The sequence below is a fragment of the Salvelinus alpinus genome, chromosome 4 (genome assembly GCF_045679555.1).
Source record: "Salvelinus alpinus chromosome 4, SLU_Salpinus.1, whole genome shotgun sequence".
Classification (NCBI taxonomy): domain Eukaryota; kingdom Metazoa; phylum Chordata; class Actinopteri; order Salmoniformes; family Salmonidae; genus Salvelinus; species Salvelinus alpinus.
Window position 1 is genome coordinate 21,570,936 of NC_092089.1, and position 143,209 is coordinate 21,714,144.

The 143,209-nt window shown below is 45.9% G+C and overlaps 5 protein-coding genes and 1 non-coding gene across 10 annotated transcripts in view; 5 read left to right on the top strand and 1 right to left on the bottom strand.

Annotated features, from left to right (window-relative positions):
- The window catches only part of LOC139573026 (cyclic AMP-responsive element-binding protein 5-like), an 11,379-nt gene extending 1,801 nt beyond the window's left edge, over window positions 1-9,578 (top strand). The window contains exons 2-4 of the mRNA XM_071396000.1: window positions 2,463-2,690; window positions 7,217-7,325; window positions 9,176-9,578. Coding sequence (XP_071252101.1) covers window positions 2,463-2,690; window positions 7,217-7,325; window positions 9,176-9,327 — 489 coding nt within the window. The 3' untranslated portion in view covers window positions 9,328-9,578. The remainder of the gene's footprint in view (window positions 1-2,462; window positions 2,691-7,216; window positions 7,326-9,175) is intronic.
- A 6,535-nt stretch (window positions 9,579-16,113) lies between these two features.
- cpvl (carboxypeptidase vitellogenic like) lies at window positions 16,114-30,896 on the bottom strand. Its single transcript, XM_071396001.1, has 13 exons — window positions 30,742-30,896; window positions 30,314-30,495; window positions 29,827-29,945; window positions 29,216-29,330; window positions 27,711-27,769; window positions 27,133-27,212; window positions 21,884-21,950; window positions 21,480-21,602; window positions 21,122-21,253; window positions 20,884-20,982; window positions 20,545-20,718; window positions 19,292-19,474; window positions 16,114-16,770 (listed from the first exon to the last, which is right to left on the bottom strand). The coding sequence occupies exons 1-13, from the start codon at window positions 30,744-30,746 to the stop codon at window positions 16,672-16,674; spliced, it is 1,437 nt and encodes a 478-aa protein (XP_071252102.1). The 5' UTR covers window positions 30,747-30,896; the 3' UTR covers window positions 16,114-16,671.
- A 3,267-nt stretch (window positions 30,897-34,163) lies between these two features.
- chn2 (chimerin 2) lies at window positions 34,164-75,463 on the top strand. Of its 3 annotated transcripts, none has more exons than XM_071396002.1 (13): window positions 34,164-34,657; window positions 46,907-46,945; window positions 50,699-50,763; window positions 51,779-51,810; window positions 52,055-52,168; window positions 52,263-52,536; window positions 59,769-59,858; window positions 64,262-64,346; window positions 72,617-72,790; window positions 73,678-73,755; window positions 73,987-74,124; window positions 74,308-74,413; window positions 74,546-75,463. In XM_071396002.1, exons 1-13 carry the CDS (start codon window positions 34,609-34,611, stop codon window positions 74,715-74,717), a joined length of 1,416 nt encoding a protein of 471 aa, XP_071252103.1. In that variant the 5' UTR covers window positions 34,164-34,608; the 3' UTR covers window positions 74,718-75,463. The 3 variants fall into 3 exon arrangements, with proteins under 3 accessions (XP_071252103.1, XP_071252104.1, XP_071252106.1); XM_071396003.1 differs by having other exon boundaries at window positions 50,699-50,754; XM_071396005.1 differs by lacking the exons at window positions 34,164-34,657; window positions 46,907-46,945; window positions 50,699-50,763 and adding an exon at window positions 51,334-51,392.
- trnaa-agc (transfer RNA alanine (anticodon AGC)) lies at window positions 72,921-72,996 on the top strand. The gene has a single exon. It is a non-coding gene; the product is annotated as a tRNA-Ala (tRNA).
- Window positions 75,464-82,405: 6,942 nt separating the features above from the next.
- On the top strand, window positions 82,406-103,712 carry plekha8 (pleckstrin homology domain containing, family A (phosphoinositide binding specific) member 8). Its single transcript, XM_071396006.1, has 13 exons — window positions 82,406-82,626; window positions 82,900-83,016; window positions 83,583-83,738; window positions 85,157-85,269; window positions 85,492-85,650; window positions 86,729-86,760; window positions 87,067-87,203; window positions 89,017-89,359; window positions 90,858-90,943; window positions 97,440-97,498; window positions 98,279-98,480; window positions 98,619-98,680; window positions 101,743-103,712. Exons 1-13 carry the CDS (start codon window positions 82,587-82,589, stop codon window positions 101,938-101,940), a joined length of 1,704 nt encoding a protein of 567 aa, XP_071252107.1. The 5' UTR covers window positions 82,406-82,586; the 3' UTR covers window positions 101,941-103,712.
- Window positions 103,713-105,408: 1,696 nt separating this feature from the next.
- LOC139573030 (acetylcholinesterase collagenic tail peptide-like) lies at window positions 105,409-139,106 on the top strand. Of its 3 annotated transcripts, none has more exons than XM_071396008.1 (16): window positions 105,409-105,740; window positions 106,661-106,779; window positions 112,424-112,534; window positions 122,486-122,530; window positions 122,699-122,725; window positions 130,962-131,033; window positions 131,510-131,572; window positions 131,671-131,697; window positions 131,880-131,960; window positions 132,243-132,323; window positions 134,030-134,126; window positions 135,217-135,353; window positions 135,488-135,607; window positions 135,753-135,879; window positions 136,154-136,256; window positions 136,399-139,106. In XM_071396008.1, the coding sequence occupies exons 1-16, from the start codon at window positions 105,644-105,646 to the stop codon at window positions 136,466-136,468; spliced, it is 1,377 nt and encodes a 458-aa protein (XP_071252109.1). In that variant the 5' UTR covers window positions 105,409-105,643; the 3' UTR covers window positions 136,469-139,106. The 3 variants fall into 3 exon arrangements, with proteins under 3 accessions (XP_071252109.1, XP_071252110.1, XP_071252108.1); XM_071396007.1 differs by having other exon boundaries at window positions 105,410-105,740; window positions 135,738-135,879; XM_071396009.1 differs by lacking the exon at window positions 106,661-106,779 and having other exon boundaries at window positions 135,738-135,879.
- Window positions 139,107-143,209: the final 4,103 nt, after the last annotated feature.

Sequence of the window (143,209 nt, forward strand, 5' to 3'; positions counted from 1 at the left end):
GTTCCAAATATATCCTTCTGTACCATTACAACAACACTGGCTGTACACACAGCCGCCATCAAAGCAACTGGTACTTTCCACCATCCTCCTGAAAACAGTAATGATCTGAGGACTGAAAGCACTTGACCCATGCCAAGTATATGTCAGGACCAGTCAGTGGGCATGCTGAGGGGTTTTAGAAAGCAAAGCAGGCTCTTTCTGACTGTGTGTCTGTGAGGGTTAGGCTGAGTGGAGGTGGGCGGTGGAAAACGGTGTCCTGACACTTCTTTAACAAGGCGGGCAGGGCTGCTCTGTAAATCAGTCCAGTTACTCACTCACCCACCCACCTGCTCCTGACTGACTGATTGACTGACTGACTGACGCCCTCAGATGGGGAAGAAGTGGTGGGGAGGGGGAGGGCACTTGGCATGGGCATAATTTTGTTTTTAGGGAAGTGCCGTGAATAGTGATTTTAAACAGGTAGAGTAGGGAATGTGAATAGTGACTTTAAACAGGTAGAGTAGGGAATGTGAATAGTGACTTTAAACAGGTAGAGTAGGGACTGTGGATAGTGATTTTAAACAGGTAGAGTAGGGACTGTGGATAGTGATTTTAAACAGGTAGAGTAGGGACTGTGAATAGTGACTTTAAACATGTAGAGTAGGGACTGTGAATAGTGATTTTAAACAGGTAGAGTAGGGACTGTGAATAGTGATTTTAAACAGGTAGAGTAGGGACTGTGAATAATGACTTTAAACAGGTAGAGTAGGGACTGTGAATAATGACTTTAAACATGTAGAGTAGGGACTGTGAAGTGTGACTTTAAACAGGTAGAGTAGGGACTGTGAATAATGACTTTAAACATGTAGAGTAGGGACTGTGAAGTGTGACTTTAAACAGGTAGAGTAGGGACTGTGAATAGTGACTTTAAACATGTAGAGTAGGGACTGTGAATAGTGACTTTAAACAGGCAGAGTAGGGACTGTGAATAATGACTTTAAACATGTAGAGTAGGGACTGTGAAGTGTGACTTTAAACAGGTAGAGTAGGGACTGTGAATAGTGACTTTAAACATGTAGAGTAGGGACTGTGAATAGTGACTTTAAACAGGCAGAGTAGGGACTGTGAATAATGACTTTAAACATGTAGAGTAGGGACTGTGAAATGTGACTTTAAACATGTAGAGTAGGGACTGTGAAATGTGACTTTAAACAGGTAGAGTAGGGACTGTGAATAGTGACTTTAAACATGTAGAGTAGGGACTGTGAATAATGACTTTAAACATGTAGAGTAGGGACTGTGAAATGTGACTTTAAACATGTAGAGTAGGGACTGTGAAATGTGACTTTAAACAGGTAGAGTAGGGACTGTGAATAGTGACTTTAAACATGTAGAGTAGGGACTGTGAATAATGACTTTAAACATGTAGAGTAGGGACTGTGAAATGTGACTTTAAACAGGTAGAGTAGGGACTGTGAATAGTGACTTTAAACAGGTAGAGTAGGGAGTAGGGACCGTGAATAGTGACTTTAAACAGGTACAGTAGGGACCGTGAATTTTGATTTTAAACAGGTAGAGTAGGGATTCTGAATAGTGATTTTAAACAGGTAGAGTAGGGACTGTGAATAGTGACTTTAAACAGGTAGAGTAGGGACTGTGAATAGTGATTTTAAACAGGTAGAGTAGGGACTGTGAATAGTGACTTTAAACAGGTAGAGTAGGGACTGTGAATAGTGACTTTAAACAGGTAGAGTAGGTACTGTGAATAGTGATTTTAAACAGGTAGAGTAGGGACTGTGAATAGTGACTTTAAACAGGTAGAGTAGGTACTGTGAATAGTGATTTTAAACAGGTAGAGTAGGGACTGTGAATAGTGACTTTAAACAGGTAGAGTAGGTACTGTGAATAGTGATTTTAAACAGGTAGAGTAGGGACTGTGAATAGTGACTTTAAACAGGTAGAGTAGGGACTGTGAATAGTGATTTTAAACAGGTAGAGTAGGGACTGTGAATAGTGACTTTAAACAGGTAGAGTAGGTACTGTGAATAGTGATTTTAAACAGGTAGAGTAGGGACTGTGGATAGTGATTTTAAACAGGTAGAGTAGGGACTGTGGATAGTGATTTTAAACAGGTAGAGTAGGGACTGTGAATAGTGATTTTAAACAGGTAGAGTAGGGACTGTGAATAGTGACTTTAAACAGGTAGAGTAGGGACTGTGAATAGTGATTTTAAACATGTAGAGTAGGGACTGTGAATAGTGACTTTAAACAGGTAGAGTAGAAGTATAGAACCAGGAGGGTACAACCAATTCAGCTAGGTTAAGACGGTTAAGAGTAGACGAAACATGGAAATTAGTCCTTCTTAGTGACCTGTAAATGCGGAAGACACATTTCAGTTGAAGGCATTCAGTTGTACAACTGACTAGGTATCCCCCTTTCCCTTTGTGTGTGTGACCTTGTTCTCTCTCTGTCTCTCTCTCTAGTTGTCGCCGGCGGCCCAGCAGATGCAGCCGAGCCAGACGATGCAGTCTCCGACCCCTAGCGGTGGGCGCCGCAGGCGGACGGTGGACGAGGACCCTGACGAACGGCGGCGGAAGTTTCTGGAGAGAAACCGAGCGGCGGCCACGCGATGCAGACAGAAGAGGAAAGTATGGGTGGTGTCACTGGAGAAGAAGGCTGAAGAGCTGACCCAGACCAACATGCAGCTTCTGGTAGGATATATGTGGACTAGATGGTTATGTTGCAAATGGCACCCTAGTCCCTATTTAATGCACTAGTTTTGACTAGTGCCCATAGTGCCAATAGAGCTCTGGTCAAAAGTAGTGAGCTTATATAGGGAATATGGTGCTATTTGGGACGTGTTGTAGGTCTTCACATTAGACTTTTATGTTCAAAAAGCAGGGAGATGTAGTACATAAGTTCTCCACTGCAGGGCCACACACCTTTGATGGGGCAGGTGCTCAGAGTGAAAACACTTGTTCTGCTACTGACAGGGGTGACCCGCAGCTGACCCCTTCCCTGAAAAGACACTAAACATTTAATAAAAAGTCATTTGTTTGAAAAAACAGCATTTCACTACACCTGCAATAACATCTGCTAAATATGTGTATGTGACCAATAAAATTTGATTTGATTTTAATCAAAAGGGACCTTTTTTTCATAAGAGGGCAAAAGGGCAGATGCTCCAGCACCCCTAGAGCTCCATCTGTGTACGTGCCTGCACCCCTAGAGCTCCATCTGTGTACGTGCCTGCACCCCTAGAGTTCCATCTGTGTACGTACCTGCACCCCTAGAGGTCCATCTGTGTACGTGCCTGCACCCCTAGAGCTCCATCTGTGTACGTGCCTGCACCCCTAGAGTTCCATCTGTGTACGTGCCTGCACCCCTAGAGTTCCATCTGTGTACGTGCCTGCACCCCTAGAGTTCCATCTGTGTACGTGCCTGCACCCCTAGAGCTCCATCTGTGTACGTGCCTGCACCCCAAGAGCTCCATCTGTGTACGTGCCTGCACCCCTAGAGTTCCATCTGTGTACGTGCCTGCACCCCTAGAGCTCCATCTGTGTACGTGCCTGCACCCCAAGAGCTCCATCTGTGTACGTGCCTGCACCCCTAGAGCTCCATCTGTGTACGTGCCTGCACCCCTAGAGCTCCATCTGTGTACGTGCCTGCACCCCAAGAGCTCCATCTGTGTACGTGCCTGCACCCCAAGAGCTCCATCTGTGTACGTGCCTGCACCACTGTGTACAGCATTCTAAATCAAGTTTAGTGAATTGAATTGAATGCTGCTCAACTCTTGTAAAAGTTAGGTAGCACCCATCTCCAACCCAGACCTTCTTTCTTTCTCCAACTCTACCAATGGTTGTTTTCCTTTCATCCACACGTCTCTGCTTATCTATAGTTCAGATCATGAAGACCAACCACTTTCAATGTGTTTGATGTTCTTTCAACCTGGGAGGAGAACTGCTCCACTAAACTCAGACATACTGCCACTCTCCCTTGTTATAGTTATAGGGGCTTGTTGTAGTTCAGTCTGTTGTTCCGTAGGGGCTTGTTGTAGTTCAGTCTGTTGTTCCTTAGGGGCTTGTTGTAGTTCAGTCTGTTGTTCCGTAGGGACTTGTTGTAATTCAGTCTGTTGTTCCGTAGGGGCTTGTTGTAGTTCAGTCTGTTGTTCCGTAGGGGCTTGTTGTAGTTCAGTCTGTTGTTCCGTAGGGGCTTGTTGTAGTTCAGTCTGTTGTTCTGTAGGGGCTTGTTGTAGTTCAGTCTGTTGTTCCGTAGGGGCTTGTTGTAGTTCAGTCTGTTGTTCCGTAGGGGCTTGTTGTAATTCAGTCTGTTGTTCCGTAGGGGCTTGTTGTAGTTCAGTCTGTTGTTCCGTAGGGGCTTGTTGTAGTTAAGTCTGTTGCTCCGTAGGGGCTTGTTGTAGTTCAGTCTGTTGTTCCGTAGGGGCTTGTTGTAGTTCAGTCTGTTGTTCCGTAGGGGCTTGTTGTAGTTCAGTCTGTTGTTCCGTAGGGGCTTGTTGTAGTTCAGTCTGTTGTTCCGTAGGGGCTTGTTGTAGTTCAGTCTGTTGTTCCGTAGGGGCTTGTTGTAATTCAGTCTGTTGTTCCGTAGGGGCTTGTTGTAATTCAGTCTGTTGTTCCGTAGGGGCTTGTTGTAATTCAGTCTGTTGTTCCGTAGGGGCTTGTTGTAGTTCAGTCTGTTGTTCCGTAGGGGCTTGTTGTAATTCAGTCTGTTGTTCCGTAGGGGCTTGTTGTAGTTCAGTCTGTTGTTCCGTAGGGGCTTGTTGTAATTCAGTCTGTTGTTCCGTAGGGGCTTGTTGTAGTTCAGTCTGTTGTTCCGTAGGGGCTTGTTGTAGTTCAGTCTGTTGTTCCGTAGGGGCTTGTTGTAGTTCAGTCTGTTGTTCCGTAGGGGCTTGTTGTAGTTCAGTCTGTTGTTCCGTAGGGGCTTGTTGTAGTTCAGTCTGTTGTTCCGTAGGGGCTTGTTGTAGTTCAGTCTGTTGTTCCGTAGGGGCTTGTTGTAATTCAGGCTGTTGTTCCGTAGGGGCTTGTTGTAGTTCAGTCTGTTGTTCCGTAGGGGCTTGTTGTAGTTCAGTCTGTTGTTCCGTAGGGGCTTGTTGTAATTCAGTCTGTTGTTCCGTAGGGGCTTGTTCTAGTTCAGTCTGTTGTTCCGTAGGGGCTTGTTGTAATTCAGTCTGTTGTTCCGTAGGGGCTTGTTGTAATTCAGTCTGTTGTTCCGTAGGGGCTTGTTGTAGTTCAGTCTGTTGTTCCGTAGGGGCTTGTTCTAGTTCAGTCTGTTGTTCCGTAGGGGCTTGTTGTAGTTCAGTCTGTTGTTCCGTAGGGGCTTGTTGTAGTTCAGTCTGTTGTTCCGTAGGGGCTTGTTCTAGTTCAGTCTGTTGTTCCGTAGGGGCTTGTTGTAATTCAGTCTGTTGTTCCGTAGGGGCTTGTTGTAGTTCAGTCTGTTGTTCCGTAGGGGCTTGTTGTAGTTCAGTCTGTTGTTCCGTAGGGGCTTGTTGTAGTTCAGTCTGTTGTTCCGTAGGGGCTTGTTGTAATTCAGTCTGTTGTTCCGTAGGGGCTTGTTGTAATTCAGTCTGTTGTTCCGTAGGGGCTTGTTGTAGTTCAGTCTGTTGTTCCGTAGGGGCATGTTGTAGTTCAGTCTGTTGTTCCGTAGGGGCTTGTTGTAATTCAGTCTGTTGTTCCGTAGGGGCTTGTTGTAATTCAGTCTGTTGTTCCGTAGGGGCTTGTTGTAGTTCAGTCTGTTGTTCCGTAGGGGCTTGTTGTAGTTCAGTCTGTTGTTCCGTAGGGGCTTGTTGTAGTTCAGTCTGTTGTTCCGTAGGGGCATGTTGTAGTTCAGTCTGTTGTTCCGTAGGGGCTTGTTGTAATTCAGTCTGTTGTTCCGTAGGGGCTTGTTGTAATTCAGTCTGTTGTTCCGTAGGGGCTTGTTGTAGTTCAGTCTGTTGTTCCGTAGGGGCTTGTTGTAATTCAGTCTGTTGTTCCGTAGGGGCTTGTTGTAGTTCAGTCTGTTGTTCCGTAGGGGCTTGTTGTAATTCAGTCTGTTGTTCCATAGGGGCTTGTTGTAGTTCAGTCTGTTGTTCCGTAGGGGCTTGTTGTAGTTCAGTCTGTTGTTCCGTAGGGGCTTGTTGTAGTTCAGTCTGTTGTTCCGTAGGGGCTTGTTGTAGTTCAGTCTGTTGTTCCGTAGGGGCTTGTTGTAGTTCAGTCTGTTGTTCCGTAGGGGCTTGTTGTAGTTCAGTCTGTTGTTCCGTAGGGGCTTGTTGTAATTCAGTCTGTTGTTTTTGTAGGGGCTTGTTGTAGTTCAGTCTGTTGTTCCGTAGGGGCTTGTTGTAGTTCAGTCTGTTGTTCCGTAGGGGCTTGTTGTAATTCAGTCTGTTGTTCCGTAGGGGCTTGTTCTAGTTCAGTCTGTTGTTCCGTAGGGGCTTGTTGTAATTCAGTCTGTTGTTCCGTAGGGGCTTGTTGTAATTCAGTCTGTTGTTCCGTAGGGGCTTGTTGTAGTTCAGTCTGTTGTTCCGTAGGGGCTTGTTCTAGTTCAGTCTGTTGTTCCGTAGGGGCTTGTTGTAATTCAGTCTGTTGTTCCGTAGGGGCTTGTTGTAGTTCAGTCTGTTGTTCCGTAGGGGCTTGTTGTAGTTCAGTCTGTTGTTCCGTAGGGGCTTGTTGTAGTTCAGTCTGTTGTTCCGTAGGGGCTTGTTGTAATTCAGTCTGTTGTTCCGTAGGGGCTTGTTGTAATTCAGTCTGTTGTTCCGTAGGGGCTTGTTGTAGTTCTAGGAAGCAGACACTCAGAGATACAGACAATTTTCAACCATAAATCAAAACCAGCCCCTGAAATGATGTCTGTCTTTTGACATTCCTAACAACAAGCTGGTTCATTTATTTGCCGTAGTTTTATTCAATTCCAATTAAGATTGAAATCTTAATCCTGTAATTGTACATGGTTTTAGCAATGATAATAAACGTAATCGCAGTAATGATGCAGAATGTTTATTGTGAGTTTTGCAGTGAGGCTTAAACAAGCTATTTTCCTTTTATAAAAAATTTGCCTTTATCAAGAATCTATTCAACAACAAAAAAAGCTGAATTTATTCACCAAGCAAAGATAATCACTCAGTCCAGCTAACAGTAAATCTCTCTTATTGTGCTCAAAATATGTGTAGGCTGGGTCACTGTAAAGCACTTTGTGGAGACTGCTGATGTAAAAGGGGCTTTATTAAACACATTTGATTGCTTGTTTTCAGAATGAGGTGACCATGCTGAAGAACGAGGTGACCCAACTCAAGCAGCTCCTCCTCACCCATAAAGACTGCCCCATCACCACTCTGCAGAAAGACCCCCAAGGTTACCTCAGTGAGTAGCTTGTTTGCACACACACACACACGCGCGCGCGCACACACACACACTCTTCAACACACACACGAAACCCCGAAACACACACACTCATCCCTGTGCCTTATCACTAGTATGCAGCTAAACCTGCATAGAGAACCTTCCCAGTTCTCCAGCCATACAGCCATACAGTGTCTGTGTGTGTGAGTCATAAGCAGTCCTGAGGTTAGGGTGTTCAGTCCAGGGTGGTGACAGTCAAGACATCCTGTCCCACACTCACCGCACTATGAGGACATATGGATCCTGCCATGTGTATCACACAGGGTGTACGGATGCTGGCAGGAGCCACGCTGTTTCATGGATGTGGGGCAGAGAGGCACTAGGATAGCACCTGGCCTGGAAGTCTGGTACTAGTCAACACCAACCCAGAATATGAGGCCTGTTTTTCCATCAGAAGTGGACTGGAGCCATAGAAATAAACCACAGCTCTTGGTCGCTGCAGAGATTCCACTGAAAAATGATGTCACAGACTGCCGACCGGCATCCAAACTCCCATGCCGCCGGTCCCGATCCCCCTGCTGGTTATTGGACTGTTCCACAGCAGCAGAGTATGACATCAGAACCCCACCCTCTGATATGGATAGGAGTGACATTTCCATGTAATTATGAGAAGGCAGAAGGCCCTCCCTGTGCTGTGAGGCTTCAGCAGACAGGCAGAGGAAAATCAGGCTCACTTCCCCTCGCACTGCCCTGCTCTCAATGGCTCCTTGTTTAGAGGAGTAGACTGGGCTGGACTGACTGACTGGGAGAGACTTGCATTGATAAGCCCAGTCTGTCTGTGTACAGATGTCACTCCTAGTATGTTGTGGAAATGTATCAAGCATGTTTTCAAAGGGATAAAGTTTTTTTTTAAATGCATGTTTATTTGACCCTTTTCATACATAGGACGCAGCTACAGTAACGGGTGGATAATTGATAACCTTTCAGACAATTTACAAAGCGTCTACCTTTTCAGACAGTAGAATTCTGCTCCGGCATAGAATGTTCTATTGTTTCCCTGACAACAATAAACATTGATTGATGGGGCGGCAGGTAGCCTAGTGGTTAGAGCATTGGACTAGTAACCGAAGGGTTGCAAGATCGAATCCCCGAGCTGACATGGTAAAAATCTGTCGTAACAAGGCAGTCAATCCACTGTTCCTAGGCCGTCATTGAAAATAAGAATTTGTTCTTAACTGACTTGCCTAGTTAAATAAAAAAAAATGCTTTTGTTTTTATGGTACATGTGTTTTCTTTCTACTAAATGTATTTTAGTAATATTTGTCAGTCATTGTATTTAACAAACTTCAAAGTACTTTTCTTAGGAGCGAGTGGTCTGAGCGCAGGCAGATGAAGATCATTTGATTGACAGTTCTGGTTGCCTAGTGATGGACGTTAGCCCGGCTTCAGAAGCGGCAGTTAAATGCCCGTTCAGTGGTGCTTCAAAAGTAAAGGTTTCGTGGAGGTTTTAAAAAGCTGCAGTGTAACCTTTCAGACAGACAACAAACATGCCGAAGCCCAGGCGCTTTCAATGCGCCTCATTCCATTTGTCTGAAAGGAGTATATGATAGATGTTTCGTTGGAAAACACAATGTTCAGTGGTTTAAACTGTACATAGAAATATAACGATTCTATTTTTGGTGAAAATGAAGAGGTTGTTAACTGTTGGAGGTTGTTGCACCGTGTTTGTTTAGATAAACAGACATCTAGAGAGAGTTGTTCTATTGAGGGTTTCATGTTCACTACACACCCATTCATGTTGATACAAACACTGCACTCACACAGACATGACACACATCCCCTCACCCTGCGTGTTGTCCTCCTCCCCTCAGGTCCAGACAGCAGTCCAGCAGGCAGCCCGGCCCCAGCCTGCTCCCAGCAGGTCATCCAGCACAACAACATCACCACCTCCAGCACAGCTGTAGGGGGCAGCACTGTGCACGGCCTGCCCAACCACCGCACAGACATCAACCCCATCCACTAGAGACAAGACCCCCGCCCCCAACCCCTACCTCCAGTCCGTAACCCCAGCCCCCAACTTGTACCCCCAGCCCGTACCCGTACCCGTACCCCCAGCCCCATCCCATCCCTGGTCTAACCCCCCTTCCCTGGCTCTCTGAGGGCTGTCTGTCTGTCAGTACGGGACGGGCGGCATCACACACTGCCTCCATCTCCAGGACCGGGTCCAGAGAAACCTCTGGAGGGAAACCTCTGAAGAGAAACCTCTGGAGAGAAACCTCTGAAGAGAAACCTCTGAAGAGAAACCTCTGGAGAGAAACCTCTGGAGAGAAACCTCTGAAGAGAAACCTCTGAAGAGAAACCTCTGGAAGGAAACCTCTGGAGAGAAACCTCTGAAGAGAAACCTCTGAAGAGAAACCTCTGGAGAGAAACCTCTGAAGAGAAACCTCTGAAGAGAAACCTCTGAAGAGAAACCTCTGGAGGGAAACCTCTGGAGAGAAACCTCTGGAGAAAAACCTCTGGAGAAAAACCTCTGAAGAGAAACCTCTGGAGGGAAACCTCTGGAGAGAAACCTCTGAAGAGAAACCTCTGGAGAAAAACCTCTGGAGAAAAACCTCTGGAGAGAAACCTCTGGAGAGAAACCTCTGAAGAGAAACCTCTGAAGAGAAACCTCTGAAGAGAAACCTCTGGAGGGAAACCTCTGGAGAGAAACCTCTGAAGAGAAACCTCTGGAGAAAAACCTCTGGAGAAAAACCTCTGGAGAGAAACCTCTGGAGGGAAACCTCTGGAGAAAAACCTCTGGAGAAAAACCTCTGGAGAGAAACCTCTGAGGCCTGCAGGGCTGCTCTTTCTACAGTAGCTATAGTAGTATTTTTATAGACCTTTTTAACTAATATGTGTTCTCTGGGTTTGTCTTCGTTCTTATTTGTCTTCTATTTTTGTCTCATGTTTTTTATCTATTTTTAAAATGTTTATTTGTACTTTAGTTAAAAGGGAGTTTTGCAATTCATGCAGCATTAACCCGTGTGGCGTTTTTGTGATGTCATACCTCTGTTAGACCGACACCCCCACCGGGTCACTGTGGTGACACAGCAACGGGACATGAGCCTCAAACCGTCACCTCTGTGACCCTCCCTAACGTCATCTCTGTGACCCTCCCTAACGTCACCTCTGTGACCCTCCCTAACGTCACCTCTGTGACTATGTCTGCGTCTCAAATGGAACATTTTCCTCTATAAAGGCCACTACTTTTGACCAGAGCCTTATGGGTAAATGCCATTTGGGACGATTATCTGGTATGTGTGCTTGTGACTGATGGATTGACTAGCAGAGATTGAGTCTGAGTACCTCTGTCAGATAAGTATGTGTCAGATAGTTACTGTGTTGAATAGTGCAATGTTCTGGTTACATGTGTAACATACAGGGTATGTAGTGTCGTATGTAGGTACTTGATCAGATGCTTAGCTAAGAAAGTGTGTGGGATGCTACTGCCTCCATGTTGTTGTTGTTGATGTTGTTGTTTTTAACCAAGTCGAACTGTTGCCATGATATGCTATTACTTGGTTACCCACCGGAATCTGGTGTTTCTATTGAATGATGCTCTTTTTCTAGAAAGGACCATGACTGTTACCCTAGCAACCCTTCGATGCTATTTAGAGGGCGTTACATGTAATGAAAGATTGAACGGTGTTGAGAATATGTTCAAATTGAAGCAATACATCCTAGTATTGTTGTTCTATCAGCCATATTGCCCTGCACTGTGACACCAGCTAGCCGAGGCCGCTCTGGAGGCTGTCCCCTGACCGCTGTCTCCTCCCAACTCCTGGAGGCTGACCCCTGACCGCTCTCGCCCCCACTCTCCTGGAGGCTGACCCCTGTCTCCTCCAATCTCCTGGAGGCTGACCCCTGTCTCCGCAACTCTCCTGGAGGCTGACCCCTGGCCCCTGTCTCCTCCACTCTTCTGGAGGCTTACCCCTGTCTCCTGCACTCTCCTGGAGGCTGACCCCTGACTCCTCCACTCTCCTGGAGGCTGACTCCTGACCCCTGTCTCCTCCACTCTCCTGGAGGCTGACTCCTGACCCCTGTCTCCTCCACTCTCTTGGAGGCTGACTCCTGACCCCTGTCTCCTCCACTCTCCAGGACCAAGTAAAGCTTTAAGAGACATCTCCTTTAGTGTATTTCTAGTGTTGCTGCAGCCAGGCTTCCAGAATCAGCGGCACATTCCAAATGACCTGAACATTCCAGATATGAGCCTTGCGTTGTCCTCTGTCTGCCTCAATATCTCAGGTGGGGTTGTCATACTGTAGGCGACATATAGAGAGAGATATGAGGTGAGAGAGTTGATTGATTCTATGCTTTTGTAGTCTGACTGTCAGTGTGTGTTTGACAGTTGAAGAATGATTGGCTGAGTTTCTATCCCTTTATAATGAAAAGGTCTTACTACCATCTCTAACGAGGCTCAGCAATTTTAGCCGAATGCTTTCCAAAACATCACAACGTGCCTGAACTTCTCTGTCTTTTTTTATTACTAAATGGAATGTCAATTGTTTCAAATACCTTTTAATCATCATTAACTTTTCCATTGAGCTATCAAGCATTTATAAGTCATTGTTTCCCCCAGTCTCGGTGAGTGTAGCGTTGATGGACACTGTGTGTCTGCTGTTGGTGTGTTTTTATGCCATTTAGCAGAGGCTTTTATTCAAACCATGTAGTCATGTATGCATTCTTTATATGTGGATGGTCACGGGAATCAAACCCACTATCCTGTTGTTGCAAGTGTCATGCTCTACCAACTGACCTACAGAGGACCAGTGTGTTGTCAGGGAGTTTAGTCTGTAAGGGCAAAACCAGCTGGCTGACTGACCAGGGAGGAAAAAGCTGACCTTCCGTCTAACCTCTGACCTCTCCATTCCAGCTCCAACCCAGCTGTCCCACAGACAGGCTGACATGTCACTGTGTGTGTGTGTGTGTGTGTGTGTGTGTGTGTGTGTGTGTGTGTGTGTGTGTGTGTGTGTGTGTGTGTGTGTGTGTGTGTGTGTGTGTGTGTGTGTGTGTGTGTGTATGAGTGTTTTCCATCAACACACCTTCCAACAGCCCTAACCAGTAGGAAAGCTCAATATTCACTTTAGTTTTGACCACAACTCTGTCATGCTTGCTCAAGTCACCCCTTAGTTAGCACTGATCTAGGATCAGCTTACGCTCCCCATATCCAAACCTAAACCATTAGTGGAGGGGGATTCTAAACAGACCGTAGCTCAGTGTCTGGGAGAAACTCCACTTTTCCCTGAACATGTTGATACTTTAGCAGGACTAGTAGTACCTATGACTACATCCTTTAGTAGGAGCGAGCCAAGCAGCTCTACAGCCAGGTGAGCTAGAGAGACATCATGTAGCTGTCTATGCACTTTGACCTCTGGGATATCCAGAGGGTAGAATAGCCATATTGAGGTCTCAGTGATGCCCGGTTCAATACACCAGCGAGACTCTGTGTGACTGACTCTTGCTCTGTAGAGAGACTGACTGTTGATCTGTAGCGAGACTGACTGACTAACTGTTGATCTGTAGAGAGACTGACTGATGCTCTGTAGAGAGACTGACTGATGCTCTGTAGAGAGACTGACTAACTGTTGATCTGTAAAGAGACTGACTGATGCTCTGTAGAGAGACTGACTGACTGTTGATCTGTAGAGACTGACTGACGGACTGATGCTCTGTAGAGGGACTGTTTCTCTGTAGAGACTGACTGCATGGCAGTGACTGTTTCTCTGTAGAGAGACCGAGTGACTGTGTCTCTGTAGAGACTGACTGCATGGAAGTGACTGTTTCTCTGTAGAGACTGACTGCATAGCAGTGACTGTTTCTCTGTAGAGACTGACTGCATGGCAGTGACTGTTTCTCTGTAGAGACTGACTGCATGGCAGTGACTGTTTCTCTGTAGAGACTGAGTGACTGTGTCTCTGTAGAGACTGACTGCATGGCAGTGACTGTTTCTCTGTAGAGACTGACTGCATGGCAGTGACTGTTTCTCTGTAGAGACTGACTGCATGGCAGTGACTGTTTCTCTGTAGAGACTGACTGCATGGCAGTGACTGTTTCTCTGTAGAGACTGACTGCATGGCAGTGACTGTTTCTCTGTAGAGACTGACTGCATGGAAGTGACTGTTTCTCTGTAGAGACTGACTGCATGGAAGTGACTGTTTCTCTGTAGAGACTGACTGCATGGCAGTGACTGTTTCTCTGTAGAGACTGACTGCATGGCAGTGACTGTTTCTCTGTAGAGACTGACTGCATGGCAGTGACTGTTTCTCTGTAGAGACTGACTGCATGGCAGTGACTGTTTCTCTGTAGAGACTGACTGCATGGCAGTGACTGTTTCTCTGTAGAGACTGACTGCATGGCAGTGACTGTTTCCCTGTAGAGACTGACTGCATGGCAGTGACTGTGCCTAATGGTGGGGCTCCACAGGGTGCTCCTTATAAAGCTTTAAACATGTACCTTTCAGATGTCTGTTACTACAACACTGTTCAGCTCCAGTTTGGCTCACTGAAAGGTCGCTAACTAAATGAATAAGGTCAACTGGAAACATGCTTTCACTTTTTCTCCAGTGTGTTGCACAAAGGTCTTGTAGAAAGGCTCGGTGGGTTTGAGGTGTGTGTCCACGTGTGTGATAATAACTGACCTTATGAAAGGTTGAACATGTATTAAGGGCTTCCTGTATTGCAAACAAGTGAAACACCTACAAAGCGCCTTATTTCATCAACTTTCTATTTTCTTTTGAATCTCTAAACGTTGTGGCTTATTACTTTCACCAACTACTTGAGTATTTAACTGTTCTGAAATAAAACATGTTGCATCATGGGGAATATATGGCATTGACCTCAACATATTCAACTGGAATTGTTGTTTGATGTTTTGTTGGAATAACAGCTAATAGTGTGGAGTTTCTAGTTAACAGTGGACAGACAGGTCAAGCATAAGGAAGACAGGTTTGTCTAACTGTACAGGCAGACATAAGAGACAGGTTAGTGAGTTCAGGATGAGTGTCTGTGTGGGTTTCTGGGAGAGAGGTGGAGGACAATGCCTGCACATTAATACAAGTATAAATGTATCATTTTAAATATAAAACTATAAATATTGTATAGAATGTCATTCATTTTTATCATCTTGACTGTACATGTAATGCAACCACCTTTCTTTTTGAAAGGAGTCTTTGATGTTTTGGACATAAATGATGTTTGCGTAGCACTTGTTTGCAGCCTTCTCAATGTATGTTCGTCAAGGTTCATTTCCGCGCTTCGATACGTGTCAACGGTTTATTATACTTAATGGTTTGATGAATTCATAACTGCCTGCATAACTTTGTACATGTTTGTGTCTCTCATCACAGCATATTGTCTGGTCTGCGTTTTGTTCAGCAGTTGTACAGATGTTACATATCACTGCGGCTACATTACAGTAGGAGAATAAAGCACTTGTTCTGTAACATTACTCAGCTGGCTCAAATGTCTTCAGATGTACCTTTTGAAGCACAGACAGACCATGTAACCTTCAAATGTACACTGAGTATACACCAGAGGAGGCTGCTGAGGGGAGGACGGCTCATAATGATGTCTGGAATGGCACCAAACACATTCCACCTATACCGCTCCAGCCGTTACCACGAGGCCGTTCTCCCCAATTAAGGTTCCACCAACCTCCTGTGGAATATATACTGAGTACATTAAGAACAGCTTCCTAATATTGAGTTGCACCCCCCCTCCCCTCAGAACGGCCTGAATTCGTCGGGTCATGGACTCTACAAGGTGTCGAAATCGTTCCACAGGGATGCTGGCCCATGTTGACTCCAATGCTTCCCACAGTTGTGTCAAGTTGGCTGGATGTCCTTTGGGTGGTGGTCCATTCTTGATACACACAGGAACAACTATTGAGTGTGAAAAAACAGTTGCAGTTGTTGACACAAACTGGTGCGCCTGGCACCTACTACCATACCCTGTTCAAAGGCACATACAATGTTTTGTCTTGCTCATTCACCCTCTGAACGCCACACACACAATCCTTGTCTCAGTTGGCTCAAGGCTTAAAAATCCTTCTTTAACCCGTCTCCTCCCCTTCATCTACACTGATGGAAGTGGATTTAACAAGTAACATCAATAAGGGATCATAGCTTTCACCTGGATTCACCTGGTCAGTCTGTGATAAAGAGCAGGTGTTCTTAATGTTTTGTCCACTCAGTGTATCTACATATACAGTAGAGCATATGTTCATGGTCCTGTAAATAGGATGTGTGTGAATATGTGGCGAGGGAAGCATGTCCTGATAGATCTGAGGCCTAAGCAACTCCTTAGTGACCAATAATCCACATGGTCTTCCAATACAAAAACCCTGACCATTGATTGCTCATTAAATAGTTCTGTTTAAATGTTCTAAAACCATCAATAAATATGGAGATGTCTAGACTGCTTAATTTAAGTTTAATGAGCTGATAAGTAGCATGATGGTTTGCCTTGGTACGTGACAGAGCAAGGAGTACAGTCATCTCACTGCCAAAACCACCAGATGATCATGCCAGCCTGTTTCTCTGTTACTGGTTAGTACTTTCTAAAACAGTCTGCCATGATTGTCTGTAGAGGTTATTGAGTTCTCGGAGTAGTACCTACTATTACCTAAACAGGCATATATTGCAGCCTATTCATAGTTGAATTGTTATTTTTTTGATTAAACAGGATGGTCGAGTATGACTGAATTATCTGACATATATAATAAAAAGGTCTTGGTCATTATCTGAAGTTGGACAATGGAACTTTTACCAAAGTTGTATAAGAGAAACTATTCAGTAACTTTATTGCATTTACAAGGGACAACACCACCAGGCATTTACAGTATTTCAAACACTAGCGCCCTCTGGTGTTCGTCCATTGAACTTGTTTGACGGACCCATGTTAGTTTCATTTATTTTTTATTACAATTGCATTGCATGCCATCTCTTCATTTTAATCATATATTGATCATGTGCAACATAAATCATTATCCCCACAGTCAAAAAAATATTCATTTTGACGGATCCACAGAATAGCAAACATGAGAATTCATTGGGAGTGCATCAGAGTGCAGTCACAATCTGAGGGTTAAAGTAGGATTTAGGAGGTCATAAAACTCTGATGAAGGCACCATAGCTGTCCAAACGTCTCTATCCATGACATGTATTATTTTCTAGGTGATAGACCTCTACCATGTATAATTTACTTTCCATGGTTACGAACGTGCTAAAATCAATAGTGTTTGAAATAAACAGTCACTGGGAATCTGGAGACACTCCGAATCAAAGGTGGAGGAACTCAGATCAACTGTGTTCCTGCTCAGTCCCGCACACTCAAATAAATCCCTGTGTTGAGAGGAATCTGTCAATCATATCAAAGGACCTCTGTGGTTGGTCGTACGGTAGTATGTGCCCTCCCCCTCGTATAATCACCTGCATGACAAGGATACAAACAGACAGGTTTATAGCATGTGAACCAGTTTCCCCATCAGCAGCACTGTGTTCCCACCTGGTGTCCATAAAGTTGATCTGATCTTCCTGGCACAGCGATATTGAATAAGACTCTACTTGCAATAATTGTCACGTGCTTGTTTTTTTCCTACTAAACTTAGTTGAATGCACTGACTAAGGTGTTCTGCACGAGAGCTACTGCTAAATTACTCACATTATGTTTAGTTATGCCATGTTAACATTTTCCATTTTAAAGGGTGGCCAAATGCCCTGAATACCCAGTAAAGTCCTGGGCCCAGATTCACAAAACACTTCTTACGCAATAACTTAAGAAGCTGCTTAAGAAACAAATTATCTTATGAACTTCTTACTTTTTAAGTGCAATTCCTCAAGAATTCCTTAAGATGTAATGATTTTCTTTCAAACTCCTCAAATATCTTATGTACAGTTGAAGTCGGAAGTTTACATACACCTGAGCCAAATGCATTTAAACTCAGTTTTTCACAATTCCTGACATTTAAACCTAGTAAAGATTCCCTGTCTTAGGTCAGATAGGATCACAACTTTATTTTAAGAATGTGAAATATCACAATAATAGTAGAGAGAATTATTTATTTCAGCTTTTATTTCTTTCATCACATTCCCAGTGGGTCAGAAGTTTACATACAATCAATTAGTATTTGGTAGCATTGCCTTTAAATTGTTTAACTTGGGTCAAACATTTCAGGAAGCCTTCCACAAGCTTTCCACGGTGAATTCTGGCCCATTCCTCCTGACAAAGCTGGTGTAACGGAGTCAGGTTTGTAGGCCTCCTTGCTCGCACACGATTTTTCAGTTCTGCCCACAAATTTTCTATAGGATTGAGGTCAGGGCTTTGTGATGGCCACTCCAATACCTTGACTTTGTTGTCCTTTAGCCATTTTGCCACAACTTTGGAAGTATGCTTGGGGTCATTGTCCATTTGGAAGACCCATTTGCGACCAAGCTTTAACTTCCTGACTGATGTCTTGAGATGTTGCTTCAATATATCCACATAATTTTCCCTCCTCATGACGTTATCTATTTTGTGAAGTGCACCTGTCCCTTCTGCAGCAAAGCACCCCCACAACATGATGCTGCCACCCCCGTGCTTGGGATGGTGTTCTTCGGCTTGTAAGCCTCCCCTTATTCCTCCAAACATATCAATGGTCATTATGGCCAAACAGTTCTATTTTTGTTTCATCAGACCAGAGGACATTTCTCCAAAAAGTACGATCTTTGTCCCCATGTTTATGGCGGTTTTGGAGCAGTGGCTTCTTCCTTGCTGAGCGGCCTTTCAGGTTATGTCGATATAGGACTCGCTTTACTGTAGATATAGATACTTTTGTACTTGTTTCTACCAGCATCTTCACAAGGTCCTTGCTGTTGTTCTGGGATTGGTTTGCACTTGTCGCACCAAAGTACGTTCATCTCTAGGAGACAGAATGCATCTCCTTCCTGAGCGGTATGATGGCTGCGTGGTCCCATGGTGTTTATACTTGCGTACTATTGTTTGTACAGATGAATGTGGTACCTTCAGGCGTTTGGAAATTGCTCCCAAGGATGAACCAGACTTGTGGAGGTCTACAATTTATTTTCTGAGTTCTTGGCTGATTTCTTTTGATTCTCTCATGATGTCAAGCAAAGAGGCACTGAGTTTGAAGGTAGGCCTTGAAATACATCCACAGGTACACCTCCTATTGACTCAAATTATGTCAATTAGCCTACCAGAAGCTTCTAAAGCCATGACATAATTTTGTGGAATTTTACAAGCTGTTTAAATTTAGTGTATGTAAACTTCTGACCCACTGGAATGGGGATACAGTGAATTATAAGTGAAATAATCTGTCTGTAAACAATTGTTGGAAAAATTACTTGTGTCATGCACAAAGTAGATGTCCTAACCGACTTGCCAAAACTATAGTTTGTTGACAAGAAATTTGTGGAGTGGTGGAAAAACTAGTTTTAATGACTCTAGGTGTATGTAAACTTCCAACTTCAACTGTGTCTTCTTAAAATGTTTGTTGCTAGGCAACCGATTTAGCTAGCTATCTGGCTAGCAATGACAATCATGTTAGCAAATTTCCAACTGAGATGACTCTTCTAAAACATGTTCTTGGGTTTAAAATAATAAATACTGAAACTTTCAGATGAAGTTTGTGAGTGAATTAAACATGTTCAATTGCTTTCCTGAGCTTTTTCTCTCACTGTCCTGAGATTAAGACAAAGGTTTAGCTATCTTGGAATTCAAGAACACATCCAAGAACTTTATTTTCAAGAATCTAATTTCTTCTTAACTTTTTGCTTAAGGAGAAACATAAGAAATAGTGCAAGAGAATTTCCTCTAACCTTTTAGAGGAATAGCAACCTTGCTTAACTTTCTTCTTAATTCTATAGTTAAGGGAAAAAATGGCAGTTAAGAAGAAATGTCTTGTTAAGAAGGTTTTGTGAATCCGGCCCCTGGACACAGACATGCAGTACTCACCTGGTAGAATTCCCCTACTTGGCGTACATATCCCGCCACCTCTGTGTCCTCTGGCTGGATCTTCCAATGGAAGCGAGAGGCTTTGTTGAACTCATCAGCCCCGGTCCAGTTCACCGTGGGCAGGAACCTCTCGGTCAGGGGGGCCGCCACAATCACATCCAGCTGACCACTGTAAATCAACACCTGTGTGTGTGTGGTGTGTGTGTACAGAAGAAAGAAACACAGATAAGGCATTTATTCAATGATTACAGTATAGCGGTCCAAACAATAGCTGAGGAGAGGAGTTAGTGACTGACACCGTAGCTAGTGACTGACACCGTAGCTAGTGACTGACACCGTAGCTAGTGACTGACACCGTAGCTAGTGTCAGGATTCACCTGGCGGTCATGATTTGGGGCTGTACAAATGTTTGATGTATTAGAATAATTGATTATGCTTATGTTATATTAATAGAAAGGGAGGGGTTATTAGACTCCTCCGTCCTTACATTTATAGGGTTCTAGATTACAGATTAACAATATATATATTTATTATAGAGGTTTAGAATTGTTCCACAGTTGTTTTCTCATTCACTCACTCAATGTGTGACTGAGACAGAACTCTGCAGGGGAGTGTGGGAGATAAGAGACTACTCAGACATTCCACAATGAATCAACTTTGGGGAGGGGACATTTATTACCTAGCTTTTAGGTAAACACTGAAACTCTATGTTTGTATAGCTGTGGATGCAGGGTTTTGGTCTCAGGAGTAAAAAGGTAATGGCGTAGTCAGTGACATCACTAAGGCGGGACTTTGGTTTAATAAAACTACTTGAGACCTTTTGTATCGCAGAACTTACTCAGAAACATGCGTGCTATGTTCCTGTTCCTGTTTGTCAACTTCTGTCTGCAATTACATTAATAAAGGTTTTTGAATGATTTAATTAAAGATATTGTCATAATGCTAATTTCACCAATGAACCAATGATTGACAAGGAAGGACGTAAGGAACGAAACCCTAACACTAGTGACGGATACTGTAGCTCGTGACGGATACTGTAAACCAAAGTTAAACCATGGCTCAGTTGGTAGAGCGCGCCACTCGCAGAGCAAGTATTGTGGGTTAGATTCCCTGGGCCACCCATACATAAAATGTACGCACACGTCAGTGTCTCTGGATAAAAGCGTCTGCTAAATGGCATATGTTATATATCTGTGCTGTTAATAGAACCGTAGCATGTCTGAGTGCTGGATGGGCATGGACTCTAGTCTCACCCTGTAGTTGTCCATGAGCGTGGCGAGCCAGGGTTTGATGCTCTTCATGACGTCCTGCAGCAGATGTTTCTCCACCTCTGAGCCGTCGTGGAACGTCAGGTTCCCCACGTGGATGGAGCGCCGCACCTCTGCCAGCGTCACAAACTGGGAGAAATACTCCTGATCTGCAGGCTCCTGTAGCATAGAGAACCATAACATAACATTTGATTATTTAACGTGCATGTGTGTAAGCCTTGAAAGAAGACATTTCATTCAGGAAACATGCCTTCTCTGGGTAATATAACTGAACCTTTATTCAAACAGGTAGGTGTCTGTGTAAGCCTTGCTCTGTGTACCTACCTGACACTGCAAGTAATTGAAGTAGTTGGTGCAGCCAGTGGCGTTCTGGAAGAACGAGGGGTACGGCAGAATGTCACCATTCAGCAAGCTGTCAAATACCTGCAGGACAAGAGGACAGTGGAAGAATGTACCAGGAAGTTGGAGGCCTTGAAAGAATGACTGACAGACATTCAGATGTGTAGAGTGGACAACAAAAACACACAGGTTATTGTGTTAGCAGATGCAGTCAGTGTCTTACCTCAAAGGCCTCCACCCATTTCTCCTGCTGGATGAGCTGCACCCCGCTGGCTGTCTGCTGCTCAACATACTGTTTCTGGAGCATGTCGATCAGACCTGTCTGGTACAGGAAGTCTCCATACCCTCCCAGCATCTGAGAGAGAGAAGGGGAGAGAGAGCGAAGGGGAGGGAGAGAGAGAGAGACAGAACAGGTGAGACCAAGGGAAAGAGCAAATGAAGAACAAAAACATTTTTTTTTTTCATCCCGGAGATATAATAATATATCTTAAATTATATTATTGATATATTTCATATTAAATCAGAAGTGTCAAACAATGCTGAGTAAAGTTGAAATCACGGTGTATTAAAACACAACCCACCAGCTCTGGGTCACAGAGGCCGTCTCCAATGGCAACTCCCTTGAAGTTGATCTTCACCTTAGCAATGGGGTTATGCTTATGGATGTAGTAACCAATGGCTGGGACATACTTTCCTGCATAGGACTGAGGACATCGAGGACAATTCCAATCAATTTTAGTGTCTGCGTTCTGATTGCAGAAAGTAATTTCAATTTTATGTTATTATGCATTTATGTGGAAAGATTATTCTTGTTGCTATAGCAGAGACCCTAAAATAACAATTTTAAGACCTTGTTCAACATCATAAAAGGGAATAAAAAGCAGATGTCTTTGTAGCTAGGATTTGGGGAATTTGCCAACTAGGATGTAGGGAAGTTGTGTAATGTTATGTGTAACACAGATGTGGAGACTAGAACCAAACTCACCTCTCCTGTAGCATAGAAGTCATTGGACTGATACTCAGAGAAGATCTGGAAGAACTGAGTCAATGCACTAGAAGACAAAGACACAAGATGAGAAAAACAATGGGTGCCATGTGACATAACCAAGATCCTAGATGTACATTGAGCAGAGACCATGGTGACATAACCAAGGTCCTAGATGTATATTGACCAGAGACCATGGTGACATAACCAAGGTCCTAGATGTATATTGACCAGAGACCATGGTGACATAACCAAGGTCCTAGATGTACATTGACCAGAGACCATGGTGCCATAACCAAGATCCTAGAAGTACATTGACCAGAGACCATGGTGACATAACCAAGGTCCTAGATGTACATTGAGCAGAGACCATGGTGCCATAACCAAGATCCTAGATGTACATTGACCAGAGACCATGGTGACATAACCAAGATCCTAGATGTACATTGACCAGAGACCATGGTGACATAACCAAGATCCTAGATGTACATTGAGCAGAGACCATGGTGCCATATCCAAGGTCCTAGATGTACATTGACCAGAGACCATGGTGCCATAACCAAGGTCCTAGATGTACATTGACCAGAGACCATGGTGACATAACCAAGATCCTAGATGTACATTGAGCAGAGACCATGGTGCCATATCCAAGGTCCTAGATGTACATTGACCAGAGACCATGGTGCCATAACCAAGGTCCTAGATGTACATTGAGCAGAGACCATAGTGCCATATCCAAGGTCCTAGATGTACATTGAGCAGAGACCATGGTGACATAACCAAGGTCCTAGATGTATATTGACCAGAGACCATGGTGCCATAACCAAGGTCCTAGATGTACATTGAGCAGAGACCATGGTGACATAACCAAGGTCCTAGATGTATATTGACCAGAGACCATGGTGCAATAACCAAGGTCCTAGATGTACATTGACCAGAGACCATGGTGACATAACCAAGGTCCTAGATGTACATTGAGCAGAGACCATGGTGACATAACCAAGGTCCTAGATGTACATTGAGCAGAGACCATGGTGACATAACCAAGGTCCTAGATGTATATTGACCAGAGACCATGGTGCCATAACCAAGATCCTAGATGTATATTGACCAGAGACCATGGTGACATAACCAAGGTCCTAGATGTACATTGACCAGAGACCATAACCAAGGTCCTAGATGTATATTGAGCAGAGACCATGGTGACATAACCAAGGTCCTAGATGTATATTGACCAGAGACCATGGTGACATATCCAAGGTCCTAGATGTATATTGACCAGAGACCATAACCAAGATCCTAGATGTATATTGACCAGAGACCATGGTGACATATCCAAGGTCCTAGATGTATATTGACCAGAGACCATAACCAAGGTCCTAGATGTATATTGAGCAGAGACCATGGTGACATAACCAAGGTCCTAGATGTATATTGACCAGAGACCATGGTGCCATAACCAAGGTCCTAGATGTATATTGACCAGAGACCATGGTGCAATAACCAAGGTCCTAGATGTATATTGACCAGAGACCATGGTGACATAACCAAGGTCCTAGATGTACATTGAGCAGAGACCATGGTGCCATAACCAAGGTCCTAGATGTACATTGACCAGAGACCATGGTGACATAACCAAGGTCCTAGATGTATATTGAGCAGAGACCATGGTGCCATAACCAAGGTCCAAGATGTACATTGAGCAGAGACCATGGTGCCATAACCAAGATCCTAGATGTACATTGAGCAGAGACCATGGTGACATAACCAAGGTCCTAGATGTATATTGACCAGAGACCATAACCAAGGTCCTAGATGTATATTGAGCAGAGACCATGGTGACATAACCAAGGTCCTAGATGTATATTGACCAGAGACCATGGTGCCATAACCAAGGTCCTAGATGTATATTGACCAGAGACCATGGTGCCATAACCAAGGTCCTAGATGTACATTGACCAGAGACCATGGTGCCATAACCAAGGTCCTAGATGTACATTGACCAGAGACCATGGTGACATAACCAAGGTCCTAGATGTACATTGAGCAGAGACCATGGTGCCATAACCAAGGTCCTAGATGTATATTGAGCAGAGACCATGGTGACATATACATCTAGGACCTTGGTTATGTCACCATGGTCTCTGCTCAATGTACATCTAGGACCTTGGTTATGGCACCATGGTCTCTGGTCAATATACATCTAGGACCTTGGTTATGTCACCATGGTCTCTGGTCAATATACATCTAGGACCTTGGTTATGTCACCATGGTCTCTGCTCAATGTACATCTAGGACCTTGGTTATGGCACCATGGTCTCTGGTCAATATACATCTAGGACCTTGGTTATGTCACCATGGTCTCTGCTCAATATACATCTAGGACCTTGGTTATGTCACCATGGTCTCTGCTCAATATACATCTAGGACCTTGGTTATGTCACCATGGTCTCTGCTCAATATACATCTAGGACCTTGGTTATTGGACATGCGTGCTCCGAAACACGACCCTGCCAAGCCACACTGCTTCTTGCCACACTGCTCCGGAAGCCAGCCGCACCAATGTGTCGGAGGAAACACCGTACAACTGCCGCTTTCAAGGAGCGGGACTCTAACAAGAAATCCTGCTATGCCCTGCGACGAACCATCAAACAGGCAAAGCGTCAATACAGGGCTAAGATTGAATCATACTACACCGGCTCTGACACTCGTCTTATTTGGCAGGGCTTGCAAACTATTACAGACTACAAAGAGAAGCACAGGCGCGAGCTGCCCAGTGACACGAGCCTACCAGACAAGCTAAATCACTTCTATGCTCACTTCGAGGCAAGCAACACTGAGGCACGCATGAGAGCATCAGCTGTTCCGGACGACTGTGTGATCACGCTCTCCGTAGCCGACGTGAGTAAGACCTTTAAACAGGTCAACATACACAAGGCTGCGGGGCCAGACGGATTACCAGGACGTGTGCTCTGGGCATGTGCTGACCAACTGGCAGGTGTCTTCACTGACATTTTCAACATGTCCCTGATTGATTCTGTAATACCAACATGTTTCAAGCAGACAACCATAGTCCCTGTGCTCAAGAACACAAAGGCAACCTGCCTAAATGACTACAGACCCGTAGCACTCACGTCCGTAGCCATGAAGTGCTTTGAAAGGTTGGTAATGGCCCACATCAACACCATTATCCCAGAAACACTAGACCCACTCCAATTTGCATACTGCCCAAACAGATCCACAGATGATGCAATCTCTATTGCACTCCACACTGCCCTTTCCCACCTGGACAAAAGGAACACTTATGTGAGAATGCTATTCATTGACTACAGCTCAGCGTTCAACACCATAGTACCCTCAAAGCTCATCACTAAGCTCAGGATCCTGGGACTAAACACCTCCCTCTGCAACTGGATCCTGGACTTCCTGACGGGCCGCCCCCAGGGGGTGAGTGTAGGTAGCAACACATCTGCCACGCTGATCCTCAACACTGGAGCTCCACAGGGGTGCGTGCTCAGTCCCCTCCTGTACTCCCTGTTCACCCACGACTGCATGGCCAGGCACGACTCAAACACCATCATTAAGTTTGCAGACGACACAACAGTGGTAGGCCTGATCACAGACAACGACGAGACAGCCTATAGGGAGGAGGTCAGAGACCTGGCGGTGCCAGAATAACAACCTATCCCTCAACGTAACCAAGACTAAGGAGATGATTGTGGACTACAGGAAAAGGAGGACAGAGCACGCCCCATTTTCATTGACGGGGCTGTAGTGGACCAGGTTGAGAGCTTCAAGTTCCTTGGCGTCCACATCAACAACAAACTAGAAACTAGAATGGTCCAAACACACCAGACAGTCGTGAAGAGGGCACGACAAAGCCTATTCCCCCTCAGGAAACTAAAAAGATTTGACATGGGTCCTGAGATCCTCAAAAGGTTCTACAGCTGCAACATCGAGAGCATCCTGACTGGTTGCATCACTGCCTGGTACGGCAATTGCTCGGCCTCTGACCGCAAGGCACTACAGAGGGTAGTGCGTACGTCCCAGTACATCACTGGGGCTAAGCTGCCTGCCATCCAGGACCTCTACACCAGGCGGTGTCAGAGGAAGGCCCTAAAAATTGTCAAAAACCCCAGCCACCCCAGTCATAGACTGTTCTCTCTACTACCGCATGGCGAGCGGTACCGGAGTGCCAAGTCTAGGACAAAAAGGCTTCTCAACAGTTTTTACCCCTAAGCCATAAGACTCCTGAACAGGTAATCTAATGGCATACCCGGACTATTTGCATTGTGTGACCCCCCCAACCCTCTTTTTACACTGCTGCTACTCTCCGTTTATCATATATGCATAGTCACTTTAACTATACATTCATGTACATACTACCTCAAATTGGGCCGACCAACCAGTGCTCCAGCACATTGGCTAACCGGGCTATCTGCATTGTGTCCTGCCACCCACCACCCGACAACCCCTCTTTTACGCTACTGTTACTCTCTGTTCATCATATATGCATAGTCACTTTAACCATATCTACATACTACCTCAATCAGCCTGACTAACCGGCGTCTGTATGTAGCCTCGCTACTTTTATAGCCTCACTACTGTATATAGCCTGTCTTTTTACTGTTGTTTTATTTCTTTACCTACCTATTGTTCACCTAACACCTTTTTTGCACTATTGGTTAGAGCCTGTAAGTAAGCATTTCACTGTAAGGTCTACACCTGTTGTATTCGGCGCACGTGACAAATAAACTTTGATTTGACTGTGTCAGCGCGCTCGGCCCGCCACAGGAGTCGCTTGAGCGCGATGGGAAGAGGACATCCCAGGCGGCCAAATCCTCCCCTAACCCGGACGACGCTGGGCCAAATGTGCATCGCCTCATGGGTCTCCCGGTCACGGCCCGGCTGCAACACAGCCCGGGATCGAACCCAGATCTGTAGTGAGGCCTCAAGCCCTGCAGTGCCTTAGACCGCTGCACCACTCAGAAAGGCCACCATCAGATCTTTACAATGCTTAGAGAAGTGTTTTCCATCTCAGGAACCACATCAATATGGAATGATATTATAATCTGTGCATAGTGTAAGGCTGCGTTTACACAGGCAGCTCAATTCTGATCTTCTGCCCATTATTATGGGCAAAAGAGCTGGTCTGATTGGTCAAAAGACCAATTGGTGAATAAAAGATCAGAATTGAGCTGTCTGTAAATACAGCCTAATGCACCCAGAACCTCAGTGACCAGTCTTACCTGTACAGATCTCTGCCTACATCATCTTGGTTCTGAGCAAAGCCTCGGTCATCATCAGTGAAACTGAACCCTGTTCCTACCTGGACAAGAAAACACACACCTGACATTACAATCACATACTGTACATGCTGTTAAGTAACATTACATTATAATCACATACTGTACATGCTGTTAAGTAACATTACATTACAATCACATACTGTACATGCTGTTAAGTAACATTACATTACAATCACATACTGTACATGCTATTAAGTAACATTACATTACAATCACATACTGTACATGCTGTTAGGTAACATTACACACATTTTGATGAGAAAACTATTAAAGCAGCATAGAAACCAAATCAAACCTGTCAATTTGTAAGTCGCTCTGGATAAGAGCGTCTGCTAAATGACTTAAATGTAAATGTAATACAGGATGTCCTAAATAGCACCCTATTCCCTATTTAGTACACTTCTTTCGACAAGAGGACCTGGTCAAAAGTAGAGCACTATAAAGGGAATAGGATGCCATTTGGATGCAAACAAACTGTGTTCATACATTCACAGGAAGGAAGAAGAAGCCATACGTACTGGATTGTCGATGTACAGAACAGAGTATCTGGATGTCCAGGGATAGTCTCTGTAGCCCACTGTAAACAGGTGAAATAACACAATACATGACAGGCCCACCACTACATTAGGAACAGAGATACACGGAGAGAGATGAAGGGCCCACCACTACAGTAGGAACAGAGATACACGGAGAGAGATGAAGGGCCCACCACTACATTAGGAACAGAGATACACAGAGAGAGATGAAGGGCCCACCACTACAGTAGGAACAGAGATACACGGAGAGATGAAGGGCCCACCACTACAGTAGGAACAGAGATACACGGAGAGAGATGAAGGGCCCACCACTACAGTAGGAACAGAGATACACGGAGAGAGATGAAGGGCCCACCACTACAGTAGGAACAGAGATACACGGAGAGAGATGAAGGGCCCACCACTACAGTAGGAACAGAGATACACGGAGAGAGATGAAGGGCCCACCACTACAGTAGGAACAGAGATACACGGAGAGAGATGAAGGGCCCACCACTACAGTAGGAACAGAGATACACGGAGAGAGATGAAGGGCCCACCACTACAGTAGGAACAGAGATACACGGAGAGAGATGAAGGTCCCGCCACTACAGTAGGAACATACAGGTGGCTTTCTGATCAAATAGAAATGACAGACAGGGGTCAGTCCAGAGACACGCTACTATACACTAGACAGGGGTCAGTCCAGAGACACGTTACTATACACTAGACAGGGGTCAGTCCAGAGACACGTTACTATACACTAGACAGGGGTCAGTCCAGAGACACGTTACTATACACTAGACAGGGGTCAGTCCAGAGACACGCTACTATACACTAGACAGGGGTCAGTCCAGAGACACGCTACTATACACTAGACAGGGGTCAGTCCAGAGACACGTTACTATACACTAGACAGGGGTCAGTCCAGAGACACGTTACTATACACTAGACAGGGGTCAGTCCAGAGACACGTTACTATACACTAGACAGGGGTCAGTCCAGAGACACGTTACTATACACTAGACAGGGGTCAGTCCAGAGACACGTTACTATACACTAGACAGGGGTCAGTCCAGAGACACGTTACTATACACTAGACAGGGGTCAGTCCAGAGACACGTTACTATACACTAGACAGGGGTCAGTCCAGAGACACGCTACTATACACTAGACAGGGGTCAGTACAGAGACACGTTACTATACACTAGACAGGGGTCAGTCCAGAGACACGTTACTATACACTAGACAGGGGTCCGTCCAGAGACACGTTACTATACACTAGACAGGGGTCAGTCCAGAGACACGTTACTATACACTAGACAGGGGTCAGTACAGAGACACGTTACTATACACTAGACAGGGGTCAGTCCAGAGACACGTTACTATACACTAGACAGGGGTCCGTCCAGAGACACGTTACTATACACTAGACAGGGGTCAGTCCAGAGACACGTTACTATACACTAGACAGGGGTCAGTCCAGAGACATGTGGCTATGTTGGTACCTGTTAGGTTCTTCAATACAACGTAGGGTCCATGTTCTACAAACAGCCCAAACATAGACGTGCCCCCAGGACCCCCCTGCAGCCACAGCAGGACTGGAGCAGTCTCAGGCATCTCCTGCAGAGAGACAGACAGACAGTCACAAGTTAGTAGTTATCTAACAGTGGATAGTGGAGCTATCTTAGTGAGAGGCCTCCACCCAAAACCCTTCTAATACAACACTGTCACCTTGTGGCTAAGTCGTTGACACACAGTTATGAAGTAAACACGGTTTTATCACTAGGACCTTGGTAATGTAGGTAGCAGAAAGGACTTGTTTTGTACTTACTTTATAGTGGCTAAGCCCATAAGTATTTTGTTAAGTTTTCTGAAACCAAAACATGTTGAAATGTACAATGCAAATAAAAAACTTTGCCCTGATTCACACAGTCCTTCATTGGAGCTGATAAAAGGTGATTGCTAGACAAACACGTGCTATTCATTCTTGTCACGAGTGAAACTGAGGAGGACACTGCAGCTGATATGGGTGGCACCCTATTCTCTATGGGGCCCTGGTCAAAAGTAGTGCACTACAAAGGGAACAGGGTGCCATTTGGGACGCATGGTAGTGTACCAGAGCAGGGAAGAACCAGAAGTAGAGGTTGCTGTTGTATTTCTTGTTGACAGTGAGGTAGCCGGCATAACTCTTCACATTGGCACCAGGCAGGGGACCTACCAGACTCTGCTTCCGGGCTGAAAGAGAGAACAGGTCATTGCTTTCTAATAACTGTCTCAAACCTAGTTTCATCTGAACACTATGATTAGTCTCCATCAGACTTCTGTGTAATACTGTAACATCACAACGTCGTAACAACTGTTCTGCACACTGTCATGTCGTGTTTTGTGGCGTGGACCCCTGGAAGAGTAGCTGCTGCATGTGCAACAGCTAATGGAGATCCTAACTGTGTTGATGATGCAAATAACATATGATGCATAACACAATCTCGTCCATTTTTTGAAAACTTGACAACTGCCATGTACAACATTAGGGATAGTATTAACAGTTGAACAAATGAACAAAATACCAACATATCGTTTCTGAGTAAAGTAAACCAACCTACCCTCTTCGACGTTGCCCTTTTCCAGGTAGGGGGTGAGAAAGAGCGGCTTGCCGGGGTCGGCTCCTCTGGAGAACATGCTGACACGGTGAGATTTCCGGCAGAAGAAACTCGAGCAGCCCCTTGACTGTGTTGCCTCCAGAGAAGCCCACAGGAGAAGGACACACAGCGTCTCCTTCAACATTCTGTCAGGGACGAGTGGAGAGCAGATACATTTGATAGTTTAGTTACAACACAATTTCATTCTCACACATTTTTGCATTATCAAATGTCCAAATGTCTGCTTTAGCTAGTTTGGGCATGTATTTTTAAAGTATGTTCAATTTTTTTTTAAAGAAGGAATTAGCTAGCCTAGTCAAATAACCATTGAGAGAACTGCACTGAATAATCCAATGACCAGGCTTTCATACAGCTTCATTTTGCAAACATACCTCATTATTTGGGCTCGCCTCCTCTGTAGTTCAGAGCAGCCAGCTAATCCGTGTTATTGAAGCGAGATAAATCAGATCATCTGTAGTTTCACGTTGCTGCTCCGCCGTTGTTACAAAAATGGATTGGTCACATGATCAACTGGGTGAGTGATCATGTGATTTCACGCTGTCTTGCGCAATCAAATCTCTCATCCAACAACAGTGCGTTTCTGTTTCCGGTTCTCAACAATCTTCAGGGTCGAAGAACTTTCGCAACTGCTAAATTCGACACCATTTGTTTACGGTCTATCCAGATGGTTCATGAATGTTACTGTTTTCTTCAGGCATTGTATTTTTAGCTTCTTGGTTTTAGAAAAATGGATGTAGGCCTATTCACATGTTTATCTTGGGTGAATTATTTATGTGCACATGGTTAGTCAATGAAGTGAGGCACTAACATTTTTACCAAATGCAGGCTAGAGCCTACACTCAAATCGATACATTCCCCTAATCGTGGGAGACATTTTAGTATGCCTAGCTAAATAGATTTTAAATTGTGTGGTCTGAGAAACACACACATGCATGCTATGTGAGGCAGGGGCGCCGTGTGTGGGGAAAGTTAGGACGATTCTAAGGGCCTGTGACTGAAAGGGGCCCTAAAAAATTATTAGAACATAAGGTACATTTTTTTCTAAATTAAATTATTTACATGAAATGGTTCGGTCCTACCCCCAAACCAGGCGCGGACGGTACTTGCTAGCAGTGAATTGCCGGTGGAGCATAATGTCTCAGCTTCCTAAAGAAAAATCTGGCTTCCTAAAACGAAAATAAATTAAAAGACAGGAGAGAGAAAAGAAAGGGCGAGAGTATGTCACCCAATTTTTCACAAAGGAAGTTGGGTGGAGTCCGTGTGTGGTGGAAATTAACCTGTTAGCTTAGTCCATAGTGAAGTAGGCTACTTTTGCTCCCATAATATTAGTTACTTAATATTATCTTCACAGAAAATTCTTGTGTGTTTACATTTCACTCCTCTTTTAGCCGACATTTAATCAATGCAGGAAAACTTTTACCAAGCTATTCATACTTAATGAGTTGTCCCTGCCCCTGGGCCAACCTATGCATCTTCAGGCTCAGCAGCCCTGTCTCCCCATCCCCCTGAACCAGCCCTACTCCCAACTGAAGAAGGAGGTGAGCAGCATTGTGTTGAATGACATGTCAGTTGGCATAATTGCAGGTACAGCAATGCATTGAGTACAGGAATATGATTCTCCAGTCAGGAAAAATCTCACTTGACTCAGAGGCAGCCAATATCAGAGCCTTAAAGGAAGAGATGCAGGCTCTTGGAGATGGATGGGAGCTCCTGTCTGAGGCAACACTGATTGCTACGCAAATTAATGTTGCACCTCAATTTAGCAAGGAACACAGCCGCCAGAGGAAAAGGAAGAGATTCCATGATGAGACCTCTGAAGAGAACACAGCTCAGGACAGTGCAGCAACGGTGTTTCGGAACACAGCCGCCAGTCGAATAGGAAGAGATTCCATGATGAGACCTCTGAAGAGAACACAGCCCAGGACAGTGCAGCAACAGTGTTTCGGAACAGTATTTTTTACTGCTATGGAAAACATCAAACATTGTAGAATAATTTTCTGCTGTTCTGAAAGTTGGGCAGATTAGTGAGGATAAAGTCCCTTCTGTGTGCCAATCACTGATCATGAAGTGTTCCTGAGATCTTACACCTGAGTTTCAACATGAAGTAAGACACCTGAACACTGTATATGCTGCCACTTTCCCCCCTAACTTGTCCCTTCTTGGTCTCCTGAATGCAATTTGTAAGATGCAGCTGCAAAGCATTTTTGGAGAAGTGTGCATTGCTTTACTTATATTTTCCACACTGCCTGTGACTGTTGCTGGTGGCGAGAGAGCTTTCAGTAGGCTTAAACTGATCAACTATTTGAGATCTACTATGTCCCAGGACAGGCTGTGCAGTCTTGCCATGCTGTCCATTGAAAGTCAGTTAGAAAGCTGGACTTCAAAGACTTGATCAGGGACTTTGCTAGCAAGAAGGCTCGGCGCTGAGCTCTTGGTAAGGCTGAGCAAGGGCCAGTGATAACTGTTAAATGGCATGGCTATGGATATTGGATCACTACACACATGATGCCCACAGGCTGAGAACAAGATAAATCTGGATTGCCATAACATTTGTTGTGCACAATCAAGACCCCAAGTGGAAGAAACCTATTGATTTGGTGACCTCTTGACCTTTCCTCTGGCGCCACCATCAGGCCTTTTCATTTCTAATTCCATTTTGTTTTTCATTTCCACTTTTACAGCTGCTTATTTTCTAGTTGGTATGTATACTTAGTTCAACAATCTGCTGCGGATTGTATTATTTTGTTTGTTATATCATTCTATAGATGATAATGTTAATTTATTTTAATTGGAGAGGTTAATGTATATTTAAGTTATATTTATTTTAAGTTATTCATTCATGTTAAGAGAATTTTCCATTCAAGATTTTTACCATTAAAATTACATTTAGACTGTAAAAGATGGCCTTTAGCACATTTCTTATAGAGGGTATCAGTCTTGCATCAAATAGTGAATTCCACTGTATGCAGAATGTTGCATGCATGTCTGCACAGTGTTGTATTTGCACAGCTCGCTGTCAGTAAATATCGTACAGTAAATATTGGACTACAAGAGAGTTGCAAGCCTGCAAAGGTAGAGTAATTTTAAAGCTTTGAATGGGTCGATTGGCTTCTGGAGGTGTGTGGTTACAGAAACCGTGCAGGGTTGGTGTGGCCTGTGGTGGTGGGGCCCAATGTAATAACTTTTCATGGGGCCCAAAATCCCTGGCTGCGCCCCTGATGTGAGGTGACAAAGGCTGCATTTAGACAGGCAGCCCAATTCTGATATTTTTTCAACTAATTAGTCTTTTGACCAATCACATCAGATCTTTTCACATCAATATCTTTTTCAGAGTTGATCTGATTGGTCAAACCAAATATCAGAATTGTGCGTCCTGTGCTATAAAAATACAGCCCAGAGAGAACCTATTTTTAGGCTGTTGAAATCAATATCCTATGGTTTAAAGGGTGTAAATTGACTTGGTTTGGAGTTTAACACATGCAATATAGCCGAATACAGTTGTCATCATGTTAATGTTCTGATTAAACATCCTCAAATATGTATTTTATTCTGGTTATTTGTTTTTATTATGGCATTGGGGAGTGGGGACACTGAGCCAGCAGCAGCCTGCCCTGCACCCAGCCACTCTGTCACCATCATATTGAAATCAAAGGTCAGAGCTCAGAGGAATAGATCTGCTTCAGATTGACTGGAGTTCAGAGGTCTCTTTCAGTCTACTGAATACTTCCACTTTAAGAAGGCGGCTCCGTCGCAGTGTAGTGTGTTTATAGGATCCCAGAAGTAGCACCACCACATGGAAAACGATGCTGTGTTTTTAATTCAACATGGCGAAAGCATATGCCGCTCTTCCAGTGGATACACTTGACAAACTTTAATGGTGTGTAGTTGTGCGTTTAGACAAGATCATCGAAAGTTGATATTGTTCCTGTGCTCCTGTCTGACTATTTTTACACCACTGCCAGTGAGTGGAGCTACAGTAAATGCGGCAACATACGGCGCGCAGGGAACCGCCAGGGAAAGGAACCGCGAGAAGTGAAAGCGTGCTGGAACGTTACACATACAAGAGGAGCAATTTAGAAAACGGAAAAGAGATATAAACAGTGTTAGTTCGTACCAAAGCAGCGAGTGAGAGTAGCCTACGCTACGTGACATAGTGAGATGGACGGACTACGGGGGACGGGCTGTGAGCGCACCTCGACCGACCGCGAGTGAACAGACCGAGCCTGAAGCGGATTGGGATGGCAGCATCCAGCAACTCAAGCCTTTCGGGTTCATCAGTGTCTTCTGGTAATAGCCCGAAATTAAAATATTTTGTTTGATGAAACAAATAACAAACAATTTACAATATGTTATTCGGCCTTAACATTTTATTATTTTTTAGGCTTATCAATGATAATATTATCACCCTTGTTATTCTCTCTCTATTCAATATTTATTGCATAATACAATTAATATAGGGGCTTGAGAGTTAACCGTGTCATAGTTGCATGAATGCGGCTTGAATTCATGCATGAATTTCGTTTGTGATACACATTATGTAACTTAAAAAAAATATCGATCTGTGCTTAATTGACAGACATCACCCAATAAGTCACGACGACAGTCGTCTACGTTCGCATCGATAATAATTCATTTCATGCCTCATCTCTTGCTCTCTTTCACATCTGCCGCCGCTGAACATAGAATGATAAACGTTCCACTTTCAAGAGCTTGATTGAGAGTGACATACCAGTCTAGTCGTTCGCAAATAGATTGTGTTTTTATGTATTTTAACGCATACCTTCTTGCGTCTGGTTTCAGTGAGGAATCATCTTGGATAGGAAGTGAACGCCTCTCTCAATGAACAGGCTGAGATGGTCATTGATGTACATGTTTTTGTTTGGATAACTACCATTAAATTCTCAATTGTTCCCATAATCCTTGTCGACTGGCCATTGTGGCCACTGCTATATTCTGTTGGTAGGGGCACCAGGGATGGGGTCCCTCTAACTAAATCTACCATTTTCCCATCATGCCTCCATGAAGACTGGGGCTTGATGTGACATTTCAAAAATACTTGTTTATTCCCAGTAAAACATTTTGAAGTTGGTCACTAGTTGGCAAGATGCCATGTATGCTGTGTTCTAGTTGTCTTTAGATACCTATAGAAGATGCCTAGAAGATTCTCTGGGTTTCTTCTTAACAAACACCACCTTGCCCTGCACAGTTGACTGTTCCTATGTTCATTGATGGTTTGTGAGACAAGCAACATATGCTTCACTATGGTGGATTTTATTTTAGGGGTGACTTTTCCTCCGGGTAGACAAAGACATAACACACACACTCTCCCTCTCCTGGCTATTAAACTACTAGAATAACCGCTTCTCCACTGAGATACACACACACACCCTCCCTGTGGTTAGTGGCGTGGCCTCCACGTACATTAACCAACAGTGTGATAGGGTTGTTTGTACTTTATACCCTGACAAACATGGGCACCACACGTTTATCTATACTGTGTGTTCAGGAGGAGGCTACAGCCAGCGACTGCCGTTTCACACTCAGTTGTACTGTGTGTTCAGGAGGAGGCTACAGCCAGCGACTGCCGTTTCACACTCAGTTATACTGTGTGTTCAGGGGGAGGCTATAGCCAGCGACTGCCGTTTCACACTCAGTTATACTGTGTGTTCAGGAGGAGGCTATAGCCAGCGACTGCCGTTTCACACTCAGTTATACTGTGTGTTCAGGAGGAGGCTACAGCCAGCGACTGCCGTTTCACACTCAGTTATACTGTGTGTTCAGGAGGAGGCTACAGCCAGAGACTGCTGTTTCACACTCAGTTATACTGTGTGTTCAGGAGGAGGCTACAGCCAGTGACTGCTGTTTCACACTCAGTTATACTGTGTGTTCAGGAGGAGGCTACAGCCAGCGACTGCTGTTTCACACTCAGTTATACTGTGTGTTCAGGAGGAGGCTACAGCCAGCGACTGCTGTTTCACACTCAGTTATACTGTGTGTTCAGGAGGAGGCTACAGCCAGCGACTGCTGTTTCACACTCAGTTATACTGTGTGTTCAGGAGGAGGCTACAGCCAGAGACTGCCGGTTCACACTCAGTTATACTGTGTGTTCAGGAGGAGGCTACAGCCAGCGACTGCCGTTTCACACTCAGTTATACTGTGTTCAGGAGGAGGCTACAGCCAGCGACTGCTGTTTCACACTCAGTTATACTGTGTGTTCAGGAGGAGGCTCCAGCCAGCGACTGCTGTTTCACACTCAGTTATACTGTGTGTTCAGGAGGAGGCTACAGCCAGCGACTGCCATTTCACACTCAGTTATACTGTGTGTTCAGGAGGAGGCTACAGCCAGAGACTGCCGTTTCACACTCAGTTATACTGTGTGTTCAGGAGGAGGCTACAGCCAGCGACTGCCGTTTCACACTCAGTTATACTGTGTGTTCAGGAGGAGGCTACAGCCAGCGGCTGCCGTTTCACACTCAGTTATACTGTGTTCAGGAGGAGGCTACAGCCAGAGACTGCCGTTTCACACTCAGTTATACTGTGTGTTCAGGAGGAGGCTACAGCCAGCGACTGCCGTTTCACACTCAGTTATACTGTGTGTTCAGGAGGAGGCTACAGCCAGCGGCTGCCGTTTCACACTCAGTTATACTGTGTGTTCAGGAGGAGGCTACAGCCAGCGACTGCCGTTTCACACTCAGTTTGTTTGAGCAGCTGTGGCACTTTTCCAGGTCATATTCTGAACATTTGTGACATCAGTCTTTTCCTATCCTCTACATGATTGACTCAGGTTAAGATAAGTGTGACCAAAAGTTACAGAATGTACAGTGGGTGGGAGTAGCACTAGTCTTTGATCCTATTGCTGCTGGGTCGTCGTTGTCAGAGTGAACATATGATATGATGGCCTGTATTTATTTAGTGTCTTCTAATCCCCTACCCAACCACACCACACTACCATACCATAGTCAAATTACCCAGAAGGCTCTGCTGCCCATGGGAGCCAGACACAATGTTTGTATCCCAAATGGTACCCTATTATCTATGAAGTGCACTACATAAGGAATAGGGAGCCATTTGGGACGTAAACGATCCGTTCCAGGCTGATACAGGCTGTCTGTGCTGACTTCATACTTCACAAGACATTATCTCATGAGTACGTTGCCAAAAGCACTGGATTTACCACTTGACCACTGCATCTTTTTTAAGGGGAAAGTATTTTCTGACTGTGGTGTGGAGGCTTGTCATTATTGTTGGGCTCTCGATATAATTACCAGACGTTACGAGGTGCTGTGCTGCCAGGGACAGAGGGCCTGTCACACATGGCTATCATTATCTTCCTGGAGAGCTTTCTGGCTGACAGAGACATTTGAATAATCTTTTCTATGAGGCGTATGACTCCATTTGCATCCCAGATGACACCATGTACCCTATACAGTGCACTACTTTTGATCAGTGCCCATAAGGATCTGGTCAAAAGTAGTGCCCTATATAGGGAATAGGGTGCCATTTGTGATGCAACCTCAGAAATGAATCTGTGAACACAACACGTTCTGCTTCATATTAGCCCCTCGGTTTCCTGCTGCTGCCGTAAACAAATGTTGCTGTGATGCTGCTGTCTTCAGCTGTTTCTACGTGACCGTAGTCTCTAGTCTGCAAGCCTTAATTGACTAGACCGTCCTCTCTCGGTGGAGACACAGCGGTTGTATGAGGAAACTACAGTACATGAGCGAGGTCGGTCCAGCCAATCAAGACTCGACTTTGAAGTTATTCTTCATGAAACTACCAGGATGGACAGAAAGACATCCCGCTGTAGGATATTACCAACAATGTTTATCCATCCTGCTGTAGGATAATACCAACAATGTTTATCCATCCCGCTGTAGGATAATACCAACAATGTTTATCCATCCTGCTGTAGGATAATACCAACAATGTTTATCCATCCCGCTGTAGGATAATACCAACAATGTTTATCCATCCTGCTGTAGGATAATACCAACAATGTTTATCCATCCCGCTGTAGGATAATACCAACAATGTTTATCCATCCTGCTGTAGGATAATACCAACAATGTTTATCCATCCCACTGTAGGATAATACCAACAATGTTTATCCATCCTGCTGTAGGATAATACCAACAATGTTTATCCATCCTGCTGTAGGATAATACCAACAATGTTTATCCATCCCGCTGTAGGATAATACCAACAATGTTTATCCATCCTGCTGTAGGATAATACCAACAATGTTTATCCATCCCACTGTAGGATAATACCAACAATGTTTATCCATTCCGCTGTAGGATAATACCAACAATGTTTATCCATCCCGCTGTAGGATAATACCAACAATGTTTATCCATCCCACTGTAGGATAATACCAACAATGTTTATCCATCCCACTGTAGGATAATACCAACAATGTTTATCCATCCCACTGTAGGATAATACCAACAATGTTTATCCATTCCGCTGTAGGATAATACCAACAATGTTTATCCATCCCGCTGTAGGATAATACCAACAATGTTTATCCATCCCACTGTAGGATAATACCAACAATGTTTATCCATCCCGCTGTAGGATAATACCAACAATGTTTATCCATCCCGCTGTAGGATAATACCAACAATGTTTATCCATCCCGCTGTAGGATAATACCAACAATGTTTATCCATCCCACTGTAGGATAATACCAACAATGTTTATCCATCCCGCTGTAGGATAATACCAACAATGTTTATCCATCCCACTGTAGGATAATACCAACAATGTTTATCCATCCCACTGTAGGATAATACCAACAATGTTTATCCATCCCGCTGTAGGATAATACCAACAATGTTTATCCATCGCGCTGTAGGATAATACCAACAATGTTTATCCATCCTGCTGTAGGATAATACCAACAATGTTTATCCATCCCGCTGTAGGATAATACCAACAATGTTTATCCATCCCGCTGTAGGATAATACCAACAATGTTTATCCATCCTGCTGTAGGATAATACCAACAATGTTTATCCATCCCGCTGTAGGATAATACCAACAATGTTTATCCATCCCACTGTAGGATAATAGAAATCTGGGTAATACAGTTTTGGAAGAAGATTAGACCATTGATGAAAAGCCGTTTCCCAGGCCCTGACTTGCACTGTATATTATACTCCAATGGAAAAAAACAAGAGATTAGTGATATATTTCACAATCATTTTCCCTTCCCCTGGATGAAATAAAGAATTGTGGCCGTGCTTGTGCTGTGCACTGATCTGAGAGACGACTCCTCCGCATTCCTGGCACAGGAGAGCTGAGTAGTGTGTACCACCAGCACACTGTTAGTCACACAGCTCTCAGCAAACACTCTGCCCGGGAATAAATGGAGGGATACAGGATGAAAGTGTATCTTGTCTTCTGTCCTAGCCCTGCAACCACACCGTTGGATAGTAGTAGAGGCAGGATTTGTGTCTCATAGGGTGCATCCCAAATGGCACCCTGTTCCCTATGTAGTGCTCTGGCCCACCAGTGCACTATATAGGAAACAGTGTGCCAATTGTGACGCAGACACAGTCTTGTAAAGGAAGAGAGCCGTCTGTTCTTCAACATCATTATCCTGCAGGTGTTTCTGTCCCACTCTGTTCTGCATCACATAGGCATTCACATGTGGAGTGGAAGCTGTTACTAGTCATGACTAGTCAGGCTTCAGGACAGTACTGGTGTCAACAGATAAGGATTTTAAAAAATCACATTGTTGTAACTTTAGCAGGTTCTCACCCTCGAAGTGACTTAAAAAATACAAACTAAACAGTGTCTGTTTTTATGAAAACATAAAAAATGTCCTAATGTCTCCATACAGAGATGGTGAGTTGTTTAATGCAACATGCGTCTGCTGTCTTTCTCTCCATTCATTATTAATTAGAAACCCTGGTTCCCTCAGTGGCTTCCATCATGCAGCCAGGGAATCACATGACCAAACAATGAAGCCTGGCCTGGTGCTAACCTAACCAGCACACTGTGTTTCCCCCCTAACTGATGAAGCCTGGCCTGGTGCTAACCTAACCAGCACACTGTGTTTCCCCCCTAACTGATGAAGCCTGGCCTGGTGCTAACCTAACCAGCACACTGTGTTTCCCCCCCTAACTGATGAAGCCTGGCCTGGTGCTAACCTAACCAGCACACTGGGTCTGCAGCTAGAAGGGTTTTCTAACCCACCAAACTGTTATTTATTATGGATCCCCTTTAGTCCCTGCCAAGGCAGCAGCTACTCTTCCCGGGGTTTATTATGGATCCCCTTTAGTCCCTGCCAAGGCAGCAGCTACTCTTCCCGGGGTTTATTATGGATCCCCTTTAGTCCCTGCCAAGGCAGCAGCTACTCTTCCCGGGGTTTATTATGGATCCCCTTTCGTCCCTGCCAAGGCAGCAGCTACTCTTCCCGAGGTTTATTATGGATCTCCTTTAGTCCCTGCCAAGGCAGCAGCTACTCTTCCTGGGGTTTATTATGGAGCCCCTTTAGTCCCTGCCAAGGCAGCAGCTACTCTTCCCGGGGTTTATTATGGATCCCCTTTCGTCCCTGCCAAGGCAGCAGCTACTCTTCCTGGGGTTTATTATGGAGCCCCTTTAGTCCCTGCCAAGGCAGCAGCTACTCTTCCTGGGGCCCAGAAAAATTAAGGCAGTTATACAATTTAAAAACATTACAACACATTCATAACAGATTTCACAACACACTAAGACTCTCAGCATGCGCACACACACACACACACATTTATTCACACGTGTGTACACACTGTACGTGTGATTGTGCATACCTGTGTGTGCATCTGTGTGCACACACGTGTGTGCATCTGTGTGCACACACATCTGTGCATACCTGTGCACGCAAACACACACACACACACACACACTTACTTGCTGTCTGGATATGCTTGTTTTAGAACAGTTTGATGCACAGATGGTCTCCCTACAGGGGCTGTGCTATATCCCTGTGTGTGTGTGCGTGTGGCCATATGTTTAGTTGGGTCTAGCTGTCCATATGGATAGTGGTGATGTTGAAAGGAGCGTGGCATCTCTTTCTGTGAGTAGGCGTGTTCCAGGGTGATTCCACACCAGCGGGAGAGGATACTAATGTAAAAGCATATTAAACATCCTTCCTCCCAATGAAGTTTCCATGTGAGAATTCCCAGAACAATCTGAGATACCAAAAATATTTTCCGCTCACGTGGAATCTACATTTTGTTCAATCTTGCTTGAGCACAAGTCCTCTCAGTGGAGAACATCTTTGCTAAGCTTGATCTTTATTCATCTCTTATTCTCTTTGCTTCCAAAACAAACACCCGGAGAACACACACACACACACACACACACACCGCTGTAATTCTTTTATCAAATTCCTCCAGTGACTGGTGAGTAACGGAGGGCAACACAATTAATATCCTGTCTGTCTCCTGAGGGGGCGACCCTTACCCTCCAGCTACTGTGTGTGTTCTCTCTCTTCTTCCTCCACAACACACAGGCTGCAGGAGTTCAACTTTCCCTATTTGAAATTCAGTCTCTAACCAGTATATCTTCTTCAGCTTTCTCAAACCCTTTCTTAGGCCTACGCATACAGCACACTCCACCAATCATGTCATATTATTTAAGCGTGTTATAACAAGTCCTTATATATTGTGCTTTGCCAAATGTGGCATATCCCTTATGCCGTCCATTTAAAGGGGACGGGCTCCGTTAGAGGAGTATGCGTCAGCTCAGGGCCTGAAGGACCTCACACCCCCAGACAATACCCTTCCAGAATAACCAGTTATTAAAAAGAGAGCATTCTCCAAATGATCCGCAGTAGAATCATTTCATTTTGATTGCTCGCCAGAGCAGAGACACAATGACCAAGCTTCTGAGTTTCTGTAGACAATCCACCCCCCCCTCCCTCCCCCCCAAGCAATTTGCCCACACTAGTAAATGGAGCCAGAAGGCAGGTCAATTTTCTATGAATCAAGCCGTGTTCTGAAGTGCCAGGGTTTTGAGTTGGGGAAAGTTTGTCCATAAAGTCTCTCTTCTGAGTGCTGTTTCTAGATCTATTGAACAAAGGCTTTGTGACACATCCACTGTAGACATACAGTATGGTTACTTCCCTAATGGCTCCCTATTCTCTCTCTAGTGTGCTACTTTATACCTGGGCCCATAAGGGAAGTGTAGTGAATTGGTTGCTATTTGAGACATAAACTAGATCTTTTGAACAAAGGCATTTGGTTTTTATCAGTCAGCTGTAGGACGGTAGACAGAGTACAGTATGTCTGCTTCCCAAATGGCTCCCTATACCCAACCCTAGCTTCATGACCACATCCTGGTTCAACCCTCATCCACAACCCTAACCCTAGCTTCATGACAACATCCTGGTTCAACCCTAACCCTAGCTTCATGTCCACATCCTGGTTCAACCCTAACCCTAATCCACAACCCTAACCCTAGCTTCATGTCCACATCCTGGTTCAACCCTAACCCTAATCCACAACCCTAACCCTAGCTTCATGTCCACATCCTGGTTCAACCCTCACCCTAATCCACAACCCTAACCCTAGCTTCATGACCACATCCTGGTTCAACCCTCACCCACAACCCTAACCCTAGCTTCATGTCCACATCCTGGTTCAACCCTCACCCACAACCCTAACCCTAGCTTCATGTCCACATCCTGGTTCAACCCTCATCCACAACCCTAACCCTAGCTTCATGACCACATCCTGGTTCAACCCTAACCCTAGCTTCATGACCACATCCTAGTTCAACCCTAACCCTAGCTTCATGTCCACATCCTGGTTCAACCCTCACCCACAACCCTAACCCTAGCTTCATGTCCACATCCTGGTTCAACCCTAACCCTAGCTTCATGTCCACATCCTGGTTCAACCCTCATCCACAACCCTAACCCTAGCTTCATGACCACATCCTGGTTCAACCCTAACCCTAGCTTCATGTCCACATCCTGGTTCAACCCTCATCCACAACCCTAACCCTAGCTTCATGTCCACATCATGGTTCAACCATAACCCTAGCTTCATGTCCACATCCTGGTTCAACCCTAACCCTAATCCACAACCCTAACTCTAGCTTCATGACCACATCCTGGTTCAACCCTCATCCACAACCCTAACCCTAGCTTCATGACCACATCCTGGTTCAACCCCCATCCACAACCATAACCCTAGCTTCATGACCACATCCTGGTTCAACCATAACCCTAGCTTCATGACCACATCCTGGTTCAACCCTAACACTAGCTTCATGTCCACATCCTGGCTCAACCATAACCCTAGCTTCATGTCCACATCCTGGCTCAACCATAACCCTAGCTTCATGTCCACATCCTGGTTCAACCATAACCCTAGCTTCATGTCCACATCCTGGTTCAACCATAACCCTAGCTTCATGTCCACATCCTGGTTCAACCATAACCCTAGCTTCATGTCCACATCCTGGTTCAACCATAACCCTAGCTTCATGACCACATCCTGGCTCAACCATAACCCTAGCTTCATGTCCACATCCTGGTTCAACCATAACCCTAGCTTCATGTCCACATCCTGGTTCAACCCTAACCCTAGCTTCATGTCCACATCCTGGTTCAACCATAACCCTAGCTTCATGTCCACATCCTGGTTCAACCCTAACCCTAGCTTCATGTCCACATCCTGGTTCAACCATAACCCTAGCTTCATGACCACATCCTGGTTCAACCCTAACCCTAGCTTCATGTCCACATCCTGGTTCAACCATAACCCTAGCTTCATGTCCACATCCTGGTTCAACCATAACCCTAGCTTTATGACCACATCCTGGTTCAACCATAACCCTAGCTTCATGTCCACATCCTGGTTCAACCATAACCCTAGCTTCATGTCCACATCCTGGTTCAACCATAACCCTAGCTTCATGTCCACATCCTGGTTCAACCATAACCCTAGCTTCATGGGAACAGGGTGCCACTTGGGTCCCACACTGAATATGCACCTCAAAGCTCTCTCACAGTGACTGTATGGAAATTGCCAATGATGACAACAAAACATTCAGTGTGGTTGACGTGGGGATCCAGTGGACCAGTCACTCACTCAGACTAAACTTACTGTGACGGTCATTGTCTGGTTGGTTCCAGACAATGACAGTAGGCAGGTTTGGTCTGCCAGTGAGTTGTTGACTATAAATATAGTTCACTACTGAGAGTGAGAGAGCATAATGACACACCCCTCCATGCACACCTGGCTCTTCTTGACTCTCTCAGGTGGGCCTGTGGAAGCCATAGGGTAGTTAGCATGCAGCCCGTCCCCTGGGCGGAACAGTGGGTTGACACCTAGATAGATGTCCCTGGCTCTTCTTGACTCTCTCAGGTGGGCCTGTGGAAGCCACAGGGTAGTTAGCATGCAGCCCGTCCCCTGGGCGGAACAGTGGGTTGACCCCTAGATAGATGTCCCTGGGTCTTTTTAAATGAACTCAGTGTGTCTTTCACCTTTTTAATGTGATTCATTGTTCACACATGCAGTTACTCCAGCTGTCGGTGAGATCCTTCCACCGGGAACAGTAGAGATGTGTTGTGATGCATTAAGGACGCGTTCCATCATTCCACCTGCTGCACTATTACAAGCTACATTTACACAATGATACCTGACTACGTGTCTGTAAGGTAGCAGAGGACACTACAGTAGGTTTCTACGGTTCTGGATTAGTTGTCACGCACAGCCTTGCCAGCCTAGATCCATAGTATAGCCATACTAATTCATTAGATATGCTTGTATACTGTAACAGTACATGACTATGTCAAGGTACTTATGGTGCATATAGTAGGTAGTATATTATGCAGGAGGAAGTTGTACCAACGTATGAGTTACCAAGGGAACACGGTGGGCATGATGACAGAGTACAAGGAGTAAGAAATTGTGGTTACATTTTCCTTCACTAAACACAAACCTCAACCGTCCATGCAATTAAAGTAGCACTTTTCCCCTTAGGTTACAGCAGATCCCATGGGCATTGGGCTGGAAATTGCATTTCCACATTTTCTAATTTGTGTTGTCCTTCTTGGGTAATGAATAGTGTGTATCATCATCATGGCATAATGCTTGCCTGGTGTTTATAAAGATCGATCTATCTGTGAAGAAGGAACATATCCCTGGGCTGCACCAGGTGCTATAGATCTGTTGTGTGGCAACCTTGGCAGCATCCCAAATCGTACCCTATTCCCTACATAGTGCTTTTGGTCAAAAGTAGTGCACTATGTAGGGAATAGGGTGCCATTGGGACACAACCTGTTAACTAAAATAATAAGGTGGACATGTACTGATGTTCCTTGAAGCAGGGAGACTGAATAAAACTCTATTCACTCACTGAGCAATGAGTATCTCAAGAGGCTTCACAGTGTGAATAAACCCTGTGTATAATTATGCTAGTCTAGTAGAATAACTAGACTGAGACGTAAACAACCCTGAAATAACCATGGTGATGAGTTCATAACCCATTCAGAGTGAATGGAACTGGGACGCAGAGAGACAGACAATTCATCCAAGAAAGAATAAAACGGTTCTATTTGCCTGTTGTCTAACCGCTTTAACTCCCTTCTGTCTAGTTCTGAACTGTCTGTCTGTCTGTCTCTCTGTCTCTGTAACGGTCGTCTTGTGGTGAATGAGCGGACCAAGGCGCAGCGGGTGATGAATACATAATGAATATTTATTAACAGAACGACGAAACACGAAAACGCTTTAACAAACTACAACACAAATAAACGACGTAGACTGACCTAAAACATGAACTTACAAATACACGAAGAACGCACGAACAGGTACAGACTACAAACAAACGCTACAGTCCCGTGAGGTACGAACATACATACAGACACGGAAGACAATCACCCGCAAACAAACAGTGAGAACATCCTACCTTAATATGGTTCTCAATCAGAGGAAACGTCAAACACCTGCCTCTAATTGAGAACCATATCAGGCAACACATTAAACCCAACATAGAAACACAAAACATAGAATGCCCACCCCAACTCACGCCCTGACCAACTAAACACATACAAAAACAAGAGAAAACAGGTCAGGAACGTGACAGTCTCTGTCTCTCTGTCTGTCTGTCTGTCCAATTTAAGGGCTTTATTGGCATGGGAAACATGTTTGCCAACGCAAGTGAAATAGATACTTTTTTATATTAACAGTAAACAAGACACTTACAGAATTTCCAAAAGAATAAAGACATTTCAAATGTAATATGTGTGTGTATATATATACACCGTGTTGTAATGATGTGCAAATAGTTAAAGTACGAAAGGGAAAATAAATAAATCATAAATATAGGTTGTATTTACAATGGTGTTTGTTCTTCACTGGTTGCCGTTTTCTTGTGACAACAGGTCTCAAATCTTGCTGCTGTGATGTCACACTGGTATTTCACCCAATGGATATGGGAGTCTTTCTCTGTCTGTCTCTGTCTGTCTGTCTGTCTGTCTGTCTGTCTGTCTGTCTGTCTGTCTGTCTCTCTGACCCTCCTCCTGTGTTGTCGTTTCAGATCCTGAGGATTACCAACCGCCCATATGGAAGTCTTACTGTAAGTATCTAAAGTACTGTTTATCCACTGTAAAGTCTTTGGTTGTCGATGAGGAATGTGGAACGTTAGAAGCCTAGTCATCATGGCCGCCAGGCTGCTGCATGTCACTACAAAGGACTTTTATATGTGATCATATAAGGATATTAAAGCAGAAATACTTTAATCTGTTACAGTTAGTGTGTACAGTAAGGCTTCTTGGGACGCGCCATGCTTCAGCACAGCTTCCTGTTACTTCTCTCTCCAGTCTTCTAACACTTGCTGAGAGATATTTTTAGAGCTCACCAGTGGAGGCTGCTGAGGGGAGGATGGCTCTGTTTAATGTCTGGAATGGAATGGTGTCATACATAACCATGTTCATGATACCATTCACTCCATTCCAGCCATTATTATGAGCTGTTCTCCCTCAGCAGCCTCCGCTGGAGCTCACTATGTCTTCATGTTCGTGGAAGACAGCCTGTGTGTGTCCGTGGAAGACGTCCAGGTCTTGCTGGTTGACGTGAGTTGTCCTGACTAAAACAAACTCACAGTCAGGAGTCTGCCTCCTCCGGCATGGAAAGTCTGTTGTGGGGAAGATTCAGTACAGAGACTTAACCTGTTACACTACTCCCAATGCTGTTACATCACAATGAGGAAACGGCACTACTCCCAATGCTGTTACATCACAATGAGGAAACGGCACTACTCCCAATGCTGTTACATTACAATGAGGAAACGGCACTACTCCCAATGCTGTTACATTACAATGAGGAAACGGCACTACTCCCAATGCTGTTACATTACAATGAGGAAACGGCACTACTCCCAATGCTGTTACATCACAATGAGGAAACGGCACTACTCCCAATGCTGTTACATTACAATGAGGAAACGGCACTACTCCCAATGCTGTTACATCACAATGAGGAAACGGCACTACTCCCAATGCTGTTACATTACAATGAGGAAACGGCACTACTCCCAATGCTGTTACATTACAATGAGGAAACGGCACTACTCCCAATGCTGTTACATTACAATGAGGAAACGGCACTACTCCCAATGCTGTTACATTACAATGAGGAAACGGCACTACTCCCAATGCTGTTACATCACAATGAGGAAACGGCACTACTCCCAATGCTGTTACATTACAATGAGGAAACGGCACTACTCCCAATGCTGTTACATTACAATGAGGAAACGGCACTACTCCCAATGCTGTTACATTACAATGAGGAAACGGCACTACTCCCAATGCTGTTACATTACAATGAGGAAACGGCACTACTCCCAATGCTGTTACATTACAATGAGGAAACGGCACTACTCCCAATGCTGTGTTCATCACAATGAGGAAAGAGTTTTCGGCAAAGACTGTCTGTCTCTTCTAATCCTGTTTCGTCCAACATTCTTAGGATGCGTTCTCAAATGGCATCCTGTTCCCTATTTAAAGCATTACTTTTGCACAAAATTTGTGTTCTTCACCAATAAAGCTGTGTTTAAAAAAGTAGTGCACTATGTAGGAAATAGGGTGCTATTTGGTACACGCACTTAGTGTCATGCACATTCTTATTGCATCACATGAGTATAGTATAATCTTTGTCTACAGTAATGCCCTTAGAATAGGTACATTACAGACAATAGGCCTAGTGTCCCCAGCTCAGCTATGATATGTTATACTGTGACAGGCTTAACCGTAGATAGATTTTCTCCATTCCATTTTCAACAGTTTCACTGATTTACACCGAGCACTCAGTCTTTAAGTACACTTCATCCATGATGGCAGCTTGGCTCAGTGCTGCTGCTGCATGTGTTACTGTGCTACTCTGGCTGCGTCCTGAATTAAACCCTATTTACTGTAGTACTTGGCTCTGGTCAAATGTAGTGCACTATGTAGGGGTATAGGGGGACTTTTGGGATGCATACTGTGTCTCCCCATTGTGTCCCAGTACTAAGATTTAATAGTCACTGTTTGTATCCTGCACTAAGGCCCTAGACTACAGTTATGTCCCAAATGGCACCCTATTCTCTATTTAGTACACTATGGGCCCTGATCTAAAGTAGTGCATAGGGAATAGGGTGCCATTTGGGATGTCTCCCTCTGTGAAATATCCATTGACATTCACACAGAGGGTTTGGTGATGTATGGGACCTGTCATATAAACCACTGAGAGACATTAGCGTGTGGATATCTTCGACTTAGCTAACAGCTCCTGGTGTTCCTCCTGTTCCTTGTTGACTTTGTTCTGAGTTGGGCTAATAGTGAGCCAGCCATCTTTGAATCATACTGTCAGTGGCCATACAGAGACTGTATGCTGCATGTCCAATATTAGAGCAACTATAACTTTCTAACTTCCTAATGGACATTTTTAACTCCTCAGAATCTAGTGCCACTCAAGTCCTGCTGGGAACACTGCACACAAACATGTTCCATGGTTAAGAATAGTGTTGTACATGTAGCATGTGACAGAGTGAGCTGCAAGAGGAGTGCATTGGGGTGTTATTAATAATTGTGTAACTCAAATGATTAGACATCTGCCTGAACATATATCGCAAGGCCAGTAACTTGTCAGGTGGATGGATTATCTTGGCAAAGGAGGAATGCTCACTCACAGGGATGTAAACAAATTTGTGCACCAAAGTTGAGAGAAATAAGCTTGACCGGCCTGGTAGCTGTGGAGTGAAAATGGGACTTAGAGATGAATACATTGGGGATGGCTGTACTGTAGTGGTACTGTATGTCCAGCTGATGACCCCATACAGTGCATGAATGAATACGTTACTAAACTTTATTGTCCCATAGGGAAATAATGCATGAATTACTGTCTCCGTGTGTGTGTGAAGCGGTCTACAGTCTACGTAAACAGAGCTGAAGGAGGTCCGTTTGTGTTGCTGTCTACGTAGTCTTTGTTCGTCTGAATTTTTGGAACTCGACGCGAAACGGACCACCGTCTGCTCAGTTCCCGTAGACTGTGTTGCTCCCTTAAGGCTGTGTAACTCTCTGGACGCGGACATATCGTGGCCTCAGTGTCCGTAGACTGTGTTGCTCCCTTAAGGCTGTGTAACTCTCTGGACGCGGACATATCGTGGCCTCAGTGTCCGTAGACTGTGTTGCTCCCTTAAGGCTGTGTAACTCTCTGGAAGCGGACATATCGTGGCCTCAGTGTCCGTAGACTGTGTTGCGCCCTTAAGGCTGTGTAACTCTCTCACAGCGGACATATCGTGGCCTCAGTGTCCGTAGACTGTGTTGCTCCCTTAAGGCTGTGTAACTCTCTGGACGCGGACATATCGTGGCCTCAGTGTCCGTAGACTGTGTTGCGCCCTTAAGGCTGTGTAACTCTCTGGACGCGGACATATCGTGGCCTCAGTGTCCGTAGACTGTGTTGCTCCCTTAAGGCTGTGTAACTCTCTGGACGCGGACATATCGTGGCCTCAGTGTCCGTAGACTGTGTTGCTCCCTTAAGGCTGTGTAACTCTCTGGACGCGGACATATCGTGGCCTCAGTGTCCGTAGACTGTGTTGCTCCCTTAAGGCTGTGTAACTCTCTGGACGCGGACATATCGTGGTCTCAGTGTCCGTAGACTGTGTTGCTCCCTTAAGGCTGTGTAACTCTCTCACAGTGGACATATCGTGGCCTCAGTGTCCGTAGACTGTGTTGCTCCCTTAAGGCTGTGTAACTCTCTGGAAGCGGACATATCGTGGCCTCAGCAGTGCAGCCGTTCTAATACTGAATACTATGCTTTTTACCTGACAGTCCATGTTTGTCTCTAACAGTGTACCGGCTCCAGCAGGAAGCTCCTCGGCCCAAGAGGATGACCTGCCCTCAGGAGGTCAGCACGGTACCTCTTTAAACATTATAAGCTACATCCCCATTGTCTACCCTTCTCTCAAAGTGTCTCAGAATCATCAGGGAGGCAACCATATAGACTACAGTATTCTGTGATCGGATGCCTGATCTGTTGTGATAATGTAACATACTGATAAACTAATCATTTACCACATTGTCGTTTTCTTATCTCTAATCTGACACCGAATGGTAAAGAGGTCAGGCAATTGGCAGGATGAGAGAGGGAGAGTCACACAGAGCAAACTAGAATGCTATTTGGCCCTAAACAGAGAGTACACAGTGGCAGAATACCTGACCCCTGTGACTGACCTAAACTTAAGGAAAGCTTTGACTATGTACAAGGCAGACCTGGATCTCAAGAGAAGACAGGCTATGTGCACACTGCCCACAAAATGAGGTGGAAACTGAGCTGCACTTCCTAACCTCCTGCCAAATGTATGACCATATTAGAGAGACACATTTCCCTCAGATTACACAAACTCACAAAGAATTCAAAAACAAATCCAATTTTGATAAACTTCCATATCTATTGGGTGAAATACCACATTGTTCCATCACAGCAGCAAGATTTGTGACCTGTTGCCACAAGAAAAGGGCAACCAGTGAAGAACAAACACCATTGTAAATACAACCTATATTTACTTCCCTTTTGTACATTAACTATTTGCACATCATTACAACACTATTACAACACTGTGTATATATACTTAATATACCATTTGAAATCTTAATTTTTTTTCTTTTGTGAGTGTAATGTTTACTGTACATTTTGTTTATTTCACTTGCTTTGGCAATGTAAACATATGTTTCCCATGCCAATAAAGCTCCTTTAAATTGAAATTAAATAGAATTAGAATTGGCAGAGAGACACAGACATCCTTTATGAAACGTTTATCCTTCAATCTAAAAAGGTTGTTAGATCTCTTGGCCAAGCCATTGAAGTGACCTTTCAACTGACTATGTCTCTGTCAGCCAATGTATCTTGTCTCTCTCCTCTGGATTTACAGATGGAGACCAGACCCAAATATTACGGCAGAGAGTGAGTAGTGGGACTTACTTTGATTTTTCATCCATGTTCTAATACAGCTGCTGGGGAGGCTGGCTAAAGCTGTGTGATTTATCATTAACGTCAAGCTTTACATGTGCTTAGGGTGTTGAAGGTGTGTGTGTCCCTGTGTGTGCAAGAGGATGGGGATAATTGAGTGTTAAATCCAGAGGGACAGAGACATCAAGGTCCGTAGACAAGGCCACAGCATTGACAGGAGACTTGTGGCTCTCTCAAGGTTCCATGGCATGCTATCGAGAGAGAGTGCAGATGAGCTACTGGGAGGAGCAGACGGGGCTTACCTCGTCAGAGAGAGCCAGAGACAGCCAGGGACACACACCTTGGCCTTAAGGTACTGTACACACACACATTTACTTACTAAATATACACACCGTGTCAAAAACGCTCTCCCCACCCACCCACTCACTCTACCTCCCTCTCCCCAGGTTTGGGCACCAGACCCTGAACTACAGACTGTTCTATGACGGGAAGCACTTTGTGGGGGAGAAGCGCTTTGAGACGGTCCATGACCTGGTGACGGATGGCCTCATCACCCTGTACATCGAGACCAAGGCAGCAGAGTACATTGCCAAGATGACCACCAACCCCATCTATGAACACCTGGGCTACACATCCCTGCTGAAGGACAAGATGGGGCACCGGCTGAGCCGGGGACGCACTGAACCCCGTAGGGTCACCTTCCAGAGAGAGGACAGTAAGGTGAGATACTACAGTACATCGCTTTGACTTTCTTTATGTAACTAAAAGTGCTATGAAAAGTTACTTTGGTGATGACATTGATGGGGATGGTGAGTGGTGGTGATGACATTGGTGATGGTGGCGGTGACGACATTGGTGATGGTGACGACATTGGTGATGGTGGTGGTGATGGTGGCATTGGGGATGGTGGTGACGACATTAGAGATGGTGACATTGGGGATGGTGGCATTGGGGATGGTGGTGGGGATGGTGACATTGGTGGTGGTGACATTGGGGATGGGGATGATGGTGGGGATGGTGACATTGGGGATGGTGGTGGTGGTGACATTGGGGATGGTGGTGGTGACATTGGGGATGGTGGTGGTGACATTGGGGATGGTGGTGGTGACATTGGTGATGGTGGTGTTGACATTGGTGGTGGTGGTGGTGACATTGGGGATGGGGATGATGGTGGGGATGGTGACATTGGGGATGGTGGTGGTGGTGACATTGGGGATGATGGTGATTCTCCCATAGCACCAGGTTAACTATGTATTAACGTGCTACATCTACTACTTGTGTTTCCTGACTATAGTTCTGACCTGAACAGAAACAACTCTGGGCCTTAGCTATGGACTGTAACAGACCAGAGTTTTTCCTGGTCTCGCCACACGGTCTGGAAAAACTCCTGTCCCTAAAATATGTTCATTACCTTCTACTCTATCAGCATCTGCAGTAAGGATGGAGTTTTTCATTATGTAACCATTTCTCATGAGAGAGAGACACATTGTCTCTGCAGGGGGGTGTTTCCTTCCTGACATCACTTCTCATTAAAGGTCATGATGACCAACAGGACTGGGATGTTATTCTGTGTCACAGACAGACACTGTTCTAGGGCTATAGATGAATCACACGTTCTAGGGCTATAGATGAATCACACATTTCACACCATTTGTTCTCATCAACTAACTGCTGAAGGATATTGACTGTCTGTGACTCATTATATTAGCCAATGTGAAATGCTTTCATTCTACTGTGTCGGTCTAGGGGGTTGGCAAGTCCCACATCTCACCACTAGGTGGCAACCGGACCAAGCCATAGCATATCAACAGCACTTAGCTGTGATTGGAAATGTTATTTTTCTTCAGTCTTTGACTGTTAAACATGGTAAAATCACAAAGCCTTTCCTTCATCCATGTTGGGTGAAGTTGTCTTGACATTCTGCTCTGTTATGTTCCTCTCATACAAGCCACACACCCCTGGTGCTTCTTGGAATATTGAACAAATCATTTTGTTCTGATAAACAGCATTAAGGTTGTGTCCCTCCCAAATGTCACTATATTTCCTATGTAGTGCACTACCTTTGCCCTGGTAAAAGTAATGCCCTATATGGGGAATAGGGTGCCATTTGGGACGCACATGGGTCTCCATCAGTCGTCTGACAGCAACAAGGCAGTCCTGCCTGAGTCAGTGGCGTTGCAAGGCGTCCGTTTCCTCTCTGCTCCTTTCCAATACCCACCAGCGCTGTGCTATTCATGTCACTGTCTGTCCACTAGAGTTAGAGTGAAGGGGACAGAGAGCCTTAAGCCCTTACTGCAGGAGGCAGCTCTATCCCTGCAGGCTCTTAACTTGGTCAGTAGTTCATGGACTCTGACGGATTCCAACACGTTCAGAGATGAATCCTTAACACTAAACCCCTCCAGGAGGATTCTCCATAGCAGTGTGTGTATTTATGTTAGAAAACATACAGGACCTGATATACAGAAAGTATATATTCTAGGCTATTTGGTCTGGTCAAATACAGACTGTCTGACCCTGTCTGACATTGTATAATATCTAGAGCATGCTTTGAGTTTTGACATCAGACTGCCAGCCTGTCAGTCAGTAATGTCAGAGTGTCTGTAAAAATGTGTTGTTTTGAGTGTCACACTTCGATCTGTCAAGCTTGGGTTATGTCCCAACTGGCACCCTATTCCCTATACAATGCTCTACTTTTGACCAGAGCCCTATGGGTCCCGATCAAAAGTAGAGCACTAAAGAGGTGCCATTTGGGATGCAGTCTTGGAAAACATGACGAGTTGGGCCAATGACAGGTCTCCTGATTTTAGGCTTTCAGTGTTGGACAAACACCTGCCAGTCTGTCATGTCCCAAAAAAAGCGGGAGGTCAAAGTGCAGTCCTCCTGTTTCCTCTCTTCTGTGTCCCAAATTACACCCTATTCCTTTTATAGTGCACTACTTTTGACCAGGGCCTATAGGGCTCTGGTCAAAAGTAATGTACTAAGTAGGGAATAGGTTGCCATTTGGGATGTAGCGTATGTCCCTATGGAGTGGAGCCAGGCTTGTTCTAATGGCCTGTATCTTTACTGACTTTAGTTAACACTGTACTATAATACTCTGTCCAGTATCAGCCTGTATCTTTACTGACTTTAGTTAACACTGTACTATAATACTCTGTCCAGTATCAGCCTGTATCTTTACTGACTTTAGTTAACACTGTACTATAATACTCTGTTCACTATCAGCCTGTATCTTTACTGACTTTAGTTAACACTGTACTATAATACTCTGTTCAGTATCAGCCTGTATCTTTACTGACTTTAGTTAACACTGTACTATAATACTCTGTCCAGTATCAGCCTGTATCTTTACTGACTTTAGTTAACAGTGTACTATAATACTCTGTCCTGTATCAGCCTGTATCAGCCTGTATCTTTACTGACTTTAGTTAACAGTGTACTATAATACTCTGTCCAGTATCAGCCTGTATCTTTACTGACTTTAGTTAACACTGTACTATAATACTCTGTCCAGTATCAGCCTGTATCTTTACTGACTTTAGTTAACACTGTACTATAATACTCTGTCCAGTATCAGCCTGTATCTTTACTGACTTTAGTTAACACTGTACTATAATACTCTGCCCAGTATCAGCCTGTATCTTTACTGACTTTAGTTAACAGTGTACTATAATACTCTGTCCTGTATCAGCCTGTATCAGCCTGTATCTTTACTGACTTTAGTTAACACTGTACTATAATACTCTGTCCAGTATCAGCCTGTGTTTTCAGACACACAGTAGCTACAGTAAACATACTCCCTCACATGCTGTCTTTACTCTCTCTTGTAAATCCTCATCCAGGTGTGTGTGTACATTCCTCCCGGAGGGGGGGAGGAGACTCACTCAACCTGTCTGGTGACCTGCTGTGTGTCAGCCTCCTCGGTTCACACGGCTCAATGTGTCTGTGTACTTGTGCTGGGAGTTGCCACAGTGGCCAAACTCCTGCCAGTTTCCTCCTATAACAACAGCTTCCCAAATGGCACCCTATACCCTCTGGTCCCTCAGGGCTCTGGTCAAAAGAAGTGCACTATGCAGGGAATAGGGAGCCGTCTGAGACCCATCACTGGTTTAATGTAACTGGTGCTGGTGGGGATTGGAAGGTGATCAATGCATTTCTAGTCCATGTTCTGGTCCTAGTTCTATAATGTGAGGTTAGCCTGCTTGGATTTTATTCTGACGTTATAGTAGTTTGTTTGTTTTTGGAAGTTTAATGACCTCGTCCTTGAGCTACCTGTTAGTCTGTTGGAAACAACATGATCTATAAAGATGGCGTTGGGAAATAATTGAGCTACTACTATAAAGATTTTATACAGTAGCTACATACTTTGTAAAAGGAAGAAGGCTTTCAATGTTGATCTGTCATACTTCCAGACACAGGCAGGCCTGTTTTAATTGGCACTGTACGTTTTCCTTTCACTACACTTTCTGAATAGTAAAACTGATTTTATCACTGACTACATCCCCATTCACGTCTATGTTTGGATGGAATTGTATGAGATGGTGTGTTTTTGTTTGGACGGTTATCTGACCTTACAGAAAGAAAGACACTAGTGTTATTTTCTATTTTCCCATGATCCTCTGTTCTCCCCACTGTGTCTGCTCAGCTGCACCCACACAGTGAATAACAGAGCCTGGCTGCTGAAAAGAAACCAGGGCCTTTTTTAAATGTATTTTATTCCAAACTCTTCTCTGAGACAAGAAGCCATCTGCCTCCAGGGAAAAAGAACATAACCGTCACACACACGCTCTCTCTTTCTCAATACGTACTGTATACCCCCTCCCTCCTCCTCTCCCCATTTGCTTTTTCTGTGTCATACATTTTTTCATCCACCTGTCCCTCTTCCTCCAGATCCCTTACTCTTCTCTCTGCCCCGTCTAGTTTAGATCCTCCTCCTGGTCTTTGATAGGATGTCTTTCTCGGTGACAAACAGCTTCTCCTGTCCTGACTGTTACCCGTTCAGCCATTTTAAATCAAATGTATTAGATACATGCTTTGTAAACAACAGGTGTAGACAAACAGTGAAATACTTCCGGACTCTAACCAAAAATGCAGAGAGAAATAAAAGATAAATAATATTAAAGTAATAATAAATACACAATGAGTAACGATAACTTAGCTATATATACAAGGGACCAGTACTGAGTCGATGTGCAGGGGTACAAGCCACATTTTTTATATATGTTTATTTCACCTTTATGTAACCAGGTAGGCTAGTTGAGAACAAGTTCTCATTTGCAACTGCGACCTGGCCAAGATAAAGCCAAGCAGTTCGACACATACAACAACACAGAGTTACACATGGAATAAACAAACATACAGTAGAAAAAGTCTATGTGCAAATGAGGTAGGATAAGGGAGGTAAGGCAATAAATAGGCCATGGTGGCGAAGTAATTACAATATAGCAATTAAACACTGGAATGGTAGATGTGCAGAAGTTGAATGTGCAAGTAGAGATACTGGGGTGCAAAGGAGCAAGATAAATAAAAAAATACAGTATGGGGATGAGGTAGCTGGATGGGCTATTTATAGATGGGCTATGTACAGGTGCTGTGAGCTGCTCTGACAGCCTTTTCAGTGCGGATGGTACCTGTAATCCATGACTTCTGGTTGGGATATGTACGTACGGGCACTGTGGGGACAACGTCGTTGATACACTTATTAATGAAGCCGGTGACTGATGAATCCCATAACATTCCAGTCTATGCTAGTGAAACAGTCCTGTAGCTTAACAACCACTTCATCGGACCACTTCCTTATTGAGCACGTCATTCCTGTTTTTGCTTGTAAGCAGGAATCATGAGGATAGGGTTATGGTTAGGGAGAGCTTTGTATGTGTTTCTGTGTGGAGTAAATGTATTGTATTGTCTCTAGTTGCACAGTTGACATGCTGGTAGAAATGAGAATTACTTCTGTAGCTACAGTGTAACCAATGTGAAATGGCTAGCTAGTTAGTGGTGGTGCGCGCTAATAGCGTTTCAATCGGTGATGTCACTTGCTCTGAGACCTTGAAGTAGTTGTTTCCCTTGCAGAGGCTTTTGTGGCGCGATGGGTAACGATGCTTCGAGAGTGGCTGTTGTTGTGTGCAGAGGGCCCCTGGTTCGAGCCCAGGTAGGGGCGAGAGAGGAATAGGGTGTAATTTGGGACGCAGAAGAGAGGAAACAGGAGGACTGCACTTTGACCTCCCGCTTTTTTTGGGACATGACAGACTGGCAGTCTACGTTACTGAAGTTTGGACGGTGTACAGGAGGCCCAAAGCCATATTTTTAAAACGGCTTCTATGTCTATTACAACCTTTTAAAGCTGCCTATCCTCTCATTTCAGCTGAAGGGCTTTTGTCTCTGAGCTGAGTGAGCTTCAAGCATATATTTCTCTCTCCCTTAGGATCGTTCCCTTCCTCAACTATTCTACCCTTCCAGCTCTTCATCATTCCATCACAGCTACAAAATCCTCTGTTCTAGTTTTAATTCTGACATTCCCTCATTCTTTCTCTTCACAGACTAACTGTATTGCTGTCCCTAATTTCACCATTTCATGTCAGCAACCCTGAATGTCCACTAGTTTGAGTTGTCTACTTCCCATTTGATTGTATTGTTACTCAAGAGGAGCTGATGAGGCCCTCCTGGTGTTTTAGAAGGAGTGGATGTTTAGAAGGAGAGTCGCTCAATCTGTTGTAGTGCTGTAGATTTGGCAACAGCCCCCCATTGAGTCAGGACATGGCCACCATGAACTCTGCCTGGGACCTGACAGGGATTTGGCCACCGTGGGATTACACCTTGAGTGGGGATTATGGCCATAATCCCAATGGATGACCATGGTCGGATGCTGTTCTGCTGGGGGTTTAAGAGCAGAGCAGAGTGATTGGTGGGAGCAGGCTGGAGTCATAGCGTCTGTTTGTAGTCTGGCTGCAGTCTAGGCAGGGAGAGGAAGACCACCAGTGGATTGTGAGGCATGAAGGTCGAGATGTAGTTGACTAATCTGTTTCTACTGGACTGGAAGGAATCTAGGAGCATGTCGTGGCTCTTCTGGGCCAGAAGGATAGTGCCAGGACTCCTGTTGTATGGAGGGGACTTAGTTATGTAACTGTTGTTGGTGGGGGGGTTTGTTACCGTGGGCTACTGGCAGTTCAGTTCAGTATTATCTCCAGTTGAGTGTGAGTGTCTTTAGAGAGTTTGACTGCAGCCATTGATCCTGCTTTAGATTGCTGCTGAGCTGTACTGACAGCTCCCCCTCACCCCACACACACTCACTCTAACCCCACACACCCACCTAGCCCCTCCCCACCAACCAAGGGACTCTCCTCCTAGCCCCTCCCCACCAACCAAGGGACCCTCCCCCCGGACTTGTCTCTCTCCTATTGGGTGTGTGTGAATGAGAGCCATTGTGTGAGGCACACTCCTGCCCTGGGGCCGCCCACTGCTGCTGGCTGCTCTCTGCTTCTTTCTCCTGGAACTGGAACTGGAGCTGGAGCTCAGATCAGATGCATCCTGACTGTCAGTCTGTACCATCCTGGATCCCAGCAGGAAGAGGAATGGGAGGAACAGAGGGAGGAGGGGAGTGGAGCACAGCGGCCGTGTCCTCCTCGTTGGGCAGGTGCCGCCGGCGTCTGTTACCCAGCACTGGGCGCTACGTCCTCCAGCACACACCACACGGCTCACCAGAGGAGACAGAGGCTCTGTGGGAGCCCGGACTAGGACAGGGGGACACAGTCAGACACACGGCAGCGGCCATGGAAGTGGAGGAAGGGAGCCGGGGTCCGGGAGGAGGGATAGGGCCAGGAGATGTAACGGTCCACAAGACCAAGAGAGGGGAGCGGAAGAGGCAGGAGCTACTGGCCTTAGCCCTGAGGGTCAAGTTGGGGAGCAGGAGAACGTTACTCTGGAAGCCTCTAAAACTGTTGGCTTCCTGTCCACAGATCACCACTTCTCCTCTGGTACGGCACAGCACCCTGAAAGACTGCCCCTCCGAGAAGCAGAGCTCCTATGACAAGATCCACAACTTCAAGGTGAGATGGTTTGTTTGATTGAACCTTTTTAAAGGAGGATGTGGTGAGGGAGGGAGGGAGGGAGAGTCGACTGCTTTAGGACCTCTGTAGGAGGTCTGCCTCTCTGTAGATTCTCTGTTCAAAGCTCTTTTACCTCAGGAAATTATTCCATTCCTACAGGCAGCTCTGCTTGTCCATGCAGGGCCTGGGAGATTAAGTTCTGTCAGGTTGATCTGAAACGTAAAAGCGACGTTCCTCAAAGTGACAAAGTAACCGATTTCAATGACTCTTTTTATCTGCCTGGTGAGCTGCCTACCTGTCACCTGACTGGCTACCGTTAGGTACCATTATAACACAGAGACTGATGTTATTCATCATCATGTGCTTTCATGATGAAAGCTGTCTTGTGGGCACGTGCAGCTGTCAGCCATATGTTTAAATCTATCGACTGTGCTTAATGGATATGGCGTATGTTTTAACCCATTAACGGCTGTGAACATTGATTGTCTGAGATTTTTGAGCACTTTAACCTCTTTGTTTCATCTTGATTTTCAAAAACAGAAATACAGTTGATATATTGAAATAAATATTGAAAACAACAAATGATTTTGGTGTGTGAGACCAACACAAACTTGGCAGTAAACCTAACCAGTATTTTTGACCTCAACTTCCCTATCAAATCTAAACAGTTCAAACAGAAACAACAATGACAAATGGTTTGATGAAGAAAGCAAAAACCTAAGAAAGAAATTGAGAAACCTATCCAACCAAAAACATAGAGACCCAGAAAACATCAGCCTACGCCTTCACTATGGTGAAGACAATACAGAAATACCCTACGGAAAAAGAAGGAACAGCACGTCAGAAATCAGCTCAATGTAATTGAAGAATCCATAGACTCGTAGAAAACACTAAACAAACAACAACACAGAGTTATCTATCCAAAATGAAAATGTATGAGTAAACCACTTCTCCAATCTTTTTGGCCCTATAACAAAGAACAAACAGCAGAAACATGATCAGATACACATTTTAGAATCAACTATATAAGACTACCAGAACCCACTAGATGATCCAATTACATTGAATGAACTACAGGACAAAATACAAACCCTCCAACCCAAAAAGGCCTGTGGTGTTGGTGTCCACAATGAAATGATAAAATATACAGACAACAAATTCCAATTGGTTATACATAAACTCCTTAATATCATCCTTAGCTCTGGCATCTTCCCCAATATTTGGAATCAAGGACTGATCACCCCAATCCACAGAAGTGGAGACAAATAATAACTACTGTGGGATATGCGTCAACAGCAACCTTTTGGAAAATCCTCTGCATTATCATTAACAGCAGACTCATACATTTTCTCGTGAAAACAATGTACTGAGCAAATGTCAAATTGGCTTTTTACCAAATTACCATAAAACAGACCATGTATTCACCCTGCACACCCTAACAAACAAACAAACAAACAAACAAAACAAAACAGACAGTCTTCTCATGCTTTGTTGATTTCAAAAAAGCTTTTGACTCAGTTTGGGATTAGGGTCTGCTATACAAATTGATGGAAATTGGTGTTGGGGGAAAAACATATGACATTATAAAATCCATGTACACGGTTAAAATTGGCAAAACACACACACTTCTTTCCACAGGGCTGGGGGTGAGACAGGGATGCATCTTAAGCCCCACCCTCTTCAACATATATATCAATGAATTGGCGAGGACTCTAGAGCAGTCTGCAGCACCCGGCCTCACCCTACTAGAATCTGAAGTCAAATGTCTACTGTTTGCTGATGATCTGGTGCTTCTGTCACCAACCAAGGAGGGCCTACAGCAGCACCTAGATCTTCTGCACAGATTCTTTCAGACCTGGGCCCTGACAGTAAATCTCAGTAAGACTAAAATAATGGCCTCCCGGGTGGCGCAGTGGTCTAAGGCACTGCATCGCAGTGCTAGCTGTGCCACCAGAGATTCTGGGTTTGAGCCCAGGCTCTGTCGCAGCCGGCCGCAACCGGGAGGCCCATGGGGCGGCGCACAATTGGCCCAGCATCGTCCGGGTTAGGGGAGGGTTTAGCCGGCAAGGATATCCTTGTCTCATCGCGCACTAGCGACTCCTGTGGCTGACCAGGTCGCCAGGTGTACGGTGTTTCCTCCGACACATTGGTGCGGCTGGCTTCCGGGTTGGATGTGCATTGTGTCAAGAAGCAGTGCGGCTTGGTTGAGTTGTGTTTCGGGGGACGCATGGCTCTCGACCTTCGCCGAGTTCGTACGGGAGTTGCAGCGATGAGACAAGACTGTAACTACTACCAATTGGATACCACTAAATTGTTTGCAGACCCCACAGAGCCAGCAACACAATTAGACCCAACCAAATCATAAGAAAACTAAAATATACTTTTTTGATACATTGGAAAGAATTAACAAAAACAACAGAGCAAACTAGAATGCTACTTGGCCCGAAACAGAGAATACACAGTGGCAGAATACCTGACCACAGTAACTGACCCAAAATGTAGACAATCTTTGACTATGTACAGAGGGGATGTAGCCTTGCTATTGAGAAAGGCCGCCGTAGGCAGACCTGGATCTCAAGAGAAGACAGGCTATGTGCACACTAGCTACAAAATGAGGTGGAAACTGAGCTGCACTTCCTAACCTCCTGCCCAGTGTATGACCATATTAGAGAGACATATTTCCCTCAGATTACACAAACCCACAAAGAATTTGAAAACAAATCCTATTTTGATAAACTCCCATATCTATTGGGTGATATAACACAGTGTGCCATCACAACAGCAGTATGTGTGACCTGTTGCCACAAGAAAAGGACAACCAGTGAAGAACAAACACCACTGTAAATACAACCCATATTTCTGTTAATTTATTTTCCCTTTTGTACTTGACATTTTTGCACATAATATGACATTTGTAATGTCTTTTATTATTTTGGTACTTTTGTGAGTGTAATGTTTACTGTTAATTTGTATTGTTTATTTCACTTGTTTGTTATTTGGTTCTCTTGCTTTGACAATGTTAACATATGTTTCCCATGCCAATAAAGCCCTTACATTGAATTGAGAGAGAGAAAGCGATCTCTCCTCATGGGCACCTGAATACATTCCTGCCATTGTGTCTCAGGTTTCAGTGAGCCTGCAGGGTAGAATGGCCTCCAGCTCTCCAGCCTAGTGTCTGGTCCCATTTGAGAATGGAACAGCAAACCACCCGGCTGCTCAGCACCTGTCAAGAGCCCTTATCTGTACTATTCTATCAATCTAATGTAACCTAATAACTCTTTAGTGAAGTGGTCGGTGCAGGCTTGCGTGTGTGTGAACATGTTTGCATGTATCCAGCAGCCCGGGCAGGAACAGATGCCAGACACTTTGTAAATCCTTTTAATCTGACTTGTATACACAGTCCCTCATTGGGCTTGGGGTCCCTCCCTCCATCCCTTCCACTGTAGACTGGGCTTGGGGTCCCTCCCTCCATCCCTTCCACTGTAGACTGGGCTTGGGGTCCATCCCTCCCTTCCACTGTAGACTGGGCTGGGGGTCCCTCCATCCCTTCCACTGTAGACTGGGACCAGAGACCAGGGCTGAGTTCCAAATGGCACCCTATTCCCTAGATAAAGGACTAGTTTCACCAGGGCAAAATAGGTAACTATATAAGGTGCCATTTGGGACCCAGACAAGTATTCTCTGCCTTACTGAAGAGACATTCCTCTGTCATTACTAAGCACAGTGTGAAGAGCTGTGGTACATCCAGGTAAACAAGTATCCCTCTATTTTGCCATAGTGTAATATTTTAGGTAGGCCACGTCCGAGCCAGAGCAGCCCATAGGACACTAGGCCACGTCCGAGCCAGAGCAGCCCATAGGACAGTACTCACCGACAGTAAACGTCTGACCTGACCTGGGTTCCTACTCACCTACAGTAACCATCTGACCTGCCCTGGGTCCTACTCACCTACAGTAAACGTCTGACCTGACCTGGGTCCTACTCACCTACAGTAACCATCTGACCTGCCCTGGGTCCTACTCACCTACAGTAACCGTCTGACCTGCCCTGGGTCCTACTCACCTACAGTAACCGTCTGACCTGACCTGGGTCCTACTCACCTACAGTAAACGTCTGACCTGGGTCCTAATCACCTACAGTAACCGTCTGACCTGCCCTGGGTCCTACTCACCTACAGTAACCGTCTGACCTGACCTGGGTCCTACTCACCTCCAGAAATACAATGAATGAAAGAATTCACAGATCTTGTCTGTTTGCGTATATGTGTGTGTGATTTAGAGGGTTATGTTTGTTTAGTGGTGTGTGTGTGATTTAGAGTTATAATGTTTGTTCAGTGAGAGCGAGAAGGTGTGGCGTGTCTTCCAGACTCTAATCTATTGCTGTGTTGTCTCACCCTTCCATAGGTTCATACTTTCCGAGGGCCTCACTGGTGCGAGTATTGTGCCAACTTCATGTGGGGCCTCATAGCCCAAGGGGTCCACTGCTCAGGTAACCTCCTCTTCCATTCAGACATCCCAACACTGCTCACTGCTGACCTAGCTACCATCACTGACCTTTCATGGGTACTTCATCACATTAGAGCACCGTCCCAAATATCACCCTATTACCTATGTAGTCCACGTGTGTAGGGCTCATAGGGTTCTGATCTAAAGTTTTACAGGGAATTGGATGCAATTTGGGATGAAAGCCTAAAGAAAATAACTCCAATCCCTGATCAGACCCTTGGAGTCCTGTTAACATCCCTGATCAGACCCTTGGAGTCCTGTTAACATCCCTGATCAGACCCTTGGAGTCCTGTTAACATCCCTGATCAGACCCTTGGAGTCCTGTTAACATCCCTGATCAGACCCTTGGAGTCCTGTTAACATCCCTGATCAGACCCCTGGAGTCCTGTTAACATCCCTGATCAGAACCCTGGAGTCCTGTTAACATCCCTGATCAGACCCCTGGAGTCCTGTTAACATCCCTGATCAGACCCTTGGAGTCCTGTTAACATCCCTGATCAGACCCCTGGAGTCCTGTTAACATCCCTGATCAGACCCTTGGAGTCCTGTTAACATCCCTGATCAGACCCTTGGGGTCCTGTTAACATCCCTGATCAGACCGTTGGAGTCCTGTTAACATCCCTGATCAGACCCCTGGAGTCCTGTTAACATCCCTGATCAGACCCCTGGAGTCCTGTTAACATCCCTGATCAGACCCTTGGGGTCCTGTTAACATCCCTGATCAGACCCTTGGGGTCCTGTTAACATCCCTGATCAGACCCTTGGGGTCCTGTTAACATCCCTGATCAGACCGTTGGAGTCCTGTTAACATCCCTGATCAGACCCTTGGAGTCCTGTTAACATCCCTGATCAGACCCCTGGAGTCCTGTTAACATCCCTGATCAGACCCCTGGAGTCCTGTTAACATCCCTGATCAGACCCCTGGAGTCCTGTTAACATCCCTGATCAGACCCTTGGAGTCCTGTTAACATCCCTGATCAGACCCTTGGGGTCCTGTTAACATCCCTGATCAGACCCTTGGGGTCCTGTTAACATCCCTGATCAGACCCTTGGAGTCCTGTTAACATCCCTGATCAGACCCTTGGAGTCCTGTTAACATCCCTGATCAGACCCTTGGAGTCCTGTTAACATCCCTGATCAGACCCTTGGGGTCCTGTTAACATCCCTGATCAGACCCTTGGGGTCCTGTTAACATCCCTGATCAGACCCTTGGGGTCCTGTTAACATCCCGGATCAGACCCTTGGAGTCCTGTTAACATCCCGGATCAGACCCTTGGGGTCCTGTTAACATCCCTGATCAGACCCTTGGGGTCCTGTTAACATCCCTGATCAGACCCTTGGGGTCCTGTTAACATCCCTGATCAGACCCTTGGGGTCCTGTTAACATCCCTGATCAGACCCCTGGGGTCCTGTTAACATCCCTGATCAGACCCCTGGGGTCCTGTTAACATCCCTGATCAGACCCCTGGGGTCCTGTTAACATCACTGATCAGACCCTTGGGGTCCTGTTAACATCCCTCTGGGCAGAAATGGATCAAGTCAACATGTTCAATAAATCCTCCATGTAACCAGGTGTTGTCTCATTTTATCCCCCGTGTTTACCACAAATAAACAATATGACTTCCAAGTTTTGATTTATTTCAAGAATTCACGTTTGATCAAATATCAATCAAATTGGACAACTGATCGGACGTCTCTGTCCGGTTGGGTTTCATGTCATGTGACTAATGTCATGTGACTAATTGTAACACATGAGATATCAAACTTGAAATGCCTAATAATGTATTTATTTTTAAATGCTATGACAATAAAAAGGGTATTACAATATTATGTTCAAGCCTGGATCATGTCATGGAATGTAGAGTCCAGGAAATGTGGTCTGTTCCATGTAAATCAATGGTTGGATGAGGCCTGTGAAATGTAGTAATTTAGCATTCCTCAGTGACACCTGGGACAAACCAGTTCCCCCTGCGACTATGGCTGTCAACTATTTATAAACAAGACAGACGCTCACAGAGAGCTTAGAAGGTGCATCAACGGGACACACCCAGTCAAGCAAGGACATCCAAATACTGTATCCACAAAACTGCAACAAGGCTGGCTGTGCTGTCAAATCTAATTTTATTGGTCACATACACATGGTTAGCAGATGTTATTGCAAGTGTAGCGAAATGCTTGTGCTTCTAGTTCCGACAGTGCAGTAATATCTAACAAGTAATCTAACAATTCCACAACAACTACCTAATACACACAAATCTAAGTAAAAGAATGGAATAAGAATATATACATATAAATATATGGATGAGCAATGACAGAGCGGCATGGGCAAGATGCAATAGATGGTATAAAATACAGTATATACATATGAGATGAGTAATGCAAGATATGTAAACATTATTAAAGTGGCATTCTTAAAGTGACTAGTGATCCATTTATTAAAGTGGCCAATGATTGAGTCTGTATGTAGGCAGCAGCATCTGTGTTAGTGGCTGTTTTAAGTCTGATGGCCTTGAGATAGATGTTTTTCAGTCTCTCGGCCCCAGCTTTAATGCACCTGTACTGACCTCGCCTTCTGGATGGTAGCGGGGTGAACAGGCAGCGGCTCGGGTGGTTGTTGTCCTTGATTATCTTTTTGGTCTTCCTGTGACATCAGGTGCTGTAGGTGTCCTGGAGGGCAGGTAGTTTGCCCCCGGTGATGCGTTGTGCAGACCGCATCACCCTCTGGAGAGCCTTGCGGTTGAGGGCGGTGCAGTTGCTGTACCAGGCGGGGATACAGCCCGACAGGATGCTCTCAATTGTGCATCTGTAAAAGTTTGTGAGGGTTTTAGGTGACAAGCCACATTTCTTCAGCCTCGAGGTTGAAGAGGCGCTGTTGCGCCTTCTTCACAACACTGTCTGTGTGGATGGACCATTTCAGTTTGTCCGTGATGTGTACACCGAGCAACGTAACGTTCCACCTTCTCCACTGCTGTCCCATTCATGTGGATAGGGGGGTGCTCCCTCTGCTGTTTCCTGAAGTTCACGATCATCTCCTTTGTTTTGTTGACGTTGAGTGAGAGGTTGTTTTACTGACACCACACTATGAGTGCCCTCACTTCCTCCCTATAGGTGGTCTCGTCGTCGTTGGTGATCAAGCCTACTACTATTGTGTGGTCTGCAAACTTGATGATTGAGTTGGAGGTGTGCATGGCCATGCAGTCATGGGTGAACAGGGAGTACAGGAGGGGGCTGAGCACGCACCCTTGTGGTGCCCCATTGTTGAGGATCAGCGAAGTGGAGGTGTTATTTCCTACCTTCACCACCTGGGGGCGGCCCATCAGGAAGTCCAGGACCCAATTGCACAGGGCGGGGTTGAGACCCAGGGCCTCATGCTTAATGATGAGCTTGGAGGGTACTATGGTGTTGAATGCTGAGCAATAGTCAATGAACAGCATTCTTACATGGGTAATCCTCTTGTCCAGATGGGATAGGGCAGTGTGATGGCGATTGCATTGTCTGTGGACCTATTGGGATGGTAAGCAAATTGAAGTGGATCTAGGGTGATGGCTAAGGTGGAGGTTATATGATCCTTGACTAGTCTCTCAAAGCACTTCATGATGACAGAAGTGAGTGCTACGGGGCGATAGTCATTTAGTTCAGTTACCTTTGTCTTCTTGAGTACTGGAACAATGGTGGCCACCATGAAACATGTGGGGACAGGAGACTGGGATAGGGAGAGATGGAATATGTCCGTTAACATGCCAGCTGGTCTGCGCATGCTCTGAGGACGCGGCTAGGGATGCCGTCTGGGCCGGCAGACTTGCGAGGTTAACACGTTTAAATGCCTTACTCCCATCGGCCACGGAGAAGGAGATCCCACAGTCCTTGGTAGCAGGCCGTGTCTGTGGCACTGTATTATCCTCAAAGCGGGCAAAGAAGGTGTTTAGTTGGTGTCCGTGAGGTGGCTGTGGTTTTCCTTTTGTAGTCCGTGGTTGTTTGTAGACCCTACCACATATGTCGTGTCTGAGCCGTTGAATTGTGACTCCACTTTGTCTCTAATACTGACATTTTGCTCGTTTGATTACCTTGCGGAGGGAATAACTACACTGTTTGTATTTGGCCATATTCCCAGTCCCTTTTCCATGGTTAAATGTGGTGATTTGCACTTTCAGTTTGGCGCAAATGCCACCATCTATCCACAGTTTCTGGTTAGGGTAGGTTTTAATAGTCACAGTAGGTACAACATCTCTTATACACTTTCTTAAAAACTCACTCACCGAATCAGCGTATACGTCGATATTACTCTGAGGCTACCCGGAACATGTCCCAGTCTGCGAGATCAAAACAATCCCGTCTGGCCGTGCCGTCTGATCGTGCCGTCTGGTCTGGCCGTGCCGTCTGGTCTGGCCGTGCCGTCTGGTCTGGCCGTGCCGTCTGGCCGCGCCGTCTGATCGTGCCGTCTGGTCTGGCCGTGCCGTCTGATCGTGCCGTCTGGTTTGGCCGTGCCGTGCCGTCTGGCCATGCCATCATGCTTTGTAATGGAGATCCTTTTTAAGGAGTGGTTTTAACCCGTTTCAGTGCTTCAGTACATGGGGAAAATATGACAATACTGTTCATATCATTCCAATCCTGAAGTTAAATCGAGTGAAAAGGGACACATGTACTGTAGCTGTCCTTGGAGCTTCCTGCCAGATAAAAGGATGTAATATTTAGGGTTGCAAAGCTACCGGTAAGTTACCATATTGTCCATGAGCTTCTAGTAGATAGACCATATGGTTGAAGAGAAAACAGCATAATAATGCAAAAAGCATCTAATCAACAATGACATTATTTTTAATGAACCGTGACACTCTATTTACTATTAACTTTTGTCACAACTGCCACCAGTTTGGCACCAATTTTCTTTCTTTACTATTTTCTACACTGTAGAATAATAGTGAAGACATCAAAACGATGAAATAACACATATGGAATCATGTAGTAACCAAAAAAGTGCTAAACAAATCAGAAGGTATTGGAGGTTCTTCAAAGTAGCCACCCTTTGCCTTAATGACAGCTTTGCACACACTTGGCATTCTTTCAACCAGCTTCATGAGGTAGTCACCTGGAATGCATTTCAATTAACAGGTGTGAATTTCTTTCCTTCTGAATGCATTTGAGCCAATCTGCTGTGTTGTGACAAGATAGGGGTGGTATACAGAAGATATCCCTATTTGGTAAAAGACCAAGTCCATATTATGGGAAGAACAGCTCAAATAAGCAGAGAAAAGACAGTCCATCATTCATTTAAGACATGAAGGTCAGTCAATCAGGAACATTTTAAGAACTTTGAAAGTTTCTTCAAGTGCAGTCACAAAAACCATCAAGCACTATGATGAAACTGGCTCTCATGAGGACCGCCACAGGAAAGGAAGACCCAGAGTTACCGCTGCTGCAGAGGATACGTTCATTAGAGTTAACTGCACCTCAGATTGCAGCCCAAATAAATGTTTCACAGAGTTAAAGTTACAGAAACATCTCAACATCAACTGTTCAGAAGAGACTGTGTGAATCAGGCTGAATTGCTACAAATAATCCACTACTAAAGGACACCAATAAGAAGAAGAGACTTGTTTGGGCCAAGAAACACAAGCAATGGACATTAGACCGGTGGAAATCTGTCCTTTGGTCTGACGTGTCCAAATTTGAGATTTTGTCTTTGTGAGATGCAGAGTAGGTGAACGGATGATCTCCGCATGTGTGGTTCCCACAGTGAAGCATGGAGGAGGAGGTGTGATGGTGTGGGGGTGTTTTGCTTGTGACACTGTGATTTATTTAGAATTCAAAGCACACTTAACTAGCATGGCTACCACAGCATTCTGCAGCGATACTCCATCTCATCTGGTTTGCGCTTAGTGGAACTATCATTTGTTTTTCATCAGGACAATGACCCAAAACACACCTCCAGGCTGTGTAAGGGCTATTTGACCAAGAAGGAGAGTGATGGAGTGGTGCATCAGATGACCTGGCCTCCACAATCACCCGACCTCAACCCAATTGAAATGGTTTGGAATGAGTTGGACCGCAGAGTGAAGGAAACAAGTGCTCAGCACATGTGGAAACTCCTTCAAGACTGTTGGAAAAGCCTTCCTCATGAAGCTGGTTGAGAGAATGCCAAGAGTGTTCAAAGCTGTCATCAAGGCAAAGGGTGGCAACTTTGAAGAATCTCAAATACAATACAAAATATATTTTGATTTATTTAACACTTTTTTGGTTACTACATGATTCCATATGCATTATTTCATAGTTTGATGTCTCCACTATTATTAGAAAATAGTAAAAATATAAACCCTGTAATGAGTACAGTAGGTGTGTCCAGACTTTTGACTGGTACTGTATGTCACACTGACACCCTAATATTGTACCAATGGTATTTACTAAGTTGCTGGTTTATATTTAGGATCATGTTTTACAGTGTTGTCATTGTTTGCTTATTTTATATATTTTTACAGGTAATAAGGCCACACAGAGGGCCAGAGATAATTACAGATACCTGTGATAATCTGAAATACCCAAAAAGCGCCACTAGATGTCTTGTGATAACTTTCCAAAGTTTCCAGTAAATGAACCATCCTTTGCAACCCTAGTATTTATGAACACTCCACCTAATGATTCCACTGATCAATAATGTTGTATCCTAGTGAACTTGTTGAAATGTTTGTTGGCTGAATAACAGATCAGACTGTATTTTTTATTTGATGAGACAAGCCAGTTTAGAACAATTTCTTATTTACAATGACTGCCTATTGGGGAACAGTGGATTAACTGCCTTGTTCAGGGGCAGAACGACACATTTTTACCTTGTCGGTTCAAGGATTCGTTCCAGCAACCTATCGGTTACTGGCCCAACGCTCTAACCACTAGGCTACCTGCCGCCCTATACTTCACTGGTGCAGTGAAGTATAGGGTTCATACACACACTAGAAATACATTACAGACATTTACAACTTAGCAAGACTGTAGCACAATTGAGGCTAGTTGACAAGTAGGTTTGGAAAGTCTCTGCGATAGACACAGGGTTCTATTATGGCCTGGACACAATCCTGACATGGATGTGTTTTAGAGGAGGACTAACGTGGCTGTTTTTCTCTGTAGACAGATGGTTTGTTGTTCAGTTATTAGCCATGCTTATAAGCCCCAGGCAAACACTGGTGTCATCAGACAGCCCTGTGCCCTATGGCAATCAGAAGACTTCTTTAGTACTTCCAGTTGTATCTGAAGCAGTCCTTCTCTAACACACAGAGATACACAACTGATGACTGGCTTTCTATCCTCATTGTCTCTCTTCCTCCCTGTCCCCATCTCTCTCTCTCTCTTCCTCCCTGTCCCCATCTCTCTCTCTCTCTTCCTCCCTATCCCCATCTCTCTCTGTTCTCTCTCTCTTCCTCCCTGTCGCCATCTCTCTCTGTTCTCTCTCTCTTCCTCCCTGTCGCCATCTCTCTCTGTTCTCTCTCTCTTCCTCCCTATCCCCATCTCTTTCTGTTCTCTCTCTTCCTTCTTATCTGGCATGCTTAGCCTGTCCTCTTCCTCCCTATCCCATCTCCTTGTCTGTCTATCTCTCTTTATCCATCTTTATCTGTTTCTGTGTGACAGTCTCCCTCTGTTTTTCTCTGTTTTTAATCTGTCTGTCTGAGAATAAGGAACCCCAGTCAGCGGACCAGCAATAATGCTGGGTATTTCTTGGTAGTAAAAACGCCACGATCAGTGGTGAATGATTTAGCTGGATGTTCTTATTGAGTCAGGGAGACTCCCAAGTACAGTATGTTTACAGGCAGAGAAACCTCAACCTAGGTTACATTCCTGTGGCATCTCCCAGAGAGGCAGCTTGTTCTCTTCGTCACGGTGTGTGTGCAGGCCAGACCGGGACAGTGATGCCACACAGAGAGGTGGTGCTCCTCTCACCCCCATCTGTCCAAGACCCTCTGCGTGACTAAAACCACAACACTGCCAAACAGCCAAGACAAGACACGCCCCTGGGGACAGATACGCTGTGACGTGGCCCACCATGGCATATTGAAGCAGCCTGGTCTTACCGTAGCTGGCTGGGCTTTCTCTCTGAGATTGGGGTTAATCAATGTACTACTTGTTATCTCTAACCCTTCTGTAATGTGTTACAGTGTTACATGTTGTTTTAGAAGAAGTCGACCATAATCATGTCAGATTATAAGATTTGAATATATCCTTTCTGTATGGGTGTATTTAACACTGACTACCTCTCTGACCTGTGGTTTCCAGACTGTGGGCTGAACGTACACAAGCAGTGTTCCAAGCTGGTGCCCAGCGACTGTCAGCCAGACCTGCGCAGGATTAAGAAGGTGTTCAGCTGTGACCTCACTACCCTGGTCAAGGCCCACAACACCACACGGCCCATGGTGGTGGACATGTGTATCAAGGAGATAGAACTACGAGGTACCGTTCCGTTTAGCAGCCATTCAGTTTAGAATGTTTCTGTGACATTTAAGCCAGGTGCACCCTGCATGTTGTTAGCTAAACTGAAAGAATATTCAAATTTCAAGGTGAAAATGGATGTCTGTGATTTGGTCTCGTGTGGCTCAGTTGGTAGAGAATGGCGCTAGCAACGCCAGGGTTGTGGGTTCGATTCCCACGGGGGACCAGTACTTTAATGTATGCACTCACAACTGTAAGTTGCTCTGGATAAAAGCGTCTGCTAAATGACTAAAATGTATTGGCTCTCTTGTACCAGGGCTAAGGAGGCTCCTAAAGTAAATGCTGTGTAAACCAATCTTTTAAATTAGCATCAAATTCAATCAATCAAATTGTATTTATAAATCAATTTTTACATCAGCAGATGTCACAAAGAGCTTAGACAGAAACCCAGCCTAAAACCCCAAACAGCAAGCAATGCAGATGTAGAAGCACAGTGGCTAGGAAATAGTCCCTAAAAAGGCAGGAACCTAGGAAGAAACCTAGAGAGGAACCAGGCTCTGAGAGGTAGCCAGTCCTCTTTAGGCTGTCCAGGTGGACATTGCTACATTTAGTGAAAGAAAATTGTCCAATTGAACTGCGTTAAACTACTCTCAAAAGGGTTATTTCAACTGGATGTGTTATTTCTAAAATATATGTAATACACTTAATCAACATTTTAATCAAAATATGTAATTTCCCCAAAGTACTGTAATCTGCCTCAAGGCTCCATTGGTTGAAATAAAGGCCACTCTTGTTGAATAATTTTGTTGATCCAAAGAGCTTGTTGAGTTTATTTAGTAGAGACTGTATGGGGGTGAAAGAGGGTACAGGGAGTAGAGATAACCGACTCTCTGTGTTGCTGCTTGCAGGTCTGCAGTCTGAGGGCCTCTACAGAGTGTCTGGCTTCTCAGAACACATTGAGGACGTGAGGCTCGCCTTTGACCGAGGTTTGTGTTAACTTAATTTCCTTTGCCTCAGTGCTTAGGTCTGGTTTAAGGTTATGAGACATGAAAGTCCATAGGTTAAAATGAAAAGCACATGAGCACAGGATAGCCGTATCAGACTGCCGGATGTCGTTATGTGAGGTGTAAAGGGCATATATGTTGCATTGTGGTAATTGTAGTGAATATACTGCAGTCTGGTCGGTACGTAATGTGTCTGGTGTGTCATCTCTGCAGATGGCGAGAAGGCAGACATCAGTGCCAATGTGTACAACGACATCAACATCATCGCTGGAGCTCTGAAGCTCTATCTGAGAGACCTGCCCATTCCAGTCATCACATTCCACGTGTACTCCAGATTCATACAAGCTGCAAGTACGTACTCCCATACTTATTCCCACAATTAGCTCAATGCACCTTGGGTCTCCAGCGCAATGACTGATGGCGTACTGAGCTAAAGGCTAGGCACTAGCTTGGGGAGCTAAGGAAAATCTTCACGTCTTAGGCACGGTTATTTATCAGGTGAATGTAACTAACATTAGTACTTCCTCCTGGTAGAAATTCCCAACCCAGACACCAGACTGGAGGCCATCCACGAGGGGCTGCTGCAGCTCCCGCCAGCCCACTACGAGACCCTACGCTACCTGATGATGCATCTCAAGAAGTGATGAAACACACACACACACACACACACTGCATCTGATCTTCATGGGGTTGATTCAGTGATGTAGTCTTACAAATATACATATGTTGTTTCTCACCTTTCTGACTGATATAATAATCATCTTTCTCACAGGGTCACCATGTTTGAAAAGGACAATTTCATGAATTCTGAGAACCTGGGGATTGTGTTTGGTCCGACGTTAATGCAGCCGCCTGAACAGAACGCCCTGGCCACTCTGAACGACATGAGGCATCAGAAACTCATCATACAGCTCCTGATAGAGCATGAAGACGTCTTGTTTTGAAGGGCTGGAGCCCTGTCTGTTGCTGGGCAGGAAGGGCTGGAGCCCTGTCTGTTGCTGGGCAGGAAGGGCTGGAGCCCTGTCTGTTGCTGGGCAGGAAGGGCTGGAGCCCTGTCTGTTGCTGGGCAGGAATAGGATGTTTGATTTATTCCATACCAGAGGAATCTCAAGCCATCATGTCTGTCATCATATGAAGTGTCAAAATTCCCAAATGTTTCTATTGTGGTCAGATTTGAGCTTCCATTGCTTCTCTCCCATAAGCATGACTGTATCAGTTGAAGTTGAGTCTGTGGTACGTCAGTCAGACATCATGTCTTGTTACAGTAAGGTCAAAGGTTGTCACATTCTGCCATATACTCCTTAAGAGGAACAAGGTATTTGTTACGTCCCAAATGGCACCCTATTTTCATTACTTCTGAACTGGCCCCATAGGGCTGTGGTTCACAGTAGTGTGCACTATATAGTGAGTAGGGTGCCATTTTAGAAAAAGCCATTGATTCCAGCATTTCCACACACCTTTCATGGCGTCAAGTAGCCTAGCGGTTAGTGTTGGGCCAGTAAACGAAGGTCGCTGGTTTGAATACCCGAGCCGACAAGGTTAAAAATAAGTCAATGTGCCTTTGAGCAAGGCACTTAACCCTAATTTGCTCCAGGGTCGCTGTACTACCATGGCTGACCCTGTAAAACAACACATTTCACTGCCCCTTTCCGGTGTCTGTGACAATAAAAACATGTTTTCATAAATCTAGCATCATCACACTAACACATTCTTCCTGGTTGATGTCTGTCTGTATAGTGATTGTCTGCTCAAGTGTGTTCGTTGTGTGCTTATTGGTTAATGAGTCTCATGACTCAGAGACTCTATTGACTCAGTAACTGTGTGATCCTGTAGGGTGAGATATGGATGGATGGTCTATGTATGAAGCACTGTGCAGATCAATTTATTTTGTGAAGATTTCTTTTTGCAAAAGTTTTCAGCATCATGTGCTTTTTATCCCCTGAAGCTGATAGGTTGTCAAGGATCTGCGATGTGTTCCATTGTCAAAATATAACAAAACCCTAAAGGAATTGGTAAACAGGGCAGGTTAAACTTGTAGGGAAATGCTTAGAAACATATTTTGAGTGGCACTGTTGAATTTCCATCTGCAACTGTTTGCTGGTACTAGAAAAATAGGCTGAGTTATAGTATATGGTTTGGGTGAAATGTGTCTGAGCCTAAATGTTTACAGAACTTTTGAATCAAACTTCCCATTCTTTTAAATTGACACATGGAATGGGTAAATTAATTAATATATATATTAATATTCATACTTTAGTGGAATAACATGGGGTAATATATATACATATACACACACTGAACAAAAATATAAACGCAGCATACAACAATTTCAACAGAATTTACTGAGTTACAGTGCAAATAAGGAAATAAATAAATTAGGCCCTTATCTATGGATTTCATATGACTGGGCAGGGGTGCACCCATGGGTATGCCTGGGAGGACATAGGCCCACCCACTTGGGAGCCAGGCCCAGCCAATCAGAATTAGTTTTTTCCCCCACAAAAGGGCTTTATTACAGACAGAAAGACTCCTCAGTTCCATCAGCTGTCCAGGTGGCTGGTCTCAGACGATCCCGCAGGTAAAGACGCCGGATGTGGAGGTCCTGGGCTGGCAGGGTTACACGTGGTTGTGAGGCCGGTTGGACATACTGCCAAATTCTCTAAAATTATGCCGACTTATGGTACATTCAATTCTCTGGTGGACATTCCTGCAGTCAGCTTGCCAATTGCACGCTCCCTCAAAACTTGAGACATCTGTGGCATTGTGTTGTGACAAAACTGCACATTTTAGAGTGAACTTTTATTGTCCCCAGCACAAGGTGCACCTGTGTAATGATCATGCTGTTTAACCAGCTTCTTGATATGCCACAACTGTCTGGTGGATGGATTATCCTGGCAAAGGAAAAATATTCACAGGGATGTAAATACATTTGTGCACAACATTTGAGAGAAATTAGCTTTTTGTGCATATGGAACATTTCTGGGATCTTTTATTTCAACTCATGAAACATGGGACCAACACTTTACATGTTGCGTTTATATTTTTGTTCAGTAATAGCTACTCGTAGACTGCCAAACATCTAGTCTGGGGAAGGACTAGACCTCGTAGTGTTCTACCACTGTTTGACACATACTAAAGTCAGGAAACATGAAGTCTAAATGTTCAGCCTATAAAACTGCCTGGAGCAGCTATAGGTGCTCACCCACTCCAAACAACGTCATGGCGACAGAGTTTACACATTCTCTGTTGTTTTCCATTATTGATAATAATTGAAATCCTTTCTACGAATCCATTTTATTAAAAGTATTTTTGTGATGGGTGCAATTAAGATTGTAATTTATCAAATGCTGATTTATTAAAAGGATGTAAAATGACATTTTGCTCAATCTTTTATGTGTACGTTTAGGATAGGCTACAATTCAATTGCTCAAAGAAATGTCTGCGTCATGGTGCAATGCAATCACAACACACGTACTCTACCACACCTTCAATAGGACAACGATGGCGCAATAGCGCTGGTGCTGAAGAGAGCAACAATGGTGGACGCCCTGTACCTGAGGGTACACACATGGAATGTGTCTCAAATGGCACCCTATTCCCTATATAGTGCACTACTTTTGAACAGGTTCCATAGGACTGTGGTCAACAGTAGTGCACTATGTAGGGAATAGGGTGCCAATTTGGAACTCAGACATGATTAGTCACCCTGTTTCTAAATGTAAGGGTGTGGAGGACTTTGCATGTATTGTTTCTTCTGTGTGTCTAGTTCTCAGATAATGTGTTACTCTGGCTGTCAGGTCAGGTGTTCTTCCTGCAGGCTTGCAGGGAGGTAACTTCTCTCCCAGTTTTACGTGCACCAATCAGGTGTGCATGGGTGTGGTTTTGTTTGTAGGCGATATAGACAGCTGTATTCCGATACCTGTAACATTTGTTGCCTCTCAGTGACAGGCAATACATCAGAAGTCGGTTATTTACAGTCGGGTAAATTCAAGCCTTGATTGGATGTTGTAAATTGAGTCTTCCAAGTGGATGCAGCTGGAAAAACTTGGAATCTACACTGTCTTAGAAGGTCTGTGTGCGGGTCATGTTGTTCTCAGCCGAGGACTGACCTCACGTTGAACCCCGTTGGAGATACTAGAAGAGACACCAGAGGGCTGAAAACATACAGGTGAGTTGATGACAGGTGTATGACATATTATCCATCATAGCTGATCACAAACGTATAGCATGTTTACATGACAGCTATATGAACATGATTTCCTATATTTTCTATTATTGACAGAATTTTTATGGCATGATTGATTATTTTTTCTCCAAACCAGTTTGGCCATATTGACATACAGAAATGTATCTTGCAGGTGAAACGTAATCTTCCAGATATGGCAGCGCCTGTGAAATTCCCTTGGTGGAGAGCATTTGTGACAAGGAAGAGTATTCCAACAACCCAAGAATCTGGTGAGACCCAACCTTCTGGGGAGAAGATGTCTCCTATCTCCTCCAAATCTACACCGGACTCAAAGGGAAACGAAACATTTCCAGATGCAGAAACCTTCGACGATGCAGAGTTTGAGCCAATGTTCAATGAGAAAACTTGTAGACGGAATCTCAAAGTGTCACGTTCTGGACGTTTTAAGGAGAACAGAAGAGTACGGGGGACCATACCTGACAATAACAACTTCAGTGGAAGTGTTGCTGCGACTGCTGTTGCTAAGTAGTCCAGGCTATACCATGATCATTCTACCTGCCAGACTGCAACCTGTTATGGAGCATTGATGATGAAATTTGAATACATTTTGAGGCATTTTTTAAAGATATAACTTTCATAAATGTTCATCAATTGCGCCTATCACCAGGTATACACCTAATTCATAATATGTTTAGGCCAATGAAGGATGGATACGGAATAGTTATGAAGTATCAAATAATTGTAAAGAATGATTTCATAATCATTTTATAGTGAAATCGGGAAGTAGCTCCGTCCGGGACACAAACCAGGGTCTGGTAACTGTCAAGCCAAGACCATAATGCCAAGAGTTCTGGGTTAAGGTTACTATATTACCACCTTCCTTCAGGAGAGTGTCCCCACACTTCTCTATACCAAGTCTCTCTCATGTGTACACGCCTCTCCGATGGCCTCATGGGTACCATCCCACTTCACTAGGTGTGGGTTAAGGTCTCCTACAATATCGATTTTCAAGTATGTTTTCATATTTCATACACACACAGCCTAAAGCACATGGTATCTAATGTTACAAATATATCCAACCAGGGTCAATTACTTATTTTGTCATTTGTTTGAATTGCTTTTTGTGTGTTTGTTTTCTTTATATGAAGGACATGAAGGACAAGAGGTGGTTTGATATGAAGGACAAGAGGTAGTTTGATATGAAGGACAAGAGGTGGTTTGATATGAAGGACAAGAGATGGTTTGATATGAAGGACAAGAGGTGGTTTGATATGAAGGACAAGAGGTGGTTTGATATGAAGGACAAGAGGTGGTTTGATATGAAGGACAAGAGGTAGTTTGATATGAAGGACAAGAGATGGTTTGATATGAAGGACAAGAGGTGGTTTGATATGAAGGACAAGAGGTGGTTTGATATGAAGGACGAGGTGGTTTGATATGGACTCACATACAACCTAACTTTATTTAGATCATGCTGGATTAATCTGATTCTGTTCATACTGTCCTAGGCTACCTAAGTTCTAGTATGCACTAACGCAGTGGTTCCCAACCATTTTTTGGTTACTGTACCACCAACTGAATTTTGCTCTGCCTGGAGTACCCCTGAAGTAGACATGTGTATTTTACCAGTAGACCTATGGTCTCATGAGTCTTCTCAAGTACCCCTGTGGATAGACCAGGTACCCCCAGGGGTCCTAATACCACTGGTTGGGAACCACTGCAGTAATGAACTCTTACAGTGGATGTGAAGGAAGGATATGCCAGCATGTACATTAGCTAGTGTTGAGGAGATTTTAAGATTAAATTTAGTTGTTTACATCACATAATATTTGAAATGTAAAAAGAACAAAACATCTGCATTTAGTACAGCAATGTACGTACACACACACGCACACTCACTCAGGAATTACATGTGACGTTAATACACCTTTGTTACATATTTATTGTGGATAATATATTTACTATTTAGTCACGATCTCAAAATCTCTGTTTTGAATGGACTTATGCCTACTGGCATCATTGTTTACAGTCTGCTAAAAGTTTACTTCAGAGATGTATATGAAGAAAAAACATTTACAATATTGTAAATAAATGTGTAAATATGTCATTTGGTTTACTTTGTGTTTTATTTTTACTTAACAATAACAGATATGGTGAAGAAAGCTAAATACATCTAAAAGTCTAAATACATCTTAAATTTAAAAAAATGTTATTGGTCGCATATACATATTTAGCAAATGTTATTGCGGGTATAACGTAATGCTTATGTTCCTAACTCCAACAGCGCAGTAATATCTAACAATACAAAACACACAAATCTAAAAAGTAAAATAATGGAATTAAGAAATATATACATGTTAGGATGGAAGTCTAGAAGTCTAAAAGTCTAAATACACCTACCTAAAAGTCTAAATACACCTAAAAGTCTAAATACACCTAGTCTAAATACATTTAGAATTTTCAAGATTCTGGTTTATTCTGGTTTCTAGAAGATCAATGGATGCATGACCTCGAACCACACAATAGATGTAGCCATTGTCATTGTTCTGTTGCTAGGCCTCTGGGTGTGGTGAAATGTTTAGACAGCAGCTTCCCTGGGGCTGTTGGGGTTATTTTTAAATCATACATTCTTGCCTCTTAGAGCACCATTATTATAAACAGAATTACCTAGGCTTATTACAATAAATTATTGATAGATCCATGTTTGACCAGTTCCTCCTTACTGGATTCGAGGTAGCTACTGTAACTCATTATGGTTCATATGAACGGCATGGTTGCTAATGTCAGTGCCAGGACATGATAATGGTTGCTAATGACAGTGCCAGGACATGATAATGGTTGCTAATGACAGTGCCAGGACATGATAATGGTTGCTAATGACAGTGCCAGGACATGATAATGGTTGCTAATGACAGTGCCAGGACATGATAATGGTTGCTAATGACAGTGCCAGGACATGATAATGGTTGCTAATGACAGTGCCAGGACTTGATAATGGCTGACTGACGACCTTAGTTAAGTGAAATGTACAGTATAAAGGAATGATCTGGTTCATCCTTTTTCAACTCAGATTCACACAGAAGTACATACTGTATTCACTGTGGCTCTATGTAATCTGCTTATTCACCCGTGTTACAGATGGTGTGAAATAGGGGGACAAATATTTGTGATGGAATGGCTTCTGTGAGCTTTTCACTTCAATTGTTCTCTCCAAGTAAGCAAGGGAGTTGTTCTACACTTTGGGTATTAGTATGAAAACAGAAGAAAGAGCGCCCTCTACTGTTCATCCTGTACTCTACTATCAGTGCCTCCCTTATTAAGGCATTGTTGGCACAATTGCAACTTGGCCATGTTTGCGTTGGGGGGGAAATAATAAAATAATAAATAAATAAAAATAAAAAGAGTACATGACTCCTCTGAGAGATTTATGAAAAGTGATTTTATTTCAGTGGCTGACAAATACAGATATTCTTAGGAATACTGTATGATACTTTACAAACTGGTGACCCCATCATTCACCATCAGCCTTGTACTTGAACTAAATACTTGTACTTGAACTAAAGACTTGAACTAAAGACTAACACAAAAAAAAAATATGTATCTATACAGAAAATCATTGAAATTAATGTGAATAACTGTACATTGGGTAGAAATGCAGTGGATAGATTTAGTGTTCTCTATGATACGTCTTCTAGTGGTTAGAGCGTTGGGCCAGTAACCGAAAGGTTGTTGGATCAAATCCCCATGCTGGATTTGTTGTTCTGTTGTTCTGCCTTTCGGTTACTGGCCCAACGCTCTAACCACTAGGCTACCTGCCGCCCCAACCGCCCTGAAGATGTCTTTCAAACTCTTCCTTCAGGCTTCACAGAGAGAACATAAAACCCTCACATTAACAAACACCTAATCTCTGTAACCCAGATGTAAAATAATCTGAAACATGGTGCCATTGCTCTCCAGAAATCCCTCGAAGTGCACAAGAAGTATGTCTCCATATTTCGACTTCCTGAAAGCAGGCAAATGGTTTATTCAAAACCTCAATTTTCACCTCTGGTTCGGGTAGTTTAGCGCCATTCATATATAAAAAGCACAAAAAAAATGGACCAAAATATAGGAGTAACATTTCAGTGCTTTCTGGTTGGATAGATTAATCACACCAGAGTACACAACTAAGTAGACTACGCCTGACTAACAAGTGTGCAACAAACCTGCATGGAGTCTAGATCAATTGATAGCTACGTGGTAGTCAAACTGAGAGGGTACTTGCAAAATGTTTCCCTTGTTCATTTGTGAGACCACCTTTTTTGCGATTGGAGAGAATTTTTGGAAGCCGCACCCAATTTCTAAATAGTTTCTGTTCATTGGAGGACATACATAGTTCCTCCCACATTGTCACGTCCACAGGCCCTAAAACGCAAATCCATTTGACGTCATATAACTGGGCGGGATCTCACGCGATCACATGGAATCCCATTCATGTATGACTTACGTACTTTTCTGTCGTATCCAAATGAAACGGGTCCTTTATTTCCGAAAATCTTACTTGGTAATTCAATTGAGTCTCCAGGATCAGCTGTGGCCGGCGTCTTGTTCTAATAAACAAGTAATGAACCTCAGAAACAGATGAAGAATGGAGGGAATCCTATACAAGTGGACAAATTACATAAGTGGTATGTAGAAACTAAGCAGCTAACTGAGCTTCTGAATAAGTCAGCTTTGAATCAGATTGTCTGTTAGCTAGCTAGCTAACAACTAGCTGGACAAGTAATCAGCCAGAAAAACAACATGATCTAACCTTAGCTAGCTAGTTAGCTAATTGTCATTGGATGGCACTGAGTCATATGGTTATATGTCTTGCTCTGTTAGCTAGCTACTACAGGTTACAATGAATAGTGAAAGTTGTTTTTCACAGTGGTCATAGTTATCAACATCCTTTTTTCCAGGTTGGCAGCCTCGCTGGTTTGTACTGGAAGGAGGGACTTTGTCCTACTATGACTCGCAAGAGGATTCCTGGAAAGGATGCAAGGGAAGCATCAAGATCTCAGTGTGTGAAATACAAGGTTGGTACTTGGTAGCTATTATTGGCTTGGTAAAGACACAGTGGCCTGTATTATGACAACATGCTAACTGTTGCGGTCCTTTGAACTAGATAGGCTACACCCTACTGAAGAGTCAATCTGAAGCTTAGTCTATATTGTTTTAGTCCCAAACCTTCCATTTGGAAAAACTCTTTCCCACTTCCTGTTTACCTGTGTGCCTATATACATGTGACCCATGACCCAACATATAGAACCGCTCTAGTGTACAAATTAAGTGGAATATACAAAGGCAGACAAACTATAGACAACATAAACCACATATGATTGCCAAAATGTCTCCTACACCAGTGGTTCCCAACCTGGGGTACTTGGCCTATCCACAGGGGGTACTTGAGAAGACTCATGAGCCCATAGACCTACTGGTAAAATACACATGAGGGGGTACTTTAGGGGTACTCCAGGCAGAGCTAAATTCAGTTGGTGGTACAGTAACCAAAAAAGGTTGGGAACCACTGTCCTACCCCCTGCTGTTAACTGAGGTTTACCCACTTTGTCTTTCTCTCTCTTCCACCATCTCTCCCTGCTAGTCCACTCCTCTGACTTCACACGGGTTGACCTGACCATCCCTGGAGAACAGTACTTCTACCTCAGAGCCATCAACGCAGCGGAGAGGCAGAAATGGCTGGTCGCGTTGGGATCTGCAAAGGCCTGCCTGACAGACAACCGAACCAAGAGAGAGAAAGGTAAGGTGATAGCTTTGGGTTACTCCAAACAAGTCTGAAAACACACAATAGCTTGAGTGAAACACGATTTCATGCTGTTGTGTGGGTATTTAATTTGGCTTGGTTTTACCTGTTGTAGCCTGGTGCCTGTCATGGACATGTAGGTCTACATGGGTGACCTGTTAAAAGCTTTCCAACTGACTTCATGAAATGAATGTGTTTATATTCCTCAACTGGTGGCCCGAGGGAGGGACAAATAAAATCACCCAAGTTTTCTGAGCAAAAAACCCCCAAAACAAGGTGTTTATTTGTTGGAACCGATTTTACAGTCTCATGTCCAAAGTATTCCCACGCATAATAGAGATGTGATCGTATAAATGTAAGCAAGGTTTGAAATGATTATGTTTTAGTCAAATATATTTTGGGGATTCTTGCGATCAATTTTCAGTCTACAAATTATTTTTTATTATGTTCCGGCCCCGCTCAATAAAAAAATTGTTCGCTGCTGACTAGTTGATGATCTACAGCAAGTAAGTGAGAACCTCCGCATCCCAAATGGCATCTATTCCCATATAGTGCACTACTTGCCCATTGGCCCTGGTCAAAAGTAGTGCACTAAATAGGGAATAGGGTGTCATTTGGGATGTAACCAGTAAAATGAATTTCCAGGTGAACAAAAGAGAAGAGCAGTCTCAGTTAAAGCAATCCTGTTTATTACAAGTTATAGCCTCCAGCACAGCAGCAGAGGAAATGTCTACCTGGCCTTCTCTGAGACTAAATCCTAATCAGCAGACAGCTGTTCTGTAAACACCAGCCCAGAAGGCTTGTATGAAGTCCAAACAAAAGGCAGTGACTGTCAGCTTCTACAGAATCACAGTGTTTCAGACAACACAATAATAATCAGTGTGTTTAGTCCTTGTACCTCCAGTCTGGCGTCAATCACTATCAACAGATATGAGCTTAATCCGTAACATACAGCATCCAGTCTAGTGACCATCAACCCGAGAGCCACCAACAGAACATTGTGTATTATAGAGAGCCACCAACAGAACACTGGACATTGTGTATTATAGAGAGCCACCAACAGAACACTGGACATTGTGTATTATAGAGAGCCACCAACAGAACACTGGACATTGTGTATTATAGAGAGCCACCAACAGAACACTGGACATTGTGTATTATAGAGAGCCACCAACAGAACACTGGACATTGTGTATTATAGAGAGCCACCAACAGAACACTGGACATTGTGTATTATAGAGAGCCACCAACAGAACACTGGACATTGTGTATTATAGAGAGCCACCAACAGAACACTGGATATTGTGTATTATAGAGAGGGAAATGTATGCAGAGAATATGATCTTTATTCATCTTAAATATTCACATAACACAACCAAGGATATAGAGAGATCACATGTCTCTCTCTCCATCAGAGCACCAGGAGAACACAGAGGCTCTTAAGACCAAGATGTCAGAGTTGAGGCTGTACTGTGACCTTCTCCTCCAGCAAGTTAACCAGATCAAGGACAGTGAGGAGAATGAGGAGGTAAGACAGAGGGCGGGGTGAGGTTTCGATGGCCTATTTACTCTCTGTGCAACCATAACTTTTTCTCACTGAGTTCAGTACGTATGCTCTGTTTGAATCGCCAGTGGATTATGTTGCTATGCAAATGGCCAGTCACTTTCACAGTACAAGCAAGGGATAAGCAATGGCATAAGCAATCTGCTTAGGAGTTGATGGTTGTGTATATCTGTGTGTCTGTTTCAGGCTGGGGAGAACCCTGGCACCATGGTGAAGTCTACATGCACCACCTTCATCAAGACGTTGGAGGAGTGCATGCTGATCGCCAACCGCACCTTCAGCTCAGACCAGGCCACAAAGACTCCACCCGGGTCACCTCCCGTGGCAACCATCAAACCCCAGAAGGTACCAGCGTACGCATAGAGATACCAAAGGTTTTTTATAACTAAACCAAGATAGACCACAGCCCGTCGTTTCAAATGGGAACAAATGAGTCATAGTGGGCAGAACAAGCAAGGTGGGCAGAGCCAAGCACGAACTAGCGAGATCCTATTGGCGCGTTCTAGCATTCCTTTGCATATTTGCATTAGGGAACGCCTACACTGAAGTAAGCATGTGCAACAACTCAATTTGAATTTGCACTCCTAAGTAACAACAATTTTTAAACTTTGGCAAACAGTAAAGTCTACAAAGCTTAGTCCACTCTGTTTGTAACATATTTTAGTTTTGGTAACAGAACTGTATTGAGATCAAATGTTTAATTGATGAGAAAATGAGCAGAATGTCGGCCAAAATCCATCTCGTTCCGTCTTCACCCACTGCCGGCCGCTGGGCTTCCTCTCACCACCGTATTTGGTCGTGAGTGGAAACACCAACCGGATGCTTCACATTTATACATCCGATGAAATAGCTGTCTCATTGTTCTATCTGTGGAGAGAGTTTAAATCCTGACAGATGGCAGATGTTTAGTTATGTTGCTACAGTGCAATGTCCATTTGAGGGTTCTATTTTATGTAATTCTATGGGTATAAGGGCAATTCTAGGTTTGATTCTGAAATGACCGTAAGATCCATATTGACCTAAGAGTTTCTAAACCCAGAGGTGCAACATTGTGAGACTTCTGAGAACGCTTTCGAAACAGATCAAACAGACCAGGCAGGGATTTGGCGTTTTTAAAAGTCTGAGAGAAGTGGAAAATGATTCTTTAGTTGTTAATTTTCTCGAAATCTAAAGGCTCACCCTAGATTGGAGCCAATATCTTAAGTAGTTTAACATGTTATTACTCCAACCTCCTGACAAAAGGATGTTTTCATTTTTGTCAAAAACAACTTATCTATCGAAGGACTACCTTTTGATTTGGCGGCCTGCACATGCTCCGTTTGGTGCAAGACGACCGTGATTCTACACATGAGCTTAGCTAGCCAACGTTTTTTCTTCATACTGCTCTGTCTTTGGCTAATGTGCTATTTTCTTTGTTCCACAGGTCAAACCTGTCAATCAATCAAATCAGGAAAAGTAGGTGGCTCTCTTTTCAGAAGTTTGGTTTGAAGCTAACTTGTTGCTCACGTTCTCAACCTTTACACCAGCACTCCCTTATCTCCATCTTCCATGAATTGTTACATGTCCACTAACTGCTGAAACTACAGCATTAGATATGTATCCATGATAACTCTGTGGGGGGTCATTGTCTTGTTCTCCGGGATGTGGGGGGGTCATTGTCTTGTTCTCCGGGATGTGGGGGGTCATTGTCTTGTTCTCCGGGATGTGGGGGGTTATTGTCTTGTTCTCCGGGATGTAGGGGGTTATTGTCTTGTTCTCCAGACACAGGGAGTGTAAAGAAATCTCAGGAGGATCTGTAACACATGACAACCAGAGCCTTGACTGTGGAGCAGAGGGACCAGACCAACGAGACGGACCAGACACGCTCCCTGAGAGAACCACCCAAACACCCCCAACAGGTCTCTCATTTAAATACACTTGCCCTTTCAAATGTACGTGTACGTTTACACATACACACAGTTCTGTAGAAAGAGGACCAGCTGAAGTTGGTAAAGTAATGTCTTCTGGAGTTCTGTAGAAAGAGGACCAGCTGAAGTTGGTAAAGTAATGTCTTCTGGAGTTCTGTAGAAAGAGGACCAGCTGAAGTTGGTAATGTAATGTCTTCTGGAGTTCTGTAGAAAGAGGACCAGCTGAAGTTGGTAATGTAATGTCTTCTGGAGTTCTGTAGAAAGAGGACCAGCTGAAGTTGGTAAAGTAATGTCTTCTGGAGTTCTGTAGAAAGAGGACCAGCTGAAGTTGGTAATGTAATGTCTTCTGGAGTTCTGTAGAAAGAGGACCAGCTGAAGTTGGTAATGTAATGTCTTCTGGAGTTCTGTAGAAAGAGGACCAGCTGAAGTTGGTAAAGTAATGTCTTCTGGAGTTCTGTAGAAAGAGGACCAGCTGAAGTTGGTAATGTAATGTCTTCTGGAGTTCTGTAGAAAGAGGACCAGCTGAAGTTGGTAATGTAATGTCTTCTGGAGTTCTGTAGAAAGAGGACCAGCTGAAGTTGGTAAAGTAATGTCTTCTGGAGTTCTGTAGAAAGAGGACCAGCTGAAGTTGGTAATGTAATGTCTTCTGGAGTTCTGTAGAAAGAGGACCAGCTGAAGTTGGTAATGTAATGTCTTCTGGAGTTCTGTAGAAAGAGGACCAGCTGAAGTTGGTAAAGTAATGTCTTCTGGAGTTCTGTAGAAAGAGGACCAGCTGAAGTTGGTAATGTAATGTCTTCTGGAGTTCTGTAGAAAGAGGACCAGCTGAAGTTGGTAAAGTAATGTCTTCTGGAGTTCTGTAGAAAGAGGACCAGCTGAAGTTGGTAATGTAATGTCTTCTGGAGTTCTGTAGAAAGAGGACCAGCTGAAGTTGGTAATGTAATGTCTTCTGGAGTTCTGTAGAAAGAGGACCAGCTGAAGTTGGTAATGTAATGTCTTCTGGAGTTCTGTAGAAAGAGGACCAGCTGAAGTTGGTAATGTAATGTCTTCTGGAGTTCTGTAGAAAGAGGACCAGCTGAAGTTGGTAATGTAATGTCTTCTGGAGTTCTGTAGAAAGAGGACCAGCTGAAGTTGGTAATGTAATGTCTTCTGGAGTTCTGTAGAAAGAGGACCAGCTGAAGTTGGTAATGTAATGTCTTCTGGAGTTCTGTAGAAAGAGGACCAGCTGAAGTTGGTAATGTAATGTCTTCTGGAGTTCTGTAGAAAGAGGACCAGCTGAAGTTGGTAATGTAATGTCTTCTGGAGTTCTGTAGAAAGAGGACCAGCTGAAGTTGGTAAAGTAATGTCTTCTGGAGTTCTGTAGAAAGAGGACCAGCTGAAGTTGGTAATGTAATGTCTTCTGGAGTTCTGTAGAAAGAGGACCAGCTGAAGTTGGTAAAGTAATGTCTTATATAGTTTCTGCAGAAAGAGGACCAGCTGAAGTTGGTAATGTCTTCTAGATGGGAGACAATGATGGATGCCCAGCAGCTTTATTATATTTATCTTAACGTTGATTAAAATAACGGACCCCAATGTACGAAGCTAGATGTATCACTGGCACATGATAAATGTGGAACTTAGAAAGTGCTTCTTTCACAATATGGCACACCTAGATACTTTTAAGGTAGTGGTTTAGAGTTCTCCTTGAAATGGAATTGACAATTTCTGCTTGAATGGGTTTCGCCTGCCAGTTGCTATGGCTCATGCATGCCAACTGGAACAGAACATTTGTTAACATGCTGTGTGTGTGTGTCTCTGTGCCATACAGAACATAGCCCAGCCGGCGGAGACCACCAGGGCCCAGAGGAGTCTGCAGTGGAAGAGGAGGTGGCCACTAACCAAACCACCCACACAAACCCTGACCCAGAACACACCGACCAACCAGCACAGCAGGAAGAGGAGGAGGAATTCAAAGAGGTGGAGCAGGAAATGAGCAACACCCAAGAAGAAGAGAAACAGGAAGTGACCCAGAACCAACAGGAAGTTGTCACTGACCAAGAGGAAGCCAAGCTGGAAGAGGAGCAGCCTTCCCAGCCTGCCCAGCCACAGGAAGAAGAGAGGGAGGAGGAGACAGAGCAGGTGGACACATTCTTCAGTACGATGAGTCACAGGTATGGGGGGACACCGCAGGAGGGACACATACTGTAGACCTTACGGTGTAGGGTGAAGTTGACCCTAGAATGCTGATCTGTGGTCAGTTTTGCATTTCCCCCACTAATGGTTAAAGGGATAGTTTGGGATTTTGGCGATGTAGCATTAGCTCAAAGACTGCACGTCTTGGGTATCTGCTAGCATGCTAGCTGATGCGGAAGACATTTTCTTTGCGCTAAGCTAGTTAGCATTTGCTCATGAAACTACCTCCAACTTCCTTCATATTGAACGCATAGACATCATTGTATTAAGGTCAAATATTTTGCAAAATATCTTGAAATAAGATAAATTACTTGTATTAAGCATGTTTTTGGTTAGAATATGCACAATTAGACTGGTACGGGAAAAGTCAACATAAGATATTTAGGCTTGCCTAGATTTCACTTGTTGGATTGGGGGAGGGGAAGCTGATCCTAGATCTGTAACTCGGGGAAAACTTCACCCCAGAGTGTAGGTGTTTTAGTACTGCGGTCAATGCTAATATTTCACAAGCAGTAACTAGACAGAACAAGGGCCAACACATACACTAATCGAATAATCCCCATATTTCCTATAATTATTCTAGGTACTGTAATGATGTTGATTACACAATGAGGTATTTATTATTGAGATTAATGTATTTAGTGTGTTCAGATTATGCTGCGAATTGTGCTACTCTGATATATACTGTTTAGGTCCAATGCTAATGCTTTGGGTATGAAAGGGCAAAGGTCATTTTTCCATGCCTGTGCGAAAACAAAAAGGGAGAACTAGCCTGGTCCCAGATCTTTGTGCTCTAGCCAACTCTGTTGCTGTTAATGACTGACTAGGATTAAAACAGAGCAAGTTTTATGACTTTTTAAACCCATTTGAACATATAACAAGTTTTACACTGGTGCGTTCTCTGTTGATCACATGACTATTACAGAGATGCCCTCATCTGATTTTTATTTATTTTTGGTAATCATTTAACTTTCTTTTCTTTTGGATGACATTTGAAAGCCCCTTTTTAACAGTGTTATTCAGCATTAAGATAGGATTTGAATGATCATAACTGTGATATGAATGATAATAACTGTGATATGAATGATCATAACCATGATGTTGTGATATTACAGTATTCCAATGACGGGGAGAGACAATGTAAGCCGTGTTAACGTGTTTAAGTGCAGTAAACATTGAACACAGAACTAGTTTAAATGAAATCCTTAGAACAATGCCGTAGAGGTTGGGGAACATAGCAGATATGCTTTTGATACATTAGAATTATTTATTATACAGGTGTATCTTAGTTAGAGACAAGAACTCAAAACAAGTATCAAATCACCCAATAGCCTGACAGCATGGTCTTGTGTGGAGGCTGTCTTTGGCTTTGGTTGTATCTGTTTCTGTTTTGGTTTGATTGAATGAAATAAAGGTTGTCGATGCTGGACCTCACTAATATCTCCCCTTGTTTGAATCTCTCTGACTTCCCTTTAGATTTAGTGATATAAGACTGGACGGTGACAGTGGTATTCCTACACAAGCCTTTTTGGACTCATGCTATGCGATAGTGCCTGTATTAGGTAGGATGGTCACTTCACTCATCTGTCTCTTCATCCATCTTTTTTTCATTTTTTTTTTTCCAATCATACCATCTTTTCTGAAACATGTTGTGAATAATGTTTTCCACCTGGTGGTGGTGCATGCTCTATCCATCATGTTTCCTTCATTCTCCTCTCACACGGTCCACCTGGTGGTGGTGCATGCTCTATCCATCATGTTTCCTTCAGTCTCCTCTCACACGGTCCACCTGGTGGTGGTGCATGCTCTATCCATCATGTTTCCTTCAGTCTCCTCTCACACGGTCCACCTGGTGGTGGTGCATGCTCTATCCATCATGTTTCCTTCAGTCTCCTCTCACACGGTCCACCTGGTGGTGGTGCATGCTCTATCCATCATGTTTCCTTCAGTCTCCTCTCACACGGTCCACCTGGTGGTGGTGCATGCTCTATCCATCATGTTTCCTTCAGTCTCCTCTCACACGGTCCACCTGGTGGTGGTGCATGCTCTATCCATCATGTTTCCTTCAGTCTCCTCTCACACGGTCCACCTGGTGGTGGTGCATGCTCTATCCATCATGTTTCCTTCAGTCTCCTCTCACACGGTCCACCTGGTGGTGGTGCATGCTCTATCCATCATGTTTCCTTCAGTCTCCTCTCACACGGTCCACCTGGTGGTGGTGCATGCTCTATCCATCATGTTTCCTTCAGTCTCCTCTCACACGGTCCACCTGGTGGTGGTGCATGCTCTATCCATCATGTTTCCTTCAGTCTCCTCTCACACGGTCCACCTGGTGGTGGTGCATGCTCTATCCATCATGTTTCCTTCAGTCTCCTCTCACACGGTCCACCTGGTGGTGGTGCATGCTCTATCCATCATGTTTCCTTCAGTCTCCTCTCACACGGTCCACCTGGTGGTGGTGCATGCTCTATCCATCATGTTTCCTTCAGTCTCCTCTCACACGGTCCACCTGGTGGTGGTGCATGCTCTATCCATCATGTTTCCTTCAGTCTCCTCTCACACGGTCCACCTGGTGGTGGTGCATGCTCTATCCATCATGTTTCCTTCAGTCTCCTCTCACACGGTCCACCTGGTGGTGGTGCATGCTCTATCCATCATGTTTCCTTCAGTCTCCTCTCACACGGTCCACCTGGTGGTGGTGCATGCTCTATCCATCATGTTTCCTTCAGTCTCCTCTCACACGGTCCACCTGGTGGTGGTGCATGCTCTATCCATCATGTTTCCTTCAGTCTCCTCTCACACGGTCCACCTGGTGGTGGTGCATGCTCTATCCATCATGTTTCCTTCAGTCTCCTCTCACACGGTCCACCTGGTGGTGGTGCATGCTCTATCCATCATGTTTCCTTCAGTCTCCTCTCACACGGTCCACCTGGTGGTGGTGCATGCTCTATCCATCATGTTTCCTTCAGTCTCCTCTCACACGGTCCACCTGGTGGTGGTGCATGCTCTATCCATCATGTTTCCTTCAGTCTCCTCTCACACGGTCCACCTGGTGGTGGTGCATGCTCTATCCATCATGTTTCCTTCAGTCTCCTCTCACACGGTCCACCTGGTGGTGGTGCATGCTCTATCCATCATGTTTCCTTCAGTCTCCTCTCACACGGTCCACCTGGTGGTGGTGCATGCTCTATCCATCATGTTTCCTTCAGTCTCCTCTCACACGGTCCACCTGGTGGTGGTGCATGCTCTATCCATCATGTTTCCTTCAGTCTCCTCTCACACGGTCCACCTGGTGGTGGTGCATGCTCTATCCATCATGTTTCCTTCAGTCTCCTCTCACACGGTCCACCTGGTGGTGGTGCATGCTCTATCCATCATGTTTCCTTCAGTCTCCTCTCACACGGTCCACCTGGTGGTGGTGCATGCTCTATCCATCATGTTTCCTTCAGTCTCCTCTCACACGGTCCACCTGGTGGTGGTGCATGCTCTATCCATCATGTTTCCTTCAGTCTCCTCTCACACGGTCCACCTGGTGGTGGTGCATGCTCTATCCATCATGTTTCCTTCAGTCTCCTCTCACACGGTCCACCTGGTGGTGGTGCATGCTCTATCCATCATGTTTCCTTCAGTCTCCTCTCACACGGTCCACCTGGTGGTGGTGCATGCTCTATCCATCATGTTTCCTTCAGTCTCCTCTCACACGGTCCACCTGGTGGTGGTGCATGCTCTATCCATCATGTTTCCTTCAGTCTCCTCTCACACGGTCCACCTGGTGGTGGTGCATGCTCTATCCATCATGTTTCCTTCAGTCTCCTCTCACACGGTCCACCTGGTGGTGGTGCATGCTCTATCCATCATGTTTCCTTCAGTCTCCTCTCACACGGTCCACCTGGTGGTGGTGCATGCTCTATCCATCATGTTTCCTTCAGTCTCCTCTCACACGGTCCACCTGGTGGTGGTGCATGCTCTATCCATCATGTTTCCTTCAGTCTCCTCTCACACGGTCCACCTGGTGGTGGTGCATGCTCTATCCATCATGTTTCCTTCAGTCTCCTCTCACACGGTCCACCTGGTGGTGGTGCATGCTCTATCCATCATGTTTCCTTCAGTCTCCTCTCACACGGTCCACCTGGTGGTGGTGCATGCTCTATCCATCATGTTTCCTTCAGTCTCCTCTCACACGGTCCACCTGGTGGTGGTGCATGCTCTATCCATCATGTTTCCTTCAGTCTCCTCTCACACGGTCCACCTGGTGGTGGTGCATGCTCTATCCATCATGTTTCCTTCAGTCTCCTCTCACACGGTCCACCTGGTGGTGGTGCATGCTCTATCCATCATGTTTCCTTCAGTCTCCTCTCACACGGTCCACCTGGTGGTGGTGCATGCTCTATCCATCATGTTTCCTTCAGTCTCCTCTCACACGGTCCACCTGGTGGTGGTGCATGCTCTATCCATCATGTTTCCTTCAGTCTCCTCTCACACGGTCCACCTGGTGGTGGTGCATGCTCTATCCATCATGTTTCCTTCAGTCTCCTCTCACACGGTCCACCTGGTGGTGGTGCATGCTCTATCCATCATGTTTCCTTCAGTCTCCTCTCACACGGTCCACCTGGTGGTGGTGCATGCTCTATCCATCATGTTTCCTTCAGTCTCCTCTCACACGGTCCACCTGGTGGTGGTGCATGCTCTATCCATCATGTTTCCTTCAGTCTCCTCTCACACGGTCCACCTGGTGGTGGTGCATGCTCTATCCATCATGTTTCCTTCAGTCTCCTCTCACACGGTCCACCTGGTGGTGGTGCATGCTCTATCCATCATGTTTCCTTCAGTCTCCTCTCACACGGTCCACCTGGTGGTGGTGCATGCTCTATCCATCATGTTTCCTTCAGTCTCCTCTCACACGGTCCACCTGGTGGTGGTGCATGCTCTATCCATCATGTTTCCTTCAGTCTCCTCTCACACGGTCCACCTGGTGGTGGTGCATGCTCTATCCATCATGTTTCCTTCAGTCTCCTCTCACACGGTCCACCTGGTGGTGGTGCATGCTCTATCCATCATGTTTCCTTCAGTCTCCTCTCACACGGTCCACCTGGTGGTGGTGCATGCTCTATCCATCATGTTTCCTTCAGTCTCCTCTCACACGGTCCACCTGGTGGTGGTGCATGCTCTATCCATCATGTTTCCTTCAGTCTCCTCTCACACGGTCCACCTGGTGGTGGTGCATGCTCTATCCATCATGTTTCCTTCAGTCTCCTCTCACACGGTCCACCTGGTGGTGGTGCATGCTCTATCCATCATGTTTCCTTCAGTCTCCTCTCACACGGTCCACCTGGTGGTGGTGCATGCTCTATCCATCATGTTTCCTTCAGTCTCCTCTCACACGGTCCACCTGGTGGTGGTGCATGCTCTATCCATCATGTTTCCTTCAGTCTCCTCTCACACGGTCCACCTGGTGGTGGTGCATGCTCTATCCATCATGTTTCCTTCAGTCTCCTCTCACACGGTCCACCTGGTGGTGGTGCATGCTCTATCCATCATGTTTCCTTCAGTCTCCTCTCACACGGTCCACCTGGTGGTGGTGCATGCTCTATCCATCATGTTTCCTTCAGTCTCCTCTCACACGGTCCACCTGGTGGTGGTGCATGCTCTATCCATCATGTTTCCTTCAGTCTCCTCTCACACGGTCCACCTGGTGGTGGTGCATGCTCTATCCATCATGTTTCCTTCAGTCTCCTCTCACACGGTCCACCTGGTGGTGGTGCATGCTCTATCCATCATGTTTCCTTCAGTCTCCTCTCACACGGTCCACCTGGTGGTGGTGCATGCTCTATCCATCATGTTTCCTTCAGTCTCCTCTCACACGGTCCACCTGGTGGTGGTGCATGCTCTATCCATCATGTTTCCTTCAGTCTCCTCTCACACGGTCCACCTGGTGGTGGTGCATGCTCTATCCATCATGTTTCCTTCAGTCTCCTCTCACACGGTCCACCTGGTGGTGGTGCATGCTCTATCCATCATGTTTCCTTCAGTCTCCTCTCACACGGTCCACCTGGTGGTGGTGCATGCTCTATCCATCATGTTTCCTTCAGTCTCCTCTCACACGGTCCACCTGGTGGTGGTGCATGCTCTATCCATCATGTTTCCTTCAGTCTCCTCTCACACGGTCCACCTGGTGGTGGTGCATGCTCTATCCATCATGTTTCCTTCAGTCTCCTCTCACACGGTCCACCTGGTGGTGGTGCATGCTCTATCCATCATGTTTCCTTCAGTCTCCTCTCACACGGTCCACCTGGTGGTGGTGCATGCTCTATCCATCATGTTTCCTTCAGTCTCCTCTCACACGGTCCACCTGGTGGTGGTGCATGCTCTATCCATCATGTTTCCTTCAGTCTCCTCTCACACGGTCCACCTGGTGGTGGTGCATGCTCTATCCATCATGTTTCCTTCAGTCTCCTCTCACACGGTCCACCTGGTGGTGGTGCATGCTCTATCCATCATGTTTCCTTCAGTCTCCTCTCACACGGTCCACCTGGTGGTGGTGCATGCTCTATCCATCATGTTTCCTTCAGTCTCCTCTCACACGGTCCACCTGGTGGTGGTGCATGCTCTATCCATCATGTTTCCTTCAGTCTCCTCTCACACGGTCCACCTGGTGGTGGTGCATGCTCTATCCATCATGTTTCCTTCAGTCTCCTCTCACACGGTCCACCTGGTCGTGGTGCATGCTCTATCCATCATGTTTCCTTCAGTCTCCTCTCACACGGTCCACCTGGTGGTGGTGCATGCTCTATCCATCATGTTTCCTTCAGTCTCCTCTCACACGGTCCACCTGGTGGTGGTGCATGCTCTATCCATCATGTTTCCTTCAGTCTCCTCTCACACGGTCCACCTGGTGGTGGTGCATGCTCTATCCATCATGTTTCCTTCAGTCTCCTCTCACACGGTCCACCTGGTGGTGGTGCATGCTCTATCCATCATGTTTCCTTCAGTCTCCTCTCACACGGTCCACCTGGTGGTGGTGCATGCTCTATCCATCATGTTTCCTTCAGTCTCCTCTCACACGGTCCACCTGGTGGTGGTGCATGCTCTATCCATCATGTTTCCTTCAGTCTCCTCTCACACGGTCCACCTGGTGGTGGTGCATGCTCTATCCATCATGTTTCCTTCAGTCTCCTCTCACACGGTCCACCTGGTGGTGGTGCATGCTCTATCCATCATGTTTCCTTCAGTCTCCTCTCACACGGTCCACCTGGTGGTGGTGCATGCTCTATCCATCATGTTTCCTTCAGTCTCCTCTCACACGGTCCACCTGGTGGTGGTGCATGCTCTATCCATCATGTTTCCTTCAGTCTCCTCTCACACGGTCCACCTGGTGGTGGTGCATGCTCTATCCATCATGTTTCCTTCAGTCTCCTCTCACACGGTCCACCTGGTGGTGGTGCATGCTCTATCCATCATGTTTCCTTCAGTCTCCTCTCACACGTTCATACTGTTCTCTCCTCGTCTGCATCTAATTGATCATCCTATTGGATGTGTTCTCTGGTTGACTGGAGGCATTTCTTCTCTTACTAATCAAGTGGATGGGTTTCCTGGGAGGGTGTTTGTATGTGAGTCTGGAGTGTGTAATCCACCTTGAAGTCATACAACACCCCTCTCTCTGTCCATTGTTCGTGTGATCTGACCCACCGTAATGCATGTCACAGTGATAAACTATAGACAGCTACTGGTATGTATTGTATGTTACACACATTGCTCTGGATCCTCCAGGCTTACGATCTCTTCCATGTTATACTTAGTTGTATTGTCAATTTACTCTTCTATTGAAGTCTACATCAATTTGTAAAGGTTACTGGGGAATAAAACACCAAGGGGGGGTTCCCGGACACAGATTAACACACATTCTTGACGCAAAAGCATTTAATGGAGATTCTCTGTCAAACTGTTTTTTTTAGTCCAGGACTAGCCTTAATATGTGTCCGTGAAACCGCCCCACAAGGACAAACAATAGTGTAACAAAAATATCCAGCATTGAAGTGACATTGGACTCTCTCTCCTCAGACAAACTAGGATCCACAGTATTTGGTCCAGTAAAAATGGATTTTACGGGCAACATCAAGGTAAGAGGAAAGGCTGTCTTGAGTTTAGAACAATGTTAGATTTTTACATTACAGGAAATTAAAGTTAGATTAAGTTTTACTAAAACCTACCTTTTTTTAAAAAGCTGCTCAAATCAGTATAACATTCTGGGTGTAGATGTTGTATAAGCCTGTCTGGTATCAACAGTTCTCTAAATGGCCACAAGAGGGACTCTCCTCCCTCCATGCAGTTACAATGGGACCAAATGGACTTTTACACCCACCGGTTCTGTCCCAAATGGCACCCTATTCCCTATATACGGTAGCGTAGTACAGAAGTAGTGCACGACAGAGGGAATAGGGTCCTTAACCTGCCCTGTGAGCTCTTCAGTTGGGCAGAATACACTCTAAACAGGTTGTATTCTTCATACAACTGTTCTAACAGTTGCTGTGCTGGAAGGGGAAAGTGATATGTCATTAGGCAGTGCTGTGTGTATAAAGCACTGGAACATTTCACTAGCTGAGCTTTAACAGAAGTATTTTACTCTACCGCCACCAAGAAATAACAAGCTATGGTTCCCAGTGTTGTCATGGAACAAGTAAACCTGTTAAGTGGCAACACGACACGACCAACCAGATTTAGAAACCTATAAGAACTGCTGGGGCTGCGTAACAAACGGCGCCCTATTCCCTATGTAGTGCACTACTTTTGACCAGGGCACACATATAGCGCACTATAAAGGGAATTAGGGTGCCATTTGGTCGGCAGACATTGTCTTTATGACGACAAGTCCTTCTGTCTCTCTGTGTGGCTGTCTGTAGAAGATCCACCAGAAGCTGTCGTCGGACCCGGGCAGCTTCCCCACACTGCAGACCATAGTGGTCCACGAGGTGCAGACCGGTGTGGCCCGCGTCCGCAACTCAGCCACCGAGGCCCTGCTGTGGCTCAAACGAGGACTCAAGTTCCTCAAGGAGTTCCTGTCCCTGGTCAACTCTGGGGAAAGGGATATCCCCGGAGCGCTGGGTGAGTTAGCATCGCAACACCGTGGTACACACACACACACAATGGTTAGGTGATAGTCCTCTTTTGGTTTGATGTCATATAGTGTATTACATAATGTCCTCTGTATTCCTAACACACTCCCCTCCCTCGTCCATTCAGGTAATGCTTATGGACGGAGTCTGCGGCAGTATCATGGATGGGTTGTACGAGGTGTATTTGCTGTGAGTAATACTTGATAATCAGTCTTCAAGCTCTTTTTTTTAAGGAAGCAGTTTATAGTTGGAAAAAGTATCCCAACATAAGATCATGTCCACTTTGGCGGGCGGGCATGTGTCTGTGCACTAAGGCTATTATAGTCAACTGAAACAAACTAATCAAGGAAAAAAACTATTTAGTAAACGGAAATAAAATAATTAACAAACCTGTTTGAAAAACTATACTGAAACTGTTATCTGACTCCAAAACAAACTAAAATAAGAACATGAATTATGTTAATTTTTTGGGGGAGGCAAAAATGGGGTTTAAGGATTTTTTTCGAATGGTGTTTTCAAGCTTCTGAATCTGGCGGATCACATTGAGATTAAATTATAAATTCAAAGGGAAACTCAGCAAGATGAGGAGCAGCACTGCAGATATTGGGTGCGTTTGAGTGGTAAGTCTAAAACAACCAACTGTAGATGGAAGTCAAGGAGGGGTTTGAGGGGTAAGTCTAAAACAACCAACTGTAGATGGAAGTCAAGGAGGGGTTTGAGTGGTAAGTCTAAAACAACCAACTGTAGATGGAAGTCAAGGAGGGGTTTGAGGGTTAAGTCTAAAACAACCAACTGTAGATGGAAGTCAAGGAGGGGTTTGAGTGGTAAGTCTAAAACAACCAACTGTAGATGGAAGTCAAGGAGGGGTTTGAGGGTTAAGTCTAAAACAACCAACTGTAGATGGAAGTCAAGGAGGGGTTTGAGTGGTAAGTCTAAAACAACCAACTGTAGATGGAAGTCAAGGAGGGGTTTGAGGGTTAAGTCTAAAACAACCAACTGTAGATGGAAGTCAAGGAGGGGTTTGAGGGTTAAGTCTAAAACAACCAACTGTAGATGGAAGTCAAGGAGGGGTTTGAGTGGTAAGTCTAAAACAACCGACTGTAGATGGAAGTCAAGGAGGGGTTTGAGTGGTAAGTCTAAAACAACCAACTGTAGATGGAAGTCAAGGAGGGGTTTGAGGGGTAAGTCTAAAACAACCAACTGTAGATGGAAGTCAAGGAGGGGTTTGAGGGTTAAGTCTAAAACAACCAACTGTAGATGGAAGTCAAGGAGTGGTGTGAGTGGTAAGTCTAAAACAACCAACTGTAGATGGAAGTCAAGGAGGGGTTTGAGGGGTAAGTCTAAAACAACCAACTGTAGATGGAAGTCAAGGAGGGGTTTGAGGGTTAAGTCTAAAACAATCAACTGTAGATGGAAGTCAAGGAAGGGTTTGAGGGGTAAGTCTAAAACAATCAACTGTAGATGGAAGTCAAGGAGGGGTTTGAGTGGTAAGTCTAAAACAACCAACTGTAGATGGAAGTCAAGGAGGGGTTTGAGTGGTAAGTCTAAAACAACCGACTGTAGATGGAAGTCAAGGAGGGGTTTGAGGGGTAAGTCTAAAACAACCGACTGTAGATGGAAGTCAAGGAGGGGTTTGAGTGGTAAGTCTAAAACAACCAACTGTAGATGGAAGTCAAGGAGGGGTTTGAGGGGTAAGTCTAAAACAACCGACTGTAGAGGGAAGTCAAGGAAGGGAGTCGGGGGGGGGGGGGGGGGGTGCATTTGCGACAGCTGAAAGTCGGACACTAATGTAGTTCTCTAACAGGCTCAGATCAACATGGCAGTGTTGCCATTGTTTATAAAAAGGTTTTCTTTATAATGTATATAACCCCTATATCACACACAAACTGAAATAATATTATACTGAACAAAAATATAAATGCAACATGTAAAGTTTTGGTTTCATGAGCTGAAATAAAAGTTTCCAGAAATTCTTCATAGGCACAAAAGCTTATTTCGCTGACATTTTGTGCACAAATTTGTTTACATCCCTGATAGTGAGCATTTCTCCCTTGCCAAGATAATCCATCCACCTGACAGATGTGGCATATCAAGAAGCGTATTAAACAGGATGATCATTACACAAGGGCACCTTGTGCTGGGGACAATAAAAGGCCACTAAAATGTGCAGTTTTGTCAAACAATGCCACAGATGTCTCAAGCGGAGGGAGTGTGCAATTGGCATGCTGACTGCAGGAATGTCCACCAGAGCATTTAATCTTAATTTCTCTACCATAAGCCCCCTCCATCATTTTAGAGAATTTGGCCGTACGTCCAACCGGCCTCACAATCGCAGACCACGTATAACCACACCAGCCCAGGAAGTCCACATCCGGCTTCTTCACCTGTGGGATTGTCTGAAACCAGCCACTCCCCAGTGGGTTTGCCTGGCTCCCAAGTGGCTGGGCCTATGCCCTCCCATGGTTGCGCCCCTGCCCAAGTCACATGAAATCCATAGATAAGGGCCTAATGAATTTTTTATTTAACCAGGCTCATTGAGATTTAATCTCTTTTTCATGACTCAGCAAGATGAGCAATTTATTTCAATTGACTGATTTTCCTTATATAACTAACTCAGTAAAATCATTGCAATTATTTCATGTTGTGTTTATTTTTGTACAGTATACAGTGGGGAGAACAAGTATTTGATACACTGCCGATTTTGCATGTTTTCCTACTTACAAAGCATGTAGAGGTCTGTAATTGTTATCATAGGTACACTTCAATTGTGAGAGACAGAATCTAAAACAAAATTCCAGAAAAGCACATTGTTTTGAGCCTGTAATCAAACCCACAAATGCTGATGCTCCAGATACTCAACTAATCTAAAGAAGGCCAGTTTTATTGCTTCTTTAATCAGAACAGTTTTCAGCTGTGCTAACATAATTGCAAAATAATTTTCTAATGGTCAATTAGCCTTTTAAAATTATGAACTTGGATTAGCTAACAACGTGCCGTTGGAACACAGGAGTGATGGTTGCTGATACTGGGCCTATGTAGATATTCCATTAAAGTCTGCCGTTTCCAGCTACAACAGTCATTTACAACATAAACAATGTTATTTTAATGGACAAAAAAGTGCTTTTTCTTTCAAAAACAGGGACATTTCTAAGTGACCCCAAACTTTTGAACAGTAGTGTAAGTACAAACCTATAATAACCTTGGTGTGTTCGTGTGTGAGACTTATTGACATTTCATCTCTCCGTTCCCAGCTGGCCCTCCGAGCAGCGCCATCATACAGCAGCTTTGCGGCGGCTCTGGTGTCCAGAGAGGGGGATGAACTGAAAGAAGGATTCAACACAGGCATGCACCGGGACCTGGGGGTCTACCTGCCTGCCATGGAGAACCAACTGGCCATCCTGGATGCCCTGTATGAAGAATACAACCTGGAGTCAGATGAGGTGGTCTGAGAGGAGGAGACGAGACCCCAGCTGGTGGCCTGAGAGGAGGAGACGAGACCCCAGCTGGTGGCCTGAGAGGAGGAGACGAGACCCCAGCTGGTGGCCTGAGAGGAGGAGACGAGACCCCAGCTGGTGGCCTGAGAGGAGGAGACGAGACCCCAGCTGGTGGCCTGAGAGGAGGAGACGAGACCCCAGCTGGTGGCCTGAGAGGAGGAGACGAGACCCCAGCTGGTGGCCTGAGAGGAGGAGACGAGACCCCAGCTGGTGGCCTGAGAGGAGGAGACGAGACCCCAGCTGGTGGCCTGAGAGGAGGAGACGAGACCCCAGCTGGTGGCCTGAGAGGAGGAGACGAGACCCCAGCTGGTGGCCTGAGAGGAGGAGACGAGATCCCAACTGGTGGCCTGAGAAGAGGAGACGAGATCCCAACTGGTGGCCTGAGAGGGACACTACCAGAGGAGGAAGAGAGCTCTCAGACTCAGACCATCTGGGATACACTGACAGAGGAGGACGGTGTGGAGGGAGAGGAGAACCCTCTTCAGGATGCAGAAACTTTAACCCTGGAGGTGTAGGCTTGGTTGGTTTGCTCCCCGAGAACAGGGTCAAGCCCCAGGTAGCCTGCTCACTAGATTAGCCAATCAGAGCCACCTGGAGGATGGAGGGGCGTGATTGAGTGTGAGCATGCTCGGTGTAAGAGGAGGTATTGTCTCACATTACTAACTCTGGAACAATGCAAGGTCTAATGGCCGTAGAGGGACTAGGTTTTGGAGGGAGGACTTTTTCAGGTTTTCCTTCTAGTGGTTTACGATTAATACTTCCAATTACAAAGGGTGCACTGTTGTACAAATGGTGGTCTTCTGACGGAGCACATTTCCTGACGACGGATGCACACTTCACTCCGTTATAGTGACTTTGACTGTACTTGATGTAGTGTACAGTACTTTAGACTCAGGCTCTTTTCCCTCCTGTGACTTCCATTATGAACAGCTGCACCATTGGTTGCTGAGAATGCACAAATATGAACTTTTACTTTAAATTGAGGCTGATATTGTTATAATTGACAGCATTATTTGACCGCTTACATAGGCTGTATGTAATGAACTGCATACAACACTGAAGAGTAATGTAGCAGTGTTAGAATTGATCCCTGCTGAACTCATACACCAATATACTGTATCTACATGGATGACCCACCTCCTCCCTCCAGAACCATTCTCATTCTCACATATTGTCTCATCTACAAATGTATTGTTTACCAAGTGACATGAACTAGTATTTTCCTTGTTATCTTAATCATTTAAATGTAGTCTGAGTAACTTATGGAATAAACCATGTTCTATATGGATGGATGGAAATGTCCATGTTTTAATGTATAGGGTTCGACTGAGGTGCCAACTGAAGTGGAATATATATATATAGCAAGGCCTTGATTCAAAATGTATTAACAATCATGATGATGGATAGATAGACTAACAATTAGCTGACTTTCCTCTCTGTGACTGATGGCCTAACTGATGGTGTGGGTTAATAATAATACAGTGGTTATCATAGAGGCAGTCTAACTTTGGCCTCTTCACTCTTGTTATAGATGCACTGAGCCATTTGGACAAAGCAGGAATATCTGACCGATGTGCAATAAATAGGCTGATTCCTTGTTGTGAATCATTTCTGGTGTTAATGCTAATGTTTTTGCTATGCTATTGTATCTCACAATTTCAGAACACAATTTATACGAATGTACATAAGATGGCATTTTTACATATGTATTAAACTTGATGAAATCATGAATGGGTATGTTTTGGTCATTTGGGTGGTATTTTTACCTTGGGCATTTCAGTTTCCATTCCAACCCTGTGAGATCCCAACCTTCCAAGACTTGGGTTCCCCTCTTCCTAGCCCTTGATGATGACTCTCCATTACACAGAAGTCATTGGCTGAAGGCATCTTCTCCATGGGGTTTTCTTAAGAGTCCTGACACTGAGTTTGTTGAGAGCCTGGTTTTGGAAGCATAAGGACCTTTCATATCAGTGAGAAATAATTGCCAAACAAGGTTAAATTGATACACACCCTTTGTAGGGTTCCCACAAGGCCATATTTCCACAGAGCCACACAGTGGGGGGGGTCAATACCCAGAAAACCTAGGTCAAACAGGGATATGATTCCAATCGTTTTTCCCCACATAGGCGATTTTAGAAACACATAAAATAAGGGCTGTGTTTCATGTGGGTTTACCCTGGTGTAACATTTTTATAACCATGTAAATCTCTCACGGACAAGGTGACTTTTAGCAACATATTCGGCTCTATTTACGCTCATTTTAAAATGATAATTAGCATCAATGTAGACATAATGCAAGACATCTGTAGCCGACATCTTTGCTAACAGGTATTGTATCAATTTAAAACTTGCCCCAGACACTTCACAGAATTGTCAATTTAAAGAAACGTAGCCAATTATTCATTACTACATTTAGCTAACATTATAGTTAAGAGATTCTTACCTTTGCCTCGATTCGGTAGTCTTGACCAGATCATCATGGCATGTGGAGTTCTTTATGAAAACCACATCACCAGCTAATTAGCGTTTCATTTGTTGGGGGTAAATATAGGCAATATATTGATAAGTCACCTTGTCTGAGAGAGATTTTACACACCAGCGTAAACCTTCACGAAGCACAGCTACCTCTTCTTCAAAGAGTGTAGATAGTTTAGCTATAACAGAGGAAATAAATTACACCAAGCAGGCATGGAAAGAGGAAATGTCCATTTGTGAGAGTAATTAATTTGTGCACGTGAAATTTGGGGCGATAACTGAACGTAAAATTCAAGTCATGGCAATCACCTACATGTGCAAATAATTGATTGCTCTCATTGGGAGAAAATGTCAAATATAATTCAAAACTTTGACATTAATTTATTTAAATTGATACTGGCGTCTATATTGCTCCCCTGCCAGCCCACGATCCAAGTGCCTCTTTATAAATGCCTGGCCATTAATGTTGCGGCAGAGGCTGATACGTTGATGTGGTGGTCTAATCGATATATCCTAGAGACCGATGTTGTAGTGAATGCTGTGTGCCACAAGTGGAGTCCTATTCATTGCGTATTCATGTGGTGCGCTTCTAATACCTAAACCTTATTTTTCTGATAATAATCGTATAATCTAACAAATGTTTTAGATTATATTTTTTTACGGTGACAACCCGCCACAGGTGCATTGCGATTTGCAGGCATTCATGACAGAACCGTGTTTATTTTTCCTTGTCTTGTGCAACATGTACAAGATCATACAGCTTGTGAAATTGTGTTCTGTTTATTTTTCTACAGTTGTGAAGTGACCCCATAGTATGGTCTTTGTCTTTCCAATGGCATTCCAGCCATGTAGTATATTTTGTCGTCTTGTATCCTTATGAGAGGAGAGGGGAAACTATTAAGGCATCCCTTGCAGTAGTAAGATTCTAATATTGTCACAAAGGGCAGCTGACAGGCTGCGCCTCCTGTAATTTTAGCGCACACTGAAGCAGGAGATAGATTTAATGGGCAATGGTTGGCAAGCACCCCCCTCCTAAAGACGCAGGGAGACTGAGAGAGGAGAGAGAGGGGTGTTGAGGGCAGTAGGCAAGAGAGAGTCAGAGAGAGTGAGAGTGGAGTCGTTTTGCTGTGGCTCCTCAGTAAACCCAAGTTAGAGACAGACAGGGCATTGTATTGACAGCAGCATGATCCTTATCACATTTGGACTGTATCTTCCACTATTGTTTTGTTATGTCTTGTCTCAGTCCTCTTTCCTGGACAATATTCTTTCATTCCCAGCAGGTAAGATATTGTGTGTGTGTACATGCGCATACTCATGCATGTGTTTGTGTGTGTGTGTGTGTTTATGTGTGTGCGTGCAGGAATATGTCATGCACGGTTTTGACAAGCTGCAGTCCGACCCTGGGTAAACCCCATGTCATGTCTTATCCTGATTGTCTTTGCACTTTGAAGAAGTGTGTGTTCCTGTGTATTTTCCCTTAATTTATGGAATAAGAAATGCTGTCAGAATGGAAATGTCTCTATAAATAGCGTCTGTCGACAGTTCCTGACAGGGAGGCGGGCATATGGTGCTTCATATGTGTATTCAGCCAGAGCCAGGAGCAGCTCTCTCCAGTGTGGAGGACGACACGTATCATGTTACAGCTCCCAGTCGGAATATTCTGCTGTTCTTATTCTATTCTAGTTATTATGTGTTAGATTTGTAGAGCTATTTTACTTGTTGCTGTATATCTATGTAGATACCAGTTGTAGCGTCTAGTGTTGTCAATATCCTACCAGACCGTACATTTACAGATGACTTTCAGTTCAGCTGATGTTTGTTGTGAAGGGGAGGATCTGCTGATTGAGTGGATTTGAACTTGGCAGCTGCAACACCACTTCTTTGGCAATGCCTCTATGCAGGAGCTTTTACTTTATGGCTTGTTAGTGAGGTGTTGTCTGCTCTCTGCCTCTGCAGGATGCAGTAACATACAGATTCTATTACACACCTTACATCCACTCTGATGCTGTTAGAAATAAGCCAACATTGAGTTTTCTTTAAGCCCCTTCAACTAGTTTTGACTCTATTCATTTCATTTGCCACTGATGTCAACATGACAAACAAATGAAATATGTCTATTACAACGGGAATCCTCTGCAGCGTCGGTGTGTATTTATTTCCCATGTGACTGACTTACCGTACTGTCCACTACTTTCCTCAGCTCTCCAACAACAACCTGCCTTGGACCAGCAGTGGAAATTCAACCCCTGCTGTTTACTGAGTCCACCCCCACCCCCCCTGTTCCCTCCTCCTCCCTCACTGTGGCACCGCGGTGGTCATGTGAGTCCAAAGTCATGTGACTTGCCCATGTGACAAGTGTATGATTGTTGATTTGTCCTTGGGTGCTGTCCAAACCTCACTCCCTGGTTACGTTACAAATGGCACCCTATTCCCTATTTAGCGTACTACATTTGATAGGGCTGTGGTCAAAAGTAGTGGACTATAATGTATAGGGAACAGCGTGTCATTTGTGACTTAGCCTCACTCTTGCCCTCCTCCGCCACTGACTAAGAGCAGTAGGGATTTCTGATGATATAGTAGGTGTGTGCAGGAAGTAATGGATTAACGTGTCTCCCACGAGTGCTGACTGCAGATCAGGGTTGATGAGGGGAAACGACCTTAGAGGGTCCTCTCAGAGATACAACTCTGTCCTGTTAGAGGGTCCTCTCAGAGATACAACTCTGTCTGTTAGCGGGTCCTCTCAGAGATACAACTCGGTCTGTTAGAGGGTCCTCTCGGAGATACAACTCTGTCTGTTAGAGGGTCCTCTTAGAGATACAACTCTGTCTATCCTGTTAGAGGGTCCTCTCAGAGATACAACTCGGTCTGTCCTGTTAGAAGGTCCTCTCAGAGATACAACTCGGTCTGTTAGAGGGTCTTCTCAGAGATACAACTCTGTCTGTTAGAGGGTCCTCTTAGAGATACAACTGTCTGTTAGAGGGTCCTCTCAGAGATACAACTCTGTCTATCCTGTTAGAGGGTCCTCTCAGAGATACAACTCTGTCTGTTAGAGGGTCCTCTTAGAGATACAACTGTCTGTTAGAGGGTCCTCTCAGAGATACAACTCTGTCTATCCTGTTAGAGGGTCCTCTCAGAGATACAACTCTGTCTGTTAGCGGGTCCTCTCAGAGATACAACTCGGTCTGTTAGAGGGTCCTCTCAGAGATACAACTCTGTCTGTCCTGTTAGAGGGTCCTCTCAGAGATACAACTCTGTCTGTTAGCGGGTCCTCTCAGAGATACAACTGTCTATTCTGTTAGAGGGTCCTCTCAGAGATACAACTCTGTCTGTTAGAGGGTCCTCTCAGAGATACAACTCTGTCTGTTAGAGGGTCCTCTCAGAGATACAACTCTGTCTATCCTGTTAGAGGGTCTTCTCAGAGATACAACTCTGTCTATCCTGTTAGAGGGTCTTCTCAGAGATACAACTCTGTCTATCCTGTTAGAGGGTCCTCTCAGAGATACAACTCTGTATATCCTGTTAGAGGGTCTTCTCAGAGATACAACTGTCTGTTAGAGGGTCCTCTTAGAGATACAACTCTGTCTATCCTGTTAGAGGGTCCTCTTAGAGATACAACTCTGTCTATCCTGTTAGAGGGTCCTCTCAGAGATACAACTCTGTCTATCCTGTTAGAGGGTCCTCTCAGAGATACAACTCTGTCTATCCTGTTAGAGGGTCCTCTCAGAGATACAACTCTGTCTGTTAGAGGGTCCTCTTAGAGATACAACTCTGTATATCCTGTTAGAGGGTCCTCTCAGAGATACAACTCGGTCTGTTAGAGGGTCCTCTCAGAGATACAACTCTGTCTATCCTGTTAGAGGGTCTTCTCAGAGATACAACTGTCTGTTAGAGGGTCCTCTTAGAGATACAACTCTGTCTGTTAGAGGGTCCTCTTAGAGATACAACTCTGTATATCCTGTTAGAGGGTCTTCTCAGAGATACAACTGTCTGTTAGAGGGTCCTCTTAGAGATACAACTCTGTCTGTTAGAGGGTCCTCTTAGAGATACAACTCGGTCTGTTAGAGGTTCCTCTCAGAGATACAACTCTGTCTGTTAGAGGGTCCTCTTAGAGATACAACTCGGTCTGTTAGAGGGTCCTCTCAGAGATACAACTCTGTCTATCCTGTTAGAGGGTCCTCTCAGAGATACAACTCTGTCTGTTAGAGGGTCCTCTCAGAGATACAACTCTGTCTGTTAGAGGGTCCTCTCAGAGATACAACTCTGTCTATCCTGTTAGAGGGTCTTCTCAGAGATACAACTCTGTCTATCCTGTTAGAGGGTCCTCTCAGAGATACAACTCTGTCTATCCTGTTAGAGGGTCCTCTCAGAGATACAACTCTGTCTATCCTGTTAGAGGGTCTTCTCAGAGATACAACTCTGTCTATCCTGTTAGAGGGTCCTCTCAGAGATACAACTCTGTCTATCCTGTTAGAGGGTCTTCTCAGAGATACAACTCTGTCTATCCTGTTAGAGGGTCCTCTCAGAGATACAACTCGGTCTGTTAGAGGGTCCTCTCAGAGATACAACTCTGTCTATCCTGTTAGACTCTAACAGGATAGACAGAGTTGTATCTCTGAGAGGACCCTCTAACAGTTAGAGGGTCCTCTCAGAGATACAACTCTGTCTGTTAGAGGGTCCTCTTAGAGATACAACTCTGTCTGTTAGAGGGTCCTCTCAGAGATACAACTCTGTCTATCCTGTAAGAGGGTCCTCTCAGAGATACAACTCTGTCTATCCTGTTAGAGGGTCCTCTTGGAGATACAACTCTGTCTGTTAGAGGGTCCTCTCAGAGATACAACTCGGTCTGTTAGAGGGTCCTCTCAGAGATACAACTCTGTCTGTTAGAGGGTCCTCTTAGAGATACAACTCTGTCTGTTAGAGGGTCCTCTCAGAGATACAACTCTGTCTGTTAGAGGGTCCTCTTAGAGATACAACTCTGTCTATCCTGTTAGAGGGTACTCTCAGAGATACAACTCTGTCTGTTAGAGGGTCCTCTCAGAGATACAACTCTGTCTGTTAGAGGGTCCTCTTAGAGATACAACTCTGTCTGTTAGAGGGTCCTCTCAGAGATACAACTCGGTCTGTTAGAGGGTCCTCTCAGAGATACAACTCTGTCTGTTAGAGGGTCCTCTCAGAGATACAACTCTGTCTGTTAGAGGGTCCTCTTAGAGATACAACTCTGTATATCCTGTTAGAGGGTCCTCTCAGAGATACAACTCTGTCTGTTAGAGGGTCCTCTTAGAGATACAACTCTGTCTATCCTGTTAGAGGGTCCTCTCAGAGATACAACTGTCTATTCTGTTAGAGGGTCCTCTCAGAGATACAACTGTCTATTCTGTTAGAGGGTCCTCTCAGAGATACAACTCTGTCTATCCTGTTAGAGGGTCCTCTCAGAGATACAACTCTGTCTGTTAGAGGGTCCTCCTAGAGATACAACTGTCTATCCTGTTAGAGGGTCCTCTCAGAGATACAACTGTCTATTCTGTTAGAGGGTCCTCTCAGAGATACAACTGTCTATTCTGTTAGAGGGTCCACTCAGAGATACAACTCTGTCTATCCTGTTAGAGGGTCCTCTCAGAGATACAACTCTGTCTATCCTGTTAGAGGGTCCTCTTAGAGATACAACTCTGTCTATCCTGTTAGAGGGTCCTCTCAGAGATACAACTCTGTCTATCCTGTTAGAGGGTCCTCTCAGAGATACAACTCTGTCTGTTAGAGGGTCCTCTTAGAGATACAACTCTGTCTGTTAGAGGGTCCTCTCAGAGATACAACTCTGTCTATCCTGTTAGAGGGTCCTCTTAGAGATACAACTCTGTATATCCTGTTAGAGGGTCCTCTCAGAGATACAACTATGTCTGTTAGAGGGTCCTCTTAGAGATACAACTCTGTCTATCCTGTTAGAGGGTCCTCTTAGAGATACAACTCTGTCTATCCTGTTAGAGGGTCCTCTCAGAGATACAACTCTGTCTGTTAGAGGGTCCTCTCAGAGATACAACTCTGTCTGTTAGAGGGTCCTCTTAGAGATACAACTCTGTCTGTTAGAGGGTCCTCTCAGAGATACAACTCGGTCTGTTAGAGGGTCCTCTCAGAGATACAACTCTGTCTGTTAGAGGGTCCTGTCAGAGATACAACTCTGTCTGTTAGAGGGTCCTCTCAGAGATACAACTCTGTCTGTTGGAGGGTCCTCTTAGAGATACAACTCTGTTTTTCCTGTTAGAGGGTCCTCTCAGAGATACAACTCTGTCAGAGGGTCCTCTCAGAGATACAACTCTGTCTATCCTGTTAGAGGGTCCTCTCAGAGATACAACTCTGTCTGTCCTGTTAGAGGGTCCTCTCAGAGATACAACTCTGTCTGTTAGAGGGTCCTCTCAGAGATACAACTCTGTCTATCCTGTTAGAGGGTCCTCTCAGAGATACAACTCTGTCTATCCTGTTAGAGGGTCCTCTCAGAGATACAACTCTGTCTGTTAGAGGGTCCTCTCAGAGATACAACTCTGTCTGTTAGAGGGTCCTCTCAGAGATACAACTCTGTCAGAGGGTCCTCTCAGAGATACAACTCTGTCTATCCTGTTAGAGGGTCCTCTTAGAGATACAACTCTGTCTGTTAGAGGGTCCTCTTAGAGATACAACTCTGTCTGTTAGAGGGTCCTCTCAGAGATACAACTCGGTCTGTTAGAGGGTCCTCTCAGAGATACAACTCGGTCTGTTAGAGGGTCCTCTCAGAGATACAACTGTCTATTCTGTTAGAGGGTCCTCTCAGAGATACAACTCGGTCTGTTAGAGGGTCCTCTCAGAGATACAACTCGGTCTGTTAGAGGGTCCTCTCAGAGATACAACTCGGTCTGTTAGAGGGTCCTCTTAGAGATACAACTCGGTCTGTTAGAGGGTCCTCTTAGAGATACAACTCGGTCTGTTAGAGGGTCCTCTTAGAGATACAACTCTGTCTGTTAGAGGGTCCTCTCAGAGATACAACTCTGTCTGTTAGAGGGTCCTCTTAGATATACAACTCTGTCTGTTAGAGGGTCCTCTCAGAGATACAACTCTGTATATCCTGTTAGAGGGTCCTCTCAGAGATACAACTCTGTCTGTTAGAGGGTCCTCTTAGAGATACAACTCGGTCTGTTAGAGGGTCCTCTCAGAGATACAACTCTGTCTGTTAGAGGGTCCTCTCAGAGATACAACTCTGTCTGTTAGAGGGTCCTCTTAGAGATACAACTCTGTCTGTTAGAGGGTCCTCTCAGAGATACAACTCTGTCTATCCTGTTAGAGGGTCCTCTTAGAGATACAACTCTGTATATCCTGTTAGAGGGTCCTCTCAGAGATACAACTATGTCTGTTAGAGGGTCCTCTTAGAGATACAACTCTGTGTATCCTGTTAGAGGGTCCTCTCAGAGATACAACTCTGTCTATCCTGTTAGAGGGTCCTCTCAGAGATACAACTCTGTCTATCCTGTTAGAGGGTCCTCTGTCGTTCTGCCCCTGAGCAAGGCAGTTAATATACTGTGCCCCGGGCACCGATGACGTGGATGTCGATTAAGGCAGCCCCCGCACCTCTCTAATTCAGAGGGGTTGGATTAAATGCAGAAGACACATTTCAGTTGAATGCATTCAGTTGTACAACTGACTAGGTATCCCCCTTTCCCCTTCCCTTTCCCAGAGATACAACCCTCAGTCTAGAGCCTAGACTGTAAACTCAAGAGGGGTGATGAGCAGGAGTTGACGCTGAATGATTGTGTAGAATCTGAAATTCAAATTGACAGATGACATGACACACAGCTGTCATTTTGATTGGCAAGTAGTGTACAAGTGATCCACAATCTTATCTGCATTGTAATTGTACTTCAGTACCACAAACGGCTACTGATCCTTTTATTATAAAATAAAGCAATGATTGAATGGAAGTGTTTTTGTGTGATTGGTTTAGAATGAGGAGTCCAGTAAGGGGGGAAATCACAGAGAAGATCCAGGGACGGAGCTGAAAGGTCCCAGCTGTGTCGCAGGCCCCCCTGGCCCCAGCGGACCCCCCGGTCCTCAGGTAGGTAAACCTATCCACCTCCAACTGTCTTCTGTTAACGTTGTCATCCCACTGGCTTCATCAATTCAATATACATTTTTTAAGCCCGATTTTGGCCAGTACAGTTACAATACAGTTACAATACAGTTACAATACAGTTATAATACAGATATAATACAGATATAATACAGTTATAATACAGTTATAATGCAGATACAATACAGATATAATACAGATATAATACAGTTATAATACAGTTATAATGCAGATACAATACAGTTATAATACAGTTACAATACAGTTACAATACAGTTACAATACAGTTACAATACAGTTACAATACAGTTACAATACAGTTACAATGCAGTTATAATGCAGATACAATACAGTTACAATACAGTTACAATACAGTTACAATACATTTACAATATAGTTATAATGCAGATATAATACAGTTATAATACAGTTATAATGCAGATATTTGGAAGAGTATTTAATCAGGGTTTATCAGGTGGAGACAATAGTTAGTTGTCTGAGCTTCCTTACTTGTCAGTAATGGTAGTATACAGGTGTTGGGGGTTGGCTAAGTCCTCTATAGGCCTCTAGCAGCTCTTTACCATCTGAGACCCGTGTCAGTTCCTTCTCCTCCCTTCCTGTTGTACCTCTAGAGCTAGGGACGGGGACGGGGACGGGGACGGGGATTACATGGAGCTCTGCAACACAGCAGCCCATTAATGCTCCACATTTAGACACGACGCAAATAGACTTTTTCCACTGGCTGCCACGACCCTCCGTCCCTCCACACACCGTTCTTAGAAACAACCCAAACAGGCCGGTCTGCTTGGAAAGACATATTGACTGGAGCGAGTAACTTCCTGTATCGCCCTGTGTACACAACAACCTGGTTAGGCTGCATGTGATTAGTTTCAATGTGTTGCTGTGTGGAGGGTGGTGGTGGTGCTGCCGTGTGGAGGGAGGGTGGTGGTGCTGCCGTGTGGAGGGTGGGAGGGTGGTGGTGCTGCCGTGTGGAGGGTGGTGGTGTTGCCGTGTGGAGGGTGGTGGTGTTGCCGTGTGGAGGGTGGTGGTGTTGCCGTGTGGAGGGTGGTGGTGTTGCCGTGTGGAGGGTGGGAGGGTGGTGGTGTTGCTGTGTGGAGGGTGGTGGTGTTGCCGTGTGGAGGGTGGTGGTGGTGCTGCCGTGTGGAGGGTGGTGGTGCTGCCGTGTGGAGGGTGGGAGGGTGGTGGTGTTGCCGTGTGGAGGGTGGGAGGGTGGTGGTGTTGCCGTGTGGAGGGTGGGAGGGTGGTGGTGTTGCCGTGTGGAGGGTGGTGGTGTTGCCGTGTGGAGGGAGGTGGTGGTGTTGCCGTGTGGAGGGTGGTGGTGGTGTTGCCGTGTGGAGGGTGGTGGTGGTGCTGCCGTGTGGAGGGTGGGAGGGTGGTGGTGTTGCCGTGTGGAGGGTGGGAGGGTGGTGGTGTTGCCGTGTGGAGGGTGGTGGTGTTGCCGTGTGGAGGGTGGGAGGGTGGTGGTGTTGCTGTGTGGAGGGTGGTGGTGTTGCCGTGTGGAGGGTGGGAGGGTGGTGGTGTTGCTGTGTGGAGGGTGGTGGTGTTGCCGTGTGGAGGGTGGTGGTGTTGCCGTGTGGAGGGTGGGAGGGTGGTGGTGTTGCCGTGTGGGAGGGTGGTGGTGCTGCCGTGTGGAGGGTGGGAGGGTGGTGGTGCTGCCGTGTGGAGGGTGGGAGGGTGGTGGTGTTGCCGTGTGGAGGGTGGGAGGGTGGTGGTGTTGCCGTGTGGAGGGTGGGAGGGTGGTGGTGTTGCCGTGTGGAGGGTGGGAGGGTGGTGGTGCTGCCGTGTGGAGGGTGGGAGGGTGGGAGGGTGGCGGTGTTGCCGTGTGGAGGGTGGGAGGGTGGTGGTGTTGCCGTGTGGAGGGTGGGTGGTGGTGGTGCTGCCGTGTGGAGGGTGGATGGTGGTGTTGCCGTGTGGAGGGAGGGTGGTGGTGTTGCCGTGTGGAGGGTGGTGGTGGTGTTGCCGTGTGGAGGGTGGTGGTGGTGCTGCCGTGTGGAGGGTGGTGGTGGTGTTGCCGTGTGGAGGGTGGTGGTGGTGTTGCCGTGTGGAGGGTGGTGGTGGTGTTGCCGTGTGGAGGGAGGGTGGTGGTGTTGCCGTGTGGAGGGTGGGTGGTGGTGCTGCCGTGTGGAGGGTGGTGGTGGTGTTGCCGTGTGGAGGGTGGTGGTGGTGTTGCCGTGTGGAGGGTGGGTGGTGATGTTGCCGTGTGGAGGTTGGTGGTGTTGCCGTCGTGTGGAGGGTGGTGGTGGTGTTGCCGTGTGGAGGGAGGGTGGTGGTGGTGTTGCCGTGTGGAGGGAGGGTGGTGGTGGTGTTGCCGTGTGGAGGGTGGTGGTGGTGTTGCCGTGTGGAGGGAGGGTGGTGGTGTTGCCGTGTGGAGGGTGGTGGTGGTGTTGCCGTGTGGAGGGAGGGTGGTGGTGTTGTTGCCGTGTGGAGGGAGGGTGGTGGTGGTGTTGCCGTGTGGAGGGTGGGTGGTGGTGGTGTTGCCGTGTGGAGGGTGGTGGTGGTGTTGCCGTGTGGAGGGTGGGTGGTGGTGGTGTTGCCGTGTGGAGGGTGGGTGGTGGTGGTGTTGCCGTGTGGAGGGAGGGTGGTGGTGGTGTTGCCGTGTGGAGGGTGGGTGGTGGTGGTGTTGCCGTGTGGAGGGTGGTGGTGGTGGTGTTGTTGCCGTGTGGAGGGTGGCGGTGGTGTTGCCGTGTGGAGGGTGGCGGTGGTGTTGCCGTGTGGAGGGAGGGTGGTGGTGTTGCCGTGTGGAGGGTGGTGGTGGTGTTGCCGTGTGGAAGGAGGGTGGTGGTGTTGTTGCCGTGTGCAGGGAGGGTGGTGGTGGTGTTGCCGTGTGGAGGGTGGGTGGTGGTGTTGCCGTGTGGAGGGAGGGTGGTGGTGTTGTTGCCGTGTGGAGGGAGGGTGGTGGTGGTGTTGCCGTGTGGAGGGTGGTGGTGTTGCCGTGTGGAGGGTGGGTGGTGGTGTTGCCGTGTGGAAGGAGGGTGGTGGTGTTGTTGCCGTGTGCAGGGAGGGTGGTGGTGGTGTTGCCGTGTGGAGGGTGGGTGGTGGTGTTGCCGTGTGGAGGGAGGGTGGTGGTGTTGTTGCCGTGTGGAGGGAGGGTGGTGGTGGTGTTGCCGTGTGGAGGGTGGTGGTGGTGGTGTTGCCGTGTGGAGGGTGGTGGTGGTGTTGTTGCCGTGTGGAGGGTGGGTGGTGGTGGTGTTGCCGTGTGGAGGGTGGGTGGTGGTGGTGTTGCCGTGTGGAGGGTGGTGGTGGTGTTGTTGCCTTGTGGAGGGTGGTGGTGGTGTTGCCGTGTGGAGGGTGGTGGTGGTGTTGTTGCCGTGTGGAGGGTGGTGGTGGTGTTGTTGCCGTGTGGAGGGTGGTGGTGGTGTTGCCGTGTGGAGGGAGGGTGGTGGTGGTGTTGCCGTGTGGAGGGTGGTGGTGGTGTTGCCGTGTGGAGGTTGGTGGTGTTGCCGTGTGGAGGGTGGGTGGGTGGTGGTGTTGCCGTGTGGAGGGTGGTGGTGGTGTTGCCGTGTGGAGGGTGGTGGTGTTGCCGTGTGGAGGGTGGTGGTGGTGTTGCCGTGTGGAGGGAGGGTGGTGGTGGTGCTGCCGTGTGGAGGGAGGGTGGTGGTGGTGTTGCCGTGTGGAGGGAGGGTGGTGGTGGTGTTGCCGTGTGGAGGGAGGGTGGTGGTGGTGTTGCCGTGTGGAGGGAGGGTGGTGGTGGTGTTGCCGTGTGGAGGGAGGGTGGTGGTGTTGCCGTGTGGAGGGAGGGTGGTGGTGGTGTTGCCGTGTGGAGGGAGGGTGGTGGTGGTGTTGCCGTGTGGAGGGAGGGTGGTGGTGGTGTTGCCGTGTGGAGGGTGGTGGTGGTGCCGTCTGGAGGGTGGTGGTGGTGCTGCCGTGTGGAGGGTGGGTGGTGGTGTTGCCGTGTGGAGGGTGGTGGTGGTGTTACCGTGTGGAGGGTGGTGGTGGTGTTACCGTGTGGAGGGTGGTGGTGGTGTTGCCGTGTGGAGGGTGGTGGTGGTGTTGCCGTGTGGAGGGTGGTGGTGGTGTTGCCGTGTGGAGGGTGGTTGTGGTGTTGCCGTGTGGAGGGTGGGGGTGGTGTTGCCGTGTGGAGGGTGATGGTGGTGTTGCCGTGTGGAGGGTGGTGGTGCTGCCGTGTGGAAGGTGGTGGTGGTGTTGCCGTGTGGAGGGTGGTGGTGGTGTTGCCGTGTGGAAGGTGGGTGGGTGGTGATGTTGCCGTGTGGAGGGTGGTGGTGGTGTTGCCGTGTGGAGGGAGGGTGGTGGTGGTGTTGCCGTGTGGAGGGTGGGTGGTGGTGTTGCCGTGTGGAGGGAGGGTGGTGGTGTTGTTGCCGTGTGGAGGGAGGGTGGTGGTGGTGTTGCCGTGTGGAGGGTGGTGGTGGTGGTGTTGCCGTGTGGAGGGTGGTGGTGGTGTTGTTGCCGTGTGGAGGGTGGTGGTGGTGTTGCCGTGTGGAGGGTGGGTGGTGGTGGTGTTGCCGTGTGGAGGGTGGTGGTGGTGTTGTTGCCGTGTGGAGGGTGGTGGTGGTGTTGCCGTGTGGAGGGTGGTGGTGGTGTTGTTGCCGTGTGGAGGGTGGTGGTGGTGTTGCCGTGTGGAGGGTGGGTGGTGGTGGTGTTGCCGTGTGGAGGGTGGGTGGTGGTGGTGTTGCCGTGTGGAGGGAGGGTGGTGGTGGTGTTGCCGTGTGGAGGGTGGGTGGTGGTGGTGTTGCCGTGTGGAGGGTGGTGGTGGTGTTGTTGCCGTGTGGAGGGTGGTGGTGGTGTTGCCGTGTGGAGGGTGGTGGTGGTGTTGTTGCCGTGTGGAGGGTGGTGGTGGTGTTGCCGTGTGGAGGGTGGGTGGTGGTGGTGTTGCCGTGTGGAGGGTGGGTGGTGGTGGTGTTGCCGTGTGGAGGGAGGGTGGTGGTGGTGTTGCCGTGTGGAGGGTGGGTGGTGGTGGTGTTGCCGTGTGGAGGGTGGTGGTGGTGTTGTTGCCGTGTGGAGGGTGGTGGTGGTGTTGCCGTGTGGAGGGTGGCGGTGGTGTTGCCGTGTGGAGGGAGGGTGGTGGTGTTGCCGTGTGGAGGGTGGTGGTGGTGTTGCCGTGTGGAAGGAGGGTGGTGGTGTTGTTGCCGTGTGCAGGGAGGGTGGTGGTGGTGTTGCCGTGTGGAGGGTGGGTGGTGGTGTTGCCGTGTGGAGGGAGGGTGGTGGTGTTGTTGCCGTGTGGAGGGAGGGTGGTGGTGGTGTTGCCGTGTGGAGGGTGGTGGTGTTGCCGTGTGGAGGGTGGGTGGTGGTGTTGCCGTGTGGAAGGAGGGTGGTGGTGTTGTTGCCGTGTGCAGGGAGGGTGGTGGTGGTGTTGCCGTGTGGAGGGTGGGTGGTGGTGTTGCCGTGTGGAGGGAGGGTGGTGGTGTTGTTGCCGTGTGGAGGGAGGGTGGTGGTGGTGTTGCCGTGTGGAGGGTGGTGGTGGTGGTGTTGCCGTGTGGAGGGTGGTGGTGGTGTTGTTGCCGTGTGGAGGGTGGGTGGTGGTGGTGTTGCCGTGTGGAGGGTGGGTGGTGGTGGTGTTGCCGTGTGGAGGGTGGTGGTGGTGTTGTTGCCTTGTGGAGGGTGGTGGTGGTGTTGCCGTGTGGAGGGTGGTGGTGGTGTTGTTGCCGTGTGGAGGGTGGTGGTGGTGTTGCCGTGTGGAGGGAGGGTGGTGGTGGTGTTGCCGTGTGGAGGGTGGTGGTGGTGTTGCCGTGTGGAGGTTGGTGGTGTTGCCGTGTGGAGGGTGGGTGGGTGGTGGTGTTGCCGTGTGGAGGGTGGTGGTGGTGTTGCCGTGTGGAGGGTGGTGGTGTTGCCGTGTGGAGGGTGGTGGTGGTGTTGCCGTGTGGAGGGAGGGTGGTGGTGGTGCTGCCGTGTGGAGGGAGGGTGGTGGTGGTGTTGCCGTGTGGAGGGAGGGTGGTGGTGGTGTTGCCGTGTGGAGGGAGGGTGGTGGTGGTGTTGCCGTGTGGAGGGAGGGTGGTGGTGGTGTTGCCGTGTGGAGGGAGGGTGGTGGTGGTGTTGCCGTGTGGAGGGAGGGTGGTGGTGTTGCCGTGTGGAGGGAGGGTGGTGGTGGTGTTGCCGTGTGGAGGGAGGGTGGTGGTGGTGTTGCCGTGTGGAGGGAGGGTGGTGGTGGTGTTGCCGTGTGGAGGGTGGTGGTGGTGTTGCCGTGTGGAGGGTGGTGGTGGTGTTGCCGTGTGGAGGGTGGTGGTGGTGTTGCCGTGTGGAGGGTGGTGGTGCTGCCGTGTGGAGGGTGGTGGTGCTGCCGTGTGGAGGGTGGTGGTGGTGTTGCCGTGTGGAGGGTGGTGGTGGTGTTGCCGTGTGGAAGGTGGGTGGGTGGTGATGTTGCCGTGTGGAGGGTGGTGGTGGTGTTGCCGTGTGGAGGGAGGGTGGTGGTGGTGTTGCCGTGTGGAGGGTGGGTGGTGGTGTTGCCGTGTGGAGGGAGGGTGGTGGTGTTGTTGCCGTGTGGAGGGAGGGTGGTGGTGGTGTTGCCGTGTGGAGGGTGGTGGTGGTGGTGTTGCCGTGTGGAGGGTGGTGGTGGTGTTGTTGCCGTGTGGAGGGTGGTGGTGGTGTTGCCGTGTGGAGGGAGGGTGGTGGTGGTGTTGCCGTGTGGAGGGAGGGTGGTGGTGGTGTTGCCGTGTGGAGGGAGGGTGGTGGTAGTGTTGCCGTGTGGAGGGAGGGTGGTGGTGGTGTTGCCGTGTGGAGGGAGGGTGGTGGTGGTGTTGCCGTGTGGAGGGTGGTGGTGGTGTTGCCGTGTGGAGGGAGGGTGGTGGTGGTGTTGCCGTGTGGAGGGAGGGTGGTGGTGTTGCCGTGTGGAGGGAGGGTGGTGGTGGTGTTGCCGTGTGGAGGGATGGTGGTGGTGTTGCCGTGTGGAGGGTGGTGGTGGTGCCGTCTGGAGGGTGGTGGTGGTGCTGCCGTGTGGAGGGTGGGTGGTGGTGTTGCCGTGTGGAGGGTGGTGGTGGTGTTACCGTGTGGAGGGTGGTGGTGGTGTTGCCGTGTGGAGGGTGGTGGTGGTGTTGCCGTGTGGAGGGAGGGTGGTGGTGGTGTTGCCGTGTGGAGGGAGGGTGGTGGTAGTGTTGCCGTGTGGAGGGAGGGTGGTGGTGGTGTTGCCGTGTGGAGGGAGGGTGGTGGTGGTGTTGCCGTGTGGAGGGTGGTGGTGGTGTTGCCGTGTGGAGGGAGGGTGGTGGTGGTGTTGCCGTGTGGAGGGAGGGTGGTGGTGTTGCCGTGTGGAGGGTGGTGGTGGTGCCGTCTGGAGGGTGGTGGTGGTGCTGCCGTGTGGAGGGTGGGTGGTGGTGTTGCCGTGTGGAGGGTGGTGGTGGTGTTACCGTGTGGAGGGTGGTGGTGGTGTTGCCGTGTGGAGGGTGGTGGTGGTGTTGCCGTGTGGAGGGTGGTGGTGGTGTTACCGTGTGGAGGGTGGTGGTGGTGTTGCCGTGTGGAGGGTGGTGGTGCTGCCGTGTGGAGGGTGGTGGTGCTGCCGTGTGGAGGGTGGTGGTGGTGTTGCCGTGTGGAGGGTGGGTGGGTGGTGATGTTGCCGTGTGGAGGGTGGTGGTGGTGTTGCCGTGTGGAGGGTGGTGGTGGTGTTGCCGTGTGGAGGGTGGTGGTGGTGTTACCGTGTGGAGGGTGGTGGTGGTGGTGTTGCCGTGTGGAGGGTGGTGGTGCTGCCGTGTGGAGGGTGGTGGTGGTGCTGTGTGGAGGGTGGTGGTGGTGTTGCCGTGTGGAGGGTGGTGGTGGTGCTGTGTGGAGGGTGGTGGTGGTGTTGCCGTGTGGGGGGTGGTGGTGTTGCCGTGTGGAGGGTGGTGGTGTTGCCGTGTGGAGGGTGGTGGTGTTGCCGTGTGGAGGGTGGTGGTGGTGCTGTGTGGAGGGTGGTGGTGGTGTTGCCGTGTGGATGGTGGTGGTGGTGTTGCCGTGTGGAGGGTGGTGGTGGTGTTGCCGTGTGGAGGGTGGTGGTGTTGCCATGTGGAGGGTGGTGGTGGTGCCGTGTGGAGGGTGGTGGTGGTGCTGTGTGGAGGGTGGTGGTGGTGTTGCCGTGTGGAGGGTGGTGGTGGTGTTGCCGTGTGGTGGTGTTGCCGTGTGGAGGGTGGTGGTGCTGCCGTGTGGAGGGTGGTGGTGGTGCTGTGTGGAGGGTGGTGGTGGTGTTGCCGTGTGGAGGGTGGTGGTGGTGCTGTGTGGAGGGTGGTGGTGGTGTTGCCGTGTGGAGGGTGGTGGTGTTGCCGTGTGGAGGGTGGTGGTGTTGCCGTGTGGAGGGTGGTGGTGTTGCCGTGTGGAGGGTGGTGGTGGTGCTGTGTGGAGGGTGGTGGTGGTGTTGCCGTGTGGATGGTGGTGGTGGTGTTGCCGTGTGGAGGGTGGTGGTGGTGTTGCCGTGTGGAGGGTGGTGGTGTTGCCATGTGGAGGGTGGTGGTGGTGCCGTGTGGAGGGTGGTGGTGGTGCTGTGTGGAGGGTGGTGGTGGTGTTGCCGTGTGGAGGGTGGTGGTGGTGTTGCCGTGTGGTGGTGTTGCCGTGTGGAGGGTGGTGGTGGTGCTGTGTGGAGGGTGGTGGTGGTGTTGCCGTGTGGAGGGTGGTGGTGGTGTTGCCGTGTGGAGGGTGGTGGTGGTGCCGTGTGGTGGTGTTGCCGTGTGGAGGGTGGTGGTGGTGCCGTGTGGAGGGTGGTGGTGGTGCTGTGTGGAGGGTGGTGGTGGTGTTGCCGTGTGGAGGGTGGTGGTGGTGTTGCCGTGTGGTGGGTGGTGGTGTTGCTGTGTGGAGGGTGGTGGTGTTGCTGTGTGGAGGGTGGTGGTGGTGCTGTGTGGAGGGTGGTGGTGGTGCTGTGTGGAGGGTGGTGGTGTTGCCGTGTGGTGGGTGGTGGTGGTGTTGCCGTGTGGTGGTGTTGCCGTGTGGGTAGGTGGTGGTGGTGGTGTTGCCGTGTGGAGGGTGGTGGTGTTGCTGTGTGGAGGGTGGTGGTGGTGTTGCTGTGTGGAGGGTGGTGGTGGTGCTGTGTGGAGGGTGGTGGTGTTGCTGTGTGGAGGGTGGTGGTGGTGCTGTGTGGAGGGTGGTGGTGGTGCTGTGTGGAGGGTGGTGGTGGTGCTGTGTGGAGGGTGGTGATGTTGCTGTGGGGAGGGTGGTGGTGTTGCTGTGGGGAGGGAGGGTGGGTGGTGGTGTTGCTGTGTGGAGGGTGGTGGTGTTGCCGTGTGGTGGTGTTGCCGCCGTGTGCGGAGGGTGGTGGTGTTGCTGTGTGGAGGGTGGTGGTGTTGCTGTGTGGAGGGAGGGTGGGTGGTGGTGTTGCTGTGTGGAGGGTGGTGGTGTTGCTGTGTGGAGGGAGGGTGGTGTTGCTGTGGGGAGGGTGGTGGTGTTGCTGTGTGGAGGGTGGTGGTGTTGCTGTGTGGAGGGAGGGTGGGTGGTGGTGTTGCTGTGTGGAGGGAGGGTGGGTGGTGGTGTTGCTGTGTGGAGGGTGGTGGTGTTGCTGTGGGGAGGGTGGTGGTGTTGCCGTGTGGAGGGAGGGTGGTGTTGCTGTGGGGAGGGTGTTGGTGTTGCTGTGGGGAGGGTGTTGGTGTTGCTGTGGGGAGGGTGTTGGTGTTGCTGTGGGGAGGGTGTTGATGTTGCTGTGGGGAGGTTTGGAGGGAGTGTGGGTTGGTGGTGGTGTTGTAATGCAGCAGATCCTATAGTAATTCCAGAGTCCTATAAATGGCCACTTGCCTAGATGGCATTCTATCAGGGAGAGGAGAGCAGGATTGGTAGAGTCTTCCGATATGTTTTTCACATCTGTATTCATACACAATTTAGCCTATACAGTATGGCACCACAACAAACACATTTGGTGTCAGTATGGATCCTGTACCTGCTCATTGAAATTACATTGTGAAGGGAAATAATACTTAGAATATTACTGGGATTGTAAATAATCAGTTGATGGCATAAAGACAGAAAAAGCCCATGTTCTGATTGGTTAGATATCTGATTATTGTTGACCTTCTACAGGGTCCAGCTGGGCTACCAGGTCTGAAGGGACCAAAAGGTGAAAAGGTAAGTGTCATTTATAAACAGTTTTTTTTACATTAGATGTTTAGTGAATGATTGAAAACTACCATTATACGAAGCGGAAAGGCCTTGTATAAAATAGCAGCAGTTATATCTCTCTCTCTCTGTCTCTCTCTCTCTCTCTCCACCTCCATCCCACGAACTTGTTGCCAGGGAGAACTGGGACGACCTGGACAAAAGGTGAGAGCACCCATTGATCATTCTATTAGCTCTGCTAAGTGGATTTGCTGAAAAATGAGATCCAGTCCCTCCTCAGTCTGTCTGGTGGGCTGTAACTCACGTCCCCGCCGCCTGCCGCCCGCCTGTCCCCCCCGCTGCCCGCCTGTCCCCCCGCTGCCTGGTTATGAGCATTATGAAATTCAGAGAAAGACAAGCAGCACAACCTTGACATGATGCCAGGACAGCTAGGACACAGAGAGAGCAAGACAAGCAGCACAACCTGGACACGATGCCAGGACAGCTAGGACACAGAGAGAGCAAGACAAGCAGCACAACCTGGACACGATGCCAGGACAGCTAGGACACAGAGAGAGAAAGACAAGCAGCACAACCTGGACACGATGCCAGGACAGCTAGGATACAGAGAGAGAAAGACAAGCAGCACAACCTGGACACGATGCCAGGACAGCTAGGATACAGAGAGAGAAAGACAAGCAGCACAACCTGGACACGATGCCAGGACAGCTAGGATACAGAGAGAGAAAGACAAGCAGCACAACCTGGACACGATGCCAGGACAGCTAGGATACAGAGAGAGCAAGACAAGCAGCACAACCTGGACACGATGCCAGGACAGCTTGGACACAGAGAGAGAAAGACAAGCAGCACAACCTGGACACGATGCCAGGACAGCTAGGATACAGAGAGAGAAAGACAAGCAGCACAACCTGGACACGATGCCAGGACAGCTAGGATACAGAGAGAGCAAGACAAGCAGCACAACCTGGACACGATGCCAGGACAGCTAGGATACAGAGAGAGCAAGACAAGCAGCACAACCTGGACACGATGCCAGGACAGCTTGGACACAGAGAGAGAAAGACAAGCAGCACAACCTGGACACGATGCCAGGACAGCTAGGATACAGAGAGAGCAAGACAAGCAGCACAACCTGGACATGATGCCAGGACAGCTAGGATACAGAGAGAGAAAGACAAGCAGCACAACCTGGACACGATGCCAGGACAGCTAGGATACAGAGAGAGCAAGACAAGCAGCACAACCTGGACACGATGCCAGGACAGCTAGGACACAGAGAGAGAAAGACAAGCAGCACAACCTGGACACGATGCCAGGACAGCTAGGATACAGAGAGAGAAAGACAAGCAGCACAACCTGGACACGATGCGAGGACAGCTAGGACACAGAGAGAGAAAGACAAGCAGCACAACCTGGACACGATGCCAGGACAGCTAGGATACAGAGAAAGAAAGACAAGCAGCACAACCTGGACACGATGCCAGGACAGCTAGGATACAGAGAGAGCCGCTGAGGTAGAAGATGGATAGAATCATTCTGCTGAGTTGGAGAGGAGAGTGGATGAACCTCCCACCCCATCCCCAACAGATGAGGAACTTATAGTCACCCTGTTAGTTCCTGAAACCTATCCAGCTTCACTGGGCCCTGTTCAGGAGGGTGCAGCGTTACAGCACCTTCACATAGAGATGTATAGCATAGAAAATAGATGATTGTCGGAGGGACAGGGGAGGAGTGAGACCTGTCAGAAGAGAAGTGTGGTCCTAATCAATTGGTGGCTGCAGTTCTGTATTAAAACAGTTCCGTTGGGAGAGCTTCACTCTGCGTCCCAAATGGCACCCTATTCCCTTTATAGTTCACTACTTTTGACCAGGGCCCATCAGTCACTGCCCTGCTCTGTCTGAGCTGCAGGGCTGGCTGTGTACAGCAGCAGCATTGCAGTGCAATTTAGCTTAGTGCTCGAGCCAGACCATAAATCATTTTATTTCCCACAAGCAGAGGGCCGTCCTGTTCTATATATACGGCCTATCATTTAATTAAAGAGGACAGAGTGACAGACCTTGTTAAAGTCCTTCTCTCTCTCCACATGGCGGACCAGGGTAAAAACAGAACACAGGTTGTCATGTCAACATCCCGACCGGCTTATGGAATTCTCTGTAACTATTCAGAACAGCCATGTTTGTAACTCCTGCTGTATGTTACTTCTATGATATTACACATGGAAATATTATACTGTACACTACACAGCTTACATGGATAGCTGCTGATTCATTCAATAATGCTTTTTTAAATGATGCTAGGTCAGCTGGTCGTTGTTTCTATATGGCCGTCTTCATGCCCTGTGTTTTCTAGTCAGTTCAGAACTTGTGGTCTGGTTAAAGTAGTGTTCTAACGGTTCTGATATGGCTCAGCTATTCCCACACACACCCTATGTACCGTACACACACCCTATGTACCGTACACACACCCTATGTACCGTACACACCCCCTATGTACCGTACACACCCCCTATGTACCGTACACACACCCTATGTACCGTACACACACCCTATGTACCGTACACACACCCTATGTACCGTACACACACCCTATGTACCGTACACACACCCTATGTACCGTACACACACCCTATGTACCGTACACACACCCTATGTACCGTACACACACCCTATGTACCGTACACACACCCTATGTACCGTACACACCCCCTATGTACCGTACACACCCCCTATGTACCGTACACACCCCCTATGTACCGTACACACACCCTATGTACCGTACACACACCCTATGTACCGTACACACACCCTATGTACCGTACACACACCCTATGTACCGTACACACACCCTATGTACCGTACACACACCCTATGTACCGTACACACCCCCTATGTACCGTACACACCCTATGTACCGTACACACACCCTATGTACCGTACACACCCCCTATGTACCGTACACACACCCTATGTACCGTACACACCCCCTATGTACCGTACACACACCCTATGTACCGTACACACCCCCTATGTACCGTACACACCCCCTATGTACCGTACACACCCCCTATGTACCGTACACACACCCTATGTACCGTACACACCCCCTATGTACCGTACACACCCCCTATGTACCGTACACACCCCCTATGTACCGTACACACCCCCTATGTACCGTACACACCCCCTATGTACCGTACACACACCCTATGTACCGTACACACACCCTATGTACCGTACACACACCCTATGTACCGTACACACACCCTATGTACCGTACACACCCCCTATGTACCGTACACACCCTATGTACCGTACACACCCCCTATGTACCGTACACACACCCTATGTACCGTACACACCCCCTATGTACCGTACACACACCCTATGTACCGTACACACCCCCTATGTACCGTACACACCCCCTATGTACCGTACACACCCCCTATGTACCGTACACACCCCCTATGTACCGTACACACACCCTATGTACCGTACACACACCCTATGTACCGTACACACACCCTATGTACCGTACACACACCCTATGTACCGTACACACACCCTATGTACCGTACACACACCCTATGTACCGTACACACACCCTATGTACCGTACACACCCTATGTACCGTACACACCCTATGTACCGTACACACACCCTATGTACCGTACACACGAGGCTGCAGAGGGGAGGACGGCTCATAATAACGTCCGGAACGGCACAAATGGAATGGCATCAAACACCTGGAAACCATGGAAACCATGTGTTTGATGTATTTGATACCATTCCACAAAGTCCGCTCCAACAATTACCACGAGGCCGTCCTCCCCAATTCAGGTGCCACCAACCTCCTGTGGTACTGTGATAACTGTAAAGAGTCTGCTAAATCAGGCATTCCCAAAGTGGAGGTACTGCAGGGAGTCTGCTAAATCAGACATTCCCAAAGTGGAGGTACTGCTGGGAGTCTGCTAAATCAGGCATTCCCAAAGTGGAGGTACTGCAGGGAGTCTGCTAAATCAGACATTCCCAAAGTGGAGGTACTGCAGGGAGTCTGCTAAATCAGGCATTCCCAAAGTGGAGGTACTGCAGGGAGTCTGCTAAATCAGACATTCCCAAAGTGGAGGTACTGCTGGGAGTCTGCTAAATCAGGCATTCCCAAAGTGGAGGTACTGCAGGGAGTCTGCTAAATCAGACATTCCCAAAGTGGAGGTACTGCAGGGAGTCTGCTAAATCAGACATTCCCAAAGTGGAGGTACTGCAGGGAGTCTGCTAAATCAGGCATTCCCAAAGTGGAGGTACTGCAGGGAGTCTGCTAAATCAGGCATTCCCAAAGTGGAGGTACTGCAGGGAGTCTGATTCTTATTTTTTTAACAATAATAATACATTAATTTAATAAAATGTTTTTCAATTAATATTGCTGGCAACAACCGATTAAACACATTTTGCAGAAGGGATCTGTGAAAAGTGCTTAGACTAGAGGGTGCAATACAATACAATGTATTATTCAACCACAATTTCTGTTAAACCTTAGACTCAGAGCCTGGGACTGGGAAGTTCATGGGTATATATAGTGGGGAGAACAAGTATTTGATACACTGACGATTTTGCAGGTTTTCCTACTTACAAAGCATGTAGAGGTGAGAGACGGAATCTAAAAAAATCCTGAAAATCACATTGTATGATTTTTAAGTAATTAATTTGAATTTTATTGTATGACATAAGTATTTGATACATCAGAAAAGCAGAACTTAATATTTGGTACAGAAACCTTTGTTTGCAATTACAGAGATCATACGTTTCCTGTAGTTCTTGACCAGGTTTGCACACACTGCAGCAGGGATTTTGGCCCACTCCTCCATACAGACCTTCTCCAGATCCTTCAGGTTTCGGGGCTGTCGCTGGGCAATACGGACTTTCAGCTCCCTCCAAAGATTTTCTATTGGGTTCAGGTCTGGAGACTGGCTAGGCCATTCCAGGACCTTGAGATGCTTCTTACGGAGCCACTCCTTAGTTGCCCTGGCTGTGTGTTTCGGGTCGTTGTCATGCTGGAAGACCCAGCCACGACCCATCTTCAATGCTCTTACTGAGGGAAGGAGGTTGTTGGCCAAGATCTCGCGATACATGGCCCCATCCATCCTCCCCTCAATACGGTGCAGTCGTCCTGTCCCCTTTGCAGAAAAGCATCCCCAAAGAATGATGTTTCCACCTCCGTGCTTCACGGTTGTGATGGTGTTCTTGGGGTTGTACTCATCCTTCTTCTTCCTCCAAACACGGCGAGTGGAGTTTAGACCAAAAAGCTCTATTTTTGTCTCATCAGACCAGAACATGACCTTCTCCCATTCCTCCTCTGGATCATCCAGATGGTCATTGGCAAACTTCAGACGGGCCTGGACATGCGCTGGCTTGAGCAGGGGGACCTTGCGTGCGCTGCAGGATTTTAATCCATGACGGCGTAGTGTGTTACTAATGGTTTTCTTTGAGACTGTGGTCCCAGCTCTCTTCAGGTCATTGACCAGGTCCTGCCGTGTAGTTCTGGGCTGATCCCTCACCTTCCTCATGATCATTGATGCCCCACGAGGTGAGATCTTGCATGGAGCCCCAGACCGAGGGTGATTGACCGTCATCTTGAACTTCTTCCATTTTCTAATAATTGCGCCAACAGTTGTTGCCTTCTCACCAAGCTGCTTGCCTATTGTCCTTTAGCCCATCCCAGCCTTGTGCAGGTCTACAATTGTATCCCTGATGTCCTTACACAGCTCTCTGGTCTTGGCCATTGTGGAGAGGTTGGAGTCTGTTTGATTGAGTGTGTGGACAGGTGTATTTTATACAGGTAACGAGTTCAAACAGGTGCAGTTAATACAGGTAATGAGTGGAGAACAGGAGGGCTTCTTAAAGAAAAACTAACAGGTCTGTGAGAGCCGGAATTCTTACTGGTTGGTAGGTTATCAAATACTTATGTCATGCAGCAAAATGCAAATTAATTACTTAAAAATCATACAATGTGATTTTCTGGATTTTTGTTTTAGATTCCGTCTCTCACAGTTGAAGTGTACCTATGATAAAAAATTACAGACCTCTACATGCTTTGTAAGTAGGAAAACCTGCAAAGTCGGCAGTGTATCAAATACTTGTTCTCCCCACTGTAGGTATCCACAGTTCTCCATCAATTATACATTTGTTTAACTAAATTCTTCTTGTATTCCCCAAAATGTTGTTTTGAACATAATGGTACTGTAATTTAAGCCTAAAACTGCAACATTTTCTCTGTGTCCATGGCAAAATGGGTAGAACTAATTTGGTCACCTGTTTTAGTTTTAGTCTTAGACCTAGAGTTAATCAGATCAGGTGATAGCCGACACCCGCATAGCTGATGTTTTGGCAGTGTCAGAGGTGTAACTCTGTTAGAGCTGTCACATCGGTGAGAGGCAGCTGCTCATGTGGTCATGTTCACCAAGCCACATCCATTCCTCTTGTCAGAGGTTCTGAATGAGAAAGTCTAGGCTATACAGAAATGACACTCAAACAACATAATAAGAATTTACACTGAGTGGACAAAACATTACAGAAAAACATTATGCTCTTTCCATAACCTCTACAGGATTGGTGGGTCCCCCTCGGGAAGGGTGAGCTAACGTGGGCTAATGCGATTAGCATGAGGTTGTAAGTAAGAAGAACATTTCCCAGGACATAGACATATCTGATATTGGCAGAAAACTTGAAATTCTTGTTAATCTAACTGCACTGTCCAATTTACAGTTGCTATTACAGTGAAAGAATACCATGCTTTTGTTTGAAGAATGTTCTTTCCATAACATAGACTGACCAGGTGATGAACCCTTATTGATGTAATTTGTTAAATCCACTTCAATCAGTGTAGATGAAGGGGAGGAAACAGGTTAAAGAAGGATTTTTAAGCCTTGAGACAATTGGGACATGGATTGTGTATGTGTTCCATACAGAGGGTGAATGGGCAAGACAAAAGATTTAAGTGCCTTTGAATGGGGTATTGTAGTAGGTGCCAGGCGCACCAGTTTGTGTCAAGAACTGCAATACAACTGGCTTTTTCACGCTCAACAGTTTCCTGTGTGTTTCAAGAATGGTCCACTCCCCCAAAGGACATCCAGCAACTTGACACAACAGTGGGAAGTATTGGAGTCAACATGGGCCAGCATCCCTGTGGAGTCAACATGGGCCAGCATCCCTGTGGAGTCAACATGGGCCAGCATCCCTGTGGAGTCAACATGGGCCAGCATCCCTGTGGAACGCTTTCGACACCTTGTAGACTCCATGCCCTGACGAATTGAGGCTGTTCTGAGGGCAAAAGGGGGGGGGGGGTGCAACTCAATATTAGGAAGGTGTTCCTAATGTATCGTACACTCAGTGTATATCAACCTAATCGAGGTGTAGATTACATTCAGGTAGCCTTGTCCAACTAGGCCTACTATCCCCTCGTATAATTTAGCTGGCCACATTGATATTGTGGCAGATTGTAACCAAAGCCAACCATAATTAACCATAAAGGCTTGGCTACAGGTAAAAAAAAATGTACAGCTCTGATTTTCTCCCCATCATGACTTTTGAAGGGGTAAATAACAATTGTTTCATTGAAGGGGAGAATTTTTGCTTTCCAGAAATATTATTGTTTTAGGAAAATAGAGCTGATGATATCAAAGTAAAAATATCCTACATGAAAGTAAGAGAGAGAATAAACATGATTGTTTCTAGTTAAGGTTAGTTACAAGTGAAGTGTCCTGGCTTCACATCAGTTCAAAAGATGGACTGAAGAGACCACCTGGGAGCTTTGTGGGAGAGACGGACAGATCAGCTCAATCAGATCGCACAACTGAAAGATGTCAACTCTGCCAATGAGAGGGTTGCATGAAATATTCTGCATTCTTCTGATTGGACAAAACAGATGAAAAGGAGCTTCATGTCAAATTAAATAATCATTAGTCTCATGTGGAATTCTCATCTGGTCACATTTTTGTCAACTAAAATGAAAACTAATTTGTTACAGTTATCGTTTTTTTCCCAGGGCGTCTCGTTATCATAGCTTTAGTCAGGAAAAATAAGTCGTCAAGTATTTTTTATCATAGTTATTGTTGCCGAAATTTACACTGGTGCTAGAATTGCAAGAAGTTAGCTTTAAAGTGGCAAAAGGGCCTCTATGCACAAAGGAAACATGTGTAGAATTACAAGTAATGAGCTTTTCTTCTCTCATGCTAAGAGGGGGGCCTTTAAAGATGTATTTCCCGGGGCCCAAGACCTGAAGTCATAGTAAAACTGCTTGTATGCTATTTATAGTCCACTCTGAAGTAGGACTTGTGTTCTGATATTATGAGGTGTTCCCTGATGAATTTGCTATCACAAAAGGGGTCCCCCACACAAAAAACAATTTGGGAACCCTGTGCTAAAGAAATGCTGTTGTGGCCCATTAGGGTCGGACGGGTCCTCCAGGTCTCACGGGGCGCCAGGGACCAGCCGGGTGGCCAGGACCAAATGGGCCCAAGGTGAGTAAGTCCTATTTCATGGTGCCCATATGTCAATATGATTATTATACCGTACCATAGTATGGTGGGAAAAAATTATAGAACACAAATTATGCAATAAGATAAGATGGTATGTGTGTTCCTGTACCTACAGGTGTTAGATCTTAATTTGACCAGTTTCGTCGCAGGAGTAAAATAATCTTGCAGCAGGAGGATTTGATAATTTTTTTAAAGTGATCATTTCTAATGAGAAAGAACTGTAGTTTTGATAGGCTACAGCAGGCTATATATTAGGAGTGAGATCGAGTAGGAGAAAGAGAACTGTGGGTTTTCAGTGAATTTATGTCAATCATGAGGCTCATTTGAATTTCCTACGGTGCAGGAAAATTCTCTGTGACAACAGAGTGATCAAATTAAGATACCACGTCTGTATGATATTATTTGTCAAGGTAGATGAAGACTGTGTTGTCAGAGCCGTGTGTGTGTGTGTCTGGCAGGGGGAGAAGGGAGATGGTGGATTGATGGGAATACCTGGAGCAAGAGGACCTCTTGGACCTAAGGTCTGTGACCCTTCATCTTTCACCGAGAAAATTGTCTGATTTCAACCATAATGTTATTCATAATTTCTATACTTCAGACTTCTGATTTTCCTTCCTAGGGTTTACCTGGATACAAAGGAGAAAAGGTGGGTGATTACTTCAAATGTTTTTGACTGCTTTCTTTTATTCTATTACATTACAAACCATATTTTAGTTCCTCTGGGTTGGTTCAACAACATGTGTGTGTTTTCAGTGTATCTGCCTGATCAGGTCTCCTGTTTATGGATGTTTTGTTTACAGTTGTTTTGTCTCCTGTCTGTCTCATCAGGGTTCCCGTGGTGACCGTAGTGAGAGCGGGATGAAGGGAGACAAGGGCACAATGGGCTTCCCTGGAATGCTTGGACAGAAAGTGAGACATACATCTGTAATCTCTTGATCTAGACAGTATCTGATGTTTATCAGCTGCTGGGGTTGATGTGGAGGAGCTGGAGGAAGGGGAGAAGGAGGAGGAGGAGCAGGAGGAGGTCATTGTAGGGTGACGTGTAGTGGAGGTTCATTGAACAACAGGATAAAACCAGAATCAATTGGCTCTCCATAATAACTCAAGAACACAATTCTAAATTGGACCACAGTTATTTATATGACGTACCGGCATATGTTGTTGATGGAGTGCTGTGGTTTATGTCCTCAGGGTGAAATGGGTCCAAAGGGAGAACCTGGAATCTCAGGGAATAGAGGACCGACGGGCAGACCAGGGAAGAGAGGCAAACAGGTGAGAGATATATCTTATTATTAAACAGGTGAGAGATATACTTTATTATTAAACAGGTGAGAAATACACTTATTAGTAAACAGGTGAGAGATATACTTGATTAGTAAACAGGTGAGAGATATACTTGATTAGTAAACAGGTGAGAGATATATTTGATTAGTGAACAGGTGAGAGATATACTTGATTAGTAAACAGGTGAGAGATATATTTGATTAGTGAACAGGTGAGAGATATACTTGATTAGTAAACAGGTGAGAGATATACTTGATTAGTAAACAGGTGAGAGATATACTTGATTAGTAAACAGGTGAGAGATATATTTGATTAGTGAACAGGTGAGAGATATACTTGATTAGTAAACAGGTGAGAGATATATTTGATTAGTGAACAGGTGAGAGATATACTTGATTAGTAAACAGGTGAGAGATATACTTGATTAGTAAACAGGTGAGAGATATACTTGATTAGTAAACAGGTGAGAGATATATTTGATTAGTGAACAGGTGAGAGATATATTTGATTAGTACACAGGTGAGAGATATACTTGATTAGTAAACAGGTGAGAGAGATACTGTATTAAACAGGTGAGAGAGATACTGTATTAGGATCTTACTTGGATCTTAATGATATAATATCATATGCTGTTAGAAGCTGTATTAAACAGGTGAGAGATGCTGTATTAAACAGGTGAGAGAGATGCTGTATTAAACAGGTGAGAGATGCTGTATTAAACAGGTGAGAGATATACTTGATTAGTAAACAGGTGAGAGAGATGCTGTATTAAACAGGTGAGAGAGATGCTGTATTAAACAGGTGAGAGATATGCTGTATTAAACAGGTGAGAGATATACTTGATTAGTAAACAGGTGAGAGAGATGCTGTATTAAACAGGTGAGAGATATACTTGATTATTAAACAGGTGAGCGAGATACTGTATTAAACAGGTGTGAGATACGCTGTATTAAACAGGTGAGAGATGCTGTATTAAACAGGTGAGAGATGCTGTATTAAACAGGTGAGAGAGATGCTGTATTAAACAGGTGAGAGAGATGCTGTATTAAACAGGTGAGAGAGATACTGTATTAGGATCTTACTTGGATCTTAATGATATAATATCATATGCTGTTAGAAGCTGTATTAAACAGGTGAGAGAGATGCTGTATTAAACAGGTGAGAGATGCTGTATTAAACAGGTGAGAGATGCTGTATTAAACAGGTGAGAGATGCTGTATTAAACAGGTGAGAGATGCTGTATTAAACAGGTGAGAGAGATGCTGTATTAAACAGGTGAGAGAGATGCTGTATTAAACAGGAGAGAGATACTGTATTAGGATCTTACTTGGATCTTAATGATATAATATCATATGCTGTTAGAAGCTGTGATTAAAAAAGTTATTCCGATCTTTTTTTAACCTTTATTTAACTAGGCAAGTCAGTTAAGAACAAATTCTTATTTTCAATGACGGCCTAGAAACAGTGGGTTAACTGCCTTGTTCAGGGGCAGAACGACAGACTTTTACCTTGTCAGCTCGGGGATTTGATCTAGCAACCTTTCGATTACTAGTCCAACGCTCTAACCACTATGCTACTTGCCGCCCTCTTTCAAATCACTATGATGTGGTGACATGTTTTGACCACTGAAGGTTTACCATATGTTTGTCTGTTGATGTTTTTACATGTGGTGTTTATCTTGTCTGATTAATCAGGGAGGGAAGGGCGACAATGGGATTATCGGCCCTCTAGGTCCAGCAGGTTCTCAGGGGCCCCCAGGCCACCCTGGTCCCCCAGGTCTCCCAGCCTCAGGTAAGGACTCCACCTCCATCGGCTCTCCCATCTGAGCTTCGCTTCTTTAGAGACCGCTGTAGGGCTAGGGAGTGTGGCTGGGATAACATGCTAATCTGTTGCCAGTCTGTGTATATGCAGGCTGAGTGTGTAGCTGGATGAATTCTAGGGAAGAACATCGAGTCAGATTTAGAGTTATTGGTTTGTTCTTTGTTGGAGGCTCTGCCCATTTTCTGGACTCTGAAGGCTAGTTTCTCAGACCTAGATTATTAAACCTTGTCCTGTAATTAAAAGAAAGGCCCAATGGAGAATCTCACTGGAAAGTACATTTTGAGGTTTAATATGGGGTCCTGTCAGTGTGAGAAGCTTCAGGGATGGGTGTGAGAAGCTTCAGGTATGGGTCTGAGAAGCTTCAGGGATGGGTGTGAGAAGCTCCAGGGATGGGTGTGAGAAGCTCCAGGGATGGGTGTGAGAAGCTTCAGGGATGGGTCTGAGAAGCTTCAGGGATGGGTGTGAGAAGCTTCAGGGATGGGTGTGAGAAGCTTCAGGTATGGGTCTGAGAAGCTTCAGGGATGGGTGTGAGAAGCTTCAGGCAGGCAGCCTCCCGTGTCAGCATCAGTGAAAGGAAGCAGACATTAAAACACAGCAGGAGGTAACACCAGAGAGCTTATTTAGGTTCAGAGGAACCTGATCACCCCCCCCCCCCCTGAGGTGAAACAGATACCATGAGGGGGGTGGCGGGGGTGACTGGGATGGGACGGATGCTAAAGCCATGACATCATGTCCTTAAAACGAATTCATAGTGGGCCAAGAAGCTCCTTACATATTTACAAACATTATGTCACCATGTAGTTAAACTGTTACAGCCGGTGTCTTGTTCAGGTGTCTGAGCAAATGAAGTTGATTGCTTTACCAACTTGATAGATAGACGAGGGGGCCAGGATAGTGCAATTCAATTGAGGTATTTATAACATATAGTCCCTGTGACCTCGCTCATGGCTGTCTCTGAATGTGGTTCTCTGTGATATAGAGATGGTGTCATGTGTACATCACTTTTTGTACATATGCCTGCATTGATAATATATGATCTAAATGTTTATTTCTTGTTCAGGAATCTACGTGGTTGGAACGAAAGGTGAGAGGGGGCTACCAGGTCTTCCTGGACCTTGCAGCTGTAACTCCATTAGTGTCAAGAGTCCACAGTTTGATGAACATAGTTCCAGGAGCGACTACGCCAAAGTGCCAGCGGTGAGCACGCAACACAAGTAACACATGATCAACATTTACTGCCAATCAGAAACTTGCCTCAGCTAAGGCACTTAATAGGCCGAATTAGTCTTTGTGTCTCACCCAGAATGTGTCTTTTGTTGTTTCTCGTACAGATATTTGTGGTAAACAATCAAGAAGAACTAGATCATCTTCATACGGACAATGCCCTAGCCTTCCGGAAAGACCAGAGATCGCTTTACTTCAAAGACACCAACGGATGGCTGCCCATTCAGGTACCTCACTTGATACACTATCTTCTAGACGGGATATGTCTAAGTGCTTACAGTATTGCCTGGCAAGGTTCATCTTTAAGTTACAGTTTTATTTCATTTTCTTAGTTTTAGTTTCTAATCTCTGTAAAAGACTTCTTTCTTCCAGCTGACGCCTTTCCAGTCTACGGAGAATGCTCCGGAACAGGAGGGTTACTGTGGCGACGGGATCGTTCAGATTCCCAACGGGGAGGAATGTGACGACGGGAATAGGATTGTCACCGACGGCTGCGTCAGTAAGTCACGTTATCAGAGTGGATGAACCAGATTCGTGATTTGGTTCTGCTGATGGTTCCGTTTGTTGAATCCTGGTGTTGTCGGTTGGATTACCGCATGGGAAGTTGATTTGTATAAATGAACTTGTTAAATGATAATGCTATTGATGACATACAGAAGCACCGGTCTGGTTTGGATGGCTATTGATCTCTATCTGTCTCTCTGTGTCTGTCTCTCTACGTGTGTCTCTGTTTTTCTCTCCCTTTGTTTCTCTCTCCATCTCTTCCTCCTCAGAGTGTAAACATGCTTACTGTGGAGATGGTTATCGCTATGACGGTGCCGAGGAATGTGATGGAAAGGACTTTGGCTATCAGACATGCAACTCATATCTCCCAGGGTTAGTAGTCTGACTGGCTTGATCCATTCTTGTCTGCTTTCCATATCTTACTGTATGTAACTTTGTGTTCCCTATGAAGCAGTAACTGTCTGCTTTTGTCATGATTAGTTGACAGAGGGTTCTAATTCTCCTTGATTCCCAGGTCTTATGGTCGTCTCAGATGCACTCCGTACTGTGTCATTGACTCTACAAACTGCAAGTATTTTACATGAGGAGGAACCTGGACACAGCAGTGGGATGCTTCTTGTCTTGTTTGCTTTGGTACTGAACAGGATGACGGTAATGCAAAACAAAGATCAACAACAACACTGCAAACAAGAGACTCAAAAAGGAAGTGTTGACAAACTGGACTAAACCTGACAAAATAACTAAAACTACACACACTAACTCTGTTGTATCGCTGCTGAAGCCATGTCGCTCCCGAGGAGGGGGGCCGGGGCCAGTAAAACGCCCCCTCATCCATTCGCACTGGACAATTTCACTTTGTCTTAAATAAAACTCAACCCAAGACTGAAGAGGTTCTGCCCACCTGATAGGACCAGCCGCTGAATGAGAGGCGGTCAAATGAGAGACAGCCAGGAAGTGAGAGACAGCCAATGGGAAAGCTCTGAGAAAGTGAGGGACTCGTGGGTGGAGCCGGAAGCCATATTTACCTCGACGTAGCACTGTTAAAGAAAAGAGAACCAGGTCTGAACAATCAGAAGCAGGGTGCTGTGTATTTTACTGCAACGTCAATGACGTCATGTACTGTAGCAGTTGCATGAGGCTGAAATTGCTGTGTGACCATGGCCACAGATGTCACTACCTGGGCATTTAACCAATCACAATACTTACTATCGTTGTCATGAGCTTCGTACTGTGTATATATAGTAGGTATACGTCTCCAATTGTACGTAGGGAGTATATTGTATGTCATAATTTTACTAATCAGGACAGGAGGGGCATGTTATAATAATACAGTATTCAGGAGGATTCTGAGAGCCTTGGTCAGTCTACTGAAGAGGCAGATCTTAAGCCTTGGTCAGTCTGTACTGAAGAGGCAGATCTTAAGCCTTGGTCAGTCTGTACTGAAGAGGCAGATCTTAAGCCTTGGTCAGTCTGTACTGAAGAGGCAGATCTTAAGCCTTGGTCAGTCTGTACTGAAGAGGCAGATCTTAAGCCTTGGTCAGTCTGTACTGAATTTGGCAGATCTTAAGCCTTGGTCAGTCTGTACTGAATTTGTCAGATCTTAAGCCTTGGTCAGTCTGTACTGAATTTGGGAGATCTTAAGCCTTGGTCAGTCTGTACTGAAGAGGCAGATCTTAAGCCTTGGTCAGATCCTCTTCAGAAGAACAGTAAAGCTATGTACTGTACAGTAGTAGCATTTAGCCAAGATGGCTGCCTGTGGAAATAGCAGCCAAGCTGATAGACCGGGAACCCTCACCTTCTGGTAGAACTGAACAGCAGACTTGTCCCAAATGACACCCCATTCCCTATGTAGTGCACTACTTTTGACTAGAGTCCAATGGGCCCTGGTTAAAAGTAGTGCACTATATAGGGGATAGTGTGCCATTTGGACAGCCAGGCCCGTGAGCTCTATTAGCTTTTGATGGCACTGTACTGTAGTTGAAGAGGGCCGTTCAGAATCTGGACATTGTGGAGAAGGTCAGCTTTGCTTTAGTTTAGATTGACATTTCCACGGTTTAACTCAGGAACCACTAACAAAATGTAGCTTGCGGTTTTCAGAGAAATCCTCCCTCATATCCACTGTAGAACACAGATGAGACCACCCAGTCTGTGCTGCACACTGACTGTTACACTATCCCTCTCCTCACTCAGAAGTGCTTACTGTACACGTTGATGACTCATGCCATCAGTCCTCTAGGTAAAGAGGAGGACCAGTGAACTACTGTCTGCAGGGAGATATGACACGTGAAGGCTGGCAAACTGTTATTATGACTGCTACTACTACATGTTCTTAAATCATTTCCTCATTGCAGAACAGGAAGCGTTTTTAGCTGCTATTTGGTAGGAAGTGAATTCCGATAGTTAGGGTGAGAAACCTTATGACAGTCTACGGTGCATCAGTTAGAAAGCTCTGGACATCTTTCTGTCTCGTATTTATAGCAGTACTCCTCTTGATACCTTCAGTCTGCCTGCTTAAATAACTGGAGCAGAACTACTGCACCACTCAGTGGAGAACTGAACACTATAGTTGTTGTCTGCATTACTTCCTGTATTCCCTCAGTAGTTTAAGAGAACATTTCAGGATAAGCTGTTCTTTACCACAAGCTATAGGTCGCCGTGCCAACGGAGGCCAACCTTTAACCTCACCCACACTTAGGAAAATATTGTTGCTCATGTAAAAGTGGATGTATGAAAATATGTAATTTCAAGACTGTTCTAAATGTTACATCTGCATGTTAGTGGTACTGTAACTTACAAGTTGAAAATGCAACCCATTTGCCAAAGGAGGCTGTGAATGAAGCCTACATGCTGTAAGTAAATATTAGTCAACTCTCGACAAGGTATATGCTTTTAAAGAAATATTGATGGTTCTTGTTAATGTAACTGTATAACTGTAATGACTGAATATTATGTCAACTTTTATATGACAGGTATAACTGTATTATCCATTGCACCGTGTATAAACACATTAAATATCCATTTGTTTGGCTAATATGAGTGTACTGTATGCTGTAGGTACACTGGTAGCATGTGGTAACATTACACAATGTTTGGTGGTGGTGAATGCGCTCGCATATCAGGATTTCAGAACTCCTCTGATTTCATAATTAAGACATGTTTGACACAGACATGTTTGACACAGTCATGCATTATTGAGAACAAAATAAAGATGAGAAAATGGAAGCTGTTGACTGTTACAAGCTATTTACTCAGCCTAGGAACTCACATTAAATGCTCAAATCAAATGTAAAAAATTGGTTGCATACACATTTTTGACCAGAGTCAATACTCTCTAGTTAGTGTCAGGGCATCTGGTTGGTCTGACATGGGGCTGGGAGTCAGGGGTTTGTCAGCATCCCTGAGTAGAGGAGTCTCCTCGGTCGTTGACAGTGATTGGATGGTTGGTGTGTGGTGGGGAGCAGACTGACAGTTCAGGAAATTCTGTTGACGTTCTCTCAGGAAGGAAGAGAACACACTGCACAGCAGTGGACCTGCATCAAGCAGAGAAAAGATGCTGTCAGCAGGCAGCTGCTGACAAAGTGCTGTGTCTGTCTGTACTATTTCATGTATTGGCAGGGCATAAATATCCTCAGAGAGACAGAGTCTTGAATTGAACACACCACAGCTAGAATTGTCATCAACCCTCCCAGATTTGGCCTAGTGTTCTATAGTCAGCCTGATGGTCTACCTCACGAGCAGTAACATTATTCTGGGACTATTTTGTACTATTATATTGTATGATCTCTCAGAATGAGAGGTGTGTGTGTGTGTGTGTGTGTGTGTGTGTGTGTGTGTGTGTGTGTGTGTGTGTGTGTGTGTGTGTGTGTGTGTGTGTGTGTGTGTGTGTGTGTGTGTGTGTGTGTGTGTGTGTGTGTGTGTGTGTGTGTGTGTGTGTGTGTGTGTGTGTGTGTGTGTGTGTGTGTGTGTGTGTGTGTGTGTGTGTGTGTGTGTGTGTGTGTGTGTGTGTGTGTGTGTGTGTGTGTGTGTGTGTGTGTGTGTGTGTGTGTGTGTGTGTGTGTGTGTGTGTGTGTGTGTGTGTGTGTGTGTGTGTGTGTGTGTGTGTGTGTGTGTGTGTGTGTGTGTGTGTGTGTGTGTGTGTGTGTGTGTGTGTGTGTGTGTGTGTGTGTGTGTGTGTGTGTGTGTGTGTGTGTGTGTGTGTGTGTGTGTGTGTGTGTGTGTGTGTGTGTGTGTGTGTGTGTGTGTGTGTGTGTGTGTGTGTGTGTGTGTGTGTGTGTGTGTGTGTGTGTGTGTGTGTGTGTGTGTGTGTGTGTGTGTGTGTGTGTGTGTGTGTGTGCGCACACACACACACACACCTGAGGCAGAAGATTGAGGGCTCAGGTCGTGGCAGGGAGCCATGGATCCAGGACAGGAGTAGGTAGGAGTTGGCTGCAGTTCTGCCCTCCCCTCTCCGTAACTCAATTACCATGTCATATTTCACTCCATGATTTCATTAAGGTTCATTTGCCTGCAGAGATGCCCAAGTAAAAGCTTACTTATGCTTTTCTTTGTCCTACCACTCTGGGTTCCCTAACCAGACCAATGTGATTTGTGGGCAGAGTACCGATGTCTCTGTAGATGCCTTTAGAAATGAAGCGGCAAATGCAGCCCATTCTATTATCTTAATGAAGAGTTCTGAAGTTGACAAAAGAATACAGACATTTTTCCCTAAAGCCATTTTGTGCTCTGTGTGACTCTAAAATATAATTTGAGACGGACAGTCTGGGTGACCTTCATCAGTTTATCCTGGGTGGGGGGGGGGCTTTGACCTCTGATCCATCAGGATGCCTGAGTGAGACAGGAGTGGTGGCGGGTCATGAAATAATGAACACAGTCACTGGCTTTTCGTTCCCAGAGAAAAGTGTTGTGGAAATTCAGTACTGAGAGAGACTTGGTCTTAGTCATTTCTTCAAACAATCATCTTTATTTAATATCGATTAATGATTGCAATAATGAGACCGTTAGCCCACCAGTCTTGACTGACTGTTAGGCTGATAGTCTAGCCTTTACAGACGATGCACAGTTTTTATATAGCTGATACCAAGATTGCTTAGTCAGTCACTTCTAACCTTCCCATAAGCCACTTTGGTTATCTACACAGGATGGTCTTTTACTTAGTTTCCCAGATGCCAGGAAGATGAGACAATGAGGCATTATTCTTAATTCTTCCAGGCTCTCTATCTCGAGTCACACACACCACATCTTGTCTATAGAATGCTAGCTTTTAGGTTTTTATCACCAACACAAGTCAGTTGTCAGCTTCAAGCTATCTCTAGTATAACCCATGTCCTCAACACCCAGACTGGCTGCAGGGTGCTAGAGTGGAGACCATAAAACACAGCATTAGCAGGACAATTGTTACATATCCAACAAGTAAGGTGAATACATAATTTTTTCCTCACAAAAGAGAAAATGTGTTATTTGAGTGCATGTTGGGGTGGAGTTAAGGTTGTAAGGGGAGGAGGGCGTGGGGGGGTGACGCTGGGCTGGGGAGGCCTCGGGGCAGGAAGCAGGCAGGGACCCAGCTGTCCTCCCAGTCCCAGTGGAAATCCCTGACCTATAGAGAGGAATGACAGGCATGCAGGGTGCTGTGGGCCAGGCAGGGACACAGCCACACATTGAAAATGCATGCTTGCACGCGCACGCGCACACAGGCCTTATTCCAACCAGTGGCGGTCGATGCTGTTTAAGATGAGGGACGATTTTTTTTCTTTCCATTACAGCATATTGGATGACTGCCATTCATATTCCGTTCACCTATCTCAATGTAACATTGATAGGTTTAGGCTACTCACATTTTCCCTATAGCCATCATGAGGTTGCCTCAACCTAGCCTGAGGGAAAGTTAACAATGTAGGTCGAGAGAAATTTCAGTAATCAAGGTGACAGACAGTGACACATTCAATACCGCCTTGCACACTCTTGCCTGCATCTAGCTGATCTAGGGTGTAATCATTAGTCCAACAGTTGCAAACAAGAGTTCTATTGGAGAAATTCAGATATGTTTATCCCCTTTTCGTTCTGTTTGGGAAATGTTTTTCAACAGAGTAGGCGGAATGAATACACCCGCACACACACAGTTCACTTCCATAGCAGCCATACACACACAGTGTGACTTTGATCGTTGGCTAATTCCTTCTCGCATCTATGCGCTCTCCTCCTCTCACCTTTTCCCTTCACTTGTGGACTTCAGTGCACAACACATCAGCTGTCAGGCGAAAAAAAAACATTCCAAGCCAAACCTTCAAATCATAACCGCTACACACAGCCTACATCGTTGTCACCATATTAGCTCACGTCAAGTCAACATGGCTACTAAAACTAACACTTTAGTAAACCCGCTACAATAATGCACTACAGTGTATAGTCAGCAAGCAGTTTAGCAGTTACACTGGCGGCCCCAGTGGCAATAAATTAATAAAACCAAAAGCTTACCTTGACTTGGAAGAGTTCCAGTGTTGGATAGCCATAGCTAGCTAGGTAACATAGCATCCCTCTCTGTTTGAGCCAGGTGTTTGAGTAGGCTAAACTAGCTAGCGAAGTAAGTGAAAGTGGAAAAAATGATATAGCTCTCTCTCTCTCGTTTAATTTTTTAAAGAATTTCCTTTGTTTAACTTCAATTACTGTCTCTCTCTTTGAGTCAACGACTCACCACATGTTATGCACAACTAGCTAGCTGTAGCTTATGCTTTCAGTACTAGATTAATTTTCTGATCCTTTGATTGGGTCAACAACATGTCAGTTAATGCTGCAAGAGCTCCGATAGGTTGAAGGAAGTCCTCTGGAATTTCTGTAAATTTATGGAAGGGGTGAGTACCACGACCCTCCTAGGTTTTCTATTGAAGTCAATGTACCCAGAGGAGGAAGCTAGCTGTCCTCCAGCGACACCATGGTGCTACCCTACAGAGTGCTGTTAAGGCTACTGTCGACCTTCATTGCAAAACTGTGTTTTAATAGACTATTTGGTGATATTTAGTATAGTTTTATCTAAAAAGGTTCACTTTAATGTTTCACTGTTTATATTTATGAAATTCACTGAGGAGGATGGTCCTCCCCTTCCTCCTGAGGAGCCTCCACTGATTCCAACCCAATGTCAAACAGACTGACATGGCACACATTTCTCATTAACCAATGTCAGCCATGATGTTTCCTTGACAGAGGAGCCCTGAAGAGGGGTAAGAGGTTAGTTTGAGGAAGGAGTTGCGTTGACCACATGCTACACATGAGCTTATTTTCAGCTGGAGAGCCATACCATTGTAATATCAGCAGTTACATGGGTATTGTTGGAG

What these genes read in the sequence shown, in the direction of transcription:
- LOC139573030 (XM_071396007.1), top strand. Translation starts at nt 105,644, where the DNA reads ATGATCCTTATCACATTTGGACTGTATCTTCCACTATTGTTTTGTTAT. An exon ending in GCGGACCCCCCGGTCCTCAG is followed by an intron (nt 112,535 to 122,485) that starts GTAGGTAAACCT and finishes GACCTTCTACAG; the next exon opens with GGTCCAGCTGGGCTACCAGG. An exon ending in TGCAACTCATATCTCCCAGG is followed by an intron (nt 136,257 to 136,398) that starts GTTAGTAGTCTG and finishes CTTGATTCCCAG; the next exon opens with GTCTTATGGTCGTCTCAGAT.
- chn2 (XM_071396002.1), top strand. Translation starts at nt 34,609, where the DNA reads ATGGCAGCATCCAGCAACTCAAGCCTTTCGGGTTCATCAGTGTCTTCT. An exon ending in CCAAGGGGTCCACTGCTCAG is followed by an intron (nt 64,347 to 72,616) that starts GTAACCTCCTCT and finishes TGTGGTTTCCAG; the next exon opens with ACTGTGGGCTGAACGTACAC. An exon ending in CAAGGAGATAGAACTACGAG is followed by an intron (nt 72,791 to 73,677) that starts GTACCGTTCCGT and finishes TGCTGCTTGCAG; the next exon opens with GTCTGCAGTCTGAGGGCCTC.
- cpvl (XM_071396001.1), bottom strand. An exon ending in TGTATTGAAGAACCTAACAG is followed by an intron (nt 27,770 to 29,215) that starts GTACCAACATAG and finishes ACCTGTTTACAG; the next exon opens with TGGGCTACAGAGACTATCCC. An exon ending in AATGGGTGGAGGCCTTTGAG is followed by an intron (nt 20,983 to 21,121) that starts GTAAGACACTGA and finishes CTTGTCCTGCAG; the next exon opens with GTATTTGACAGCTTGCTGAA.
- plekha8 (XM_071396006.1), top strand. Translation starts at nt 82,587, where the DNA reads ATGGAGGGAATCCTATACAAGTGGACAAATTACATAAGTG. An exon ending in CCGAACCAAGAGAGAGAAAG is followed by an intron (nt 83,739 to 85,156) that starts GTAAGGTGATAG and finishes TCTCTCCATCAG; the next exon opens with AGCACCAGGAGAACACAGAG. An exon ending in TGCGATAGTGCCTGTATTAG is followed by an intron (nt 90,944 to 97,439) that starts GTAGGATGGTCA and finishes CTCTCTCCTCAG; the next exon opens with ACAAACTAGGATCCACAGTA.